We start from the raw sequence: 110,322 nt of genomic DNA on the forward strand, positions 1-110,322 counted from the left end.
ACAAGACAAATACATTTTTTTTTAAACTTTAGGCTACTTTCAGTTTAACTATTTAGATTTTAAGAAGCGGTAGGGCAGTAGAAAGAGAACTCACCCCTACCAGAGGATTTACGCTTTCACATCTCACTGCAGTCGTGCCAAAGACTTTTCACAGACACACTTCGCTGTGACGATAAGAGAGAGAGAATAAGCTGTCAGCATGCAGAGTCCACCACTCCTCTCTCTATATTCCTCACACCACCACAGAAGGAACAATGTGTCTGTGGTGGCAGGTGGCCATAGTTCATAATGTGCTGATGCTGACCAAGTGTCAGTTTGATCCATGGGATTGGTGAGGAAGACGGGGCTGTGGCTCCTGAATCCTTAAGCAAGCAACTGCGTGGTGCTCCTGTGGGGACGGTCAGAGACATGATACAGATGAGACCGGCGACTATCTGCCTAATGGCAGACATATACAGGGCAGGAAGGGAGAAAAAGAGCGATGAAAAGGCCCAGAGACAGTCAGCAGGACAGATGAAGGGGTTGAGTATCCCGTTTGAAGAAGACACAAAGGGAGATCAGTCTGTGTTATTTGTCATCAGAGCACCGCAACTCTAAAACTAATGCACTGTTTCTGCTCACCAAGAGGAAGTGTAAATGTTTGCAGATGATGAGGGGTGCTGGAACTCTCTGAGGCTGCCCCAGAATAGATTTTCTTCTTTTAGTTGGAAAGTAAACTATGTCAGTTTTCTTACTTGTGTATAGGAAGAGGAAGGAGTGGGTGTGCTGACGAGATGAAACAATTTACTGGATTTCACGGTTAAGTAGAATTTCTTCAGAAATGTCAGTTTTCTATTTGTGTTTGTTAAATTTATTCATTTTTAGAACATTTGAGATGTGAGCGTGAAGCCATACCAATGGGAATTTAAGTCGGTTCCTTGTTTCTTTTTGGCTTTTCAAAAGGTAGATGTTGCTGTATTTTAACAAAATTCAACTCTCTTGACCGGAGACATTTTCTAGCAAGTTACACTTTCAACGTATTCTGCTGAAAGTATGAATTTGGATTAAACGTAACAAAATAATCAGGGCACTTGGCAAAAATATGGTTGACAATATACAAAGGAAGCTTCAATTATGCTAATAGTTTATGGATGAACAGTTACCGTGAAGCTTAATCCACATAAATTTGTTTTGTAAAATACCCATCATTACTGTAAATAAGCGCTGTTGCTTTGTTCTGACATTAGGTCCTGAATCAAGCTTTGTCCCGGAGAATCTTGTTCCACATTTTGGGGTCACAACAGAAACACGTTGATCACTTCTCTGTTTCCTCTGTAACTTAGGACTCCCACCAGCGTCTTGTCAAGTTACCTGAGTGAAGGTACTGGTTTCTAATGGTAGATGAATGCAGACCCTTCCTGCTGATTTTACTTGTGCTTTCTGTACGTAACTGGGTTTCTTCATGAAACATAGTTCCTTTCCATGCAGGTAAGGTACCTGGATAACTTTGGCCATTCTGGACTAGTTTTAGAGCAGCCAATGTTCCCATCAATCCAATATTTAGATTCCACTTTTTAAGCACATTTTGGAGAGTTTTGTTAGCAGGCAACCAAAGGCGCTTATAGCGAGCAAATTCTTTTAATCCCGTAGCAGTGACATAAGTAAAGTTAACTTTATGAGGGACGTGGTAGGGACACAGTTGTTTACATAAATATATACACACACGCTCCTTAAGGCAGGTTTAGCAGTGAGCAGTGAGCTGAGTGAACATGATCAAAGCAACAAAGCACAGCGGAAGGAGACGCTCACATCCAAACGTTTTTTTTTTTTTTCTGTTTTTTTTTTTTTGTGAAAGCCGTGCAGCTCGCACACATTGACAGAGCCACTTTATCAGTCCCAGCATCTGACTCAATGGCATTTACATATTCAACAAACTGTCACATTCACAAATGTGCACCGGAGCCCGAGGCATTCGTTTGAAATGGATTAATATATTAAGTGATGCGTGAAGTATGCACAGAGTGACAATATATTCATTGTTTAGGTGAGTCATTGTCATCCAAACAGGCACATCATGAGCAGCGGCTCGAGGTGGGCGCCTAGCTAAGGAAATGTTCACTCATCAGACATACTTGTGAGATTTACTTTTATCAAAATCAAATTACATCTCAATACTCAATGAGCCAGTGGTGAAGGGTTTTTGGTTCATGACGTCATGTGTAGGTCATGAGGTTGTGTTGATTTGACAGAAGATAAAAAAAAAATGAATTAGATGTGTGATTTCAAACATGTTTGCAGTTTACCCTCAGTGCCATCTCTGACCCAAACTCGTTGCCTTAGATTGTCGCTGCTTTCACCTTCACTTCCTCTTTAATTTCCAAATACCTCCCCTTCATGCTTCTCTCTTCCCTCTCCATCCCTCTTTTGGTCTCCTCCTGCGATTTATTGCGCGGGGCAGGCGAGACAGCAGAGAAACCTCCCTGCATGGAGCGATCTGTCATCTCAACATTATCAGCCAAACACACCGCCTTCCATATTGTGCTACAAGGGCTTGGGCAAATTGCTATTTTTATTGGACATGATAAAGGAAATGCTGCCTTATGTTCACATTTTTTACTGCCCCATGTAGGAGCGGGACATGCAATGATTCACTACCTTGGAAACCGGTTTGCGTGGCTTGTGATGTCTATATATAATGTATGTGTGTATGCTTGTGTGTGTGCGTATGAAGATTGAAAAAAAAATATGAAAGCAGGACTACGACTGTAAAATTGCCAACTATTAGACAACTCAACAGTGGGTTGATCCAATAGATCTTCGAGTCATGTCAGTCATAACAGCAACGAGGCACACGAGTCTTGCACGACTGGTTTTAATTAAAGAAGGAAATCACAAGTGAGGAATTAATCTCAATTACTTAATAAAAAAAATAGCAGGCACAAGGTACCAGGAGGAATACTTGGATTTACCTTTTCCGTATTTTGTTGTATTGTACTGGAAAGTCAAGAAAGGGTAAAAGGACAGAAGGAAATGAGGAAGACGGGGCAACAAACAAATTTGAAGGCAACAGGCAAACATATTACCATGTTCTGCGGGCAAAATGCGGGCATGTTGACTTCATCTGTCTGCTGTTTTTTCCCTTTCCCTCGCTTCCCTTCTCCTCCTGTCTTTCCCTCTTCTTCAATCCTTCTCTCCCCGAGCCCTCGGCATGCCTGACAGCCAGCCCTGCGCCAAACTGACAGGCCCTCAAACCGTGGCCAAGAAAGCGAACATTAATTAAGTCATTGCCGGACTGTAATTTCCTTGAGAAGTAAAAAAATTTTCTTCACACACGAAAAGGTTACCAAGACCTTTTCTGTGTCAAAATTACCATGTGTCATGAATATTAATGCGCTTAATGAAGACAACCTTTGGTTCATCAAGAATGTTCCAGTAGCAGGTGCCAAGCTGATAAACTCACTTGGTGAAGGCTGTTTCTCCCCCCCTTTCTCTCTCTTTCTTCTTTTTTCAGTTTTGTGTCAGATCCGTAGAGAGTCCGTTTTTTAAATCGACATCTTCCTATCTGAATTTACCAGCTCACATGGAAACACACACTTTAACACACCTACACATATCCAAACACCCTTTCATCGTCCTTGGGTTTGTTTCTCAGGCAAGCTTGTTAACGCTGACAATCAGATTTATTTAAAAAAAAAAAAGAAAGAAAGAAAGCGGGGCAAATTTATTCTTCAGTTTGTGAATAATTTTAAAATATGTTTTATATTTATAGAGTTTATAGTTTTGAAAATGATTCATCATACTATACCATCAACAAAAGATGTTACTAGTTTTATAATGACATATACTTGACCATTACAAAGTTTAAAGACCTGAAGGAAATAGTTGTTTAATAGACACAGAGAAGAGCAGACCTTATGTCTAAAAAAAATTAAAATTAAAAGTCGTGGGATGTCGACTGATTTCAAGGTATGTTTGAAAGACGGTTGTGGTGATAAAATGAGCTCACCAAACTGAATGTACTCATCTGTGTTTAAGTTGTCAAAATGTCTGTTAATATGTCTAAATGTGGAAATTCAAAAAGGTTTTGGTGTATGTGTATCACTTTGATGCATTTTCCTAGTTTATGAAATCATGAAACAAACAAACAAAAATTGATCTAACCACCCTTTCATTGTCCCTTAGTTTGTCTGAGGTAACTTTGTCAATGTCTGTAATCAGTTTTCTGAATGAAAGTATGGAAGTGGAAAATAGCAAGAGCTTGAAATATTACTTCAGAGGTTGTACTTATATGTGGGACCAGTTACTCTAGATACATGGACTTATGAAAGTTGTTTGTATTTTCAGAAAAAGATAGAAAATAAGAACATTTACAATCACTGCATGTCTCAACGTTTCCATTGTTCGAGTGTATTTTATGTTTGAAATTACACAAAAAAATGCTGAGAACATTGTAAAATATTTTTAAATACCAAGATATTTTAAATAAAAATCTGGTGTCTTGAAACCTGTTCTGTGAACTAAAAAGAAGATCAGAGGAGAGAATATAATGAAATAATGAAATATCCCCCTTTCTGTAGTTCCAAACTTCATATATGTAAAACTTAGTGTCCTATACCCAATAAAGAAGCTTGTGCAAAGCATTGACAGCAACAGTTTTCAGTAGTCTTTCAGAGTTGGTTTTGTTAAAAAAAAAAAAAAAAAAAGAACACACAATGTTTCTTAACACAAGACTTTTTCTCCCATGGAAGAACTCAATTAGATTTTCCTCTATGTTTCTGCGATGTTAGATCAGTTTATTTTAAGGGTCTTTACACTTCTTCACCATGGGTGCCAATAAAAGCTGCCTCCACCTCGTGCGAGTGTATTCACAGGTGTTTGAAATGATAGTCACACATCACCGTGGCTGTGAGTGACTGCTGACTGAATTTGAATCATTCCATTGGCTGCTTCTCTTTCTATGCCAACAAAACGCTCAACCAGGTGGGAAGGTAAAAAGAAAGAGTCCATCTAAAAATACTGAAAACTCTGTTGAATTTCTATTTTAGTGTTTAACATTGTTCCTCTTCGTCTGTCCTCATCTCGATGACAAAAAATATGGTTCATCCTCTTGAGACAAAGGACCTCAGTCACAGTCATGTGGACACACTCTCAAACTCACACATAGGCAAGAGCACCGAGGTCTGCTGTCATACACCTCTCATTAATTCCTACCTGTCAGCCGGCTCCCCCTACCGTATCGGCCCCCCAAAAGGTGACAGCTTTCCAATGACTGACAAAGGCTCTTTAGGTGATACAGAAGATCCCCAGCAACTGCTGGCTTCTGTAAAGTGCCCCTCAAATGTCACTTTTGCCGCTCCGATACGTGCGCACTCACACGCCCACACGCAGTATTTTTAAAACAGAGGAGCCCGCTCTCAACTCTTCAACCATCTCTGACACACAGAGGCTGTGGATGTCACAGAGGCCTCTGCTCTTAAAGCTTTTAACATCCGAGAAAGATGGCGTTGGTTGACAGAGCTATTGGTGGATGCTATTGTTGCATGTAGTGTCCCTCCCAAGTGCAAAGGATTTGCTTGTTTTCGTCTTGTTCTACAAGGCAGAAGGGCGGCGGAGAGCGTGGAGCAGAACCAAACTTTCGCCCCGGGTGTCCATTCGGCTGTCACACGTTGACTGGCAATAGCAAAAAGATTTGGTGTCACCTCACGCTTTTTTCTGAAAGGGGTCAAGTACAGAGACATTTTGGCTTCTTGTATTGACTTCACTCAGCTGTCGAGGCCAATTCCAAAGTGTAGGCTTCCCTGTTTCCAGTGTTGGAGACGGTAAGAGTAGACTGTGAAACATATCTGACTAAAAAAAACAACTTAACACCTGACATAAATATAAAAAGCTTAAATTATCTGTGTTAATGCCAAGTGTTTATGAATTTCACCAGAAAGCAATGGGGCAACTTTCCTAAAAGCAGTTCAACAGCAGTCATCACACGCCCACAGCAGACATTGGTGCTCTTGCAACACACCACAACGGGGGTAAACAAGAAGGTCATTACTAATGAGGTTCACTTGGAAAGTTCAGTGGAAGGAAAACCGTGTGGGAAAAATATAGACATGAGATGACCACACACTTCAGAGGATTGTGATCAAAACCCATTAATGAGATTCATTTTGGTGAGATTTACAAGGCACTGGCTTGTTTCAAAAGCCACAACACAGGCACATTAACACGACATGGGCTTTAACTGTTACATTTCTTGTATCCAACCAGTTAAATAGAAAAAGGGCCATTAAATCAATCCATCCTTCCATTTTTAACCTAAGTTATGCATTTCTTTTGAAAATCAAGGTCTTAAGAGTCTGCAGGAAGAGTTGAACGATCAGCTTGAGGTTCAGTGGGGAGCTTTCACATTCATGGTTTAAGGAGAAAAGTCCTCTGCTGATGTTGATTCAATGTTTTCTGGAATCCAAAGAGAGTCCATATACTGAGAAACATCAGATGCTTCACTCTGCTGACCAGCTGTACGAAGACAATAATCTTGCTTTCATTAATCTTGTGGTTAAGACTTCAGTCTTAACCACATAGAGACCAAAACCTGTTTGAATGACGTTAGTATTACTCCTCTGATTGACAAGCATGACCACCCCAGTATGTTAGGTAAAATGATTTTTCCTCAAGACTTTATGCTGGTTTATGATTGAAGATGATCAAATTATCATTCAATTCAGCTGATTCTCATTTCTGAGAAAATTATATCAGAACGTACTCAGATTTATTCCACTTTGGCTTTTTCCCTTGATAAAACATTAACATCTGAGTTCAAGCCACATAATTTTTCAACTCTAACTTCTACCTGGCGAGGAATGAGAAATTATGTTTCTTCATCCTGCCATGTCAACAAGCTGCATTGTCAAAGAAGGACCACCGGGCTTTAAAAGAGGAGAGATTCACTGACTTTTAACAGCCAACCCATTACTTAGCAATGCTTGAGAGAAATAAATACTTTCACTTCGTTCTCCTCAGGACCAATACCCAGGAAACTTAGAAAAATGAATGAGATTTAAAAATATGTTGAGTTTTTAGCTTGACTACAGAGTCAGTGTTGTTGGTTTACAAATGCACATAATGTACCTCGAATGAACACTTTACTTTCTACAAAAAGACAAAAGCTGAGCTGTTTTTTATTATTATTATTATTATTATTTCGTCAACTGGATTAAAGAGCTGTTTGCAATGAGGGATTCTATTCACAAACAGGAGGACATAAAAATCATCTGGATCAAAAATCTAGATTATTGTGTTGGAACCGATACATGCAGAAATGTGTGTCAGTGAAGGAGGCCGAGCTTTTCAAACGAGCAGCTCTTAAAGAACGTTTCTCCAATAGAAATAATATCAGGATGTCAAGGTCTCACTATTTTGGGACACAGCATACTTTCCAACATGCGTGGATGACTATAACAATAAAAAAAATTACTGAGTGAACTGATGCAAACATTATAAGCGGTGCTGTAAAATTAGACCATACATTTTAGAACATCAGCTTTGAGCAATTTAAGGGCTTTGAACATTAAATACTGTTCTTTAAAAAAGTGCAACATCTCAAACTAGACAACAACAAAAAAAAAATCTGCACCGTTTTTAATACACAAATAATTAGCCTCATCTTGTTCTATGTTAAATTAATTTGGTAAACATGTGATTCTTTAGCCAGCAGCTTCAGACTCCTGGAGACAATTTCTCAGAGAAATAAAAAGAAAAGAAGGTGATTCTCTAACAGAGAAAAAACTGGAAAGCCATTATCTCACTAAATGGAGCAAAAGTGATTTTCATGTTCTTACACAAGCAGGGGATGTCATGCAGGCCAACATTTAGTCCACCAGTAAATCAAATGATTAGAATCATTGCAACCATGTAGTGCAAGCAGCTCAAATGATCACATTCAGTTTTAACTTTGATGCCGTCAGAATTTGAATGAAAATGTGATTCTTAGCACTGACAAGTGTCTGTATTTGTACTTGAAATATTTGTGTAACTGATGAAGATATTCATTTAGCAACAAATTTATTAGAAACTAGAAATGCACTAGAAATTATTTTTCTGAGATTAACCTAGCTAAAAGGGGAAAACGCATGTTCTTTTTTAGTTTTTTTTAAGAGAAAGTAGTTTTAAATAAACCAGAAACCAAAACAAATTATAGACCAAATATCAAATCTAATTTACCCAACATTTCTTTACTAAATGTGATGTTTTTTTTTATTTTTTATTTTTCCTAAAACTGTGAATGTTCTAAGTTTTAATTAAGTGATCATAAAAACAATCACATTTTTCTAGATTTGCCTACTGATCACGTAAAGTTGATTTGAATCTATGGCTGGTGGATTGGTGCACCTTTATTATAAAGTGTCAGAATAATTTCTTTAATTCTTAACTGTGTGAGTCAAGACATCACTCTTTAAAAAATACTTTCCCATTTTTCTATATGTCTTTCTAAATTTAACAGCTTTTCACATTTACTTTAGTCTTTGAAGTCAGTAAAACACTAACATTTCAACCTTTTCTTACAGGATGATAGCAGTGATTATTTCTTCTTTTACAATGTCCAATATCCAGCTCGGTGCCAGTATCACCCTTTATGGTGATAAAAAATGTTGAAAATATAGTGCACCGTGTTTCCTGCAGGAATTAATTACTGTACATAAGCTGTGAAGCACACCTCAAAAGTTCACGGTGCATAAAAATCTTAATATGCATGGCCTTCACCTTTACAGACTCATAAAAAATGTGGAGTCCTGCAGATTTTTTTTTATTTATTTTTTATAACGTAACAGAAATAATTTATTAAAGACCAGCATATGTAAGTCACAATCCAGATGAGGAAAGACTTTAAAAAGTTGGGTTAGAGGTCCACATGCTTAGCTACAGAAAGGTCAATGATAATTTCTAGTAGGGGCTTAATGGTATTCATGTTCACAGTCACCTTATTCCAGTTGGATTTTTGCAGGAATCAATTGACTTTTTTCTTATGTCTTTAAAATATTAACATCTGTGAAATACATTGTCATTTTTCTGACAAATCCATGTGAGCAGACAGAAATTCAGAGAGCGCTGGGGTAACTATCAGGATGTATTTCTATTTTTTATTTTTTTTTTGTCAAACTTGCAATATATTTCTTGATCAGAGCCAATTAAAAATAGTATGAGGAAACATTATTACATTATCACAGTATCAACAGAAATATACTCAATGTGATTTAATATTTTTTCAAAAAGATGAAACACGAGTCAAAAAAGTTATTCCATCTGCTGCCAAGATTATGATGATTATTACAGCATATTTATTTTTATTAATTTGGTGCACATAACCTAGCAAAAACATAGAATCAAATAAGATTGATCAGATAATTAGTAGATAGTTTTTGTGCAGAATGTTTCACAGGTTTGCCTTTCTGTTCAGCAAGTTGATAATGGCTCCTAAATTCACAGGGGCTTTTATCTTTTGTTTCAATTCCTGATGTCTGCAGTTAAGAAGACAAGGAATGTGACAGCTGCAGCCCACGTCCTGGATACATCTTTGTGTTGTGGCTGTTGAAGCACTAAAAACACACGCTGCATTTGCCTCTTTGTAAATACTTTAAATATCATCAGTTTCATTTGGACATGGGTTAGTGGAATAAGTAAACAGTTTTTTTTTATATACGCCTGTATATTTGGCATTAAATCAAATGCTGACGAAAATCTGACATTTTCAAGCATCGATTAATTGAATCCCCCACAGCCAACAAGATTCAGTACTTGAACAAACCTAACCAAGTTGTATTAGTACTATTCAAACTTAGGGGTGTTTCTATATTAATGAACATTTTGTGCATTTAGAGACTTGAAATGCCAAGCGTGTTTATTTGCTTATTTGGCATTCCTCCCCCTTTAATGAAAACACTGTACAGTGAGCCTGCCAACAGGGTTAAATGGTCACTTTTAAACCATGTGCTCTTTGTGCACATGTATCAGCTGGACTGATGAATCCCAGGCTCTGCATGTTCTCAGACGAGGCCGGGTCTGGCAGCTCTGCCTACTACTTGATTAGGCCACTGTGACAACCCAGCAGCCTGGTAAGGTCAAGCCCTACAGAGTGTCAGAGAGGTGGGATGATGATCTATCTCTCCCAGGCCTCCATTTTTAACCTATTGACTTTGTTGTTTTTCTCCTTTGTGTCAGCATCAACTTTTTGCCCATCTGCTGGGGACGTGTCTCCCGTCAGAGCGGGACAGTCAGTCAGTTAACCCCCTGTTTACCTAACGTGTGTTTGATGGCGACAGTGAATCAGAGCTCATCTGTTTGTAAGGCGATTCCTCTGTCAAGTATTTGATAGGTTAAGGGGGTTAATTTATTAAAGCTACTAACTTATTTGGATTATGTATGAGTTTGTGTTTAAGAATTTCTAAATGGACAACGCTCATTTGTCTAACAACAATGCTTTTGAGGCCTCATTTGAAGTATTGTTTCAGGGTAAGGTTTCGAACTAAAGTGTGAACTGAGTTTATGCATTTATGAACAAATAAAGTCGATTCAAACACTCCTTGTATTTACAGAAAGATGTAATATGTATGTGTGTGAGCTATATGCCCAAAACTGAGAACATCCTTCACATTTTGACTGTGTAAATTTGCCATCCCCTTTAAATAACGCAACTCACAGCCTTTTTTTTCCAGTGGTTTATGTCTAACCTGCTGGATTTTTTTTTTTTTTTTTTTTTGTAGAGCGACAAGGCAATTCAAAGTGCTTTAAGTGTTTTCAAAGTCGGTACATCCCCTAAGTGTCCCACAGTGTCAATATTTTTAGTGGACACCATTATTTTCCAGCAAAACCTTAATTCATCCGGGCACAGAGATGGCAGTAGTTTCATAGTTTACCACTGCAGTCCGTGTTGCTGGTTCCTCAAATTGGGGCTTATATGAATTTTTTATCATGTAAAGCACTTTGAACTGCCTTATTCTTCTGAAATGTGCTATACAAATAAACTTGATTGATCATAGGAGTGGTGGATGTTGAAGACGTTGATGAAAGTGTTGGCAATCCTTAAAAAAAACAGTTTATAACGCTTCCTGTGTGGGAAGCAGAAAAGTTTCTGGTCAGAGTAAATCGTAACTTTCCAGCTTGCGTACAAAAGGCACTGTTTGTTCGCCTTCCATCAGGACAACAACCGTAAACATTCAAGCTACAGTCGAATGTGATGGATCAAAACTTATTTATTTGATAGCATAGGTCAGAACAATGTCCTATTGGGAATCTGTGGCAGAATGTGAATGCTGTCTGTTTTAACTGAGCTTGAGCTATTTTGCTACAAAAAATGTCAACATCTCAATGTTGGTGACTGATAGACATGCCTCAAAAGTCTTATTATATCAAATGCACACCACACTTTTTGAGTTTTATCACTGCAAGCATTTTCTTCCACCTAAGAGTCATGCACTTCTTTGACATGGTTTATCACATAAAATCCTGTCACTAAATACGCTGAAAATTAGGGTAAAAGGTGGAAAAGTAAAAATAATATTTCTGCTTTTGTGAGGTGGAGCAGCCACTGCTTTTTGTTTCCTCACTCCGGCAGCAGAGAGTAAAAACAATCGTCAAGGAGGAAGATTTTAAAGAAAAAGGAGGAGCAGTTTTCTGTTCATCTTGAAGTCATACTACCCAGCAGTTTCTGTTTCAGAACAGTGTATTGTTACTCCATTTTATCTGTCAGCTGATTTCTCTCTTTGCGACACACATTCTTTAGTTCAATTAGCCTCCAGTTTTCTGTGCTCTGCAGTTTGTTTTTTTGTTTGTTTTTTTTTTTTCTTTACTTGAATGTCAGGAATAAAACTGCCCAGTTAAGGAATAAAACAGGTCAGCTTCCTTCAACACTACAACTCTACAAAACAGGTTGGGGTTTTGTTTGCAGGCTGGTTTTATTTGTATGAATTTATTCCAGGCTCATTAAACAAAACGTTAAAAACCGTGCGACAGCGGGGATCATCATTTCATCTTCTATTATTCTTGGGCTCAACTGACCCCGATGTTGACTCCCTCTTTGAAACAATCCCAAAATCTAGGCCAACAGCTGGATAATAAGTCCTGCAGAGATTTGCTAATAAGTCTTCAGCACTCAAATCAATAATTGGCAATTGCTTCAGCTGAAGTGCACATCTAAGCCCTCTTTGTCACTCACTTGTATCTTCAGAGAAAGACGCACAAAAGGCAGCTGAGACGAGATCATTAACAGTCTTCCCAAATTGAAACAGTCATCAAGAGTGTCTTTAAATGTCTCCGGAAGCTTTTGGTTGAGTGCAAATGACATCTCGCTCATTTTGCTGGTGGCTACATGACTGATGTGTAGAATGAGACAGTCCCCATGCTTTTTTTTTTTTTTGATGCTTTTGAAGGATCCGGGGGTTTGAAGTATATGATTCTGAAGTGCCAGCATATGCTTAGCGAGATAAGTAATTTGACACACAGACATCACAGCCAGCAAAATCTTTCGTCTGACTGCCTCGAGTGTCCGTGCCGGGCGCTTTTTCAAGAACACTTTACAACTGTCACAACTGACTGTCAGCGTGCAAATGACACACGCAAACGAGCTCATTTTGAACACAGCGAGACAGCTGTCATATCAAAAAATATGAATCCGGCCTAAAAATACCATCAAGCAGATCTTGAGTGTTTTAGAAATTAATTTGCTATTTAGGAAGCAAAGATTTTTTTCCGTTTTAGTATTGGTTTGTTCATTAAAGTAATTTAATTAACTGCTCATCCTCCAGAGTGAAGCAGGATTAGAAGCAAGAATCATTGAAAGCAACACAGCAGCAAGAAGAAAGAATATCTTGCTGTTATTTCCCCTTTCTATCTCAAAGAGACACTTTTAACTGAGTCAGCCATCTTAAAAGTAAGTGGATGGCGTTTGATTTGATGAATATAAAATTCTGAATACTTGCTTACAGTCATGGAATAAAAATTAAGAAATTCTGCATTCTTTGTGAATGCTTAAAGCTGCAGTGTGCAACTTTTATGAATAATATGGTTTTTATAAATGTATTAAAACTGTCACTATGTTGTGAAGTTTAGCTCCTGTACCTTATCCTTACGGTCCTCCTAATATGAGCAGAACTCCCAGTCAGAAACAACCGATCAGAGCCAAGGAGATGGTCTTAGCGGTGTCAATCATGCTTGTATATCTGTTGCTTAGAGTACTAATGACAGTGACATGATGTACCGTTGTAGGAAAACGCTTTATCTGCCATCATTGGTGGCCTGGTTATTCACCGAAGTCTCCGATGTGGAAAGCCGCAGCCTTCAGAGCAAGGAGAGGCACAAGAGTAGCACAGGACCCTCCCTCTGCCTCTGATTGGTTGTTTCTGACTGATATTTCTGCAGGAAAGCTCAATGATTTTTGGAGTAATATTTTTGGGACAGTTTAAAACATATATTCTTTCTCCTTTCAGACACGAGGACAGAAGACATGTTTAACAAAAATGAAATGTAGCATTTCAAGAAAATAACTTTGTATCAATTGTACAGCACAGAGCTGGAAGTCCCATGGTTTGGGGATGCTGTGCTGCAGCAGCACATGGCCACTGGCCAGCTCCTCATTATAGAATCAACCATGAACTCTATACTGGTTTTAGAAAATGTGAGATTAGCTGTAAGAACAAATTATGGCAAAGTAGAACCGAACTCTGCATGTCTGTGATCTACGCATGGCTATTTATTAAATTGGTGGTATTCTGTGTTATGATAGAAAATATGTTTTTGTTGCCTGGAAAAACAAACAAACAAACAAAAAAACATTAGTTTGAGAGCTTTTTTCCTGGAAGAGCTGAATATCCACTACAGACTCCTAATTGTTTTATATAGCTGTACATGCAAGCAGATTCACATAGACACACACCGGGTGGGGATAAGGAGGGGTGGGGTGGCGGTGGGGGGGTCAGAGCTGCAAACAAAGTCGCTGACATTGTGGCACTTCTTTGGCAGCATTGTGCAGGTGTCGTCTGCACACACAGGCCCCTGAATAAATGGATCTGAAATGATTTACAGAGGGTGTCTGCCACCTGAGCACAGACACACGCATACACATATAACGCCACGGCTTCTGTTGTTCATGAGGAGGTGCTGATGCAGAGGTGTGCACAAATACCAGGGGGAAAAGGCGGAGCTGCATCTTTGGTGAAGTGAGATAAGGCTTGGCTTGATCCTGATTCCGATTTACTGTGGCTATTTGTTGTCAAACACAATGGAATAAGGGACTGATATAGCTTTCAAAATAGCCAGTCTCTTGGCTTTTACTTAGTTGCAATTTTCTACAAACATAACAAGTTAATGTGTCCACAATTACAAGTTTAAAACATGAAAGACACCATAAAGAAAGCACCAGGATACAGGACAATTCGCTTAAAAACATCTGGAGCAGCTGTTTTCATCTAAAGGTATTTTCTAATAATGCTTGAAAAAGAAATAGATGTAAACTATTTTAATGTTCTGGATCTATGTTAACATGGAGCCCACATTTAAAACTTAACACCAAATATTGGTGGCATCACCTCAGCCTGTTAGTTTAGATAGACAGCTATGTCCTGCTGGGTTTACAGCTGAGTTACTCAATTTTGTGATCAGGGTTTGAACTGTGCACCAGTTTTGACGTAAAGGCAAACTAAAACTCATAAGCTACTATAATATGCTGATGGTCACTGTTTCTACACATATCTGACTGATTCCCTCCTATCTCATTCACACACTCACACTCTGTCCTTTTAAAACCAGTCCTCCCCTTGCTTTTAACATGCTTGAGCACTTGTCAAGGGATGTTTATGTCAAGGGACTGATTACATCCCAAAGCCCTCTGATGGATAAGGTTCATTCATGCTGACGTCCACTGATATTGGTGTCCTTGACTGGTGAGGCAGATGCAATGATGGGAAAAACGATCAACAGGACAGACAATTTTACAGAAAATGAAACATCTTGTCACCTCAATGGAAATGTGCTTGATTTTTGCAGTGTCATCAAAGTATTTTCATCATGTTTGAGCTACTTTAGAAAGTATGAATTTAAATAATTATTTTGTGATAACTATAACTTTGTTGACATGGCCACCAAACTTAAAATGTGGATAAAACTGAACAGTTAGAGTCTCAAAGAAAAATCTGTCACACACCTTGATCACATGTCTCAAGTGTGTGAGGGTCAAGTCTCAAATCTTTAGTGCACAATTTAAATCAGAGGTCTATTAAATTTTTAACTTTAGCATGACTGATGTTAATCTCAAACTTAAGTCTCCATCTCTGGTGTTCCCAAATGAAATGTAAACTCAAAATGTCATTAATACATAAATTATTTCAGCAAACTGCTTTTATAAAGTCGCTTGCCAACAATAAAATTTATAAATTGTCTAACCCTTCACAGATATTATTTGAATATTGTAAGTGAAATAATAGTTCAATTTCTTCTATAAGTGAAATAGAGTTTCACTTATTAAATAATTTTAGCCTTAAAAATGGCTATCTTTAGTAGAGATGGAAATTAGTTTTATGATTGTTTTATATCATTAGCAAAATCACACCACAAACAACCCAATCCAAACCATGTGGGGATAACATTCCTGGTCCTCACTCTGCAGGTCACAAACAAATGTTTGTCTATTCCCAGACTGATCAGGATGTTGCAAATAAGACGCTGCTCTAAATGTTAAGGCTGATTAGAACATTTCCTTAGAGATGTGATATCACTATATTAATGTTCCCCAGCTAAAGGATTTCAACCTAAGCGGCATAAAAGCAAAGGAGGCGTTTTATGATAAAGTGGTCTGAATTTGATGACACGTCTGGTGCACCTCTGTCATCTCAGCTCATTTTAAAATCACTGTGTGTCACTTTCCAGCATCGGGGCATGCTAAATTGTCAGGGTTAGGGAAAAATTACAGGGCAGGGTGCAAAATGGTGCCTAGTAATAACACGCAGTGTGATATGACGTGTTACTCATATAACATTTCGGGAGTCCAGCCCAAAACGAATAAAAAGATTTAGATTTGAATCTGTGCACATCTACAGATGACGCTTTTTAGAAGCAGGAAATAAAGCTTGAACCAAATGAAGAGATGAAGGCAGAAGTCCACAGATAAATGCAGATGAACCACACAGAAAATGTGTTTTATTAGAAAATAATTAGGTAACATGTATTAAAGTCAAATAAGAAATAAAAAAATCTTTAGGTACTGATTTGAGGTATTTCAACAACTTTTATACATGTGTATAAATTGAGTACAGGGCCTGAACTACATAAAGTTATCCAAGTGAGCTTTTAATACAGAAAAGCTGAACCCATCCGAACTACGATGCATTGAATCCGATTTTTTTCTGATGTCAGATTTCAGTTGAAATCTAAACAAATGCATTCCACCTTAATCTAAATATTTAAATATAAAAACAAATGTGATCGGTTGATCACGACAGTTCGTCAATTATTTTAATCTGTGGAAAAGGGAAAGTTATCTTTCGACAGGAAGGAACCAGCAGAACCAGACTCAGGAAGGTGCGACCGTCTTCTTCAGCAGCGAATCAGGAGGATCTGCTGCAGAAACAACAAAAACACAATAGTTCAAAATTTAAAATGTTAAGTTCCTTTACCTTTTTTCCAGTTTATTTGCATCTGTAGAGACAGCGAAAACTGAACCCCAGTATTTGCTAGTTTCAATCAAACATAATTTACCACGAACAAATTTTAAGAATATATTGTCAAATCTGGCATGTTTTTTTAAAAACATACAAAGTCAAACAAATAGATGTTTGGCATGTCAGGAAGTTGAAGTTGTGAAAGTTAAGTGTAATTAAAAACTTTTGAGTCTTGAGTGAAGAATTAAAGTTTTTTTATTTGGTCCCAAGAAAATTCTCACAGTGCAAATTAAAACTTCTAAATTCTGTCTATTTACAGAACTCAAGCAACAGAAAGCCATAGTAATATTTCCCTTTCTGATCAAATGAATGCTTAAATTCCTTAAAATGAAAAATTAGTGTTAAACTTAGCACTGACCAAAATTATCCTGATTACTGAATATTCTAAATTGCTGAATTGCAAAAACTGAAACATGCCTGCAATATGGCTTGATGTTTGAGCAACTAAAGATTTCAATTGGGTGTTACAATAAAAAAAAATCTGTAAAATTAATGAAAAGACATCCTGAATATTGCAGTTCTATGTAAAGGACTCCCTGAAACAGTGTTAGCTTCTGTGTTGTTTGCCACAGTTTACTTTTTCCAGTCATTCGTCTAATTTTAGAAGCTATGATTGAAGCTTAATAGAAACAGAGTCAAGACAAAGTGAGAGAGAGGTGGAAAAAAATTACAATAGCTATGGCTTCAAGCACAGAAAACAGGTATGCAAAGGGTTTTTGTCATCATGACAAAAAACTCTGCATATTTGGATATTGTGAATACTGCAGAAAGTATAAATATATACTTTATTAACTAAAATCTTTTCACGTGAATAAAATACAAAAGAGCTGCAGCCTTTCCAACCTTTGGAAATGCCAAATAAATTCTCAACCAGCCCAGTTTAAGCTGATCATCAAATTGACCTTATTACACCACCGAAATGTAAAGAATTGATCCTTCAGAGTGGCTTCTGTGGATTAACATTAAAATAATTTAACAAACAATTTTGCATCACTATACTAGTTATTTTCATGCATTGGGGAGATAATCCCAGTTTGGTAGAGTTTTGATGAAATATGAGGAATTATGAACACTTGATCAACAAAAACTGCTGGTGATTAGTCAAAACGCTTTTCCTTGAGATGGATTGATGAGCTCCTACAAACTTTATCAGTTGTCTAACAGAATTTAAAATGGTGGTTTGTATGAAATGTTCCATCATATTTCATCTTGTTCCCAAAACTGCCCCATATAATGGGGCTAAAACCAACAAAGTACAGCTTGAAAAAAAGAAGAATGAAATGACCTGCATCCATCCATTCTAGTCACTCATTTCTGAAGTTTTTAGACGTTAGTAGACAATTTCTTCTATTTGATTGAATTGATGCTTGATAAACTCAGTTTGACATGGAGCAATGCTACTGGAGTCACACATTACCTGCCTTCAACTGTAGCTATTGGTGGAAGATGATGGGGGTGCTTGGATTAAATGCTGGACGTGGTGTCAGTGAAGGATTGGGTGACGCAGGGTTTTTACCGTGGCTCCAGGTATTGTCGTTTCTCTTGGAGCAGAAGCGTCATTGATCAGGTTGATATCTGGCAGGAGGAAATGTCTCGTTAAAGGCAAATATTTCACAAGCTTTTCTGGCGTCCAACAAAAATTGTCTCGTAAAGACTTTCCATTCTGAGTCAGATCGAAGACAGAGTCATTCTGTTTCTGAGATCCGTCTTTTGTCGGAGAGATAATAGCTTTCCAAGATCAGACAGAGTAATGTTTGTGAGATAGAAGCACAACTGGATCGTAGCTCCATTTTCTTAAAACGTATTGATTATAGTCGAGTCAGGCCAATTCCTTCGACAATCAACTGAACTGTCCTGCATCCGTCCTTGTTTCTTTAAGACAACCTACAAAAAAGAAGCAGAAGAAACGAGAGCCTCCAATAAAACTAACATTAATGGCGTTGCAATATGCAAAGTTATGCAAATTTTATGCACACTGTCAACCTACATTGTGGCCGTTCTTCACTCGTTTCAAAAGGTGCGGCTGCAATTAGATGACAGTTGATTGAAATCATGCGCGTTTTATGATCCAGTTACTTTTGTGCACTGACAGGGTGTTGTGCAATTCACTGACAGTATATTTTCACTGCACGCAGAGATTAACTGCTATTATTGACCCTGATGCAAACCAGCGGGTGATGCATTTCAGACAAACCACTCGTGATCCCGGGTGATTTGCATACGGTGTGTCATTTACCATATTCCCTTTTCTTACCTAATGATTTATGCTTTAATATAACCTGCAAAGCAATATGCGTGCCGTACCTTTACAGTGACTTAACAAGACTGAGCCGGGGAATCTGAAATGATAGTTTAAGGGCTGCAGGGAAAAAGAGAAGTCTTATCAGTTAAGACTTGCTTTGTATGTAGCCCCCCCTCCCTGCTCTCCTTGGAAGGCAGAGGTGCAGTTGATGAATTCTTAAGCAGATCTTGCTGATAATTGTATTTCATAACTGTCATACAGAGAGGGACTGTCCGCTGAGAAGCTATTTGTGTCACCACATCCCTTTCCTCCCTCTGCCTCTCTCTTTCTCCGCAGCCTCTTCAATAAAGCTCAAATCACGACAGGGATTGTTAAATCTACCTCCGAGATTATTAAATCCAAATGGAGAATTTATGGGTGACACTTCATAACAATTAATCCCAGATGCTTGATTAATAAAGTTCGCTCAAACACCTCCCCCTCCTCCTCGTTTTCCTGTCCTCCATACACATTCTCTCCTTCATCGTCGCCCTCTCCGTCACTAAAGTTGTCCTGTTTGAGTGGGATGGAGGTGGAGGAAGAGGAGGAGGAGGAGGAGGGGAGCAGACGTACGGGTAGCAGGATGGTTGTCAGGGACGACATGGGTGTCATTCTTTTTGATTAATGGAGCATTGTGACCCTGCCTCTACCCCCCCACACCCTTCCGCTCTCTTCCTCTTCGGCATGCCCACTCACCTCTGCAAAGCCCCCAAGCCAATCCCTCCTCTACCTCAACACCAGGTAAAAATAGATGTGGGCCAACTTATGTGAACCGTTTGCATTTATGCACGGTATGATCTGATGGGAAAGAAAGATGGAAACAAAGAGAAAGGACCTAAACGGAGAATTAGAAAGACGTCTGCAAAGATGGAAAACAGAAACGGCAGAGAAGAAGAGTAACAAAAAAAAAGTAGATCGGGGATGAGAAGAAATAGGCATGCTAAAGGAAAGAATGGGAATTCAGGAGAACATCACCTAGCTAACCTTCACATCATGTTAAGTCAGCTGAGATTAATTAGTTGAGTGAGTCTGAGCAATTAGGTCAGTAGTTTAAGAGTGTGTGTGTGTGTGTGTGTGTGTGTGTGTTTGGGCTGTGTGTGTGTGTGTGTGTGTTTGGGGTGTGTGAGTGTGTGTGCATTTTTTCCACTTCTGTTTCTCGCCAGATTGCTGTAGTAAAAGAGGATATATTTCCAGCAGGCTCCACATTTATTGGTAACCCTGGTAAAGATGTGTTAAAAACCTTGGAAATAAATGTATCCTTCACTGCTGCAGCAAAACCTAACAATTTTTAAAAAATATATACCTTTACTTTAAGCACATATAAAACAGTTACTGATTCCAATAGAATAGATGCAACTGAAGTTTTACTTAATGATTCACTGATTTAAACTGATTAGAGTCTGGATAAAGTCCAAATCAGTCCTATGGGGAATAAATATAACATGAGTCAGATGCCCATTTGTTTTAGTAACTCTTCAAAATGCAAAAAGACTGCACAAGGTAAGAGCTTCTTAAAACCACCAGACATATTGTGTTGCTATTATTTAGTACATTAAAAAAGTCCAAATGTAGGTCATCGGAAGTTAACGGAGACCCTTAACATTCCCATACGAGTGGGAAAACAATTTGACATGTTTCTGCCACACAAGTCGTTTATGTTTCCATAATTTTGACAATAACATAGGAAAATAGGTCGTTACTATTATTTGCACCCTTACATCTTTTAAAGGATTGTGCAAACCCTGTTTTAGGATTCCAATTCCTAATCTGTAATCTGGGCAGCACCAACACAGACTCTACCACTGCTATCAGTTAAAGTTAGCAGAAAGTGAACATCCCAACTGATGCACCACAATAAACTGATCCAAAGTGAGTTGATAACTTTCCTGAGGAGAAGTTCTGACCTTCTTCAATTTTGCTTTAGTTTTCGGTTTCACCAAATATTGAGAGTGAGCAGCTGGCTAAAATTTGGGCTGTCACTTTCTAAGCGCTCACATTGCCAGGCGTACATCAGATGCTGACTTCAGTGTTGTGCTTTCCTGAAAGAGCTGTTGTCTGATCGAAAAATACCCAGGTAGCAAAAAGCTACTTTCTCAGGATGAGATCTATTATTTGTACTTTGTTGCCTCAGTGACAAAAGACCAAAGATCATGTCGGCTTGTCAAATGTGAAAAGAGCGCGAGTTTGTGCTTCATTTTGCACTCTTTATTTAGTGTTGTCTTCCGCCATTTTTTTCTTTTCCAGAAAGATAAATAAATCATTAAGAGCTCTTCGTACAACCTGTCAACAGAAACCACTGAAAATATCTCAGTTTTGTAAAAGAAAGGACACAGTCAAGATCAAGCTTTTCACTACTTGATAATCCGTTCTTGGCACATTTACTAAAATAATTAGTTCACATCTTCATTACTTTTTTACTGCTATTAAGTGAAACAAATGTTTAATGGAGTTGTGAATAATGGAGTCCAGCCACCATGTAAATATTCTCCAGATAAATTAATGAAATATGACTTTATTAGAGAAGAACAGAGCAATTTAAAATTCTATTTGTGCCTCTCACACAAATAGAATGGAGAATAGAAAGGAAACACAAGCCCTAATTAAAGGTTTCCATATTGATGAAATCATATTGACATCTTTTTGAATTTATTGCATTGTGGATGTCTGCTGCTGTTGTATGTAGAGGGTTGGATTTCTGCTGTACAGCTCTGTACGGCTTATTAACTGGTCTAATCTGTGTAGATGACAGACATTGTGTTTAAGCAGAAAAACTCTGGAAAGATTCAAAGATTTCAGTGTGCTGAAGTCCACACCTGTATTGTACAAGTCTGTATAAATCTGCATTCACTTTCTGAACGAGAAGGACTTGCATTCTGAGGTGAAAAGTGAGATTATACTCCTGCAGTAAAATATGATATTAAGGTTTTTTTCCATCATTGTCAGTAAATGTACAGTAAATGACACTGTACTTAATGTCCTGAATTCGTAGCTCGTTGAGTGCAGAGCTTGTAAGAGTCATCTCTCTCGGCAGAGTCTGGTCTTAAGAAGGTATCACCTCATGTAGCTTTACCAACAATTAATGCGCAAACATTTCAAAGGCAGATCTCACTTATTGCTTTATCCCAACCCTTTGCAATCCAACTTCTGTGCATTCAATAATTTTTTTTTTAAATGTTGCAGCATTCATTACAAAAACTTATTGTAAAATACTGCCAGGCATCCCGAGCTGATGCTTGTTGGTGGAAAAGCAAGGACTGCTGTGTGGTGTGTTGGTGAAGATCCATTTAAAACAGTATGAGCATAAGGAACCCCCTCAGACAAATCCTTGAACTAGTAAAGGCTTACAAAAGATCATATTTAACAATGATGGCTATATATTTTCCTTTTTGCAATTAAAGAGTCCCTCTGTGTAATTTAATGCTTCTTTTCAAGTGTCGGGTCCCCCGAGACTTGGCCTGTAGCTATGCCATCGCTCTTGGTGATTATCATTAATGAATGTCGGCGAGGACCATCCCTCAATGTGACTAGAGAGGAAACACAAGCCCTAATTAAAGGTTCCTATTCATAAATATACGCCTGGAACTGCACAGATCGAGCGGCGCCCAGGCACACAAGTCATGTTAATGTCAGGAAAGCACATTTTTTTAAGAGCATTTTCTCCCCTAATGTGCAGCACACTAGCGGCTGTGACAGATTTCTGCAGTCGAAGCCCCAGTAAGGGGATCTGTGCAATTTGAGATTCGCAGATTTTCATTTAAGTATAAAGCCCAAGATTAGGATGCTCTAATTTGACACACAAGAGGACTGATGACAAAAAAAAAAAAAGATTTGACTTCTAGCTGTTTAAATGAGAATTATGATACATTTTAAGCATGTTATTCTCAGAGACTTTTGTGCAATTTCTAATGAAAAAGGTTTAACAGAGCTTCTGGAGATGAGGCATCGTGTAAGGTTTAGAAAATGAAAATGTTTAACAGGTTTACAAGATGTCACTGAAATGAAAATAATCCCAGTTGCTTGTGTTCCCTCATACGTTTGAATTTGTCATGAACACAATTTGTTGCATTTTGATGTTTAACAAAAAAAAAGGGATATTCTTGTGCAGAAAATATCATGGTAACATTGGGAATTATACTCTGCTTGACAAAAAAAAACTCAACTCAAACTTGTTAGGAAATAGAAAATATGGTGCTTGAAAGGATAAACATTTGGCTCCTTCTCTTTCATCCTAAATGGCAAAAAAAAACTGCTAATTGGAGTGCATGTGTCAGTGAAAACAAAAGCCAAGGGAGGAGGAGAGGGAAGCATGAGTGTGTATGTCAAAGAGGAAATGTGGATTTGTCATTTTGTTCAGCCCAGCAGGATTTTAGGCAAAGTTGTTCCAGAAAGCAGGAAATTTGTCTTGTAAAAGTTTGGGCTGTGGTGCGACATAGAAGAAATCATGTTTTTTGGGGGGAGGAGGAAGGAGGGTTCTATTATTTTACAATAAGAACTCCCTTATAAACCTCTTAGAAACAGTATTGACATTATTAATTAAGCTGTGATCCCTTTGTAAATCAATCAATGCTGGCATAAACGGTTAGTCACTGATGAAAACCAAACGGTTCTACAAATCTAAAAAGATAAATTCTGATTCAACCTGAAACTAATGCAATGTGACTGCATGTTACTGATTTATTAAAGCTTTTGGGTTGAATTATTACTGTATTTTTAACATTGTATTACAATAAGACTCTTAAAGGAATGTATAAATAGTTAATAGTATTATAACAATTAGTTAATAATATTAATATTAACCCATAAGGCACAGTTGACATAGTAATGCAGACCCATGACACTATTCCAATCTTTTACTAATATACTGAAACCACTCATTACTGAATGGACTCTTTCCAGTGTTGACACTTCATTTTTTGTAAAATATTACAATTAGACTCTCCTTAAAATGATTTAAGAAAGTCATCATCCTGATATTCAAGATGTAAAGCCTTTATAAATCATCAATACTTATTTGAAAGTCAGCAAGGAGTCACTCAAACTATTCATCCATTCGTCACCTTCTGCTTATCCAAGATGGAGTCATGGGGTAAGAGGAGGGAAACCCAAATATCCCCAGTGATATTCCAGCTCATTGTTGTTACGCCTTTTAGTCATCATCAAACAATCTTCCAGTAGTTCCTTAAGGAAAACTGAAAGCCCTTTCTCATTGCCATGAATGTCTCCCATGCCCCAGATTTTGCTTTTGTAACCACAGAAGTTGCATTCCGTCAGCCTCTCCTGCCACCTGATTCAACTCACTGCTGGTGTTGGATCCAGTGGTGTGTTGTACATCTTTTCCTCTCTCTCTCTTCATCCAGGTGTTCAAGACACGACACAGAAGATTTGCTTACTCAGTTACAGGCTTGTTCATTGACTTTGACCAAGCAGCTCAATACCAGAAGCACATCTGAACAAACCTTGTTCTAGAACTAGGTGTTCATTATGGACGTCTAGAAGTCCAATAGGAAAATACAGCTCGGATATAGATAAGGGAAGCTATCGCTCCCAATCACACCACTCTAAGTAACGCTATCATGCCCCATATGAGCAATGAAGTCCCCAAGGACCACCACAGAATCCCCACATGGCACCCAATCCCCACAAACCATCCAAACATGAAAAGAAGCAGAGCAACCTAAATTGCTGTTTGGTGCAAAAAGCCCAGGAAACAGTCGAATTCAACATAAAGGTACGAACAGGTGACCGTTTCGATCACAAATGCGCTCAATTTGTGAATATCTCCATACCTGCCTCTTTACAGAGCAATTTCACTACCAGTTTATTATTCATTTATAAGGACAAGCTATTTTTTTCTGCCTCATCTAAATGTATTGCTAAAAAACTAAAGTTAATTTTTTCCATGTTTTTGTCTCTGGGAGTTTTGAATCTTTTGATAAACTTGTATCTGTCACTATAGAGCTGCACTTATTCACATCCTTTCATCTAAACTGGCAGGAAAGAAAAAAGCTTGGTTAGAAAGAAAAAAAAACTTTAGTGGGGGGGAATACAAACCTTTAATTGCATTGTCAAAACCCCACAGACACATCGTCCCAAGTCACATTTAACAAGTAAATCTCTAGAAAATATTTTTTAAAAACTTCTTTTCTTTCTCTTGGTCTCCATACTCGCAGCATATGGCACTTTAATTACGCAGCCTTATCTCGTAGATGTGGAGATAGAGCTCATGTCAAAGTTAGAGCCTATTCTTTATTAATTTCTTAGTGTATATTCCCATAATCAGCCTGTCAATGGATGAAATCTGATAGAACCCATCGCTGAATCAAGATCACTCAAGATTAGAAAGAGAGGTTTTCTCATAGGATGCGAAAGGAGCTCACAAAGTTTCTTGTGAAGGGTTTTTGAGTGTGTTTAACCTCTGAGTTTCTTTGAAAGGAAATCTGTGGTGCCGTATTTGATGATGCATGCGAAAATAGCCAGGAGGATTCCAAATCAGAGAGTTAGTGCAGCAAAATGCTTGGGTGATTAGCCACAGGCTAACATGTCTGACTCCGGATAAATTAGTCATTAACAGTAAGAGGAAGGCATTAAATAGTTTCTTTCTGTTTGATGTTACTTAAGTGTAATTTCCTGTAACGCATCCAAAAATGCATATATTTTGTAGCTAATAACATGACAGATTTGTTTGCAAAATCTGTTTCCTTAAACCACTGAAAAGGGTTTTTGACTCATTAGCTGCTGTCAAACACAAATTAAATCAGCTGCGGTGTTTCACTGTGTAGTGTTTGAATAAAAAGAAAAGGGAGGGATCGTCGAAGCGCGATAGTGTACAGCATTTGATGAAAACTACAGGATAAAGGAATGCAAAATAGTTGCAAGGATGATGAAAAGGTACCAAAGATAAAGAAACTGAAGAGGGAGAAGTTTGAAACATTTCTTTTTGTCTTCATTTGAATTGTGTTTTTCGGCGTCAGAAGCAAAGCACAATGGCAAATGTGAGGATTCAAAAAAAAAAGGTGAATGCACAACATCAAGGCACAAACATGTTGGCTTTATTCTTTCACTTTAAATGCTCGTTAGGCTTTACAAAGATATTTGTGTGTGTGTGTTAGATGGTTAAACAAAAAGGAAGAAACTGAATTCAAGAAAAAAAAAACAGCTCCACACTTGTCAAAAGAATAATTTGATTTTTATGTATTTATCTTTTAATCACAGGTTTGCTCTAATTACATATCAGAGTGAGAAGAAGCGCATCTACAAGTAGAAATGTGACAGTATCCACTTTTTCTTTTCTCACCTGATTCGACATCCTGCATGCAGGACTTCTCTGCAGTGCGTCTTCTCCTTTGCATGATTGTGTCAGAGCTGCGAAGACAGAGGACAGAAACAAAACAGGTTCCGCTTTAATGTATGTGGATATATACATGACGAGGACACGCATGTTCTTGCCCGCTCTAAGAGGACTGGGGGTAGACGGGGGGCTCCGTGTCAACATGCTGTCACCGTGCCACTGTGGTTACATAGAAGGGGGGATAGGGGAGTCTTCATGTGTAAAAGCAGAGGGTGACGGGAAACAACCGGAACGACTGTTCGCGGATTGTGTTTGGCTTTTGTGTCGGTCAACATGTGGACACGGCCGGGTGAATTTAAAGGTAGTGTGTGCTTTACACACATCGCACTCAACATGCTAAATGTTTAGCTGTGGAGAGTGTGAGTGTGTTTCTGATGCAGAGGACTGTGAAAATGTAAGCTTCAAGGACAGAAAAACTGTGATTATAATTACAGCATGCTCCACAATTATTGTCTTAAAGGCTCTCTTCTTTACTGCTACGGTTATTTTAAATTTTTCAAAACATTTGTGATTTATAAAAATGTGGATATTGGCAAGTTTAGTCCAGAAGGCAAATCAGCAGACATTTGTCTTGAATGCTCTCCTGTCTTTTCCATTTTGAAGACAGTCTAGTGTATTAATATTTGTCATTTTCAGAACTTAGCAAACTAATTAAGTTTTTGAAGACACTTTGTTCAACATTTAAAAAAGAAAAAAAAGCTATGTACAAATTAAAAACATGGTTTAGTTAAACTTGTTTTGAAAGGAAGATTAGTGCTGAAAATAATTGTAGCCTATTTTGAGTTTTTGTATAACCATTTTTTTTTTCTCAGTGAGAAATTGATCTCCCGTTGATTCAATGTACTTAAATTGAAAGTAGGATTATTCCCAAAAAAATTTCAGTGTGAATTTATGCTACTGCAATAAAAGTTGCATTTATGTTAAGGCTTTTTATGCATTTTCCTCAGGATGCCAATCAGTGCCAGGCAACGCACTGTAAATACAAAGTGCATTACAGCAAACTGCACACAGATTAAGAACTTTAGAGAACCTTTCTATTAAGAATACATCCTAAGGATGAACAAATTAGAGGTAAATAGCTGTGGCCCAACCAAACTCCACTTCCCCACACACACACACACACACACGCACACACGCACACACACACTCTCACAACCAACTATTGGCCTCAGATCATTTTCAACACAGTTTGTACTTTCTACTCCGTACAAACTTGTACTGTGAGGATGATCAAATGTCATTTGCAATTTGTAATTCCCGTTACTACTTAATAGATTTTGCAGAGCAAGCAAGTTTGCAAATTAACACTGAAAGGTAAAATATTAGCTGTGCAGCTGTCCTTTATTACACGCATAAAATGAATGCTCTTTTACTTTGCGCGGTAATCCCTGTTACTGGAAGCGCAGCAGAGCTCAGTTTCCTGACTTTAAATTAGAAAGCGTGTGATCCAAGATCCGATTAAACACAGAGCGCTGCTTTTCAGGAAAACGCGCGCCTGAGCGTCGGCTAAACCCCGAACATGATCTGATCCCGCAGTTCCTTCTGCACACTTTTGATGGAAACATCGGTGACGTAGGTCGGCTTCATCAATCAGCGCGCAGGCCCCCTTTTGACAGACACACGTTGGGGCGGTACTCCTCCGTTTCTTTTCCCTGCCACAGTGCGAGCTGCGTTGGTCATGTTCCTGTGCGCGCCGCGAATCCGGGGACGCGGCTCAGACGCGGACGGACAGCGGCCAGCAAAATAAAAACAAAAGTCTGCCGAGGGGAACAAAAACAGAAACTCACCAGAATTAGAACTGGCCAAAGTTTTGACTCCATTTCTGTAAGATTGGAATCCATGAAGCTGGAGGAAAGCAAAAATAATAACAAAAAAAAAAAAAGAGACAATCCGGTGCGTGATGCGCACAGCGCTAGATTTTATGCCATCCAAGTGATTATTTAAAGCGAAAATAATCTGATCTCCCCTCTACTTTTTCCTCTCCCTCTTAACCACCCTCACGTCGCCTCATTTGAAACAACATATTACGGCTCAAGTTGGGGGCTCTTTATAAACACTTTATGGTAGATAATAGTTTGGACGGAGAGGAGGCTATTAATGGAGTCTCCAGTGGCTCCAGAGCCCCTCCCCTTAACCAGAAGCCTCGCTAAAAAGGTGTAACGAATCGATCTGCAGCCTCCTTTGTCCCAGTAAAGAGGTCACTGAAAATATGCACAATGTTTTCTTTTTCTTTCGTTATCTTTTTTTTTCTTCTTCTTTTTTTAACTGTGATGCAGAGCAGCTCTGAGGGAACTCTTAAAACTTGTGGGAAAAAGAGACAAAGTGATTTGGGAATTTTAAGAAAATGCTTTACAAAAAAAGCTTTATAGTTAAAAGCAAGCAAGTGTGTCAGATCTGTGATCTCATTAATCACCCAGATCTATTAGTTTAAAAATAGCCAATTGCTAGCAACAAATAATGGGTTAAATTAAGTTTTACACTGTAAAACATGTTTCTTTGAGGTTATTGAATTCTAGTCAATAAAACTATTCCAAATCAAATCAAGCAGGTAGGTTTTAAAACTGCTTGGTAATGAGTGAAATCTTAGACACAGCTTATATTTTCCTTAGAAATGTTTACAATTTACAGCAACAACAACAACAAAAAAAAGTTGGATGAGTTGGATTTTAAATCAACATCAACTTCGTGAAAAGCAGTGGCTGGTAATGAAACTTGTTGGGAAAGCTGCTTTGTTTCAGCAAGAAATTAAGTTTGTGTACTTTAACTAGATTTTGCAGCAATTCTCCCCAAGCATGTGGTGCGAGTGGAAAGGAACCATCTCCTTTCAACCAGATGGATATTCCACCAGAACCAGGGTCAGTATGAATGATCAGCGGCTGACAAGACAAGAAGCAACCCAGAAAAATCAGATGTGCTGAAAAGGAAGTATCCTTTTGTTAAAGACGAGGAGAATACAGAGTTTATTGCAGTAATCGTGAGGGACTTTTAAAAAGTGGTTGCCGTGTAACTATTAGTCATTTTCTTATTAACTAAGAATATGACTACAAGTTATATGCCAACTAATTAGCTGATAAACTTACACATAACTTCTATTTCAAAATTGACAAAAATCTCAGCAAATAAATTGTTTATACCGACATCATTGGAGAAATTATTTGATTTGATTTATTAGAGTTTCATTTGTAGTCATAAATTAGTCAAATGTCAAGTGATGTATTTAAGATAAAAACAGGAGACAAAAAAAAACCTGGATTGTACCTCAACTTTGGGGGAAGGATGTTAAAAAATGCATTGAACAACAATAGTTACTAGAAATGAGATGCTATTACAACAATTCAAACGAGCACAGATTAAGAGTCCTAATGAAAGGCAGGATGGAAAAAAGTAGAATTAAACATTAAAACCTACTTATGATTCAGGCAACTTGTGTAAAAGTAATCTGATCACAACAGAAAACTTGAAATAATTACAATTAAACGTGTTTGTACCTATACATGTAGGCTATAGGTTCTTATGAATAACTAACATTCCTCTCATAATAAGATAGTAGCACAAACTGACAAGGAAACAAACTTTTCTGTTTTTTTTTTTCTTTTGCTGTTTTTGTTTTTCTCATTCTTTTGTCTGAGCGCGGGTTCCAGTGCGCGCACGTCAGGGACGCACCTCTCCTCAACCCCTGCTCAGGAAAAAGGAGAGCCATCCCTCCTTGCAATAATTAGAGTTGCAGATTGACAGGTGGGCTCTGACTGTCAGGGTGACGCTTGTCGGAGGGGTGGAGTAAAAGAAGGAGAAGGGGCCCGGAAAGGCAGCTGGATGTGTCTTGTCTGTCAGTAGCAGCCGTCTGAAGGCGATGTGCGCACATTTTTCTTCCCCTCTCTGCGTGCGGGAGACTCTTCAGGGGGGTGTTGGTGGTGGTGGTGGTGGTGGTGGGGACGACGACGGTCCTTGTTGTTACTTTTCAGTCGAAGTGCGTTAGATGTAATAAAACAACAGGAAGCAACAAGAAGAGCAGGCCCGCTTATTTCCCGACGAGTTTCTGAGAAATTCCAAGTGTCCGTGTTTTGACAATCGGTCGGTGTTAATGTGAGTATTTCATTATCCAGGTGGGGGCGGGAGTGAGGAGAGGGGAGGGAGGCTGGGGAGGAGGGGGGTGAAGGAGTGGAGGGGGGGGCACTCTCAACACTCGCGTTTGACTGACTGACATATACACCCCTGTCCGCTTTAAGCGTGTCACTCTTCTTTTTTTTCCTTCCTCGCTGATCTCCTTTCCCGATTTTCGTCTTCGCAGCGGAGCTTTGGAGGCGCGCGCGCGCGGAGCTGCGGCCGGAACCTGGCCGGGACCGGAGAGACACGAGACACGAGAAGACGCCGCGCCGCGCCGCCCGCGCCGCGCCAGACCCCGCACTTCGGACTCCGCTCCTCCGTCGAGGCGACACAATGTGCTCCGTCATCGGAGCAGCACCGTAGTCCGAGTCCCGCGGCGGGAGCGCGTTTTATTCGGATGGAAACGCGGCTGATCTGAGATCTGCACCGAGCTCTTTCCAACCACATCAGCCCTTCCTGGAGTTTTTTTTTTCTTTCCCCCTCCTGATCGGACGAAGTTAACGATTCCTACTCAAAATCGCCTGCATACGTCATAAAGAATAAAGAAAGAGACGTAAAGATTTAGAAACTATTCGCCCTACGTGGGGATCTACACTTTTAAATTATACCACCTTCGTTCGCTTCCAGCTTTGTCCGCTGTTTTGATCTCTGCATGAACAGTCAATCGGAAAATCCCGCAGCAGCATGCCGAGGAGAAAGCAGCAAGCACCGCGGCGGTCAGCAGGTAAGCGCCCAGCTCTGCAAACACACAGACACGCACACACACACACGCACACGCACACACCCTGAAATCCACACGGAGAGTTTTCTTCACGGCACCTTATGCAAAAACTTCTACAACAATTTTCTGTACTGAACTTTATAACTCAGAACCTCCCAATTCACGCAGTGAACTTTTCTGGTTCAAGTTCTAATATATGAATATATGTATATGTTTTTTTTTTCAATTTATTTATTTATTTTAACCGCAGCGTTGCTTGATGTGAAAAGGAAAGAATGAAAAGTTGCATGTTTCCAGCTTGTGTTCCGCTCTGGGATTGCCATCCTTGATTTGATGCTTGATTGATCGCCTGTCATGCAACTTGCCTTTGATCTATTCATTCCTGATAAACATCAGTAAATCATTCGCCACGCGGAGACACGCATGCGTTAGGCTCTCTGTGGATTAAGAAAAAAAAAAGGCGTTTTGAGTGTGAGGAGGGGGCAACTTTTTAACCTTCCCCTTGAGGAACAAAAAAAAAAAAAAGACAAATTGGAAAAGGAAAAAAAAAGTTCTCATGTGGGATAAACAGTTGACGATTAAACATCCATAGGGGAGGTGGAGAGGGGAGACAAGGGGAGGGGGTGAGGGTGCTGGGGCGTAGCGAGATCACAGGGAGATGATCCTCAGACGCTGCAGGGTCACTCCAATGTCTTCAACTGACCTCTAGAAAAAAAAAGAGACTGCAAAAAAATAAAAAAGTGCATTTCATGTCCAGTAGGAAACATCAAATTCCAGAGTAACAACACGTGAAATCCTTCAAGTTCAAGATGGAAAATGTTACAGACAAAAGGGAGAATCATGCTGATTCGCTCAGTTTATTTATTTATATTTTTATTCTAATTGCATTACGTGATTTCATACTAAGCTAATAGCTACACAGTTACAAATGTTTGGTTCCAGTGTGTCACGAGACGACCCCCTCTTCCCAGACAGATTGACTGACATGCGTTTCCAGAACGACCAGAGAGAGCGCGGCGCTTTGAAGTTTCACGCAGTAATGACCAAAGCTGAATAAAACAGCTGCAGAATGTTAAGCAGCTGTAGGCGGTGGAAATGTGAGGTTAAGCAGACTTAATCAAGGTTGTGACGGAGCAGACTTTGAACTCTGCGTGGCTGTAGTCTCTAATTGAGCAAAGCTTTGCGGATGGATGGATGGATGGATGGATGGATGGATGGATGGATGGATGGATGGATGGATGGATGGATGGATGGATGGATGGATGGATGGATGGATGGATGGATGGATGGATGGATGGATGGATGGATGGATGGATGGATGGATGGATGCATGGATGGATGGATGGATGGATGGATGGATGGAGAACAAGGGGGGAAGTATTTAGGTTTCCTGTGCATTTTCCAGTCTCTTTAATCTGAGGTGGCCTCATTTTGGGTTTAGCTTTTTATAATGTGATCATATTTTTTCTTTATCCCGTCTTAGCATGCTCTGGACTCACGTTTTGGACAATCCCATAAAGTTCTGGGCTAAAAGTTAACATTTTAGCTCAGCTTTGTCATGAATACTGAATGTTGCATATGCACCTCAGCAAGCGAGAGAGCTTCTCAATAGGCCTTTGTATGCCATTTCAAATGGGCTCTGTTTCATCAGTCACAGTGATGATTTTTTTTTTTTTTAGACCCGTAATGGCGCTGCACCCTATCTGTTTTATGACCAGTGACAATACATCAGTGTTCTCTCATTTGGAACCGCATTACTGCATCTGTTAGTTTTGGCGGATGGATGCTGAGCCCTGCAATCTGAGCTGCAGAGACTTTTTTTTGTTCTATTGCTGCAGTCATTTGTTGTCATTTCCAGGAGGTTTTGTCTTTCTCTCTCTCTTTTTTTTTTTTTTTTTTTGTGTTCTAAGGTCGATTAGTGACATAAACGGTGCAATGATGATCTGTAACATGACACAACTCGAGATCACAATCTTGATGTAAAAATCAAATCTGGGTTTCCTATCATCCAGTCAACTTAGTTCTAAACCGATTTTAAGGGTGAAATGACATTAACATTTCACCAATTCAGTACCTGTTTACAATGATATTACTCTGCCTCCTGCTGAGTAGATTAGTCTCCTAAATGCTTCTTTATGCTATGATCTCATGTGTTTTTCTCTTACGATGTTTAAAGTTGCATCATTGACTCAGGAAAAAAATATATCCAGCAGACTTTAAAACTTTCCTCGAGTCTCATTGAATGGAAACTGAATCTTGCAGTTCCGTGTTTACATAAGCATTACAGCAGGTTTGATCAGTAATTACAGGAGTTTAATTAGCAGATGGAAGAACACACACACACACACACATAAAAGCCATAACTCGGAACTGAGGTCGCTGTTAGAAAATGAAAACCACCGCACGTCTTACTTGCGCTCCTAGTTTGCCAACTGCAGTATCTTAAATCAAACCCTGACACTCGGAGTAATGAATCTGTCAACTAATCATTCAACACATCACTGTGATTACAGTGTGGCACCATGTTGAGTGCGTTCCATGAGAGTTAAAGAAGGGTTTAGCATTAACAAAGGGAAAAAAAAAAGTTCTTCTGGTGAACATTTAGCTGTTCTGTCTGAGGAAAAGTCCAGCCACAGTAAAGCGGTTGGAGCTCTCTGAGTATTGTAGCTCCCTTTGGATAGATCAGCTGCACTGTGAGGTATGGACTGAAGTGAGATCCAATTCAATTTTTACTGATACCAAACAAAAAATAAATCACATGATATAATTGCTCTAATTTAAAAACAGCAAAGCAATAATTAATCCTGCTGCTGAAATAAAATAGAATGTACAAAACTATAACTAATCCTTAACTTTTTTTTTCCTTCTTAATTGGTGCATACTTAATTAAATTCAGCTTGGCCAAAAAAAAAGAAACATGTTGTCATTCTCCTTTTATAGTAACACAAACTGATATTGGGATGTTATTCAGTGAGACTGTCTTGGTTTCCAAACAGCCTTTATCAGAGTGAAAGATGGTGATACTTTAGTTCCAACGTAAACAAGGAGAAAAAGTGTAGCAGCCTTCCTTCAGCATGGACAATTTTAGCAGTTTTGTAAACATGTATCCTGATATGGAAAATCCTAATAACACTCTTCAGAGCTGAAGTTGTCACTGACGGAAGACACCTCAGTTATTTTCAGTATCAGTGTGTTGTTAAAAGTAAAGTCAGAGGAAGTGTGGAAGACGAAAGAAGCAATATAGAAACGCAAAACAAATGTATATAAACGGCGTGAAGGAAAGTTTATAACTGTTTGAAACTGTAACTGCTTGAGGCGGTTACATGCTTTGTTGCTGGTATCCAGAGTCTTGGTGGTAGTTCATCAGTGAGGACAACCTTCACTTTGCTCACTATCGTGACTATTGTTGCTGGCCAGATTTGATTGACTGATCGCAATTTTACACAAAGTACCAATAATTATCAATCTTTGCTAGATTTTAAAGAAAGTTCCACCAAATCTCTTTAAACTCGCCGTGCGGTTTTGTCCGGATTATACTCAGCAGCTGCATCCCTCTCCTTGTGCTTTGCCTCCAACGCCACTTCCAAAAAGGAGTCTCTTAATTACGACTTGCGGGGTGGGGCCTCCCTTTATCCTGACGGCATCATTAGCCCAGGTCCCTAATTATCCAGGTAGCTGGCAGATCAGTGACGGGTCCGCAGATTACTGCTGACAAATTCAGCTCGGTGTCACGTCTGCAAGCTGCCTTGATGAAATCAACTCTGCATCGTTTCTGCAGCTTTCTTTTTCCCCCTCCTGTGTACACTCAACAGCAGAAGTTGCTTACTGTGTCATTTGACATTTTTGTATGTCTGCTTCAGCAGAGGTGCTTCTTAATAATTGTGCAGCAGATGCGACCCTAATTTCTTTTCTTTTGTGTGATAGAGAAATGAGTAAAGTTATTCGCAGTGCTGCATCAAATACATTTTAACATTGATATTTACTATTGTGTTGACTGGGTAGGCGATTAGCTCGTGGCACCTGTCGAGAGAAAGAATTAAGCACAAAACTCAGAGTCGGTTTTATCGGGATTGCTTCTGATAAAGAATTTAATGACATTTGTCAGGATGAGAAGCAGCAGCTATGAGACGGGAAAACATTATTTGAACTTAAGTCTGCGAACAACCGAGCATGTTTGCGCTTGTGTGTGTGTGTGTGTGTAATTTTCAGATTCACTGATACGGCAGAGTCTGTAAAGTGGCATTAACAGGTGACATTGACTGAAGGAGTCAGTGGATGTATTTGCTTCTCCACACACTCTGCTAGTTTTCATTTGCATTTGCCGTCGGAGGCAGGAGGCCTTCTGGAAATCAAAGACGCGCGGCTAATCTGCGCGCGCACACACGCATACACGCGCAGACTCGGCTCCGCTTTCTCTGTCCTCGTCGTCGTGGAGGTTAAGTGACAAATGAAGATCGATGACTGCTCTTATGGAAAACAGAGGGTCGAGCTAAAAAAAATATGTGGGAATGAGACGCGCCTGAGTAGTGAAGACGTAGAGGCGTTCTGCGCTGCAGGCGAGAGGTAAAACTATCCCCTCGCTTAATGAGCTTCAGTGGAAGCAGGAAAAACCTGGACTTTCACTCGAGCACAACAAAAGGAGAATCAACTGAAATCAAGGTCATTTTTGTAGAGCTAAAACTTACCAGCTTCCTCTGCCTTAAATCAAACTTTTTCGCTCGTAGCTCATGTTATATCGCCAGCTGCTTTTGATCCACAAAGATATCTTGGGAAACATTTCTAACATTCTGCAGGGTAAAGAAAAATTATGGCTTAGACGCAGAACAATAGCAGTGTTGCAGAAATGAATAATATTTCTCACTCTCCTGTGTCATAGGAAGGTCAGACCACCTCACTGTGACCACACAGAGGCCTGAAGACGCGAGAGAAAAATTCCTGTGTGAATAAATAAAGTAATAAAGAGTTGATTGAGCTGAGAGTGAATCTAGTGAAGAGAGCAAATGGTTCTTATAACAGCCTTGACTAAAAATACCACAACATCAAGGTATTGATGTAAAGTGAAAAATAAAAATGAACATTTACTTTTAATTTAAAACTGAAAGTCAAGAATTAATAAAGTATCTCCAAAAATAAATCGACATATTAAATATTACAGTTATATGTTCTCCACATCATGTATGCTTATAAATATATTAACTAATTTTAATTAGTTTCCATTATGTGCTCAGGTAGCAAGCCTGCAGTCTGCTGCTTGACAGTAATGTCACTTATAGCTTACCAAATCTAGATTTAAAGCAGTGTCACCTAACATGAGTGATGCTCTTCTATATGTGCTGTATTTTCTTCCACAACACATTTAAAATATGAACTCAACCGAGTTTCACAAAGTTATTAAAAGATGGGTTATTGTCTTTCTGACTTTAATTAAATGTGTGTGTGTGTGTGTGTTAAGAAAATAAGATTTCATGACATTTCTGTCTTTTCCACCAGCATCAACACCTCAATGGGAAGGTGACAGACTAGGGAGAGCTGTTAGTTTTTAAACTTTCAAAAAGCTAAATTTGGTTTTGAAGAGTATATGTTCTCCACAGTTAGGGACAGATTAGGGATTTTCCATGCGCAGAAATACGCCATAACTTCCATGGAGTTATTGGTGTTTGTCAGGATTCCACTAGAAAAACACTGAAATAGAAATAAAAAGTGTTTGTACCTGAACAAAATCTCAAGTAATACTGAGGCGAGGGCGAGAAAAACTTGGATGCAATAAGTTTTAATGGGAAATGAGGACGAGAGGTCCTGTACGAACTGTTTTATTGTTTCTGCTGGATGATTTTTGTTTTTTTTTTATGTGAGCTAGATTTATTAAAGCATCTGTGTTCTTATTATTTATGCATGTTGCTTCACTGTATGTATTTTGTTTGACCTTGAATGATTGATTCTGAACACCACATAGACACAGTGATTGTTTGGTATAGTTACAAAGGTCTAAAAGAGGCTTTTTTTTCCTTGTCCCTTTCTGGATTACATTTGACTTTTCCTCCTTAATTAAGATCAATATAACTGAGTTCCTCTTGGTTTTCACTCTGCTGACCTAAAAAGATGTCTTCTGATTCACAAACGGATCAGCGCAAACGGCGCTTTCTTGTGACTTGAGTCGCGCGGCACCACTCGGCCTTGAAGTTGTGTTGCTGCTGTTGAGCAGCCCTGAACATCTGGCATGCAGCAGGGCGGGTGAACACGGGTGTGGGTGAGGTGGAGAGCACAACAGAGGGGTTGTGAAGAAAAAGGTATTAAAAGTGACAGATGAACAAGACTCTGGGAGACGTTCGCCTGCAGCAGCTGTGACTGCTGCCGTTCCTCTGACAGGTGTCAATTAAGAATTACTGCAGAAACCCCGTAGTCATTTTTCCCCCCTGCCCAGCTGTCTGTCTCCGTGCCTTTTCGGAGAAATAGCACTTTACCCTTGTCAGCGCGTTAGCACCTCGCCACCGTTGCCCCAGAAAATAAGTGCATGGCGGGCATTCTAATCAATATCCGGCGTATTAGCAATTATTTTGCCCATTGATTTATGTCGGGTCAGCGACTCCCAACGTGGTCTTATTAGCTGCTGATTTTATGTGCCTGTGCTGCCACTGCAAGACATGCAGCGTACACACTTGTTCTGGTGTTGCCAGGTAGTTTAACCTTACAGGTAGAGCCAAGTACACAAGTAGGAAGACATAAAGACAATTAAGACCTTGGAACTGTCTCTGTATTTCTCCAGATTATAACATCTAACAGTTGCTTGACTAGTGACTGGCAGATCTGGCACGTAAAAGTAACAATAGTTATCATTCAGACCTTAAACCCAACATAATAAGGTTGCTGGAGCAAGCTGGTATTAGTGTTTGCATTTGGTGGGGAAGTTTATCCTGAGTAAAGAAGACTCAGTATTATCTTTTTGTAACATATTTTAGGTATTTTAAAGTTTTGTCATTTAAAAAATATAAACTTTCTATACAGTTATGTGAGCTGCTAATGAGTGGGAATTTCACTGAAATTTAATTTCTTGTAGATATATTGATTATAGCAAATGAGGCACTTTCATGTTTAAAAATATTAAAAATTAATATGCAGTTGAGTTTTTTTATCAGTATTATTTCTCTGCTAACAATATAGCTCTTTAATGTAGTACAGTTTTTACACTTAAATTCAAAACCAACTAGAAATAATAATGAAACCATCCAGGTAAATTACATCTTTTAAAAAGAGGAGTGCATTCAGACTGAATCAGTGCGTGTTTTTCCAAAAACAGATTAAATTTATGATGTTGGACAAATATTTGTTCTGCTCACCAACCAACACTGAACAGCTGGGTGACCAGAGAGCTCAGCTGGATGAGTCGGTACCTTATGGGATTAAGTCCCAACCTGTAGCTCTGTGACCTCAAGTTATCCTCCGTTTCTCTCGGGCCACAACATGTTTATCTCCTGTGAAATTAAGGTCAAAGGCCCAAGTTTAAGGTGAAAAAAGAACTCAGACACTGAAACCGAGATAATTTACTTTAGTATAGCAAACCAAAAGGGTGACAAAGCTATTTACCTGCTTTAAATTTTGATCTGCATGTTATTTTAGCTTCACCTTGATTCTTGAAAGTCAATGTGAAGAGAAGGCTTGACAAGTTTGTGCATTTCTCAATGCATTTGTTTTTGAAGTCATATGATGGAAAAATTATGAAAAAAAAAAGTTATTTCTAAACAGAGCCTCGGAGATCTCATACTAAAGTAGTAAATGACTGACAGTCCAGCAGGATGTAACAGTACATGGAAGTGTCATTATTTTTATCTTTACAGTACAGAAGCAAAGGAATAGAACTGCAAAAAAAAAAAAAAAAAAAATAATAATAATAATAATAATCCTGGTCCAAAAAATAATTCACCTTTATTAGTAAAAGGACTTAATGTGCGAGAATGTGCACAAAAGGACACATTGGTATGCTGTTAAATTTTCCTTGAATTAAAAATATTTCAGAAGTTTTGATCCAGTGTATACTAAAAAGTGTCCAGTGGGGCAAAAACATGTATGACAAAAAGTCATTCATACACCACAGTCATATTTAAGTTCAATTTATTAAAATGCATGACATTAAAATGCATGACATTGCACACTGGGAGGAAGCCAAAATACCTTTGCATGCAGAAATCATACAAAACTGCTCCAGACAGCAATTATGTATTTAAATATACATAGATATAAAGTCTGTAATATGGGAAAGTGTTACTTAGTTACATTTGGTGACATTTTTAAACCCTTAACCAGTCTTTTCTATAACAGGTAGGTCACTCTGGCAATAATTTGGTGTGGAGTGCTTTAGCTAGTAGCTTAATCCACTGATGGGTTCATTATGCCTCTGTTGTCAGTTAACAACAAGCAACTAAAACACAAGTTCAGTCCCTTTCTTAATTGGTGTTGATTAAGTGACAAGTGGCATCTACAGTGTGACAAGTCTGTATGAATACATATCCTCTGTCACACAGGAAGTTACGATTTAGTGATGAGCAGAGCAGCGATGTATAGCTCTCCAGTGTGAAGAGCTGTATTTTCATGCACATGAAGTAATTGGCTTCCCCTGTGACTCCACAGATAAGTCTGTATGTTTTCATTGCAAAGTGGTTGATAAAATCCAACCATAGCTTATCCAGAAGTCGGAAAACAGTGAAATTTTCCATCCCTGGAAGAAAGTTTAACTGATACAGTGGCCCAAAAAGCAATGAATATTATTTTTTGAGACGCTAGTTTACTACAGATAAGCCATCTGGGATTGGATACAGCTAACAGATGACACTGCGTCCTTGGGAGCGGGTGACGAGGAAGGTTATGCAGGAGTCCAGTGTAGTGCCATCTCAACACTTTTTACCTCTTCATCTCTGTCTCGTCCTACTCCCGCTGCCTCTCTTCCTCGCTGCTCGTTTTTGGGGGATTACTAACCTCCTCTCTTTCTCCCTCCCCAGTAAGCCCTCTCTCATCTTCCTATCTGTCATCAATCTCTATCTCACTGACTCAATTCTGCTCCAGCTGGCTCATACTTTCTTTCATCTTCTTCCCCGTCTCTCAGCCTCATCTATCGTTCTCTCGCCGGATGCTCAAGAGGCAGTGAACTGGCTACGAGAACATGAACTCGACATCTGAAAAGGAGACTGTAATACTCTCCTCTCCCAGGCCCCCTGGCCTTGTTCTCAGCTCTTTTTTTTTCTTTCTTCCTCAAATAGTAGGATTTCCAGCAATCTCCTCTAGTCACACTTCTGAGTTGTGACAATCCAAAAGGTCACAAAGCAGTAAAGCCTTGTGCCAGGTTTTTTTGAACCCCAAACACATGACTGTCACATATTTTTCCAGAGCTGTTTCCTGTCCCATTAAACAGACAGTTTATCCGTACGGCATGTTGCACAGGAAACAAATGAAAGCACCCTCTGTTAGTGGGGCTCTTTGCAGTTTTGGTTGTGGGGGGGGAGTTGAGCGAACCCATCGCTGAAGCGCCATCAGCCGCAGTGCACCGCTTGATGGGCAGCTGAAAGGGGAATTTAATGTTTCGGGATCCTGCTCAGTTCAACAACACCACATGTTGCCCCAGAAAATTCCTGTAAAATCTTCCGAGAGCCGTCGCGCTGTCTCAGACACTGTCAGTCGCAGGGGGTATAAGCCCAGCTCCGGCTCTTTAAGTCGTCTGGCTCTGAGAGAGCAGCGGGAGGCCTCTGTTACATCCACATCTCTTAGCGGGTCTCTTTTCGTCACTCTGTCTCTTAGTGTCTCTCTGGCTGGATGTCTGTTTCCGATCACCTGCGCGTCTTTGTGTGAGGACCCAAAAGTTGGCCTGGCGTCTATTTCTGATCCGTCTGCCTTTCAACTTCTTCCTCACAAAATTCCCCAGTGGCACAACAGCCACTGCATCACCCACTGAATAGTGTCTGTAGCTGCATCTCCACTAGAAGATGAAAATGTAATCAAAGAAATAAAGTGATGGCTGCTGCTAACGCTTTGCTTAATGAGTTACTTGGGTACTTTGAGTGCATATTTGCTGAGTATGCAATTTTTGATGATACATTTCACTGCACGCTTTTTGAAAGTTTTGTTCACGGAACATAACTTGGATTGTTTTGTTCCTAAAAGTCCAGAAAGCCCAGCTTTTGTTTTTTTATTCGTATTAAACAAATGATACATCTTCATGCACACTGGCCTCACTGATGTACTGTATCTGGTGTTCAGTCGGTTTGAACCTGCATGATATTGTCATTCTACAACCAGTACTAGAAAATACAATGGCCAATTGTTAACAGCATGATTGTAATTGCAATCTCATCTCTAGATGTTTTTATTTGCAGCTTCAAGATAGTTAAATGTTTGATACAGTACATAACAGATAGCCTTATTGGTCTTGTTAAATTAAAGTAACTTAATCTAATTTATTAATATTCATTCACAACCTCTGCCACAGCTACATCTGTGAACAATCATCAGGTAATTAAACAATAATACTTTTGCTGTTTAAAACTAATGCACAAATATAAATAATCAAAGCTAAAGCTGTCATAATTTTAAGTTTTGTTATACAAGACCTACAAGGTTGTGAAAACATATCTGACCCCTTAAAGACATCAAAAGTGTTTTTGGCCTACTGCTTGCCCTGTAGAGTTAAGATATCACTCATCCTATCTGGAAGAAGACTAAAAGTTTTCTAAAAACAAAACACCAATGTAAAGAAATGTAAAAATCAATGAGTTAGAAAGTTAATTTAGTCTAGAGTTGCAGACCAAAATACTCCCAGGAGCGCATCAGCAATTTTGACACTCTTATTTCTTAAATACTTTGATTTATGTGGAAGAGGTAAAAAAAAATGTTGGCGTTCCAAGCTGTTACGTCTATTAAAAAATATGCCATTCTTTTTAAATGATGTCATATAGGAACATATGTAAGGCAAACCGTATTGATGTTTATACAGAACCCTGTTGAACTTTGTGACTAGTTTGCTGTGAGGAAACATGCAATGCATAAAGCAAAACCAACAGTTTTTGAATTGAGGTTTTCTTCTAGCTCATTTGTGATTTTTTTTTCTTTTTTACACATTTCAGTGATGTGAAACTCTGTGCTGATTGGAAACTGTTTCCGACCAGCTGGTTTTTGCATCACTTCTATGTAATCTGGACCCACGTGGCATTGCTTTATTAACTGACCAACACTTTATGTTTTACAGTTGGACAGAAGCCACTGTAAAATAATATTTATCATCTCAGTCAGGATTAAATTAAAAATCCTGAAAGATCAATGAAGAGGTAGAACCTCTTTCTTTATTCAAACAGAACTCCTGCAAAATTCTCAGAGCCCAAAACACAAAACAGATACAAGCTGGGTTGAAAGTTATTAGCTTGCTTGAAGAAGCTGTTTTATGTACATTGAAAACAATCTAAAGTGGCTAATTTTAATGTGTAAATTTTAATGATTAAAAATATAGGAAAATTCTATATTAATTGTAATCAGATTCTGACCAAGGATTGTCTCAACCTGTAATTTAACTGTCAATTACTTTTTGGCAGAATGTGGAAACAGCAAGTGTAGTATGAAGCCTGATGCATGAAATGTTTTTACCATTTCCATAAAATGCTAAAAACAACACAAATGTTACAATTTTTATAGGAAAGAACAGTCAACATAATTTTGAACACTATTCTTTTCAAAAGGAGAATTCCTTTTAGCTTTTCGAGGTTTCCTGAACATAAATTTAGAAAGAACGTGTTTTTTTTTTTTTTTCTCACATGTAAGTTACCAAGAAAGCAGATGTTGGGTGGATTTGTCTGTGTTCTGGTTTGTTTGTTAAATATATCATCTTATCAGTGTGAGAAACGGGAGCTGAGATTAGTTTTTCAACTCGTGCACGCTGACAAACCTGAAAGCCTTCTTTAAACGACTGCACTTGCTGTAAAAATAATGTTAATTAAATATAAAATCTGACGCTGGTGGAGAATAAAGACGTGGATTTTTTTTTTTAACAGAGCACTTTGTGCATGTCGGGAATGTTTAATTAAACTTTGTCAAACTAAACAAGATCAACGAGCTGAATTGCTCGCGCTGATTAACATCACGTTCATCAAGTTCAGTCAATTAGCCCATCACCTTGTTAGATTTTCTGCTCCTCTTGGTGTTTAAACTTCAGCAGGCAGACAAAGACGAGTCGTAGGCGGCGAGGAATCCACCGAATTAAGGTCCCTCAGCTACTTGCTCTATTTGCTCTGTAGTTCAAAAACTGCAGCAGTACAAGTGTGTACAGTTATGAATATTTTATAGGTCCTGTTGTTAGAGCAGCTTTGACTTTTGCTGACATTATAGTTTAAAAGAAAACAGCTTTTCACCAGGTGATTTGAGGGTGTGATTCCCAAATGATGTGTGTGTGACTTAGTGAATAAAATATTAAACATATTTTCAGAAGAGAAAAAAAAAATACTGGCGCATAATTGTTCTACAGAGTTTTTTATGCACTTGCGGAATCTCCTGTTCCTCAGACAACACACACAGAGCAATGCTGCAAAGATGAATGCCTGGTGGACAGTGATTTTAATTACTGGTCCACAAAGAAAAGATGGAGCCTTACACCCCTTGCCTCTTACTGAGGAAGAAGGGAGAACAGAAGAGTACAGGGAGACATTTTGCATTTTTTTTATTTTTTATTTCACTGTTGAATATTTTTGTTCTGTTTTTTTTTTTATGTATTTATTTTTGTCTCTGGCTTTCTGATTTGTATACACCACAGACAATATGGGGAAAGTGTTTTCAGAAACATTTAAATGAACAGATCATATATGGATTGAATAAAAAAGTAAACATACTTCAAACAAAAATATTAATTTGATGGCTTTTCAAGTAATTATGATAACGCTGCACATACTCAGATCTGAGGTGCGCATGAAAATTGATAGATTTATTACAAAACCAAGGTTGCAAAGTGCTCTACATGTCATTAAATCTGTACATGAAAGCAGCAATAAAATATTATAACATTAAAATATAGGTAAGACAAAACAATGGAAATGGGTGCTAGGCAGTTAAATACAACAAAAGATGTGAGACTTGAGCTGAAATTTCAAACTCCTTAGAGCAGTAACCGTCCTGACGACCGAAATACTGGAAATTCACAATGCAAGCAAAGCTTCACTGTAAAACAAGGATGTCCAAAACAAGGGCCAGAGCCATTTGCTGCCCAATTTTGTGTGGCCCACACAAATTGAGTTGATGCCGATGGAAACTTGTAAGAGAAATTTGACCAAGATTTTCAACAACAAATAAAATCTTTCTTAAAATTATGAAAAAAAAAAACTCTTTTTCAATTAATTATTTTGCTTGCATTATAATTCCATGGAAAGTAGGACAATTAACATTCAGAAGCTAAACTTTCACAGATCTATTGATATTCCCAACACCAACTGTATTGATTTACAACTCATGCTAGGATACAGGGTTTGTAAGCAGGTTTGTCCTGCTTGCAGCAGAGTTGGTCATGGAGTTCCACAGGGTTCTCTACTAAGACCAATAAAGTTTGCTTCGTCGATGCTTCTCTTTTTATAAAATTAAAAATGAATCGTGCTGACTTTGCTGACACTAACTTGAAAGCTAAGGGCAGAAAACATTATATAGTATATAATTTAAAAAATGACAACCTGATGCTGTTTAGGGCAGACTGAATCTTTAAATATAGTTAAGGGAATTGTTTGCATTCTGACTTGATAATCATATCATGATTAGAATAACAAGGTTCTTCGGCTTTTTTTCTGGAATGTTTTGTTTTCTGTGTGGATATGTCTTAAATGGAGGAAGAATAATCATGACCTGTGGTCTAAGATAGCAGAATTACTCAGAATCGTAAATAAAAATATGCATCTTTGCTCTGCTTGTTTGGTGATCAGTTATGTACGGAGAAACTGAGTGTCTCCGAGACCGGGGCCAGAGAGCCAGACGGGGCCGAGCAAAGCACCATTGTATGTGTGAAAGAAAAAGAAGCTGTAGAAGGATGGTGTTTGAGAGGTTGGGGAGAAAGGAGGAGAAAAGGAGAGTGACAGCAGACAAAAAAAAAAGCAAGGAGCCAAAGGGAGGGAGGAATGAGGGAGCGGAAAAAAGAGGAGGCAAAGCAACAGAGGAGTGAAAGAGAAATGACTTGAGGGGTTGAGGGATGGAGAGAGAGGTGAATGAAGCGGGAGTGAAAAGTATCAGGGCAATGAGGAAGAGAAAACAGAGTGAAAGCAGTGGAGAGAGAGAGCAAAAGAGGGAGGATGTCACCCATGGCTGCCACTCATCACTCACAGCTTAATGACGCCGTTTTTTTTTTTTTTTCCTTTTTTTTCTCCCCTTCTCCCGTTTCTTCTCCGTGGGAGAGGGGGGTTGGACGGATGGGAGTTCGGCCCGCACCCAATCAAACGGGGTCGAATAGAGTTCACAACCTCCAGGTGCGACCGCCCTCCACCAGGGAAACGGTTGTGTATACGTGCTGGCTCTGTGTGGAAGAAGATAAAAAGTCTCTAGACCAGGAGATCAGTTTTAAAAGTGATTTGAGGGCATTTTTAAAACAGGAGTGTTGCAGCTGCGATGAAAGTAAGGTACCGGATTTACTCTGTTATTTAAGGTGATTCATATCTCTATGTTCGAGAGTTCTTTAAACATTGCAAACCTTTTGTTTTCTTTTTGTGTTTCTCAGATTCGTCAGTAGCAACGGGCCAGTTGCTGGTATCAAGATACACTAAGGGTTTAAACAGCAACAAAACCACAAGTATTTTACGGGATAATTTCTATGGTCCTTCTTGTATATTATTGAAACAGACATGAACCATAACAGATCTGTAAACAACAGAAAAAAAATCTCAAGTTTCCCAATACTACATATTGAAAACTGCAAAGGTTTTGAGTCATGCTTTGGTTTAATGACCTTTTTATGAGATAACAGAGAAGTGAAAGAGTAATCCAGTCTTCCTTCAGCTGTTAGGAGCCCCTCCCCAACCTGTTGATAAACTGCTGCTCAGTGGAAAGTATAAATGGGTAATGCAATCGCTAACATAATACATGCTAACCTATTTCAGCAGCAGGAGGATTAATTGTTGATTTTCTGCTTAAAATAAAATCACCATATACATTAGTTGCAAAGTTTTGTCCAAATATTGTGAAATCACGATACTTCAGCTTCATGAGAACCTCATGCTTGTGTGTCAAGCTGCAAATACGTTTTGGACTCATGCACATTTGTGGACGTTTATGTGCTTGCAGCAGGAACCTCTGTCTGCTTGCTTCTTGCTTGACTTTATGCATCTGCATGACTGTTTAGCTCCTCTTGTCCTCTCACTCATTCCCGTTTCTGGGAAGCATCAACCGTTTGAAACTCAAATGGCAGGATTTTTCTCTCCTTACTCTCCTCCTCACACCAAATTTGGGGAACAGCTGGGCCGGTCATGACGATGATTTGTCTCCCTCCACCCGCCCGCCTGACAGGTTGAGAGCACACACGCAAGATGTACGCACTCGGGGAGACGCAGACACTAACTAATGAGCACAAATACACGCGCACACACACAATTAAACATCCTCTCTGTGGCGCAGACAGACAGGCACAAACACGCGAGTACACACTTGCACAGACACAAAAGTAGACACCAGAAATAAGGGGCCGTTTTCTCAGGGTGCTGCCAAAACATTCTGATTTCCTCTAGCCCAAGCGGCCATACATCAGCTCGGGGCCTCCCAGCCCGGATGGCAGGGGCTGACAGGAATGACATGTGTCATTTATCACACGGGGGGCGCCAGGCCTCAGGAAGAGAACAGACCGCTTTGTGACAAAGCCCTCCACGAGCTTTCCTCCACTCACAACAAGGCGAGTTTGTCACGGGACAGACACTGACAAATCTGCGGAGATGGAATGCACATGGATACACGCTGACACGACATGAGAGGAGAGGAAACACACACTGTGAGACGCTCACCCAGGAATCACACACTGAATCCGAGCTGCCTTTTGGTTCGAGAAAAAAAGCCAGTTTGCTGTGTTTAAAAAAAAACACATATGTTTATTCCTGAGGAAAAAGGCCAATGATATAGAACACCACTTTTTGGCGTGTTGGTAAAACTTGCATTAAACACAGAGGTCCAAGATAAAAAAAAAAAAAAGAATTTAATACGCTGGGAAATCATCCTAAAACATTGCTTCCCTCACATACTCTCATGTTTCCTCTTTTAAACTAGAAAAGCTTGGTCTTGTTTCCAGTTGCAGACCCGCCTTTCTTAATGAAAAGTCACGTATGCTAAAATGAACTCCATTGCTATCTTGTACCCATGCCACTTCACCCACATACACACGCACACAATCTGTTTTTCTTCTTTATTACGTCTACCTGATCTTCATTCTTTCCGTCCCTCTGTCGTGATCCCTCCTCCGTCCCCCTTTTACTCCTTCCACAGACGGCTCATTTCTCTTCATAAGCCTAATTTATTTTCTCTGCCAGATGTAACCTGACAGCCATCAGTCTCTCTCCCACTGACACACACACACACACACCTGACCTCCTGACATACAGACAAATACACTAACATGCACAAATGCACACCGCCCTCTTCTCGCTTTTTGTTCATTTACCTTGTCTCTATTAGACACACACACACACACACGCACATAGCCCTTATTACCTCACACTGTAAGCTCTGCAGTCACATACCCTCTGTTTTACCCCTGTCCTCCTTCTCCCCCTCCTTCCCCTCCAAAAGAACCCTCCCATTAACATTACTGAAGATGGATGTGTCTTCATAGCGGAGATTGATTGCGGATACAGAGTTATGGTGCCATTTATGTGTGCGAGTATGTGTGTGTTAATGCTAGATGGAGGGCACTTTGGGAGGCGGCATTGGGAGCAGAAATGTGAGGGAGGCAGGCTTTTCTCTCGTTTCCAGAACCTTCCAGCCGTTCGTTGTCTGTCCGCAGTCTGATATTGTGCTCTGTTGAAGGATCGCTTCCTCCCTTCCTGCCTCACTTCATAACCATTGTACACAGATACTCTCTCTCACACACACACACACAATTAGGCTGAGATGTCTACTGATACAAGTCCACTTTAAGAGCCCACTTTATTATTTATTGACTCTCTCAAGGGACCCTATTTCTTGCCCTCTCCTCTGCTGCTATCTTTTGTCACTTTATTGCCACAGTAATCAGAAGTAAAAACTCCACAAATCCCCGCATACACGAACCTTCTGTCTGGTTCAGCTTATTCCTTTGATTCTATTTTTTTTTTCATATTATTTTGTTTTTACACCCCTCTGCTATTCATCATACTTAAATTCTAAGCAAGTGCTAAAATGAAACAGTGCAAGTTTCTTTAATGGAGAGCCAAACTTCAGGCGCTAACTCAATGCCGGAGCGGGTATAATGAAAAAGAAAACGCGGCAATGTAAAGGATAATGGTTTTGATGGGCACGATTGCAGGAACTACCCCTGGTGACACAAGCAACTAAAAGCACTAAAACGTTTGCTTGTCTATCCTATAAACTTTAGAGGTTTCTAAAGTTGTTTGTGTGGTTTTGCTTGTCTGCAATGGGGTTGGCATCAAATCTCTGCGGTTTGATTCTTTTGGCCTAATTGAGTTGTTTCTGATTGGCACACAGGATGGAGAAAAATGGTTACATGTCTCGTCAAAATAAAAGTGTGTGTGTTTGCAATTCAAGCATGACTCATAATTTGAAGAGTCTTCTGTATTGGGACAAAAATCTAGTTATTTAGCTTAATTTGCTTCATTTTAACACAATGAGATGTTTTATGGAGCTAAATCACACTCTGGTTATGACATTGGGAGTCTGCATTTTTGTGTGGAACTCATAATTTTCTTATTTGTTTGACTCTCGAACAGTTTAGGGCCAGAGCTTTGAAAACAGTGAATTTAGTTGTTTTAAGCAGGCTTGTCACATTCAGGGGATTTCCTTTCAGGGACACAGTAAAGCCTCTGTTTTCAGTTGCGTCGACTTGACTGCCACAGCACGAACCCACTTGATAAGACCATAAAGTAGGACCCTATGATTTCCTCCTGGTGGGAAAACCTGCCAAAATTTGATGAATTTGACAAATAAAGTGGTGTGAGAAGTGAAGCATGGATCTTTGTAAAAGAAAACCCACATCTACCTTTAAAAAAATTTTAAAAATCACAAACTAAGATGCAGATTCAGCGTTTGCATCTGCTACGTTTGCACAAACCAATGTTTGTAAATCCCTCTGATTCACAAAATCCTCAAAAGATTGGTCTTGTTTTCAAATTTGTTTGCAAAAAAACTCTCTCATTGTTTGCCCACATTCATCGGATTCTTTGTGCTGTTTACTCAAATATTCCCATATTTATATGTATTTGTGATGATTACCAGCAGAGCAGAAAAAGCGTCACATTTTCCAAGACTAGTGGTGTTTGCCACACACAGTTGGCAAAAAAATCCGAGCCCCTCGATTTTCTATTTTATTGTGTCACACAGTTGCACATTCACGCTCTTTTGCTACGCCGCAGAGAGAGACAGAACAAGCACTAGGGGAGAAAAACCAAATAAATAGTTTGAGTCAAGAAAATGTGTATTTGAGTTGGATTTTCAGACAACAAACTGGCACACTAGTATTATTTACCATTATAATATCTTCTTCAGGTTGAAGTCCAATTGCCTCCTCAGAGAAAATACTTATGTTGATCTAAATATTGTCTAAAATGCAACACATTAATAAAAACTAGATACAATTAGTTAACCTAGGCTGGCTTCTTCTTAAAAATTTTCTTTAAAAGGAGCAGACCCACAAAATATCTCTCCTTTCAAAAAACAGTAAATCCCACCTCTATTGGTTTGAGATTCTCAACAAGTAAATATGCCCCTTTTGCACTGTGCCATGGTATTCACACAAAAATTTCAAACATAAATATATATCTTCATCCTAAAAAAAACAAACATTTTTATCCAGACTAAATATTTAAAAGAGTCACGTAATGTAGTCGTAGTTTTCACAGTGCAAACTATGAGCAATTTTTAGCAATCAGAAATATTTAAAATAGAGGTGAAGTGGACTTTCCCTCTTTCAAGCAGTTGGTGTTTAGTGCCCAAATGTTAGCGCTGTCCTATTTAACTTGCTGCACTCTGTACAGTTTAATTTTTTGGGCTTTCTCGTTAAAACAACTTTAAGCTACAGGAATAGTGTGACCGTCTCGAGAGATTTTAAATCCTTTAGTTTATATTTATACCAATAATAGCCCCAAACCAATTGCTGGTATAAGATAACAATGTGCTGTTTAAATCCAGAGTAATGAACACATTTAAGAAACACAAACTTGACTGATGAGCGAAATAAAGCCAGTAAGTCACGAATGAGAAACTAAAACAACTCTGGTTTCTCTATGCATTGTTACTCCAAGAGCAAACATTTGACAAACAATCTAACAATGATCAGTGCTGTAACAGAAAGTCTTCACCCCATTAATATGGCTCTCACATGTTTATTGGCTTCCTAATCTTTACCATCTATTCTTAAGAACTAAATACCTCATAAAGATGAGCAGATGAAAATCTTGCTGTGCCACTTTCTGTTACCGCGGCAGTAGGGTGTCTCCTTACTGCTGAGAGTAAAGGATCACATTCATGTAAGAGTGTGTTTGCGTGTGTGTGTGTGTGTGTGTGTGTGTGTGTGTGCGTGTGTGTGTGTGTGTGTGTGTGTGTGTGTGTGTGTGTGTGTGTGTGTGTGTGTGTGTGTGTGTGTGTTTGCGTGTGTGTGTGTGTTTTTCCCTTTCCCTCTGTGTCTCGGTTGGTTTTCAATGTTTTGTTCCTCAGTGGTGTACAAAGTGGATGGCCTTTGTGAATTGAGGGGAGGGCTGACAGTGCAGAGAACGTTGATTGATGGCTTATTGTGCAACTGGGCTCAGCTAGACCAAACTGGTTAGGTTTTGACCCTGTTTTGGCCCCTTGCCCTCTTGGTTTCTTCTCCTGGCGTTCTTATTCCTGTTTCATTTTCTTGTATCTTGCAGTCCTGCCTCTGTCAATCTCTCACCACAAACAAATATGCTCTTTTTTTTCTGCTGTAAACTCATTGCCGTTGCCATTATTCTTTGTCTGCTGTTTTCCTTCTTCCTTCCTTGACCCACTTTGTTTGTCAGAGATCCTCCAGGACAGATTTGATCCCATGAGTCATTCCATCAGACTTCATTTTACAGCCCTTATTTATGACTTTTCTGTCATAAACACTTCCCTCCGAACTAGTTATAACCTGCAGCCGGACCACACACCCCCTCACCCATCCCCTTCCACGCACACATAAACACATTTTCTCATTTTAATTTATGCACACCAGCTAAGACTTTCATCCTGTGTATTTTTTCATTATGTTTTTTTAGGTTTTTTTCTTCCCTCCAATGATTTTCCTGCCTCTCTTCACCACACCGCCATAGTGATTTATGGTAATTATCCATCTTTGGGGTCATCCATCAAGTGGTTGTTGCTACGCGATGAGAGCAGCTGTTGTTTAGTTGGGGGGGAAGCTCCACTGTCGGGGTTAATGCAGGTGAATTCAAAAGACAGCATCTATGCAGAAAGCATGAAACTGTTATTTTGTTACTACCTCAGATTTGTGGGCCATTTATTTTTGATTTAGACTGAACAGCTTTATAGGCCTGCAATGTCCATTCTCAATTAGGCAGAGAAACAGCAATTTGCAAAAGTACCTCAGCCCTGTTTCATCTTTTGTTACGCCACATCCATAAACCTCGGTGTATTATGGTTAAGATTTTATGTAATGGCCTCCAAATAAAACGTGAAATGTGTGATCTATATAATATTATAATTTTTATATATATATATATATATATATATATATATATATATATATATATTATATATATATGTATATATATATATATATATATATATATATATATATATATATATATATATATATATATATATATAAATATATATATATACATATATATATATATATATATATATATATATATATATATATATATATATATGTATTTATTATACAATATATATCTTGTATAATAAGTTCCTTTTACACTAATATCCTTAAAAACAATGGAGCCAACTAGAACCACAAGTCACCTTTTTACTAAACAAAATCCACCTGGTTATAATTTAATCTAATTTTGGGTGGACAACTTAGAGATTTAGTGAAAAAAAGAGCATTAAGAAGACCAAGCAACACAAAAGGCAGATCAGAGAGAAAGTTGTGTAGCAGTGAGATTGTAAAGCAATTTTTCAGTTTATCTTCTTAAAATGTAAACAGTAGCTCTAGAGGAGCTGCAGAGATTCACACCTGAAGTGGGAAAATCTGTTCATTCATCTTCTCTCAGTTTTATGGTAAAAAAAAAGTGTCAAAAAGGATCTAGCCTGAAGAACGTGTGATGAAAGTCTGCACAGTTATACAGAAAGGAGGGCAGATGATCACCTTCCACCTGGGCAACAACTAAAACATACAATCAGGGTTAAAATGTAACAGATTAGGTCAAATCACACCGTGTTAGCGGTGGCTCAGTCAAAGTCCAGTCCTGAATCAAATTGAGAATCTCTGGTACGAATTGCTGGTCAAAGATGTTCCCCTTTCAGTTTGACCAAACTTAAGCTTTGAATGAGATTTTTAGTCTGTATGTTTGCAAAACTGGCAAAAAATATACCACAACAGATTTTCAGCTGTAACTTGAATCTGCAGAATAATGCATAAAAGTGCGGGGAAATAATTTTCATTTGGTTTTTGTCAAAGAATTTTTGAAAATTGTGTATTCAGGTAACTTCATTTAAATTATGCAGTACATTTTGTTAACCTCTCAGAAAAAAAGTCCCAATTAAATATATTGAAGGTCGCAGATGTAACATGGCAAATGTGGAAAGGTCCAAAAGGTGTGAATACTTTAGCAAAGAGCTGCATACTTTGTTACATATAAAACTACCGAATCAATGCACAAAGATTTGTAAGACGAGCTAAAATTTAAGGCAGAATAAGCGAAACCCTGACGCCTGTTTATAATGAAAATATTAGATATGGTGAGGAATCTGTTCAACAAATACTATCTGCCTATGTTGAGTCACCGCTTGGCACAGGTTGAATAAACCACACTCGCATCATTGTTAATTAGCAGCAGTAATGCTTTATCCATACTTTTGCTTTGAAGGCGAACCAGATGGTTTTAAAAAATGTCTGTGCAGCACTAGAGCAGCGTTCAGGAGGAGGTGGTGGGGGCTTGGGGTGCACGGCGGTGGTGAGCGGAGGTTGGCAGGAGAGTTGAGCAGAAAGGGCTGGAATCTGTTGCGTCGATGATCTAACGGCTGTTGTTTCATCTCAGAACAAGTGGGCACTGACAGTTCAGGGAGAAGGTGATTTATAGACCGCAGTCACTGTCATGGGGCATCAAAACTGCCTGGCGATTCAAGGAGGTGGAGGGGAAGTAGTTTATTTCATCACTGATTTAGTCGTTTTGTGTCTTTCTAATTCTATGTAATTGATGAAGGTAATCCAGGGGGAATTCTGAGATGTCGGAATGATTTAAAAATGCTTTTAGCAAAATTTGCTCCCATAATTGCAGAGGATTTTTTTTTGTGTGTGTGTGTGGAGTTTTATTTGTAGCTGATAATCTTCTTGCAGCAGTGATGATGAACATAAACCCATACAGACGCATAAAAAATTATGTCTCAGAAAGACAAGGAGAGCAGGTTCTCGTGCCAAAAGTAGTGCAGCAACCCACAGACCCCTCATAAAATAGACTGATGAGACTGAAACTGCATAAATGCACAAGGAGGATGATGCCAAGTACACCAGACACATCCTCGCTCCTTTTAGCATCATTTTTCAGAGCAAAATACAATATCTGCTTTCAGCACAACAAGGTGTATATTAAGGAAAGGGCATGTATTTACAGCTAAGCCCAAAGTTATTCACATATTTGAATGAGATTTAAGATTATTTCTATTCAAGCCTATATTTTGAATAGATTTAAAAAGTAAGCAATGAAACTTTAGAAAAAAAGTGTTCCTATTTAGAATATCCCAATTAATTTGCCAATTTATTTTCTCTGATTGGCTCAGATCTGTAATGGGCAGGTCTAATACTGCAAAAATCATTTTCTGTTTCCTATTGAATAAATGCAGAAGAACTCTGAACATTTTCACTCTATGAAAGCATCAATACTTTTATAGACATTTTCTGAGTTCAGTAAAAATCAGATAGAGGTTTTACACAAGTGGAGCTATTCTAGCAATTAATTTTTTTGCTGAATTCAAAAGTACAAGCTCTATCAAATAACTTGCAGCACATAGTTTCTCTTTTTGTGTGTTGCAGTCCCTAAAAATCAGTTTAATTTAAAAACGTGTGTGTCAGACTTATGCAAAAAGAGGTAGGGGGCAATGAGCTGGCAACTACTATGTGGCTAAATACAACCGGCGAAAATTAATTTTTCTCCTGTGTTCAGTTTTCATTGAAAACACTTTAAGATGGAAACATTTTAATAATTTACAGGTTTCAAATTGTTACTTTTAAAATAGTCATGTTCTCTGCCACACTTTGTGAACAACAAGACATAAACTTTTGTTTTTCTCTACCCAAGTCATTTTAATGCTTTTGCTTTAAATGTGTTGATTCATTTGCGAAACTGAAGACGTACATTTTTGAAAAGCCATTTTTCTAGATGTTAGTATTTGATATTTGCAATTTAAATTAGCGGCGGGTTGACAGTTTCATTGCTCTGTCAACTCTGACAAACTGTCAACTTGTCAGAGTTGACAGTTTTTCTGACAAATTTATTTGGATAAATTAGCTACTTGATTGTAAATAGCAGAGTAGTTTGCTAACATGCTGCACTAATGTTGCAATGTTTCCACTCTGTTTTCAAGTCATTTGTTAATATCTTGATTTGTTATGCATTTTAAAATCTTGTTTGGACAACACTCTGAGAAAAAGCTCCCTTCATAAACTTACAGTTTTGATTTGAATGCTGTAATTGTTATTGACTGGTCATAACGGAGTGTATCTCACAATGGCAGGTAGCTTCAGCATCCAATACAATCTCTTTCACCATTCACATCATTTTAAAGGTTGGACAATTATACAATTTTTAGGAAAAACTGATTAACTTCATCTAAAACATAATGTGTTCATCCTGTGATGCAGTTTTGCAAGGTTGGAACATGAGAACAGACAGAAAAACTTGCAGAAATCAAGAAGTGAATTTTCTCAGGGACTTTCCTGCAAATATTTAAAGATAGTCTAAAGCTCTAATTACTGCATTTTATTTAATCAATGCAGTCAGCTTGTATAAAAATAGAATAGTTGGCTGTAGTACAGCGACCACTGTGAGGATGAGGCTGCACTGGCTGTTTTAATTTCCCCGACATAGCAGAACTGTGGAGACTGATGGTGGATTTGCACAACATATGAGCTACAGGAAAGCCCAGAGCTGTTGTGCCATATGGTGGACCGCTCCATGTGGGTTGATGGAAAGGGGTGGGGGGAGGAGTACTCTAAGGTAAGCTTTTACATGTCTGGTCAAAGAAGTTGTGGATAAAATTATGGCTGCACCAGTGCAGCTTTACAGCATGTTGGAATGTAGTCACAGCTAAAACATGCCATAAACGCGTTTTTTATCACAAGAAAATCCTCTTCATTATAGGCATTTCGCAGATTCCATCCAAATGTTTTGAGCCACTCAAGGGGTGCAGAAAAAATTAAACTGATTTGACGGGTAATAAATCTTGCTGAGGACAGGCTGCTGGTCTGTGCCAGTTTGCACCGATTTGAACCATCGTCAGAGAAGTCCAAAGAGAGTGTCAGGTCCTATGAAACCACAACCGCAAGTTCTGCATTGAAAGGAGAAGCAAGAATGAACAGAATGAAGGGGAGAGTGGGGAGGAGACAGATATTGCCCGACATACTAAGCATTACCATAATTGGCTTTTCTACATGATAGGACAGAGGAAATAATAATGTCATTTTATTTACAGCCTTCTCTCCGCCCGAACACGCACACACTCATGCACACCGCACAGGTCAATGACACACACTGATCAGGCCTGTCCAAAGCCATCAGAGGTGAGTGGCAGGGAATGGAGGGACCGGTGACAAAGCGAAACGGTAGAGAGAAATAAGACTGCCACGCCGGAGCTGCCTCTTTGAAGGGCCGCTAAACGCTATGAGGGAGCCTCGTCGGCCGCCCCGCCACAGATGCAAGCCCTCGGCACGCGGGGTAAATCAGCAGGGTGAAGGCTGCTGGAATTGGACATTAGCACTGCAAATGAGAGCCGGGATTGCCCTCTTCTCTGAGACAACATGAATAAATGAGAAAGGCTTAAAGGGGGAAAGCGCGTGTGTTGTGAGTGTGTATATTAAAGAGAAAAGAGAGGGGAAAGAAGCTGGGTTGAAGTTGTCAGGGCCACGCCATGGTCAGGTTACTCTGTATCTTGAAATAAGGCAGATGTCCTTAATGAACATTGAGCTCAATAACCTGAAATGTGACAATTTTCAATTTGAAGGATGTAGATCTCAAGTACTCAAGTACTTTGCACAAGTTTAAGCACATATTAAGCATTGGAGTGCTTATGTGAAAGAAGAAATATCTGGTGCAAGTTGTGCAACGTGTCTTTCCTCTCATTTTATTGCTTTGTTGACATTTTCTACCTTTGGGGAGCCTTAAGACTCTCGCAATATAGTTACCTTGAATATAATTAGTACAATATCAGCAGCAATGCAAAGATTTACCAAGAGAATTGATATTATGATTTCAATAATTTTATTTAAAACACCAAAGCAGTTATTGACACTGGTGCTAGAAAATATTAGCTCCTCTGGATGTTTGCTCATTTCTGCTGCCACTAGTCTGGTGGAGTTGGGTGGGGTGGGGTGGTTTTTAGCTGGGGGACTGAAGCTAAGACAGAGTTTTGGGTAAGTTGGTGGTGCATTGCATGAAAGCATTGGAGATTCAAGGATTCCTCAAAACATGCATGAATGAGTCAAAGCAGTATTCCGGATTTGTGTTTGATGAGGGAATGATGTTATAGCATAAAATAAATCTTTAAAAAGTCAATACCATCCCCCTACAAATCTTAAATAAAATATAGATCTAAATTCTGCTTGAAAAAGTGTTAGTTCCTGTTAACCCTTTTCTGTCCTACTCTTTGGAAGGTATTGCAGCTTCAACACACTGATATTGTATGTTGTCAGTCACCTGCTGCTGCTTCTTTCTTTTTTCTTTAACAAACATAATCCTGGTATCGTTTTTACTCTCATTTTAATTTTGTGTTGCCTTAGTAAAATTTTTATTTCCACATCAATACTGTCCTTTTTTTGTTTTATTTATTTATTTTTTCACAATCAGCAGTATTTCCAAGCAACTAAATTTAAGGGAAATGTGCAATAACTCTCTTACACCCAACAGACTGACAACTCTGAGCAAGGGTGAAGGTCTGTGCTCTGTTCCTATTCTCCATGCATCTAGAGGAAATCACTGACACTTTCTTTTAGCAACTTATTAAAGAGACCTTCAACAACAGAACCTTGATGACAAAAACCGGCAGCATGGTACATTTGCAAAACTCTGGAATACCTTGATGCAAAAAACAGAACCGTGGCTAGTTCCACTTTAACAGGCAATATAAAGGCATCTACAAAAAAAAGTCCTGTCTAAATATTTTATAGTACTGTATTAAGAGGAAAAATGTCAAATTTAACAGTCAGACTTTTTTTTACAGATCAAAAACTATATAGTACTGTAGCTTGAGGATATTTTCTATTTTACCCGGTATGGGGAGAGCAAATTTGCTGTACATGAGAGATTAAAACTGTCCTTGGTACATTTCTGGGCTCTAAATAATTCATTAGTTCACTCTTTCTTGTATTTTGTTTCTGCTTTTGAGAAATGCATTTTTACATGCTTTTTAAAACCAATAGGCCCAACAGATCTCTTCCTTTGGCGAGGAATGTAGTTTTGTGGAAGAAGGCGTGCTAGATTGCATGTACATGTGTGCATATGTCACTGGGGCTGGGGGGCCACAGGGAGGGGCTGTCCTACTGTGGTGTCACCTGTCTGCAGCAGGAAATCCTGGACTCTCTGGGCACAACAATAGTGACAGGCTCCTCTCCAGACACAGATGGCTTCGCTTTCCCCCCCACCTCACCCCCCACCAGCCACATTGCAGCTCTGCTTGCACCTGACACACTGTGACACCTAGAATACACACAAACACGTGCAACGCGCACCCACAACTGATCGACCACACCTGTGGTGTGCTCTTAGAAACTTGAACTTGCGTTGAGAAGATGTAATTATAACTACGATTTTAGATTCTTTTGAGCAGTTAAACTTGATGCCGTTTGATTTCTTTATGTCAGAAACACTGAGACACGCACACACACACACACCTCACGTTCATAAGCCTAAACACATCTTTCTTTCTCTCTTTTCAGAACTTCTCTTTCGCCTATCCTCCCTGACAGCACAAAGTGGGCTTACGTTTTTGACTGACAACCACAACAGACACTTTTCTCCCCTCGTCCTTCCCCTCCAGCCTCCTGTTTTAATCCCCTCCCCATCCCGCTCTCCCTCCTTCTCCCTGCTTCCTCTTTTGTTCTGAGTGACGCTCGAAAGCCGCCGTGTCAGCATCTTTTCCATCTCTGATTGCCTTATTAGCCGGCGGTGGCACCCGCAGCTTTTCTGACACAGATGGTGAAGGAAGAGGAGGAGGCTCGAGCAGGGGTGAAAAGGGAAAAAAAAATGGCTGACTTGTGTTTGTTGTTGTTACTTTCTCCCTCTCTTCCTTCCCTCCCATCGCTTTTCTGGCTTGTTTATGTGGACACTGACACCTTGGGCTGACACTTACATACTCCTGACACTGATGCCTGTCAGGGTAACATACAGAGGATGGCAGGAAAAAAAAGTCCACTTTAATGTTGGTGTGCTGGTTGGGTGTGTGTGTGTTTGTACTGCTGTCAGGTTTCTCTCACTGTTTTGTCTTTACTCTCCCCCTTTGACTTTGTGTCAATTTCAATATAGTGGGTTGCATATTGATGAGGGAGGATGAGGCAAGTCCAAAGAGTTACAACAGCTTAGCAAAATACGAAAAGATTGGAATAACAGTTTACATTTTGAAATCAATTCTCCCAATGTGTAACAAAGGGGCAATGCATGCATATGAGAGTAGCAACAGTTAAAGTGGTTCAAAGTGCTTTTGAGGTAAAGAGAGGAGTACATGTAAAATGCACTAAAAACATGAAGTTATAGGTTTAGTTCTTCTCCTGGGAACACTGACCGTATTGTGATCCATTGAACTGGTTTTGTTCATAACTTCTGCAACATAGTGTTTGATAAGCTGCAAGTGCTTATCATAAAATTACAAAAATAGAAATTAGTTTATTTTTTTAGATTAGTAAAGGCACCATTACTACAATATTACCTAATTGAAGCAAAACATTAGATCATCTTCCTGTGTCCTTTTTTGGCAGGAAGCCCCACATCCTGGTTAGCATAGTAGTCAGCTTAAACAGTTGCAGAGAAATTGAATGTCTTAAAATTAATCCTCAGTCCATGAAAAGTTATAGGTTTCTTGCCTGCTTTGGCTTTGAACCTCTTTTGAGTTTAGTTGCGCACTGATCTCTAATTTTGCTCTGTTGGAATCAAAAATGATGAATTCTGTTTTTTAATGTGAAGATGTGTCAGCGGCGCATGTAAGCAATGTTATACTCTACAACCTGAGCAAGGGGAAACATATAAATGTTATATTGAATGAAAGTGGGAAGCCTAGAGGACTCCACCTTTGGCATGTAATCTCTGTTTGTTCAGATGTATAATAGCCAAATTTAGCAAAGTGTTTGACGTTTGCCAGATGAGATATCAACTGATTTACTACTGTATAATGCCAACCCATCCACTTTTCCAGTTGATCAATCAACATGTCAAACGTAGCCTAGAGATTCACCAAAACAGAAGTCCTATAATGCTTGAGTACATGAGATACATTTCTCTAGATTATTGTGAACTTAAGAACCTTTGAAAGTGTTTGTAGCATTTTAAAGTATTGCCTTTGTGTTTACATTTAACTACGTATGTGTTTGTGAAACTACACTTGCTCATCCAGTTTAGTGAGATCATAAAATTACAAAAAGAGAGATGTGCACAACCGGCCAAAATGATGAAATATGACATTTGCCAACAGGGCTTGTGCCGTTCCTGTTGAAGGACTCTTCTGAAGACACACAGGCATTCACCAGGTGTAGCCATCACTGTTCAGACATAGCAGCAATTATCATAGCAGACATGCACTATAATTTTGAAGAAAAAAGTGGTATTGATGTTTGTTTGTTTTTTTTTTTCGTACACACAGCCAGGTGTAAGACCTAAAGCTTATTTCACAGAAGTTAGAGCACCCAGCAAACATCAGGCATTATCTCCATTCTGATCATAGGATAGAGAGCTACAAGCATGTCTGAAGCTGACACCATATCCATCACCTCACATAAGACTGATTCTGGCACTTTAGACAAGCATCTAATGAGGGATGGGTAAAGAAACCTGAGCTTCACTATAGCGTCATCCTTCGTTTGGTAAAAGAAAATAATGTAGCCTAGGTCATCATAAGCATATTTTAACACAGCTATATCTGTAAAATGTATAGGCATTTGCTTTTATAAAATGATATAACTTGGCAGTCTGAGCACACAGGGAGCACAGGCAGTAACAACATGTCTTCTCATGTCCACTGGCCGTTTCCTAACATCATGCTGGGAGGACTTCCACAGCTGATGCCAAGTCGACTCCAGCCAAGCGTGGCTTGGCAAGACTGATACTGCTGGCATTTTGTTCCACTATTCCTAACTTGTTAATACATAACATGAAGAAATTTCAGCAAATAAAGTGAAGTCAAGTATATATTATGAACAGAAAAAATGGACCTCTCAGCGATATGTTACCATTTTCATTTCTTGTTCAATTGTATTATGGAGGTTTCATATTTAACAAAATGCAAAACGGCGACTTAAAATAAAAAACCTCATGAATCAATGATGAATTTTCAATTAGAACAATTATGTTATTTGCTGTTTTGAATAAACAGAAGAATGTTCTTGTACTCCTTTACTCAGACAAATTTAAGGACTAAAACATAATTTTTAAAAATATTTTGTTGATAATATTTTAGTTATAGGGAGGTGTAAAGAGGGTTAAAGGTCATTGTCAAGTTGTGAATGTTTGCCACTTTATCACAAACCTTTTTTCCTTTTTAGGATTATTTCCTCCACACTCAGCGTGTTCTTGTCGAAAATATTAAAGTACACATATATTAGTATCTAATATCCTTATTCCCTCTTATTTGTCTTACAGCTTATGGACCAGAGGATGAGTTTAAAACAGGGAAGACTGATGAAGAAGAGCATCTCCAGGACGATGGCCTTTCCCTCGATGGTCAAGATGCAGAATTTCTCTTTAACGACGACGAGGACCCGAGAGAGCATTATAGCTGCCAGAACTCTCCACTTAGCAATGGCACTAATCAAGATGCTGGATACGCTTCGCCACTCAGTACCACTAGTGACCAACTGGTGGACCTTAAGACCACTGCTTCCTCCTCCAGCGATCAGGAAAAACTAGAGGAAAAGCTTGGGGAAGGTACTGAGTCGATAAACGGCCTCTCTCTCCAGGACAGTCTAACAAAAATGAAAGCCGTCTATGCAAACTTGATTTCAGATGCCTCTTGGTCCAGTATTGCCCTGGACATGCTTAAAAGTAAACAAGGGAACAATTTGGCAGCTAGCAATGGTAGTGGTAGCAGCTACAAAGGCAGCAATGGGTTTCTGAATAGTCACAGTTCAAGCAACAGCCATGCGAAGAGCAGATGTAGCGATATCCCAGTCACCACTCACTTAAACAGCAGCAGCACAACTGCAAAGACAGTATCAAGCAACAGCAACACTGGCATCAGCTCTACAAGCACTGGAGGATTAGCATATGACTGGCATCAGGCAGCTTTGGCTAAAACTCTTCAACAAAATCCCTACCAACTTCTCCCTGAGCCAAGCCTCTTCAGCACCGTGCAGCTTTACAGGCAGAACAACAAACTGTATGGGCCAGTTTTTACTGGGGCCAGCAAATTTCGGTGTAAGGACTGTAGTGCTGCCTATGACACCTTAGTTGGTCTGACTGTGCACATGAACGAGACCGGCCACTACCGCGATGACAACAAGGATCCAGAGGACGATCGAAGCAAGAAGTGGTCCAAGCCGCGCAAGCGTTCTTTGTTGGAGATGGAGGGGAAAGAAGATGCCCAGAAAGTTCTTAAATGCATGTATTGTGGCCACTCTTTTGAATCCTTGCAAGATCTTAGTGTTCACATGATAAAAACAAAACACTATCAGAAAGTGCCTCTAAAAGAACCAATGCCAGCCCTTACCTCGAAACTGGTGCCCCCGACCAAAAAAAGAGCATTTCAGGACCTGATGTCTCCAAGCTCACCAGAGTCTGTGTCTTCGGGTATATTCCTAGGAGACTCTCCAAAAGACCAAAAAGCAGCTAATCCCTACGTCACTCCTAACAATCGATATGGCTACCAAAATGGTGCCAGTTATACCTGGCAGTTTGAGGCCCGAAAGGCACAAATTCTCAAATGCATGGAATGCGGAAGCTCCCATGACACACTACAACAGTTGACAGCCCACATGATGGTCACAGGACACTTTCTGAAAGTTACAAATTCAGCCTCTAAAAAAGGCAAGCAGTTAGTTTTGGATCCTGTAATAGAGGAGAAAATTCAGTCAATTCCTTTGCCTCCGACCACGAAACGTCTCCCAGCACCCAATGGCAAGCCACAGCCGGACTCCCCATTGCAGCCCTGCAGCCCGGGAGAGAGAAGTGAGGAAAAGAGAGATGACGAGACAGAGGAAGAGAAGTTAGAAGTGAGAGAACCTGAGAAAAAAATTAAAGAGGAAATAGAAGACCCTCCTGACAAGCCTGAGAAGCCAGTAAAGACCCGATCTTATCAGTATCTTACAGAAGAGGACTTGGAAGAAACACCTAAGGGTGGCATAGACATATTAAAGTCTTTGGAAAATACAGTCTCAAGTGCAATCAGCAAGGCCCAAACTGGAGCACCAACATGGGGTGGATACCCCAGCATTCACGCTGCTTATCAGCTCCATGGATCCCTGAAGTCTAATTTGCCTTCTTGTGCGTCAGTTCAACCTTTGTTCAGTAGTTCCAGTTTGAAGGCAATGTCCTCTGACATGGGTTCTCTGATCCATTCACCAAATAGCCCCTCTCCACCTCTTAGCCATAAAAGCAATGTGCTGGCAATGGAGGAGCTGGTGGAAAAAGTGACAAGGAGTGGTTCTGCCAATGATGAAAAAGAAGAAAAACCTTGTGAGAGTAAGTGTATGTCTGCCAAGTCACCACTGCAAAATCCCAAGGCCAATGCAGAAGTTCTCTCAAAAGTAATGCAAAGCCCTACAGTTGAAATTCCCGTTGATCTAAAAGGTAAAGAAGAGCTACCCGAGCCCAAAACAGAAGTAAAGATCAAAACCGGGGGTGACTCTGCACAAAAAACAGGTAGCAACGGCTGCAGTAGCCTCAGCATTATCACCGATCACTTGTCTGAGCAACCCCTTATCAGCCCTCTCAGTGCTTTGCAGTCTGTCATGAACAACCATTTGGGCAAAGCTACAAAAGTTCCCAGACCCTCTGTGGACCCATTCGCAATGCTTTATAAGATGAGTAGTTCTGCCCAGAGTAAGCAAGCCGAGCCTGCAAGTCAACATCGTAATGATGAATATGATCAGCCCATTGACTTAACAAAATCCAAAAGCAGCAGCAATATCAGTTCAGCTAAAGCTAGTCCTACTACACTAAACAGTAGTAACACAAATACTGTCAAAGCAGCTTTTAGAAATTTCTCATCATCATCATCATCATCATCTCCACCTCTTCGAGAAAATGCTTTGATGGATATTTCAGACATGGTTAAAAATCTCACAGGCCGTTTAACGCCAAAGTCTACTACACCATCCTCTGTCTCAGAGAAATCCGACATGGATGGCTTTACTTTTGAGGACAGCATGGAGGAGTTGTCTCCTATCCAAAGAAGGAAAGGCCGACAATCGAACTGGAATCCCCAGCACCTCCTGATTCTTCAGGCTCAGTTTGCTTCTAGTCTTCGAGAGACGCCTGAGGGAAAGTTCATAATTAGTGACTTGGGACCCCAAGAGAGAGTCCACATCTGTAAATTCACTGGTCTCTCCATGACCACTATCTCACATTGGCTGGCCAATGTAAAATACCAGTTAAAGAGGACAGGCGGAACAAAATTCCTCAAAAATATTGATTCCGGCCAGCCTCTGTTTTTGTGTAGTGACTGTGCTTCCCAGTTCAGGACTCCCTCGTCCTACATTAACCATTTGGAGTCCCACCTGGGATTCACCTTAAAGGACCTCTCCAAGCTTTCCGTAGACTTACTTGAGCAGCAGACAGTGAGCAGAATTGAGGACAAGACGTTTACGTCTTCTGGACTTACTGAAGATGACTCTGGCTCAGCATATCAGTGTAAACTGTGCAACCGGACATTTGTGAGTAAACATGCAATCAAATTGCACCTTTGTAAAACGCACGGAAAGTCGCCAGAGGACCACCTCATCTTTGTGAAAGAACTTGAAAAGATAGATAAACAGTGAAATCAGTGATAATGACATATTTCTGTTGCACTAAATCTCTTAAGTCTCAATCTGTCAACACAGATAGTGCCACAACTCTTAACACAAACATGAGGTTTTATACCTTATATTCTAATTCTAATCATCTGGTATGTTTTGAATTAGAAGCGCTTTCAGTGAAGTAGCTCAAAAGCAGACTGTAAAGCTTCTGTTTTCACCTTCACAACTCTACAGATTGGTGCAACAAACATGGCACTATACAGTCATTGACTGATTGTTGCTTCATCAATGCACTGCATTTGATCTGAGCCTTTCACAGTCGTCTGTTGTTTTGAAACTGACCCATGCTCTTGTGTTCATCACTGTTTTTGAATCATTGTTTTTGAATGAATATATTTCACCATTACTTGCATATTATTTATGAAGCTGTGCATGTTTTCATGTAAAGCATTGGCTATGTCAAGTCTGGTTACGTCTTATTCAGAATGACTTAACTGATGTCCCTGTTGAACAAAGTTTGGGAAAAGATACTTGTCTAAAGTTGGATGGTATTCTAAAATGTTTCTGCACTTTCAGTGAGTGTGAATCAATGAAGAAAAAATTGATGGAAAAAAAAAAAAGATCAAGATTGATTTTTTTTAGGCCCTTAATCAAACTATATTATTGTTTGCCATTATACCATAGATATATTACAAATGCCTGTTTTTCCTCAATTAAAAAATATTTTAATGTTCTCTTTTTAACATGTACAGTACTTACTAAGTAGTCCACCAATTTATCATGAAGGAGCTAAGCTTGTAAAGTTAACGAAGTTGAAAATTTAATGTGTAAATAATAATAAAAAAAAATGTATGTTGGCATATCTTGCTACTTACAAGTTCAGTATTATTTGTACTGTGTGCATTTTTACAGTGTTATTTTCTAGACCAGTTCAGGGGTGTGGGTGTAAAGCTACAGAATATTGTTGGACCAAAAATGTCCTTTTTTCAGTGAATTGTTGGTCGCTCAACGTGGTTTATATAAAATGAAGTTAACGGCATCTCATGTGATGTCCACGACTGTACATAAGCTTGAAAAAAATTTGCTCTCAAAACTCCCAGGTTTTTGTCATGACCAGTTATTCTAAATGGCATCCTTTTATCCTTAGTTGTAAAATAAACATCATGTCCTGGAATAAATTACTGTGTGCTGTGATTCTTAAAATAATCTGATAATCAAATAAATGGCCAAAGTCAAATCGGTGGCCCACAGTCTATCATCTACCTTCATCTCATCATCTCTAACATTATCGTTTGTCACATGAACGCATTAAATTGCTTTGTTAAAGATCCATTGTTCCTCCTACACAAATGCCTAAACTATCTGAGCCATGCCTCCTCAATTTTGCCTCCAAAACATTTTACTCTAGGTTTTAAACCTGTCAGGTTTTGTCACTGATTCTACTTCTCGTTCCAACACAGACGGCGTGTATTCAGTTTTCAGACGTTCATTCCTCGTCAATTCGCAGGATACCTTCCAAGGTCACTCACTTGTGCTCTATACTGTAGCTACGGATCGTAATGTCATCTGTCAATCTGATGCAATGCTACAAACACTTTGAATTCATCTCATCAACTTTATCTACAACAACTTTACACATCCACCTTCTTGAGAATGTGTTTCAGGACATGCCTTCGCTCTTCTCCAAGCATTCTCTTAATGATTGTGACATCTTCTTACTAGATACGAGTAAATTACCTGTATCAAGGCTTTAAACAGTTCCATTTTCAAAACTGCTTAAATGTTTCATCATGAAATTACAGTTTAAAGTACATTTAGTAAGATGTCAGTGAATGCCACTCTGACTTGAGCTTTTTTTTTTTTAATACACTCATGTTAAAACTAAAGTTGAGTTAGGTGATATGGTAAATTTAAAAAATACATTTATTTGCTAACTTACCTGCTCTTGATCGATCTACGGTTTGAGCTACAAATAAAAACTTCCTGATTTCTTTTAAAACAAATATGTTGGGGAAACTTGCAAAGAGCTTTGAATAATAACTATTCTGCTCCATAATGAGGGTGTTTGGCCGCATAGCTCAAGACGGGAAAATATGCTCATGGTTTTAAAACTATAAACCTGCAGTGTCTCCCTTATTCATTTATTACAATGTTGGCCTGTAAACTGCAGAAGTATAAAATATTCCACCTTTAAACAAATAACTCTAAATTCAGCAGATGTTTGCTAAATCATCTTCTTAAGCCTTTTACGACTGTTAAAAATTAATGTTAGATTTTGTAAAATGATCTAACATGTCAGGTAAGAGTTTCACTTTTTCTGAGCGGTTGATGTAGAAATTTGTTTTTTTTCAAGCTTTTTTCTCTGGCTATGTTTTTTTCAAACATATTTCTAAAAAGTCAAGTGTTCACTGATTTAAAACAATGACTGTAAACACACTCACCTGTCTTTGTCCTTGACAGGGAGGCTTATATCACACAAAATGACATGGAATTAGTGTTGCAGTCAACTTTTTGTGAAATATCTCATGTTTTATATCTTTTTCTTTAGGGTAGGAAAGCACCACAAACCTATGATATAAACAAAAACTGAACATGAAAACGGCCCTTTAAACCATTCAGACTACAAACACAATAGAGACACAATCAAAATTGTCAGACGACTAATTAATTACCCCACAATAATAACTCAGAACTAGTCCAAATAGTTTGGATGTATTTTTATTTCTTTCCTACTTATGAAAAGTTTCTGTTTATATCATAGGTATGTGGTGCATTTCCATACTAAAGAAAAATATATAAAATGTCAGATATTTCACAAGGAGATATTAACGTACTTGGAAAAACCTCACATAACCTTATATTAAAGCAGAAAGTACAGCGGCCCCCTTAAGAAGGGCTTACTGTAATCAATTATGCCGCATGAACTGATCAGTAGACAGTGATGTCAGTAACGCGTTAGATTACTAGTTACTGAAAAAAGTGGTCCGACATCAGTAACGCATTACGCAAAGATCAATGTCATTTTCACAAGTGTTGTTGTTAGCAGCTGCTGAAAGAAAATAAGTTACTTTTTCTGTAACTCAGTTACTTTCCAAATCAAGTAATCCATAATCTAACCAAAGTAACTATGCCATCACTGTCAGTAGATTATTGCGAGGGAATGCAAAAGAAAAAAAAAAAAACTTCCCATGTCCCCTGCAGGGCTCTGTAGTTAACACTCGAGAGTTCAGCTCCATGGTCAAAAAATTCAGGGGCTCTGACTTTAAAAGCCAAGGGTCTCCTTTCACTCGTATGACTGGTGTGACTCTTATTCAGTTTTCAATAAAGGTGAGGTTTTTAAATTTAAGCTGGTGTGAGGCATTTAAAATTCAAGCATAATCCCCCATCAGAAGGAGAAGAATAAAACGTTTATTTTTAAAACGCCAGTTTTGACTTTATAGTAATACACAGAGCTGAGCTTTATAGTTCAGCGAGTGAGACACCTGATAAAAGAGGCCATGACATGTCTCCACTGAAGGTATTTAAGTCGACATGCTCCCACCCCACGCAGCTCTTAAACACTAGCCTGAGGCATTTCTCTCAAGAAACAATGAAGTTCTAGTGCCTTGCAGCATGCTTTTTGTGTCTGGGTGGCATGGGAAGCTGCAGCAAGACGTGCAGAACAATGTATTTCATATACAACACGCAGAACATTAACTCATGACAAACAGCGACTAAATAAAACAGATACCTTCTTGATGATATAGATATCTGCATAAAAACATCAAAGATTTAAAAACAACTTTCGGCCCTCATTCACATTGATTTTCTTAATAATATGACTTCAATAAGTTCTAGCAAACTTAAATCTTTGTCAAATAACCTTTCAATAATTTTTCTTTTATGAAAAAAATCTACACATTAAAAATGAGACTCATTTTCTCCAATATCCCCAAATAAAATCTAATGCAACCAAATGACATCATTGGTCACCAGTTTAATAGACTCTTGGAACAAGATCTGATTTTCAAAAAAAAAGAATTCAATCATTTATTTTTGTTGACTTCACATTTCTGTATCTGTTAAATGCAATGTCTGGCCAGTGACATTTCTTTGTTAGAAACATGTAATTGAGGAGTCCTACAATAAAGTATTGACTTAAGGCGGTTGAAGACTTTTAGAATCTATTTGTAAATAAAGAGGATCTCAGAATGTATCATTATTAATCCATTTCACAATTATAAGCCACTTTTTCTTTTATCCATCACTTCCAATCCCAATAAAATACATAGTTTTCTGACCATAAAATGATTTGTGAGACTCCTGATGGTTATGATCACTTTTGCAATGTGCTTTATAGTTAATCTACATAACTGCTTTGGCATGACCCAACTTGTTGGAAAAACACTCAAAATGGCTCCCAATGCTACCAAACTGGGTAAAAACTGGATTTCATTTCACTGAGGCAGTATGTTACATTGGTGTATATCTCCAAAACTCTGCAAAGTCCTAAACGACCAAATCAAACATCAAAGTTAATTTTAAGCCTTTAAATAACAATTGACAAAAGAATTACATTTCAAGGTCTTTGTATTGATCCAGGATAGTTTTAGTAAAAGTTATAACCAATATGGCACAGCTGACCTTGCTGTGAGATTCTCTTTGATAAATTATATGAGAATGGAAAGTCGCAGCTTTTAGACATTAGTCCCATGCCTCTATATGTCTCTATTAAGGAACCTCTGTGCTACACAGAATAGCAACAGCATCAGGCGCTACTGACGGACAGAGAACAGTGAAATATTTCGGCATAAATTCAACATACATTTTCACATTCCCACGGCTTTCTTTGACATTAACCACACACCAAGCAGTTTTGTAGATCCATTACTTTGCATGTATTGAAAGGTGACTTGCTTTTACACAGATGAACTACAATATAGAAGAATTAGATTTATTTTTTTTTTTCAATATTCTCATAATTTAGTTGTCATTGCCTCCTGGTATACCTTATGTAAAGCATTTTGTCTTTTCTTTATGGTGCATGGAAAAAAGCTCTATAAATACAGACTAATTTATAGATTGACAGCATACATGTTTAATTTAACAAGCTGTAAATTACCATTTGTAAAATTACAGTACAGCACAGTGTTGCAATTTAGTGCAAACAATAATAATCCCACTTCTAAGGAGATTCTCATTGTTTTTTAGGTAATTTGTGCAAACGTATTGAGATTTTTGGGATCGACAAAGAAACTCTGTTTTTGAGAAAATTTTTAAAATGTTGGAAATTAGGAAAATAACCCTTTAATGCTGTTGGTTTTATTCAATTTAGAATGGAATCTGCCTAAATTGCTTAATTACAGCTTTGCAAAAATAAAAACATCACAACTAGCCAACATTTGATGAATCCTGTGTCATACTTTGTGCTGATTGCTTTATATTTAGGTGTATTTCAGATGCTGCAGTGTCTTTAGCAGAACAACTCCACTGTTTCCACATCTGCACCAAGTCACTGCACATTTATTAGCGAACAAATAGCATAAGCATGTTGCTTCAAATGCAAGCTCTAAAACAAGTCATCTTGTCACAACAGACAAAAAAGCTGCACATACGGCAGCACAAGACAGTCAGTCTTTTGTTTGTTCTCGCATGACTCTTGTTTGTGTTAAAAAATAAATAAATAACCAAAATAAATTGGCTTCGTGTCAACAGCATTATGAGACGCACAGAGACTTACAAGACAGCGGCACAAATCTGATGTTAAAACAAAAGGCTGTTTATGACAAGAGGCGTCACGGCGCAGCCTGTTATCCATTTATAATAATCAACGTGGAGGGTTTGGGGTTACGGTTAGCTGTCCTGGTACTGAGTACAAACATCTGTACATCCATGAAGAACGTGTCAGAGAGGAGCTCGTGTTGGTGGAGACAGTACACTGATGTCGACAGCAAGGACTCAGTGAGTTAACCTCTTCCTCTTCTGCTGCTTCTAGGACCAACGTTCTGCTGATTACGTTGTTGAACAAACATGCATAAAAGAAGAGAAACATCCCTCTGTGAATAAGCAGCTAGTGGAGTCGTGTAGTAATTGATTTATTGTAGCACCAGACACAGGAATGACACTGTGAAAAAAAATACATTTGATGCAAAAAAAAAGGTTTTCTATTGAGCTTTTTGCAAAGCTTTGACCTGCTTGTTCTGATTTTTGTTTATGTATTTGTAAGGTACATTTTGCTAGAAAATCAAGTAAATGTTACTTTTAGTTATCAAAAATGAAAACATTTTTAAAAAATTGACGCTATAAAACTCGTCTTTGTTCTCCTGTTTATGAAACTCCACCTTCAATGCATCATCACAATGCATTTCCATTACGTCGTTTACAGCCATCCTGAAGAGCGATGGACTGAGAAGTAGCTCATCTGATGAGCTCGTCAAACTGGTGGCTCCATAAGGTGTTACTAATTGCTGCTGGCTAGTCTAGAGGAGTGCACTGTGAAGCATGAGCTCTGCTTGGAACTGGCGCTCAAAGGCAGGGCTTTGAGCGCCAGTTCAAAACGGAAATACACGGCTCATTGTACGAGGAAGGGTTTATTCGTTCCTGAATGGCTGCCACAGGACACTGAAGGATTTCTCAAAAATGCATGAAAGAATCAAAGCAAGCAAGTATCTTGGGATGAGGGGATAGCATTACAACACAAGGCTCAAAACATGCAATTTTACATAATAGACACGTTTAAACTGCAATTTGTCCTTGAGAGCTAAAACTGGCAGCATAAAGATTAAACTGTGACTATAAAAGCCAGCTAAAGTTTGCCAGGGAGACAAAGACAAAGACCAGGGCCTCTACAGTAATGCTATTTGGACAGATTGGACTAAAAGAAATACAATTATTTGGATACCAGAACATAGCATCTGTTTGGGATAAAGCAGTGGTGTCCAAGGGTCAGTATCCTGCATGTTTTAGTCCTCTCCCCAGTGGTAGTAACAACCTCTGCAGCACATCAACGTTCTGCCTGCTAACGACCCATCATTTGATCCAGGTGTGTTGAACCAAGGAGTGGGACACCAGTCTTCAAGGAGCGTGGCTGGACACCTCCGGCATAAAGCTTAACATCCTAGAAATTCACCATGAAAGCCACAGTGTAGTAAAGGTGAGTGATTACTAGCTAAATGTAACCTGATTGCTGTTTTGTTTTTTCAAAGCAAAACTAAAGTTATATGATTCTTAAGTGGTGGATTTACTGGTCGAGCAGAGACTTGGTTGTTTTCCCTAATTTTATATTTTGTCATAAGAGTTTTTATCTCTAAAACACATCAACATTAAGAGAGTTTGTACTAGTTTATACTGATTGATTAAAACTTTAAAGACAGAAGAAATTTCTTTTAATATGTGTGAAAATTAAAAAGATTGGGGTCATGTTCAAATGATGATGTTGTCTTTTTAAAAATTTGACTTATTGCACATTTTTGCACATATTTCCAACCATTAAAAAGCACAGTTGTGGTAACTATCTTTGGCATTTAATCTGAAACGCTTTCCTCGGTCTTGCAGTCATCTCTCCAGTTCCTTGTGGTTCGTTCTCTTGAAACGCTCTTATTGTCGAACATGTTAAAATGTTTGACCTCGCGTGTAAATCCAACTTATCATTTCATCACAAATGAACACGTGCAGAAGTTGAGGTGTCGATCAGAGCAGAAATAAATCTACCTGAGGTGTCAGACTAATTTCTTCCTGCTGCACTCATCCTGACAGTGAGACAATGTAGCACCTCAAGTTATAGCTTTTAAAAAAAGAAGAACTCGGTGGCAGTTTTCAAGAGAAGCTGAAGGCTTAAAACCGCCCGAGACGTCTCATCATGGACAGAGGGTTGAGTATCCGATTGCTTGTTGACACGTTCGTCCCTGTTGAGATCTGCGAGCAGTCAAAGGCGTCTTGTAAAGTGTTGTGTTACCTGTCAGGAGAAGAGGCTTGTTTCCGAAGATACAGACGCCATAATTCATCAGGCCAAGGCGGAAGTGCTTGAAGAATGGAGAAGTGACAAAGTGGATTCTTTTGAGAATAATGACGGCTGCCTTCGTTGTGAATGAATGGAGCGCCTTTCAGGATCTATCAAAGTCTTCCTCCTGGCCCACGGGTGCAAGGTGCTGCACATCACAGTTCTGTGAAACTATCTTAAAAAATTGAGATGTTTACAGTGAGTCTCAAAAGTGTCCACACTTTGGTGAACATGCTGGGTTTCTCTGATATGGAATGAGTGTATCATTTTCTAAATTATGGAAGATTGACATTTATTCTGTAAAATCTTACAGATTAGCTTTTATGACTTATTGCAAATCAACTGCTTTTAATATTATGTTCAGATCATCTTCTCATTTAAGATTTCCAACCTCTTTACTCTGGAAGTTTACCAGCAGTGAAGACCAAGAGTTCATTTTTGCAGCAGCTGCTATTTTTGTGGTTATTAACATAAAACTATGTTTTTTGTTTAAATGGCGACACTTTGCACTTTTGTGATGCGGGCTGATCGAGCTGGGTAGTGGCATGCACATGCTGTGTTTTTTTTTGTTTTTTGACGATGCTCTTCCAGGGGACACTTATGCTCCACGTGAAACACACATGCATATCTAAACGGGGCCTTCTGTCTCCCTTCTGTAATCATTTTTGTCACCCATCAATTTTGTCCATTGAAACACACCCAACGATTTAACGATGCCACCTTGTCATTTCAAACCCCAAGAAATTGGAATTTATCACAAAAGACAAATCATCAGGAACACAATTGGAGACATTTAAATTTCAGCTATTATATTTACGTTTGGCTCCTTTTGAGGCTGTTGAGAAGAGTGTATGTTGTACAGGATCTGAAATAATTTTACACCTTTTCTTTTGAGAGATGCCTGTATCATTTCCAATCGGAGACAATATTTTGAATAAAAGCAACTTTTAATTGAAATGTAGCTTAAGTGTGAGACGTATTTGACTGATATCTCTGGCAGCCTCAACAAAATGACATTTGTTTAGTTTTTTGAATGGCCAGAAGTGAATCTTACAAGAGCGGTGGATGCAAGATGTTGCTTTGATCTGAAATATTGAATTACTCATATTAGACAGAGTGGGCAAATGATGATGAAACTGTATTAAATAAGTCTAACTATGCAACCAGGTTATTTTTTTACACTTTCTTCTTGGCGAGTAAGTTGATTTTTCAGTTTTATTGTAAAGAATATATCGTGCAATTCATGATGGCCTAATTTACTTGAAAAAGACTTGTTTCCAACTTCTAAATGCCAGTATGTGTCTGTGAAGAGACTTTATGTCCTCAGTGTTTGGACATGTGCTATTTAGCACCTCAGAAAAAGGAAAAAAGGTTACAGTCTCAGCGCTGTGGTTCCTCCCTCAAATTCCTCATTATTCTGAACTATTTCTGGGTTTTTTTTGTTTTGTTTTTTCTCCCTCTTCTTTTTCTCGTTGCCTGGTTTGAATGTCAAATGTCGTATTTATTTCATCCGGCGCTGGCTCGAGGAACTACTGTCATGTGGTTGGGATTCAGACTCTCGGACAGTGTGACGAGTCTCATTCACATTCTGTCCAAACCTGACATCATTTGCATGAGAATAAGCCCAAACTCTGCTAACGTGACACGTCCCAGACAGGGGATCACAACTTGGCTGTCATATTAGGCCGGTAAATTCAGGTGACATGGATCCTGTGTCCTCATCTGGGCCAACCTGACAGTGGTTCATGTTCCCCACTGTCTTTTTGTGCAGGGCTTTGTGAGTGAGCTGGAAAGGGGGGGGGTTGCTTTTAATCAGCATGACGAAACCTGCCACCCCCCTCCACACACATGCATACAGGAGAGTGGGCATACGCTGAGGGGGCAGTGGGCTGGCCGTTATGCCATCATTAGTCCAAACCTACACGGCAAGCTTCTGACACATGTCGAAGGAGCTTCATTCGACCTACAGAAGGCGCATACGCATTATGCAAAGGCAGCAGTGTCTATGAGCAGCGCGACTGTCACTGCTTGAAGAACTGAGGGAGTAGGAGCAGGGAGACTGGGGGTAAGAGAGAGGGGAGGAACAGGAGCGAGACAAGCTGCAAATCAATAAGAGAAACAGAGGAAGTCATGATTACCTGAATAAATATATTAGTCTGTGAAGGAGAAAAACGAGTTCATTACGAAGCTTTTTTTTTTTTTTTTGCTCTACACTCAGGGCTTTGATGTTCCGGATTTCAGGAGACCACAGTGTTTCTTCTTCACCTGTGCCTTCTGGCATTTTAATGACTTACTCTGAGTTGGACTTGGTTCAGTTTAGACACTGTGGGGGAATGTGTCATTACTGATCAAGTTCTGCAGTGCTGTCATGGCAGTGTGGTGGACTACATCCTTCCTGCCTGCTTAGACCACTAAAGGCCTCACAGTGTGCGAATTATTTGAAGTTTGAGTTCTGGATTTTAGTCTTCGGTAGATCTACAAAGACAGATTGTACAGTCTAAATGTGGTCAGTTTTATAGTGTATACAAGTTTTTTTATACATAATGCTAGTTAATGCATGTTAATCACAGTTTTCATGTCATTTGTGTCATGTTTGGAGGATTTTCTTATTTTGACTAAGAATTTTTAAAGTTGTTAAGCTAAAAATATTTAGAATTTTTAATCTTTCATTTTTGCTAATTTCATATATACATATATACTGTTTTTAGTTTTCATATTCATACAAATATTTAAAATATCTTTCCGCTGCTGCCATCAATTTATTTATTGTTTTAAAAAAGGAAAAGGATCCAGAACTCTGTAAATTTCAGTCTTTACCAATATTTTGGAATTGCTATGAGAGGAACGAATAACCCGCTTCGAGTCCAAAGTGATGGGTGAAGTCATTTTTGCGAGTTCAAAAAGGAAATCCTGCTTTCATTGCCCGCGTCAATACGATGATGTAGCACCAGACATTGCCAGTCCTTTGTCATTTGGGGACTGCAATCTTTCTCTGTCAGTTGCCAGGAATAAGGACTGAGATTCAGTTTTTCCAATAAAGCTAAATGCACATGGTCCAATAGCTCATGAATATGAATATACTTATAAATAGACAAGATGAGGAGGCGGATGAATGTTGGCCTGTCACTTTTGTCTTGCCTAACATCTTCACTGAGGGTGAGCTATGTCCTGGATCTGTTAACACAACCAGCTCCGTGGAAAAGCCAGAAGAGACTTCCCTCTTTCCGTCTTTTGCTACTAAGTTAAGGACACCGCAGTACGATGTCTTAGTGTTTTATTTTTTCCAGCCCCAAAAGTAAGCCGCTATCATTAGGATGAGTTTGACATCTCATTAATTAACAGTTATCCAACAATCATGATCACAGTAGGAGTGAGAGTGACAGAGGAATGACAGGAGGGCGGTGGAAGAGCCGTGAGACGGAGACAAGTGTGGACTTTGTGCAAAACTGCATTAATATGATGAGTTAGTTAAATGAGCCAAACACACCCAAACAGCTGTTTTCACAGAAAGGGCCAACTGTATCTGAGTAGATCTAATCTGAGACCATTAGCAGTCAGCTATAGAGATGTTTATCACGTTACATAAGGCCTAATGCTGCTAAAAGCACAGCACTGTTGAACAAATTAATACAGTTACATACCCATTCTTAGACTAAAGGATTTCCCATTTCCAGTGCTGTGAAAAGGTATTTGCCCTTTGCAAATTTTCTCCATTTTTGCTTTATTGCCACAATTACATTTTTCAGATCATCATAGAAATTCCAATATCTGGCAAAATGATTATAGAGAAGAAAAAGACATTCAAACCAACCTGCCCTGATGTGAAAAAGTAATTTTCCTTACACTCGTCACTGATTGTGCCACTCTTGGCTGCTGCAGCCAATATCAAGTTTTTATAATTGCTGCTAAGTCTTTTTACCCTGTTGGCTGACTTGTGTCCAATCTCATTTGTAGAATTGGATCCATTCATCAATCATAAACGTCACTTTGAGTCTGAACAAACTGCTTAACGTAAGGTCACTGCATGTCAAGTAAGTTTAAGCATTGGTTTAGGGATTCTTTCATAGATCCTGCCCCGTCTTTTTACCAAAGCTGGATTATATAACACCTGAACGGCTTTAAAATCATGCCTTTTTTTTTTACCTCCTCACTAAACCATGAATGTACTTTTAGAGTAATTTTGGTAGGCAGTCCACTCCAGTAAACCTTCACATCAGCTGTGTGTTTCTCCATCCAGGATATTGGCTTTCACTGCGGTTCTCTGGTTTTCCAAACATTTAAAAATCCCTTTGACCTTGTGTTTCATCTGTTCTTGATTTTTGTTGGGGTTCTGGGCACAAAGTGTTCCTTTGTTTTAAACCTCTATTAAATCTTAAAAAGGTTCTATGAAAGTGAATTCCTGATTCTACATGTCAAACAGTTGGGTGTAGCTATTGAAAGTGAACACAGCTTTCTAAAGAAATTTGTTAATTTGTGATTTAATAAGATGGCATATCTATTTTTAAATTTGTCTAGTATGTTTAGTGTGGCTTCCCCTCACCCCTCTCAGAACGTGAAATAATTGGAAGGTTAATCTTTGTGTTACTTTGTATTTAAAATTTTTAATTTGTTTAATCTTGAACATTTATCTCTGAAAAATAAACTAGAACAGAAGAGTTGTCCTACTTCCCTACTTCACTGACGAAATCATGTGAACAGAATTGGGAGACTTACTCTTATTTTCTCATGTTTATTCAAAAACAGAAATCTCCACGGTAAATGAAGATGTACTAGTCACTATAACAGCCAAAAGACAAACAATGCCAGGTTAAACTGGCTTCAAGAAGCAACCTGCAGTCTGCTGCTTTACAGGCACACTAACTAAAGTATTAAGACGGTGTTAATTGAATAAAAGGAATGTTATTTTAGTTTCCACATTGGAACAAGCTAGTTTTTCAATCTTGTAAGGAAGGCAAAGTGTAATAGCCTTCTATCAGCCAGTTGATTGGCAGCGTACAGCAATGTGTGGGGAAGGGTCATTGCTGCATTACTCCATGCTCCATAAAGTCATAAATCACTCCGGCACTTTGCCTTGCTTCTTATTGAAATGACCTTAAACTGTAAGTATGATGGTATGATGGAAATATTTGATGGTTTTAAATCCAAGTGTTTAAAATACCATAACTGACTACAGCCTACAGGACTTGCTGCTGTTCTCACAGTTAAAGATGTGCATATTTTTAAGCTTTCATTTTAAATCCCAACTTCAGTTTAGCCCTCTGTGCTAATGGGAAGGCCAGAAGCCTATAATTTAGTGATCAAAGATGGACAGAGTGCATGTATATTATGTTGGAAAAAGTAAATATTTAATCTTGGCTTTATTTGATGCTCAGTCTCATTAGATGTTTATCTAATAAACACAATGAAATTGTAATTTCATGTTTTAGTAAATAGATATTGGGCTTCTCTGCTATTAGTTAAAGTTTTTCTTGAAAATCCTTGTTTAAATTTGTTTGACTACTTGAAGTCCTGAAACTGGGAGTTTATTGTGAATTTACGTGTTGTTGCATGATTTGAAGCCTCCGTTTCAGGCTGTCTTTTAGGGAAACTACACGCACAGCTCTTGTCATACCTTTCTAACACACAATACAAAGGCGCCGCACTGCTTTGTTTGTCAAGATCCCCGCCAAACTCAGTTCTCCAGCTCCCAGTTTAACTCCCACACTGTCACTATCCGGCTCGCCTCTCCACAGCCGTGGGAGTATTAACGCATGACATCTACAATGGCCCTAACACAACACGCCGAGATTGAGTTCCTCATGCTGCCTGGTGCGCGTCACTTCTTACCTTCACTCCGAGTTAAGCCAACACCGCGGCTGGGAAAGAGATGTGACAAAACCAGGGGGAAGGGAAGTGGGAAAATAAGGCAGAGCCAAAGCCGATCTGCCACTCAGCTGCGGGCGTTTTGACAATCATAGGCTGTCATCACTTTCTGATCAGACCTGTCAGCAAGAAATGCGGCGACACGACAGCACTGCTGCGGAAGGAACATCCGCCTGCCCACCTCTCCCTTTCCCGTCCCCACCAGCCCTCCTTACTGCACACAGATATTCAGAGTTGTGTTATTTATGTACACGCATATCACAAAGAGACATGCAAACACATCAGATATGTCAGAAACAGGGAATAAAGCAGGTTTGGTTGCATGCTATAGAGTCAATTAGCTGCACTCTACCGAGACGGGGAGAGTCCAAAAGAGGCAGCATGCAGTGAATTCTTAGACTGACGGATGAGGAAGTTAGAAAAACCTGGATGGATCATTTTAAGTCTGACTGTAAGTATAAGTTAGATTCTGGTCAAACTATGACTCCTCCCCCCAAAAAATAATAGATTAAGACAAACAAAATCAAAGGCACAGCTTCTGTTGCTAAAAAAAAAAACAAGAAAAGAAAAAAAATAAATAAAAACTATGGCAACCGAGAAACAAAATGGAGCCAAAACTGCGAGAGCCCCATTCAACAGATCCAATTATTATTCTTTGTCCAAACAGAGAAAAACAAGAAACAGAAAGATGAAATAACATCTGTCATGTCATCTGAGCCTGACTGCCAGTCAGAGGAGCCAAGCTGCCATCTGCAGGAGTGATGGAAATAGAAAGGGATCTTAAAAGCATTTTTTTGTTTGAATTATTTAAAGACACAAAGTGGTGGGAGGATAGCTTCTCACTTGCTTCCACAATTTTGAGGAAAGTCAGTCAGTTTTTCTTTCTATTGTAGTTGGATATCATTTTAATCTGAGATAGTTTGAACAAATGCAGCCCCATGGGGTGGAGTTGTTTACGGTACACTACATCATCCTTTCATAAGATGACAGTCTGATTGTGTTTTTGTCAAAACAAATTTTCAAAAGCACCACAAGAGTAAAAACACATGACTGATACTCATCTAACTCTGTTAGCTCATCCATCCCACCAACCATCTCTGTTTCACATCCTGGGGGATCCCAAGGTGTCCTTCAAAGTGAAAGTATCTATAAACCTTGAAATTTAGATGCTTCAAGCATCTGATCAGGAGAACTTTAATTTTGACTCTACTCTAAACCCTCTGTTGAGCTTCACTCTAAGGTTGAATCCTTTTTCATGTGGGATCTTTCTGTCTTGATCCATATCTGATGATCGCAAGTGAGGATTGGGACATGGAGGAACCATCTTCAGTTTTTACCACAGCAATGCTGGCATTACCACACTTGACGTCTCAATCTGGAAATGCATTTCTCGTTCCTTCCTACCCCCACTGACAAGCAATACACCAAGAAACTTCAACTAGAGGCAAATACTGATCCCCGGTTGTGAGAGTGTGATTCATGCACGCCGTGAGTCTTGGCATAAAGAAAAGCAATGGATGCATATTATCCACAGTGGGTAAGGGTGACACCTTGGATTCCTCAAAGTAGGCACCCTCATTTCTAATTTTATACAATAGGATCCTTGTCACAAATGCCATAAACATGTCAGTGACGAGATTAAACCTGATATTCCTGAAAAACATCCCCAGCTCTCCACAGTCCATCAGCAAGCCCCACAAAATTCATCAATGAACATGGCTGTAAACCTTTTCCTGGTCCACAAAAGCGCTGGTCGAAGTGGACTACCAAACTCTCAGAACCCCCTCAGCACTTCAGTGAGGATAAAGATTCAGTCCAATTTTTCACACCTCTCCTTCGGGATCCAAAATGTAATAATTGGTCAGAGCCAAATGTCCAACACCCTAAAGCTATCCTTAATAGCTGAAGGATGGTCTTTGGTCATCCTTTCCAAAGATAAGGGTCAAGATGAGGTGTGTCCAAGATCTCCAGTGTAACTTTGTAGAGTCATGTCTTCCACAATATCTCCACAAAGTCAAGAGGCTTCTTCATCTTGGGATGAAGCTCATCCACCCCTTGATTGACGTCAGTACAGAGGCTTTTTAAAAATTTCAGCAAATTTTCCCATGGTAATAGACTTAACTTCACTTGAGTCCTCAGATTGAAGTGAATTCAACCTTGGACAGGATGATGGGGTTGAGGAGATCTTCTAAGTGCTCATTACAATGGTTGGCAACATTGTCTGGGTTTGGAGATCCTTCCATTACCAAACACAGTTTGAGATGGTTCCTGTTTATTGTGAAGCACTTTGGTCAGGTAGTTGTAAATGTAAATAATGTAAATATGTAAATAAACTTATTTAGCTTCACTGTTTTCCAAATAGTTCCAGGAACTATGATTGACTTTGTTTTGTAGTGATCATAGTCACTTTTTGGTCATCGTTATTTTTGTAAATTGTTGATCAAAAGTATAATTTGACAAAGACAAAATCATTAATCATAATGTTCTGTCAGTGTTAAACCTCCAGCTCTGTAAACAGCGTTTGTATTCGTCAGTTTTGCAGTGCAGATCAATTTAACGGACAAAGCGTCTGCCAAAACTAAGTGGGGTTTTCTTCAAAGCTGTGATGACTCAAAGGGTTCTGTGTCCAACAGTTCTGTTCAATAACTGTACATCTGTCACTGCTGCGGATTACATATGAGACAGCTGGACCGACAGCTGTCAGTTTCACCCCTGTGATGTTAAAAAATATGTAGGTCTGAAATCAAATGAATTTGATCCCTTTCAAAACTCTGTGCCTCTGCACTATGACTTTCTATGCAACTGTGTCATAATTTAAGTTAGAAATTTATCATACTAAGCTGAGGGGTAAGGATGATCTTAAAAATGAGCTTTCAGGATAATATAAACTTGGGCCAAATATGAGCCAAAATGATTTGTACTTCAAGCTTTGCACAGTGAAATGTGTGAGGGAATAAAGTTTGTTCGCCTCCCACATGGGTCCTGTAGGGATAAGTGTGTATAGACAATGGATAGATGGATGGATATAATTATGTTCTTGCAGATTGTTCTTGATCCATATTCTGGGCAGAGCTCTATTATGTTGTCAGAAAAATATTGTGCAAATGGTCAGAAATTTGAAGCGGCTGTGATTTTTACCACACCAAATGCTGGAATAGGAAGAACCTATGAGGAGTACAAATTAAATGTCCGACCACAAATAACGTTGTTCTTTGCACCTGAAGGGACAAATGTCTGGTTTTTGCAATCAGTATTGGACCGTTTTGCCTGACTAGCTTAAGAATTGGATAGAAATTTAAACTTCTCTTATCGATTGAAATTACATAACATTGACTCAGGCTGATCAGGGAGAAGTTACCCTAATAAAATGAATGCATATTAATATGCTCGCGTTAGAGGTTAATTTTCCAACAGTGTTTCATAAGTGGAGAGTTCTCATTGATTTACACACCTGTTTGTATCTGAACACAAACCACAGTGCGTCCAGGTAGCATAGCTCTATGTGGCAGCAGCTTTCATCCAGCAGATAGTCATTTGTTTTGTCGTCCTCATCGAGCTGCGTGTCACCAGAGCAGAGGCAGGAGTATGTTGTGAGGGTTAGGGTTAGGGGTTAAGGTTAGGCTCCTTCTAGTTTCTTGAAGCAACCACCTTCTGAAAACTGAGCAACCTAAGAGGAGGGAGGAAAAAAAAAACAGAACAGAACAGCAATACAACTTGCTGCTATGATCTAAATCAGAGACTCGCAAGCTTTTGTCTCCTTCTTTTGTTTGTTTTTGTTCCTGGCGCTAACAGCAAAACAAACAAGCAATCACAGCTCCCACAACCTCGCGGCTGACTGTTAGCCTTCATTTCGTTCCTTCTTCATTCCTCTTCCTCCCACTCAAACGTCTCTCTGACACGCATCAAGCCTCGCGCTGTTTGATGATCCCCGAGTTAAGTGCTCGGCAGCAGCTGAGGACGTTTTGTTTGCGGCGCCTCGCTGTGTCAAGGTGCTCGCGGATATTAAGTGTTTGCTACGCGGAGACTAATTAAAAAAAAAAAAAGGTGCATTTCAAAAAGCGGTAAATGAATATGCAAATATTGTGAGTCTGCGCCTCCTCTTCTGAAGTGGTGATAACAATGTGGCTCTAAGCTCTTCTCTTAACTGTAATTTTTTTTGATCCACCGTGACAAACAAACAGAAACGATAATCCTATTATTTTTTTTTTTAAATGGCACAGTTTTGTTTTCTCAAGGCAGCTGACGAGAGCGAGCTTGTTTTTTACGTTCTGTTTTCTTCACCACCACTGACACAACTTGAAATCAATTTCATCCCTTTCTGTTTCAGTATATATATATTTTTATTTTTTATTTTTTTTAAAGAGAGAGAGAAATTCACTCTTTGTCTTCATTCTGTGATGTGTGCACTTGCACCGGACAAATAAGGGGAACACAGTGTTTTCCTCCAGGGCAGAATTTTCTCTAAGTAGCTTAGCATCACAGAAGGTTGTTATTTGTTGCCATTTTTCTTTCTTGTTCTGACAAAGATATGCCCATTTGTTTTGGAAGGCTTTTGCTAACCTTGACATTTCAAGTATTTTGTTCGTCTTTTTTCTTTTTTCTTTATTTATTTTTCTTTTTTTTTTTTAAATAAAGCATGTAAGTATCTTCGGGAAATTGTTTCGGGGGATTTATTCACTGCACTTTGCTTTATTGGAATCATACACAGCAAGGATTCTGTCCAGAGCAGACAAGAAAGTCAAACCGAATATAATTCAGGCCGTGTAACACTTTGCAGTTAGGAATATGTAACGTGCATCAGCAGCTCGGTAATATGTATTGCTTTTGAACATGTCTTGGCAGTAAAGGTTCTGCTAACGCAGGACAACTTCACCGTCTGAGAAGCCGGTTCTGTTTGCTCCCTTTAGGGGTCGCCACAGCAGATCATCTGGCCTCATCTCAGCCTGTCTCTAGTATCTTCCTCTAAACACGTTCATCCATTAACCTTCTGTTGTTTCTTTTTCCTCCGTATGGACTGCTCAATATTTAACATCCTGTGTCCAATATGTACGCTATCTTTCCTCTGCACATCTTGCCTCTCCCAACTGTGTGGCACCTCAATTATTTCATAAAAATACACCCTTATCATTTCATAGATTTACATGAAAACCATCTCCAGGTCAGGGTACGTTTTTATGCCAAATTCTTTATAAATTACAGTGTGTGTCACTGGGAAATTATCTCTAAACAAGAGGGATATTTATAAGAAGGAAAATTCAGAAGTAATGCAGCAGTAGATCCATCGTTGCTCCTTGCTGTCTATCCCTGCTTATTGTTGTAGGATCCTTTGTGCTGGTGTCCGTCTCCACCAGTCATTGACCAAGAGTCGGGGTCCGCAGTCCATCACAGGACAACAGAGTGCCCCAAAAACACAAAAGAAGGTGCTTCACCGTGGATCTAAGCTCTAATATTGCACACACAAGTAATCCTAAACACATAGATGGCGCCTGCAGTGTCTTTATTGAAAGGCTCCAACCAAGACGGACGCACTGTCAAACAGACTTATCACAGAGGTCAGAGGCTCTTGCAGAAAAGAAACGCAAAGAAAAAATAAAGTCAGATCCATAAAGAAAGAGTTCACCTTTTTTTTTTTTTTTTTTTTTTTAAATTAACCCCTCAACGTGCAGCGGAACGCCCGCATGCCGTTTTTCGGGGGTATTTTCCAGGGGTGAGGGTTAAAATACAAAGCTAACAATTGTCACTATCCTGGAATGTTTGGGTTTCGGTTATAGTTCGTATTTGTACATATGACAAGACCAGATAGGTCTTGTCATATTCCATTCAGTTCCCTGTATCTATCATTGTTAAAAAGCATAAGTGCATTCCTTTGTATTTATTTTCTTAGTTTATTCTTGCGTTCCGCTTACATTTGAACGCATTTCCTTAGATTATTACCAGGCATTCCCATTTCTATTTCAGTTTTTAGTTCAGCACTAATTAGTCTTCTCTCCTCAGTTCCTCTGCTGTCCTCCAGCCACAGCTATACCACATTTTCCCTGATTAGCTCATCTGGTTCTTTGTCTCTCTCCGCCCTGCGTCTTTACGTAAGCTCCTCGTTTTTCATTGTTGTTCGCTGGTCCTTGTGTTTCCCTGCTGATGTTTCCGAACCCATTTTACTTTGTTTTTTCCCCCTTTAGTTCTTTGAGTCACTTTTACTTTAGATGTTTCTGTACTTGGGTAATCATGAAAATAATTTTGTTTACGTAAGAAGTTTGAAAAAATAAAAACAGAACCAAGGGAAGTTTTTTCACTCAGACTTGACCTGGTTGAACATGCCAGGAAACATTATAAACCTGAGCAAATACGGCATCATTCTGCACAATTACACATTAAAATTTAAAAAAAAGTTCTGGGAATGCTTTGAAACAGCCAGTATATCTGTAGGAAAGTGTAAATCAGATAGGATTCTGACAGTCACCTTTGGACCTGCTGGGTTTGTACAAATGGCTATTCGTGTTTGGATTTGTGTCAGATGCTCTGACATATGACATCACATCCAGAGGTCAGCTTCCATGTCTGTTCTGACAGCTGCTGATATTCAGGACAGTTGTAGTTCCTAGCATTCAAATGTTTTTCTGTCTGGGTTAAAGGAGAAAGGATGAGTAGTGAGTATTTTCACTATTTCAACATTTTGAAGTAACAACGCAGTATAAAGTTGTGCATTATTTTACTAATTTCAATCAAAACTTAGACGGAGATTTAATTTTATGGTTGTGTTAAAAGTTGCAGCAGATTTGACAGCTTCTGCAGGTATTAGTAACTTTTTGTACTTAAAAAAAATGCATTAAGCTCAAAGTTAAGAGCTAAAAGTGCAACATATGCAGAATGTGTTGGCTTGACACGTTGAAGAAACAATTTTGGCACGGCTGCCAATTTACTCTGACGACAACCTATGGCACATTCATTTCCCTAACTAATACCTGAACTAAATGACTTACTCCTCTCAAACCTCAAAGGCTTATAAAGTGCAAGCATTATTATATTATTTCCCATACTGTGTTCTGTAATCAGTAAATGGCAGTGTTTAAGAAAACGAATCAAATTGAGTGCTTATGATCACAATGTAGGAGTTTTATTAAAAAAAAAAAAAAAGAAAAGAAACCTCCTGTTGAAATGAAGAAAAGTCAACATGTAATTATTGTGGAAGTGTTTGTTTGAATCTTAGTCGACAGAAGTATTTAAGAGTCTGAGCCAAATCCTTATGCAGTCTCCCTTGAACCCGACAGAAGACACAGAGACCCCTTTAATCTTGGCGGTAATGCACTGACAAGCCCCTCTGACGCACCTTTCATTTGAAATGTTTTAATGTCTCTTCACATTCTGCTCTTGTCCTTTTTTTCTCTCTCTCTCTCTCTGTGGCTTCTCCCCTCTCTTCCACCTTCTCTTTGGAGGTAGGCGTTGTCAAGCGTATTACAGGGGTGGGGGGGGAAGAAGGTGCTTGAACTAACTTCTGTGGAACATCAGTCCAACTTTAATCAGAGTTTCTTCAGCTTTATGGAGAGGTTCATTTATTAAAGTGATGGCATTTGCAGAAAACTGCTTTAACACCTTGAATTCCCCGAGGACGGCAGAGCGAGTCACTCCAAGTTTTCCTCTATTAGAAGCGTTCAGCATGGTTGCAGTACAACAAAAGCAGCTTCCTCATGACTTATTGCGAGCCAAACAGAAAGAGATGCAAGAAATACCGTTTGTTGTATTTTAGTATCTTGACTTCATAGGAAAAAATAGCCAATAATTTATTGCACCATAACGTTTTGCATATGTGCATACATCCTACATTTTCTATTCCAGTTTTAGTCAGTAAAGATTTAAAGCAGGTTCTGTACCCCTGTCGATGCTGTTTAATGATATTAGACTTTATCAACTGTGATCCTTAATCTCTTGCATTTGTTAATTGGGCTTTCTTAGCTGTCTGATGATTCAGACTCCTCTAAGAGGATTGAAATGCTTCACAAACTGCACGTTTGAGACTGATTTGTCTCAAACTAGACAGGAGGGAGATTTTTGAGGTTTGTTTGGGAGGTATGAGACGAGATGGCATCAAGACTGTTCAGTCCCCCACTGTGTCCCCCACGGGGGTCCGCCGCTTACCATATGGACAGGGATTTAGATGTTTTACTGAGATATTTTTGGATTCCTTGTTTAATCTAAAGTTCATCACTGTTTCTGTTTCTACATGAAAGCGAACGCAAACCTGCAGGTTGGGCAGAAACAGACCAGTGGACTAAGAAAAGTGGAAACTGCAAACCTGCCTGCTATTAACACAAATTTATCTATAAAAGCTGTATTTTTTTTCTTTCATTGCGAGGCATTAGATTTGCACGTATATTTAGAGCTGCATTTTAATGTTTAAATAGAGAAAGACATGAACGCATAGTTGCAAACCCACCAAGCCATCACCAGCTGACTGGTCACTTAAAGAGAACATGAGTCTCTGGAGGAGCTGCTTAAATTTGTAGGTCAGGTAGGAGTTTGTCATCTATAAGCTTTATCAAACCCCACAAATAGGAAGAACACTATTGTTGAAAGAAGTCTTGTTTGCAGTTCGCCTCATGCCATGTTGGCTATATAGCCAGTAGAAATGGTTTGGACGGTGTGACCAATGAAACCGTAGTCGTACTTCGTGGCATTCATGCAAACACTATTTATGGAGTGAATCTACACTATATATCACTATTACACCACATCTTTTTGTCATCAGTGGAAACTGATTTGCTAAGAGGGAGGAAATTCACTTTCAAGGAGGGCAATGACCCCAAAAGATCCAGTCGTGTTTTTGGGTCAAACATCTCACTGAGTTTGAGCAATTTTGGGATAAATAAATCTGTAGACGTTCAAAATCTGTAAAGATTCAAAGCTGGAACTGCAGATCCTAAAACTCAAACACTGTAACTTAAGCTAAGAATCCTCAGTCTGGAACTATAGGCATTTCTGTTTTGTTGAAAGTCGCAGTTTATTGCTGAAAACCTGAAAAAAATAATGATGCATCACAAAAAATAACATAAAAACAATAATACAATCTACTTAACACTTATAAAATTCAATAGAAATAATTGCAAGGAAAGCAGCTTTGAGTTCATTCTCAATGACCAGAATGTTTTCTGTGTTTTATCTGAAGGTAGGCCACTGCTGAGAAGCCACACTCAGAGTTGTGTGGAGCTGAATGGGAAAGTGGCAAAGAAAGGATACTGGCACATCACAGTGAATCACTAGAAGTATGAGAGGCTACGAACCTCTGAAAATCTCAATGTCCAGTCACACGATGCATTCTGAAGGTATTGTTTACACAGTTGTCATTTTTTAGTTTCTCATTGAATCAGCATCACAGTCAGCGTTTTATTTGCATTTCATGAAACTCATCAGAAGCAAACATTGTGCCTTTTGTCTGTGGTGTGAATCAAGGAGTGTAAATCTCCGCTCCAAAGCATTATCATTACCGACTGTAAAGAGTATATATATATAGATGTCAATCCATAGTGTTTCTCTTGGCATTCTGTGTGCATACCGAAGACCAGAACCCACTTTTATGTTAGAACCCACCAACTGAGAGAGACTGAAGTAGAGTATAATAATAATTTTCCTATTAGAATTGCTTTATTACTCATCTTCATGTTAATGACACACTTTTCTCATGCCTAAAGTTCCACATTGTGGTTCAGCTTTGTCATTAAAAATAATTAAAAAATTAAATGCATCTTATTCTGGAAATGTTTTAATTTATTGATGACAAAGATTCTTCAAACTGAAACCCACAGAAGCATAAATAAAAGCTTTTGAGGGAACGTTGCAGCACAAATTGACTAATTGACAAGAACAGAAACTGAAGACTTGCTGATTGGAACATAACGACATTATATATAATACTAAAAAGTTTACTGGCCATTTTAATCCCTAAGCTCTGGTCCTTTTGTTATCATAGTCACTCATATATACCCTATTAATATATTTCACTTCAAAGTCTTTCCTTTTTTTTTTCTGTGACATTCACACTCCTCCAGGGTCAAACAACATCTCACAGCCTCCGTATCAATTATTAAATATTTTAAGAAGCATCCCACCTCCACCTCCGTCAACCCCCCCAGAGAACGATGCCGTTATCATTTTTGTCAGAGTCAGTTTCCATCTGCATTCGTCATCCCCCCGCACACATTTACGAGTTATCAATCGCTGTGTCAGGATGCAAAATAACTGATGTTCTTCGGGGCGGGATTGGATGGGACTATCTTTGGCTTTCAATCAATGCATATTCTCTCTCTTCCTCTCTCCTGTTCCACCACTCCCTCATAAATCTCAAAGCTTTGTGGGGCTGTAATGTATTTGTGGGGGTGGGGAGGAGAGCCATGGGTGGGTGCAGACGGGGTGGAGGGTGCGGGGTGGTCTGGATGACAGAAGCAGTAGTTATATTATCAAACATTACACCTTAGGGTGAACACGGTATCAAGGGCTTTCAGACTGTGCTTGCTTGGCTCAATGGCGAAGGAGGAGGCCCAGCTACAGCACGCCAGACAAGAAGGGATTACTTTTTGTCGTCCATAAATCAACTCTGCAGCTAAACAAATCTTTCTGACTGGATGGCAGAGTAAATACACAAGGAACAGGGATGTAATGTATGCTTGATGCATCTGGTTGTGGCTGCCTGGCTTCTTGCAGGAAGTGTGAAGAGATGCTCTGCCAGCAGTTAGAAGTTTGTTAATGAAGACTTTCCTGCTCCTATATCCTTCTCCATCTTGTTGCAAGTGATTGTGATGGGTCAGCCGTCAGTACAGTTGTGAAAGATTGTCTGTAGAGGTGTGTGTTGTCTGTTCTGCTTGGAAATTGGGGAAGAAATGCATTTAATATTCATATAGACATAATAAAGTATTAGTATTAGTGTTTTAAAGGCCGGGTTCAGGTTATAACGCTAAGGCACAACATTCATGGCTGCTTAGAGCTTTGATTCTTCTCATTATCTCTAGATATCTTTATTTTTTTAAATGCTCATTTTGAAATCTGCTTCATATTATCAATCTGCTCATTTTCAGTTGCTTTCCTCTTGTATGCTTCATAATGAGGGAAGTTACAATGACTTTTGTCAAATTAAACCTCCAAACTGGAAGTACTATCCAGTTTGACTTTGTCTAGTGAAGTACAATTTAAGCCATTTTCATAAACCCCGGTTGTGAAGGTCTGTGCATTCATCTCAATACCCTGTTCCTATGTTTGAGATTCCTATTTTGACGTAAGAAGGGAAATAGTTTCTGTTCTGCAGGTTATGAGGAAAGAGTCCACTAATAAAGAGAGAAAACAGATGTTACCATTATAATTAAAGTTTTTGGGGCTGTATTTTTGTTAGCTGATCAAATAAAGCAACAGCGAAAGACATGATATAAATGAATTACTTTTGATTCAGTCATTTTTGAATGCTTGCATTGCTGTCATTTAAATTTTATTTACTAATTTACTTGTTGCAGTTTTAGGCAAATTTTTTGTCACTGTACTTGCACTGAAAAAAGTCATTAGTAGTCGTCAAGTAGGATATTGTATCTCATTCAAAGTTAAACATGAAATCAGGTAAGAGGGGAAAAAAACATCTATGTGAGACTGAGAATTGTTTTTCTCAATCTTTTAACTTTTCCTTTCAGTTTTTTTTCTCTTTAAATTCTCTTCTCTTATGAACAGAAGAGCAAGACTTTTTAAAACCTTCCATAGCGGGATGGCAGATGTTGTAAAGTTGGAAAAGGTACAGAATAAGGCCATTACCAGTTGCAAATGCGTTGCAGTGCAACACATGGGGCTCCTTAATATTTGAGCAGGAGGAGAGGTAAGATAATGAGAAGCAAACCCAGGTCTTCACATAGGCAATTTAAGTTCAAATCAGACCTGAGGGACATGAAGAAAGCCCTAGTGACATGTAGCCTGCTCGGAGTAAATCACCTCTTACATTGTGTCTGCACTCACCTGATAAGTTGTTAGGCTTTTACATTTCCTCGTGAAGAGGATTTTGTCACTCTAGTTGAGGACCCCACCAGGGACTTGAGACCTTTAATGACTATTTGGACTAGCAGCGCAGACAATCATGGATCCCTGCGGAAAACAATAATTGACTAAGAAGATGCGCATCTGCCTTTAAAACTGTGGCAAAGCATATTCCTGTTAAAAATGAGCTCTGCAGGCCTCATATTGCCTGTTTATAGCACAATTTAACAGCAAATGCTTACTAAACAAATAGATGGCTCCTGTTTCCTGTAGCATAGAGATGAAAAAAGTGGTTTGAGAAATTCGTAAGATGTTACATTTTTCTAACTTGTTGGGATTTGACAATCAAAACTGTTTGGGCTGAGTAAAGGTAAGGAAATGTAAAGTCATGGTGAACATACACACTTCATTGACATTAACGTCGTGTTAATTTGGGGGGTTTTGGTGTTTTGCTTGAAATGTTCTTATATGGTGGAATAATTAAACTACAATGTTGATAAATTTGGAGTGACCATAACTTGGAATTTGTTGCAGATTTTCTCTAATCTGCTTTTGTAAAAAGGTTGCTCCTGCCTCAACTGTGTATACAAGCCCATAATATCTGGTGAAATGTTTCTTAGTAATTTCATATGTGGCCTTGTGCTTTTTGCAGCCATCAAAACAGTTCTACAGTAATTCTAACTGGGTACCACTCTTCTTCTTCTTCTTCATTTAAGTTCATTTTGTTCCCTGGCATAGATCTAGTTGTTCGGCACAAACTCTACATTTTCCACAGCATTGAGGTCAGGGCCATTCAATTGCATTAATGTCAGTCTGCTTCATTAATTTCAGATCAAACCAATTGTTAGTGGTTTGAGGACATTGTCCTGCTAAAGTACCAGTTTCCATCCATTTTTTAAAATGATTTAAACACTTCTTGTAGACTCCTACAAAGATTGCTCTTATCATTGCTGCAAAATGGGCATTGCCATTGTATTTGGATAACACTGTTCATGCACAAAGTCATTCAAAATAACAGACTAGAGGCAAAGGGAATTACATTACTAATGAAAAAGACTCAATATTAGTCAAATAGTTGCATATTCTGTATTGTAAATTTTAAAATTAAATAAAAAAAGAGACATAAAAAGAAAAACATTAATTTTGGGAAAATGTGTGAAAACCTAAGTAAACAATTTCTCACCTATTATATTATCACCTGCTTTTCCAAAGTGTTTTAAGGTATGGTGACCTAACTGTATAAAAGAAAGTACTTTAAAACATCCTTCAAAATGATCTTTTTTTATTATCTGATATTTAGCAAAAAAGAAATAATTTTGATAGTACTAACTGGACTAAGTCAAGAAACCTTTAGTCTGGAATAATGTCAGGCAGTGAGGAGAAAAGGTTAAATGTCTATTTTAGGAGTGTCTGTAAATATCCGTTTTGAACTGTATGCAAGTGCTTCTGGCAGCAGGATAGCAGAAATTCCAATGCAGAGTCTCGGTGGGAACATTTATGGCAGGGTGCTGGAGACAGAACACATGAAAGATCATACAAAGTTGTAAAGTTAACTCTAAGGAATAAAGAAGCAGCACTTTGATCACAAACATAATTCCAGGAGACACTAGTCATGCATCACCGTCCGGTGAAAACCTCAATAAGATTTGTTGACCTTCTTTGTGAATGCCAACAGGCATCCTTCCTTTACATTCCAGCGAACAGAGCTGTTTGCTTGTATGTTGTCTTCTGTATGTCTGGACATTGTTGCCTGGATCCAGCTGGCCAGCTGCAATATTGCATTATTCATAAAACATAAACAGGCAAAATGGATTCCTCTGGTCCACTCCCCACCAAAGTCAGAAGATTAATGAGTCACTCTTTAGGTTATAATTCAAAGTTCATCCTCACATACATCATATTTTGAAGCACATAGATTATAGGAGCGAGAACATTTATCATATGACAGGACCATACACAAGCTCTCCTGCGCACAAAACACACACAAGCACTTCTGGTTCCTAAACATACGCACACACACACACACACACACGCACACACACGATCGTGCACACACGATTTGTTTTAAAAGCAGACCTCACCAGAGTGGACCTCCTCTTTCACATCCACTTATTCTAATTTTAATCACATACCTCTGAAGCATTAAAGTGCCATTTACACAAACTGATGAGCGATAATAGTCTAAGAAACTGGCCATTTCTATACTCTGCTGCCCTCAAAGAGCCAGACAGATGATAATAATCCATCATAATAATCAAGCCACCAAACACACACAGACACACAGTGTTATTCAGTTTCCTGTAACATTTGAACCCAGACTTTGTGTTTGGCTAATTGCAGTGTTATTCAATTTAAAGAGTTAATTATTTAACTTAATTTACTCAGAGATTTTTTTTCCTTTTGTGTTTTTTTTTTTGTTTGTTTTTTGTTGTCTCATTAACCCCATTTATATCACTTAGAGTAGGTGAAATCACATTTACACCATACAGCACAAGCTGCAGTTTTTAACATCCACTAAAACCGTTTATATACTAAAACTAAGGATAACAAAATTTATTTAAGCAATAATTACATATATTGAATAGATAAAAAAGTGATTTTTATTTCTTATTTATTAATTTATTTTTTTATTATTTAAAAAGCCCAATGCAGTAATTAAACAATATCAATATTCATCATATGCCTTAAGACATATGATTTCTTGGTATCAGTAATTTGGTATGAACTTTGTGATTTTAGTATATTTCAATTAGTCATATCCTTAATTCTAAAACATATTTTTTTCTTCTGATTTATTTATTTATTTATTTTAATTTAACTTACATGTGAATGTTCATCTATAGTTTGCTGCTGTAGAAAATATTAGCATCTAACACAATATAGTAGATTACATTGAAAAAGAGAAAATCTGGTAAATAAAATTCATCCAGCAGATTATTATTATTGTCATACATTTGACAGAGATTTCATACATTTGCGTCCAAGTTTAAAAGGACTTTTAATGAATTTATTGGAACATACAAGTTTTCAGCAGTTCAACAATATGCATTTGGCTCAGATATGCTACATATCTGAACTCTTCTTTGCTTGAATTGGGTGAATTTATCTTGATTTGTTTTGACACATAATCCGTTTTTCAAATCATTCTCCAAAATGTTAACATTCCTGACCATTCCAGAAACACATTGAGCCTAAAAGCATTTTTGATCTGAGTTTGCCTTTGTTGTCCTGTTGAAACATCCAGTTGAACATTTTTAGAGGCTGTCAGTTTGCAGACCAAAAACTTTGTCATTTTATGAATATTTTTTGTAATAGAACATTACAAAGTTGAACTAGAAGAATTTGATAAACTGTTTTCAAAACACTTTCAAAATATCCATTTGTAAGTTGTGCCAGGCATCTTCAGTCAGCTCTCACTTTACACTGATGTCACTAAATAGTCCAGTTCAGCTAATTGCCTTCAGATGTGAAGGGTTTGTATTTTGTCAGCAGGGACAAACACTGGTCAGAGTTGACCTGGATGGAGCTAGATGCAAAACAATCCTGAAGGAAAACATGTTGAATGCTGCAGCAGACTTGAAACCAGGTTTGAATTCATCTGTCAACTGGTAATTACTCAAAACAGCCACAAGAAAATGCTTTAGATCATATTTGGGTTCTGCAATGGCCCAGTCAAAATTCAGACCTAATTCCAGCTGAGAATCTGTGACTCACAGCTTGTTTATCATTAGAAAAACCATGTGGCTCAACTTGCTATAAGGCAGTGTGTTGGTTAGGAAAAATCCATGAGGAAATATTTTGTTCATAAAATACTGTATATTATAAAGTCATACAGGAAAAACTGCCATTTAAGTGGATTATTAAAAAAGATGGTATTCATGCCCAACAAGGCTTTTTGCTACAATCAATATTTACTATAACTCTTTGAAGAATTTTAATTAATATAAGTTATAACAACATTTCATTTCCCTTTGGGATCAATAAAATATTTTTTCATTTAAATTTGAATTTGAACTAACTCCAAGCCCAAACAGTTGTTTGTTGGCACCTCCGTATAACTACAACGCCATCGAACAAAAGCAACAAAATGACTGAATGTATTTGACCCTATTTAGATTATTGAAATTAAATTTGTAGGAAAGTTGACTCAGATGTACCAGTGTGGAGGGGAAACAGACTGTCCAGACATCCTTGAACGCAGCAGTGGAGGAAAACATGGAAAGCTGCAGCTTTTCTGCAGAAATTTGGACAGTGACATTCACATTTATGAACATGTATAAAGTTAACACAAAGAAGGAATTTCGACCGTACTTGCAATACTTCAGCTCTCAGTACTAGAACGTTCGTTGGATTAGCTACTGGTCACAAATGAAACACAGGCTTCATCAAGTTTTCTAGCAACTTCTAGTGACAGCCGATAACCTCTCAAACATCCCGGCAAACATTAACCCTGCCTCTTCAAATGACATGCTGCATTATGTTCTAATCTTGCCTCAAAAACCTAATAGGAAAGGCTAATTTGAGCAGTGATGGAGCTGAGACTACAGCTGAAGCTCCAGAATAGATGCAGATATGGTATCATAATCACAAAGCGGCCCGACGGCACACATTTAGAAACAAATTGGTCTCTTCACAAGTCCAATCACACTTTGGGAGCGCCGATGCCAGCAGATTGAATTCTCAGTAAATTGGCATGGCAATGTCACAGATGCCACTTCAAATGAGGTTTGAACATATATTCATTCTGTAGCTCATTGGCTTATGTTAATCCTCTCTATTTGCCACTTGTCAGCGGCAAGTGTCATTTAGCACTGCCATCATCTCAGTCTCTCATTGACTCACACAAGACGAGTCAGTCTTTCAATCAGGAGAAAGAGGACTCGGATCGGCTTAAAGTTTTCGGGCTGCTGATTAGATAATAAATTATGCCAGAAATGCTTCCAATTTGGAACAATTTGAAGACTTTGTGAAATGATTTGTAGCCGTGAGGTTTGGAAAAGGACTGTATTGGGTAGGTCCACCCAGAACTGAGTAGAGACCAAATACTTTTTAAGGAAAATGGATACCAGAAAGTTTGCTATTTTTATTTTATTCCAAAGATGTTTATTTAAGCAAGATTTTGCCTCCTGGTGCAGGGATGAGAGCAAATGTACTCTTTTCTTTAAACTTTTCCTGCTCATTGGTGTCATGTAGCTAAAGTTATTACCAGATGTCTATACACAAAATGTGTCTGACTTTAAACCAGACTTAAATGTACCTGATGTAAATCAGTTGGGATTTTTTTTTCTTTCATTCAAGAATAATACGAGATGTCATTGTCACCTTTATCAAACATTGATCTTTACATCTGTTGCTTTAGTGTACGGTAATCTTGCTGGAATTGGGTTAAATATTTTTCTTCTCAGTCCACAAGCTCTTTGCAATATTTTTGGGGAACTTTGACTTCATCAAAACCTGATTGAAATTATTCAACTGATTCAGGTTTATGGCTCACTCCACTCACACATACCCTTTAAGCTCTGCTCACAAATTAGTCGAAGCAGCCGGGATCAGTCATGAATGTAACTTCTGTAAAGAATATGTATGTTACTACTGCTACTGTGTCTTGACAGTATAATATGAGACAGATAATCTGTGAAAAGATGGCCCTCCTCCCTGCTGCGCTATTACTGCCATCTGAAGAAATGCACCTTTCCCAACCTAAAGCAGCCTTCTAGGAGGAAGGTCTTAATGCTGTCACTCAACATCATTTATTCACTGCTAAATATGCCAATGACTGACTAAATAACCTTTGATAGAAAAAATGTTTATCTGCTGTCATCAGTGGGTATGCTAACTAGCTAGAGCATTCACAACAGGATCTGCTTGAGGAGACGCTGCAGTGGTTTCCCCCCTAGCAAAGAGTCATCAGGAAGGTGGAGGGGAATGAGCAGCGCCACACAAGATTGTGACTGACAACACCAAGACCTGCCTCTGGCCTCTGATTGGTTGTTTCTGGGAGCAATGAAAGAAAGCAGAGGAGCTTTTTTTTTTTTTTTTTTTTACACAGATTATCTATCTCGTACCATACTGTCACGACATAGTGGCAGCTTCAACAAATATGTAAAAGTAAAACAATCCTTCAGGTTTAACATCCTGTCTGATGTCCTGGGATGCTACGGCAATATTTCCTCATGTTCTTTCCTCATGATGCCATCTAGTTTGTGAAGTTCACTAATCCCTCCTGTGTCAAGATGTCTGTGCCAGCTCCCATATTTCATCGTTGGGATGGTGTTCCCTCTTCTTCCTCCAAATGTAATGAAGGTTGCTATGGGCGAACTCTTCAGTTTTTGTTTCATCAGACAACAAGATGCGTCTCCAAGAATAAAGGTAACGGTGCATTTTCAAACTGTAATTTGGCATTTAATGTTGGTTTTTGAGAAATAGCTTATTTATCACTGAGTGCCCTTTCAGTATGTGTCAATACAGGACTCATCTTCCTGTGGATAATGACATTATCTTACCAGCTTCTGTCAGTATTTTCACAAGGTCTTTAGGGTTTTTTTTCTGGACCTGATATGCACTTCCCCCACGAACTCATGCTCGCATCAGAACCCATCTCCTTCCAGTTTGATGGCTGCACATACTGATTCTGTTCAAACTGGCATGTAATCGTTTGGACAGATGAATATGGCACCTTCAGGCATCTGGACATTGTATCTAAGAATGAAGCAGAGTTATGGAGGTTCACAGTTCACTCCCATCTTAGCGGGTTTTTTTTTTCTTTTCCCCCATGATGTCACACAAATGTGTTTATGATGTTGTCTTGAAGTGCAAAGAAAAAAATTCTAGCTTTTCCAAACTATGGCTGCCGACGTCGAAGAACGTTGACGTCATAATTATAATTATGCCTCTTGCTAATGTTTATGTCGCTGAAATGCAAAGTAAAGTTGTTTTTTACTCTCGATCCAATGTTAGTGTGAAAGCTAAAATAGTGAGAATAATCACTTCATGTACAATTATTTAAAAACAAAATTACAATGCTGATGGACTACAAATTAACTGAAAGATGTCAGTGAAATATTTTATTTTATTTTATTTTTCTGTTACCTTACCATAAAATAAATTCTTTTACTCACACTTATCTGCACCTTCTGTTTGTCTCTATTATGATGCGTTGCTCAGTTTAGTCTGATTTTAAAGGAATCTGACTTTGAACAAAAAACATCACATAGAACAGTTTAAATAGTCAAATTATTATTTAAAAACCCCTATAATCAATATCTCCTCTGCCTCACATCTCTGTTAATCTTCCCAGTTACATAAGCAGGAGTTGTGTTGGGTTCTCAAGTTCAGATAAAAATAATACCTGAATTGAAAGAGTCTTGCAAATTCTGCTGGCTTCAACATACACTATATCCAAAACATCTTGTTCTTTATTCTACTTTATATGCTTAAAGGGCACATATGATAAGAGTAGTAGCATTTTCTGTGCGTCATCATGTATATTTTAAATGTTTAAGTAAATGTCAACCCAAAAAAACGTTGACTTTTTGATCCTTTGCCTCATGCCTTCTCAGTCAGCAGTTTCCATTTGGAGGGTAGAATTAGCTCTCCTTGTATCTCTTTCTAACTTTAGCAGCCAAATCAACCTGCATTAAATGTACTCTGAAAAACTACATGATCAGAAGCTTTTCTTTAACCATATGAATTTACACAACACATTTAAAATAAAAAAAATAAACATAAAAAAACAGGGCTATTGTATCATATCCCGCTGACAAAATATGACTAATTACGCTGCTGCTTATAAATGTGTTATCCTGGGAAGAGAGAGGCTGGTGGTGATGCTTTTTACTCGGATATTTTTTCACACAATAGCCGCAAGTCTTATTTGTTCATTAATGTCTATCCTGTTTCATACGGGTCTCCAAACTATTGCAAACTTTAAAAATAAAAATTGCTTGTAACTTTTAGTAGCTGCAGCTGAAGGAGCTCGTTGTAGTAAATCTGACCTGAATGCCAAAAGGAATTGTTTTTGTTTTTCATTTTGGCATTGCAGCGCAGCTAGTGACTGCAGGAAGTCAGAAAAGTAGCAGTTTAAAACTCTAACAAGGCATCATCTTAAAAGTTGTTGGAGTGACCATGATCTTTTTGCTGATTCTCTCTTCATATCAATTATTTAGAACAATTATTATAGTGCTGCTTGCATCAATGCCGGTGTTGCTTTAGGTATTCTTTTTTTTTTTTTTTTTTTTTTTACTACTGGTGAACAGTAACCGCCATAATTCACTTATTTGATACATGGGAAGTACTTGTGACTCACATTAGTTTCCCGGTTCATTTCTATTGAAATTACTGGTTTGCTGTATGCTTTCATCCAAGCAGTATCCCCGGCATATTTAGTTTTACAGTAAAACGTAAAATTTATTTTACAGAGTTCTGTCTTCACTGTGTTTTTGGCAAGGAGGAGATGAAGGCAAGTTTCAATGAGGGTCACAACTCAAGGTTCACAACTTCAGATTTTTTGTTTTCCACAACTGTTGCACTCTAAAACAAACAGAGGTTCTGCTGATGAGCCTCATACTGAAGTGCTTGAGATCCGGCTGTGGTTAACAGTTGAGGAGTCAAAGCTGTTTCTGCAAACCGTGCTCCCCATGTCCTCAGTGTGTTGATATCTTGGTTTCTCTTTGGAGTTTTACAAAAGTACATAATGTTTTTACTTTACATGTTGGATCGAACTTTGAGATACATTTTCTCCCAAGCTTTTTTTCTTCCAGCCATGTAGGCGGTGTTGACATTGTATGCTTGCTTTGGGATCATAAGCAAGGTCTTCTAATTGCAGACAACAAATATTTGTGAGAAGTTTCTAACGTAGGTCATTTCCTAGGAAACTAACACACTTTTTTACTCACTACTTGTAAATGCATGGCAATTTAATTATTTCTTTAACTATTTAAGAAGTTTGAAGTGGCTACAATTTTATTCTTTTTGGCAAGTAATTTTCTTTTAAAAGTGTAAGTGAATTGTAGAAGAAAAAGGTAAATTTTCCCATTATGTTTAGTTCTTTCAGACGCATGAATAAGCTGTAATGTAAACTAGACATTTCTCTACCACAACCAAGAATCAGACAATTTTGAGTTACCAGGATTAGCAGGTTAGGCAGATGGAGATCAATATGAAAAAACAAAATATTTAAGGTGAGGATTTTTGCTCGCAATTTCTTTATATGATCAAAATTTTCATTTACAAAGCAGCGTGTGTCTATAATTTGTCTATAAGTTCCAAAAAGATAGAACCACAAGCATCACTTTGCTTTGTTATTGTACTTAGGTATGACTGTTTAATTTTCGTGTCCCTAGAGAAATTTAATTTTGGATTTCACTGGTAAAATCAGATTGTATTTTTCAGTTTTTTTCTGATTTCTGTTTCCTCTGTTTTTTGCTGCTCAGTTCCCTTGAGGATAATTGTGGGGAGGTCATATAATCACACGCTGCTCATCAGCTCCCCTTTGATGAACAAATGAGAAGCCCTTCGCCCTTTGAAACAGTTTTATGTGGCACAGTCAGGCAATTAATGATTGTGCGCGTAAATCCAAAGTGTGAATCTGCGAGGAGACGAGCAGAGAAGGAAAAGAGTTGGAGAGGAGGGACAAAAGAGGAAGAGTATGTTTCGCGCTCCATAACCTCTGTTCCAGGTGTCTCTGGCCGCATGATTTCCTCCGCGCTCCGCAATCAGCTCCCTTAATGAAATAAGTAATTAACATATTATAATTGTGCTGCACTTTGATTTGACAGGAATCATTTTACATGTCTAATACTATGCTAATTTAATCTGTTTCTCACTTCACAAGCTGACCTTTTGTGATTAAGCTTTGAGGGATATTTCTGCTTTGTTCACGTCGTGAGTGTGTTTGGGATCGAATGCAAAAGGAAAGGCTCATTTCAGGACTTAAGTTGGAACACTTGTTGTGTTTTACTGCAGACAAGGACTCAGAATGCACAGACCAAATCGTGCTTATTGTGTCGCCGTATATTCGCTGAGTTTTTAAGCAACATACGCTAACCAGATATTAGAAACGGTGTATAAAAGAACACAGGACATGATTTTTTTGTTTGTTTTTCTACAGTCAAAAATTTAATCAAATAAGACAGTTTATATTTTAGTTCAACAAGTACTACCAATATTATTTATGTTTGCCAAAGATCTGAATGTTCTTTATATCTTTGAATGCATTTCATCAGTATTTATAAAGCGTCATGTTTTAATCTCCAAAATCCTCCTATGAAAACATTTACAAGATTGAACTGTTTTAATTGTTTTTCTTCATGTTTTCTATGTTCACACATTGCACATCTTTACTTGGAGTGCTACTTAATAAGATGGGTGTTTCTATATGATGCAACTCTATAAACTGTGGCTTCATTATTTGGGTTTTTTGATGACACTTTAGTTTAAAAAGTAGAGGCTGTTAAAATAAGTCCAGCTCTATCACTCCAGGATGAGCAAAGGAACAAGCTGCAGCGTCCGTTCAAGCTGTCTGTTCTCAGGTTTTCCTGGCAGCCATGTGGCCCCTGGCTCCACAGTCCAGTCCTCCTGGCTGAGAGTCAAAATCGACAAATCTGGCCTCCGTTTCAAGGAAACAAGCCGCCTATAGGGATCAACACATAAACAATCATACTTTTCTAGAAAAGATTATGATTTATGATGCTCTAATGGGGGGTTTTGCCCTCCAGACAGAGAGAAATAAATTACTTTTTACATAATTACAAAGGGTCAAACAGTCTGAGAGAGATGCAGGAAGTGGAGAGGAAGTAATCGGAGGAGCAGCCTGGCGTTGGGAAGACTGACGGAATATGTGCCAGCCAGTAACAAGACAGCATATTGCCAGGCTTCTTGTTTTGCTGTATGATGGCTCAGAAGCCTCCGGGCTTCTCTGACAACATTACCATACTCCTCACCCCCTGTACACAATGCTTGTGTCATCGCTGCCTCGGTGTGGCGCCGCCCGTTTCAGACATGACACTGCTGCTGTTTTAGAGTGTCACTTGTGGTTTCAGGCATGAGCTTATTAGTTCAATCAGACTCAGCGTGGATGCTTAGTGAGTGCCAACTTAAAATCAAGTGTGGGCTCGCTTTGTTCGAAAGCCAACTTTGCCAAATCTCCGTGTGAGTCTGTTAAGTGTAAAATTTGATTTCTCACAAGGAGGTATGTGTGTGTGTGTGTGGGGGGGGTGTGTGTGGTTTGATTACTGCTCGAAACTCTTCTCTGCTGAACTGGATGCAGCTTTGCTCTCACACCTCGCCACTGTGAATCCGTTTAGATGCATGTCATATTATTATCAACACAAGCAGCATTTAGAGAGTCATTGTTAACCGCTGTCGTCATATAAAGGAAACAGTGATTCACATTAGTGTTGGGTTTCATCTTTATGAAAGTAAATCCTCATTGTTAAGCCATGAATTGGACACTTTGCTTTAAAAAACAAAAATACAACATCTCAATGACTGACCGAACGTTTGGCTGCGTCAGTCCAGAGGTCGTATGTTTGTGCCTAGAAGCTTTTGATGAACCCCAGGAAGGCAGTCTCTGAATGTCGGCGAAGAATTTTGGAGGATCTCGTCAAAGTCCAAACTTTCTGAGTGTCACTATAGACAGTCTAAATACCAATCTTTTCAAACATGGAGGAAAAAATTAAAACTGAAGAAAAATAAATCTGTGAGATCAAATTGAATTGTTTATTTGTCCAGTTCTTACTATAATTATGTGTTTTAATGCACTTTGATCCAGCTCACATGACTTAAATGTGCCCAATAAATGAACCGAGACTGAAATTGGCATTGTGTGCTGCGCAAAGCAGAATGATAATAGAAAACACGCTCATATATTATTTGTTGTTTATTAAAAGCTGCTGATTCTCTATTTTGGAGTAAGAGTAAAACTGAGAGGGCAGTTTCCTTTCCTATAAAGACAGCCACCATGTTTTAAAAGTTTTCCCTGACCAGAGGAGGGATAACCCTGTCCACTGGATCTGATGGGAAGGTTCTGACATATTAATTACAAGACTATTCGGTGCAGCACACAACCATAAAACAAAGAACTTGTTACATATAATGTGGTTTATGCTTAAACGTTTATTTATCTTACAAACCAATCAATGTTTGTTTTTTCCTTTCTACTGAGGTAGTTTTTGGAAAAGATAGCATTTAAAAACATTTCTTACTAAACATGAGTTGTCTGTGTGTTTCATACAATTCGTGGGTCACTTGGTAGCATCAGCTTTAAGGACCCCAGCTGCCTTCAAGTTGTGTCATCAAACTACCTGTGGTTTCCTGTTAGACTTTTGTCAAATTTATCTTCAGATCATGTGAGCGCTGAAAAACGTCTCCTCCTCAAATTGAAGGCTTAAGTCTTTGGGCACTTGGTCTTGGTGATGAGTGTTTCCTGAAGAATGAGATGAAATTATATCCAGGAAGCTTCAAACTCTCTGGAATGCTCCAAGATTGATCCTAAAAACACATATTTTCAATGAAAGTTCTACCTTTGCACTGTAACTAAACAAAACATGGACATTGTGTTCCTGTTGTAATCTTTTCCCTTTTACTTTTCATCTCTTTTTTCCCCTCTGTTTATAATTTCCTTCATACAACTGTGGCTCCTTAGGATCAAAACTAAATTAGAGGATTGTTCCAGATTTGTAGAGTACTTAGTGTGGTTGACCATGCCTGGTTAGAATATTTCTTGTCTAAAATGGTTACACCTCATTAGGATTATATTAGACAGGACAAATATTATTTTAAATACCATTTGAGATCAAATATAAAAAAACATTGCCTGTACATAAAAACAAAATAAAAGTATATTTTCAATGCTTTATTGGTATTTTACTCAACGGAGCTGAACTCAGTACTACTCCATATATCGATCAAACCTCAAATCATTTTTCTACACAAATTGGTAAAAGAGAGTAAAGCTTAAAACAAAACTAACAAGCTAAGTAAACATATATTTAATGCTTATAAGTGTTGGAAAAACTTTCATATCTGGTCCCATCTAACTATGTGATTACTGATATCTTTTTTTTTCTTTGTCAAAATCAAATCAGTATTTTATTTTAGTTTTTATAAACCAACAACTGCTTCTAGCTGATTGGAGGCCTTTCAGATTTGAAAAATGACCAAATATTTTTTTGTCTTTCCACTGCCTGCCCAGTAGGTGGGAGTGAATGGAGGAGTAAAATTAAAAGCCCAAAATACAAGTACAGGACCTACAATGATTAACACCCTCACACACAGTCATTGTCGGAACCACATCTATTTAATTTATTCAGCACATGGGAAAATTGTATTGATCATAATTTAGTGCACATAAAATTCCTTCCATATTAAAACTACTTGTATGTCAATGCAGCATGTATATCTCACAAACCAGTTGCATAAACACATTTAATTAATTATCTGCCAAGTTGAGATCCTGAACAGGATGGTCAAAAATCTCTCTTCACTTTTTTTCTTTTTACTTTCCCATGATAAGTAAGATTTTTTAAAAATCTGATTATATCAGGTAGTTTTGTTTGTTTTCCTAATATGGAACAAGATCACAAAGCCGTGATGGTTCATCATACTTCATCAATGTGTCAGAAACTCGAATATCCTCATATTCACAAGTCAAATGCGATGGCATCCGCCAGGCAGCAAATTCACAGCCGTGACAATGTGTTAAACATCTGGCATGCGAGTGATCAGGAAAACAAAGGCGGCCTCTGAGGCAGCACGGATGCAAGAAAAACGATACCTTAGAAGTGAAACAAGAAAAAAATCCGACGGGCTGAAATTGTATTTTCCTAATTTAAGTTACAGTCTAAATGACGATTTGTTTACTTTTGTCAGGATTTTAGTGCAGGTGTTCTCCTTCTTTGCACATGCAAGCATTTTTGTTGTGCTTGAGCCCGTTTCTGTTTGTGCCTGTGAGGATAAAAGAGCTTAAGGTTTGGCAGGGTTTGTTATTCTACCCAGCCCTTAGTCACGCAGCCGCTCCATGAGAAAAGAGAATAACGCCGGAGAACCATCCTCCTCTGTGGCGCTTCCCTCTCTTCCCTCCCTCTCCCCCTGCAGTGTGTGTGAGTGCTATCCATCTGTCAGTTGTCAGTGCCAGGGAGTGATACAGAGAGCTGTCACTTCTCATCAGCCTGCATTGGAGAGGCCTTTTGCAGCTGCCCTGCCTGACTCGAGGCCAAAGGAAATGTGGACAGGGTGGGGTGAGCTGAGGAGAAAGAGGAAGGGAAAAAGAAAAAGACAGAGTCAAAAAGAGGAGAGGGGGAGACAAGGGGCAATTAAAACGGAGACAATTAAAGAAAGCTGGGGAAAGATTGGAACCAGCGCAGGACACATAACAGATTGTACATATCATATTACTTTTCCTTGTTTCTGGTACTGTGTCAGTATGTGCTGCACAGGGCAGTAAGCCATGCTTTCGCCCCCTGTTGGTGACCAGCGGTAACTGCAGCAGCAGCTGCAGGAGATTCTTCTGCAATGTTTCCATCAGTTGGAACTCAGGAGGTTGGAAAGCACCAGAACTGCTCTGCACATTCCTACAAAGACGGCTTGAAATACGACTGCGAAACATGAAATAAAGTTGGCAGAAGAAGACTTACTGTGCTGCTGTGTGACTCAGAACAGAACGGCTCCCTCCAGGTCAGAGGTCAGTCTCTGCCTCAAGTGGGGTAGTGAATGTGTCCCTGTGTGTTTTGTTCCACACTGATGATCATGATGTGTTGTATTTTAACCTACTTTATGTTGTCAGACAGGTCCAACTTGAGGAATATGTTGATTCTACAGGTCTGGCTGTAATCACATCTGTTCAAAGTGAATGATAAATGTAGTTAATCTCATTAATTCATGATTTGACAGGTAAGGCCAAAGGTTTGTGTTGGATTCTTACTTTTTCAGAGCACCATTTTTATTGAGTATTTATATTAAGTTTAAAACTTTCTGTTTTTAGTCCGATAAAGTTTGAGAATGAATTAGAGATTCTTAGAAAGGAGTCGTACAACAACATCGCACCATTATTTAAAATATGAAAAATATCCCAAAGAGTTTTATTTGCATGGCTTTAAGTTAGTCAGTATGCTGAGTTAATAAGACATGATTTATAGACTTTTGCCTATAAATCATGTCGAAAGGATTAACAGCTTTTTCTGGACATACTGCAGGGATACTTTTTGAAAGTATCCCTGCTTGTTGTCATCTTTCAAACCTTAAAGTATTTTATTAATATTTTTTCTGATAGAACACAAAATAATGGATACCTGTCCCAGTCTCAAGTCTTCTGCCGCCTCTTTGTTTACTTCCATCACTGTTCTCTTAAACTCCGATTAGCTTCTTTCTTCATCCTGAAGAGCAGCATTCCTGCACCATGATGCTGCCACCACTGTGTTTTATAGTGAAGAGTGATGTGCTCAGAAAGACGTGTGTTGCTAATTTTCTCCCACAGTTTATGTTTTGCATACAATTCAGAAAGTTTCACTTTGGTCTCATTTGAGCTTCTCCAAAGTTGCCATGAACGATGTCAGCTTCAGAGCAAAAGGGAAATTAATCCATACGCACATATAATCTACCAGAATAAACTGAAACGGTATCTTCCACATTAAACCTGCAGTTGTGACGAGACAAATTGTGGAAGGGTTAAAACCTTCTTAATATCTGTGCAAAGCGGTGTATTTTCTGATGCAGGTCTGTTTTACAGCGAGAGCTTTATCAGTGAATATTTCATCTCCTTTTTCCTCCCAGCCCTTCCAATGAAGCCACCTTCAGGAACATCAACATGACAAGCATGACGAGTCCTGAGCAGCAGCAAAGGATACGAACGCTGAGCCTCAGGGGCCCTCTCTGTGAGAAACCCTACTTTTTTTTAATCTTTCATCTCTCTGTTCAGTCCTTTCAAATAACTCTATAAAAGAAAGAAAAAGATAATCTACAGCTGCTGGAGCTTTTGATATTGATAGTATTTTTTTTTCTCCAGCCATAGATATTGATCTGCTGTTGCTCTGAGAAATGGTTCACAGATTTTTCCACGAGACAAAGAGAAAGATGTGCAGAAAATCTCTTAGTTCCAGAGGAAGGAAATTCATAAAGAAGAGTTAGGAGCCGGCAGCTGCTGCTTTCCTGCAAAAACCCGAGACGTGCATTGTCATTCTCTGTCCTCTAATTCTTTTTCATTCAAACAGGTATGAGTAATTCGGCAACATGATTGCCACTTTCAGCAACGCCATAATTCAGAATGAGGCCGTTATGCCGCACATTTCAGGGGTAAAAAAAAAAAATTGTTCACATTGCAGCAAATTGCCGGCTCAGCAGAGTTTATGAATCATTTGGCAACACGACAGGAACGGAATCAGAGTGCTGGAGTTTTACAGCCGCTGTGATGAATACTTCACATCAGTGGGAGAAAAATGTAATCGTATTGTACAACACTTTAAATAGAAAAGCATTTAAAAGCAAAGTTAGGGGTTGAGATGTTATAAACTCCTGTATTGTGTGTGTTCCACAGAAAGGGGACACGTTTCCCGCCGCCCCCTTTAACTCGTCATTAGGACATGAATGCTGATTGCACAATGCAAAAAGCCTTAAAATAATGAGACCATCTGCTTTTAGAATAGCTCCTGAAAAAAAAACTTGGCTTTAACCACACAATGCTGAATGCCAGTGGGCACAAAACCTACTGGGAAAATGAGGGTTTGAATTACAGCACTAAAGAGTCGTCTGCAAGCTGGCAGCAAAACTTAGATGCATTCTGTCTGCTGGTCTTCATGTGAATAAGTATCTCCTACCATAGAACACAAGATACGTTCTGCTGACTGCTTGAACGATAAAAGAGAGAAAAATAAAAATGATCCAATTTAATCGCAGCCAAATTAACCGTGAGTGATGATGTTCTCAGAGGATAACGCCAAAAAAATGTTTGCAGTTGGACAAGATTTACTAAACGGTGCATATGAGCATGAGATCACCATGCAGAAACTGCAGACCTGCTAAGTGTGCCAAAGCTACCAACTAAATGCCCAGCAAGGCTTAAGGAAATATGTTGCATTTAATAGCCTGTGAAAGGGCTGCTTTATTCAAGAAATAAACTTTTACATTTTCATAAACTGTAATGGATGATTACAGCTCAGCAACATTTAGATTTAAAGCTATTCCTTTGTAGCTGGAAAGTCTTGTCTCTATAAATACAAAGATTCCAACTGTACCATCAAACTTCAGGGCCTTAATTTCACTTGGATTATTTTTAAGCGAGCTTCTGCTCAGTTATTAAGTCACGCCAAGTTTGTTCGTGTGGCTCATTTCAGCAACGAAGCAGTTCAAAGGGCTGCACATGATAAGCACACGACACTGTAACTTGCAGCCAACAATACATTTTGTCAAACACAGTCATTAAAATCATTAAAAATAATTATCATTGATTATATATCACATATGCGGCAGACAGGCGACCTGTCCAGGGTGAACCCCGCCTCTCGCCTGGACGCAGCTGGAGACCGGCACCAGCAACTCCCGACCCCAATAGGGACCAGGGTGAACAGATAATGGATGGATGGATGGATATATATCAAATATATTAATCGGTGTTCCAGTTACTATATAAAAAGGCAAACGTTTTTTGTTTAAAAAAAGCCCGATTTTGTTGATTGTGACAGATTTGTGAAAATAAGTAAAATGCTGAAACACCGAGACAAACTATTACTGATCCAGAACGCTGCTGCTCACTTTCCCACTAAAACTAGTGTCTAAAAAAAGTATGTACTTTTGTCCTTTGCATAGACAAGAAGCATTCTTCCCACTCAGAAACACATTCAGCTAATCTATAGCTGAGAAATATTAGTTGCTTTTTCTGTCTGTTGTGGAGGAAGATTTCTAGTCTGAAAGTCTGGAGTCTGTGTCTTAAGACTCCTCTGATCTCAGTGTGTGGATGTGTGTGCGTGTTTGTCTGACATTAGCAGGATAAATAAAAATCAAATGCTGCTTTGAGAGGAGAAAAACATTGCACACCTTTTAAGAAAGCTTTCTTCAAAGCCCCTCAACCAAAGCCAGAATTTCCTTCTTGAAGCATCGGTTAAATCAAAAACAACCAACATCACATTTATGCTCCTGTTTAGTTACAAAGATGTGAGTTTTTTTGGGGGGGAGGAGGGGTTATGGAAAAATTCTTGCTGTTGTCGGAGAGCAAACGCATTATCAAAAAAAGTTTCAAACTACAAACACAAAGTTAAAATCGCTCAGCTCTTCTTTCCCTTTTGTTTCAAGTGTTTCAGAGACTGTTTTTGTTGTGTTGATTTCTCTTAAAAGGATTGCAAATTGTGACAAATTAGTGTTCTCTTAATTCCCTTCCTCATATCTGATGATTGACATTGTTAAGTGAACTCAAATTGCCATCTTTGATAATTAAAATCCTACAATAAAAAACAGCTAAACGGCTTGAACCGCGGTTTAAAAAGGCAGGCACAAATAAGGAATTTACGGATGCTCTTTATGGCTACATCAGAAATATTTTCTCAGTAAGTCTTGTTGGAGGAGGAGCTTCTTAGTCTGTTTCCAAAGCAGCTTCCACTGCACAGGAGTGAAACAGACATGCAGGGACAACCAGGAGGAGCTTTTGGCCTATATAGACGCCCTCATGGGAAAGGCTGAGAATCTTTGATTCTCTGTGAGCAGGCATTTTGTCATGTTTTATATCATTCAGCTAATAAAACATAAGTCCTTGACTAAAGACTTGGACTCCCTCTGGACTTTGCGCTATATGGACGTCTTTGATTATTCTTAGACATGCTCCCTCCTCTCACTTCTGCAAATATCTAAAGCAAAGTTTACTGCCTAAACATATTTCTTTGTTGTATATCAGACATGCTTGATGCTTATGAGAAGATTGTTTATAATTTATTTGTGAGAGAATTGGTGTCACTACTCCTTTTCGAGCTCTGCTGCGAAATCTGTCAGCTCAAAACCACATTCTTGAATTTGTGGACCCAAAAATAATGAGCAAAATTAAATTATCAAGCTGGAGAAAATTCTGATCAATTCTTTGACATGACACATTAAGTGAGTGTAAGTTACGCAGTGACACTGAGATATAAAGTTAAGTACGATCGGCAAATTGTGGTCCCCGTGACCTGAGGTGGGTGGAGCTCATTTATATTGGATGAGAGACCCAAGATTGGATCCTTGAGGAACCCCACATGTGATTTTTGTTTGTTAGAATTATCTGGAATTTCCAAATGATCAAGACATTTTGCAGCATACTAAACAATCCCTCTTCACATCTTTAAAATGTTGTGGTTTGTCCAATAGTTGGGATTTTATTTAATAGTTTATAAATCTGTTTTGTTCTAGCATCACACCCTTTATGATACTTTAAATTTAATGTAACCGGTCCAGCAATGATTCTCCTGCCTGTACACACATGCTCTTTAGTTTCTCTGTTGTTTGGCGCTTCTTATTGTTATAAAACGTTTGGTTTTCCTGTAAGTGATTCACCTTAAAATGAAGACAGACTTCTACAGACAGCAAAGCATATTATAGTGCGGTAAAAGGTGAATTTCCAAGTCTGAAATCCAACGGTTTCGCCCCCGGCTGTTTTCTCTGCCTCAGAGACATTTTAAACTGCGAGATGTGAGGGGGTTGGGAATTTC

General features: G+C 38.7%; 1 protein-coding gene and 1 long non-coding RNA gene across 2 annotated transcripts; one reads left to right on the forward strand and one right to left on the reverse strand.

Moving 5' to 3' along the window:
• Nucleotides 1-16,133: 16,133 nt before the first annotated feature.
• On the reverse strand, nt 16,134-28,354 carry LOC129375118 (uncharacterized). Its single transcript, XR_008607600.1, has 4 exons — nt 28,093-28,354; nt 26,252-26,319; nt 18,094-18,251; nt 16,134-16,575 (listed from the first exon to the last, which is right to left on the reverse strand). It is a non-coding gene; the product is annotated as an uncharacterized LOC129375118 (long non-coding RNA).
• Nucleotides 28,355-29,983: 1,629 nt separating this feature from the next.
• On the forward strand, nt 29,984-66,005 carry LOC129375120 (teashirt homolog 1-like). The gene is made up of 3 exons (XM_055053996.1): nt 29,984-30,388; nt 30,594-31,133; nt 61,514-66,005. Exons 2-3 carry the CDS (start codon nt 31,094-31,096, stop codon nt 64,846-64,848), a joined length of 3,375 nt encoding a protein of 1,124 aa, XP_054909971.1. The 5' UTR covers nt 29,984-30,388; nt 30,594-31,093; the 3' UTR covers nt 64,849-66,005.
• Nucleotides 66,006-110,322: the final 44,317 nt, after the last annotated feature.

The sequence above is a fragment of the Poeciliopsis prolifica genome, unplaced genomic scaffold (genome assembly GCF_027474105.1).
Source record: "Poeciliopsis prolifica strain line A6 unplaced genomic scaffold, Auburn_PproV2 SCAFFOLD038, whole genome shotgun sequence".
Taxonomy (NCBI): Eukaryota; Metazoa; Chordata; class Actinopteri; order Cyprinodontiformes; family Poeciliidae; genus Poeciliopsis; species Poeciliopsis prolifica.

What these genes read in the sequence shown, in the direction of transcription:
- LOC129375120 (XM_055053996.1), top strand. Translation starts at nt 31,094, where the DNA reads ATGCCGAGGAGAAAGCAGCAAGCACCGCGGCGGTCAGCAG. An exon ending in AGCACCGCGGCGGTCAGCAG is followed by an intron (nt 31,134 to 61,513) that starts GTAAGCGCCCAG and finishes TTTGTCTTACAG; the next exon opens with CTTATGGACCAGAGGATGAG.